General features: G+C 44.1%; 2 protein-coding genes and 1 non-coding gene across 3 annotated transcripts; 1 reads left to right on the forward strand and 2 right to left on the reverse strand.

Moving 5' to 3' along the window:
* Nucleotides 1-258: 258 nt before the first annotated feature.
* On the reverse strand, nt 259-10,319 carry POLE4 (DNA polymerase epsilon 4, accessory subunit). Its single transcript, XM_006067901.4, has 4 exons — nt 10,058-10,319; nt 9,382-9,466; nt 8,273-8,314; nt 259-562 (listed from the first exon to the last, which is right to left on the reverse strand). Exons 1-4 carry the CDS (start codon nt 10,265-10,267, stop codon nt 549-551), a joined length of 351 nt encoding a protein of 116 aa, XP_006067963.1. The 5' UTR covers nt 10,268-10,319; the 3' UTR covers nt 259-548.
* On the forward strand, nt 6,716-6,821 carry LOC112578315. The gene has a single exon (XR_003102606.1). It is a non-coding gene; the product is annotated as a U6 spliceosomal RNA (small nuclear RNA).
* Nucleotides 10,320-33,480: 23,161 nt separating the features above from the next.
* HK2 (hexokinase 2) lies at nt 33,481-103,816 on the reverse strand. Its single transcript, XM_006067902.4, has 18 exons — nt 103,313-103,816; nt 78,723-78,885; nt 61,937-62,085; nt 56,988-57,107; nt 56,292-56,387; nt 55,287-55,386; nt 54,764-54,947; nt 52,067-52,222; nt 48,296-48,529; nt 46,904-47,208; nt 45,531-45,679; nt 45,154-45,273; nt 42,504-42,599; nt 41,342-41,441; nt 41,060-41,243; nt 39,617-39,772; nt 38,241-38,474; nt 33,481-35,684 (listed from the first exon to the last, which is right to left on the reverse strand). The coding sequence occupies exons 1-18, from the start codon at nt 103,373-103,375 to the stop codon at nt 35,540-35,542; spliced, it is 2,754 nt and encodes a 917-aa protein (XP_006067964.1). The 5' UTR covers nt 103,376-103,816; the 3' UTR covers nt 33,481-35,539.
* Between the last annotated feature and the right edge of the window lie 40,363 nt (nt 103,817-144,179).

The following is a 144,179-nucleotide window of genomic DNA, read 5'->3' on the forward strand; positions in this document are numbered from 1 at the left end:
GCAATCTTGATTCCAGCTTGTGCCTCTTCTAGGATCACATTTATTTGACCTCTGAAGACCTGAAGTGACATCCCGTAAATTCTGGAGTCACGTTTTGCTGATGTGCTAAAAAAAAAAAAAAACAAAACAACGAACAAATAAATGAAAGACTGAGGTTTACAATGGCTACCAGGGAAGATCAGAAAGATCTGTGGCTAGGCATGGTGGCTCTCCAGTCATGAGGCAAGAATACAGACAAGATTATAAAACACACAAGGCTAAAGTTGATCAGAAACCTTTATTTGGTCTTTATCATATATTAACCAACCTACACAAACCATTTTCTATATTTCTACCACAAGCAGCTGCATCCAGGCCAGAAATGGAAGACCCAAGTAGTGGAAGACCTTGTAGATTAAAGCTAACAGACTTGTTCAGGCTTAGGTGAATGTAGAACAGAAAAAATGTGTAAGTTCAACATTTCAAAGACTCTTCGTCAAAGCTGAGGCCTGCAGAGGGTCTAGCTGAAGGATGCAGGTACAGGCTCACAAAACTGCCCAGCTCAGCAATCAATCCAAAGTACCTAAAAACACAAAGAGCAATGTTTAAACCAAGGTGCTTAAGAACTGGATGAATGGAGCAAAACGGGCCAAGTGACAGATGCTTTGGTACTAGCAGTTCTTCTAAGACCAAAATATTAATTTTGAGAAATACCCATCCAAAAGATCCTTGGGGAAAAAACATGTCATTATGAGGGTGGGCAGTTGAGTCTAGACAATTCAAATTAGTGGTGGGAAAAGGGCTAAGAAGTTGTGTTACTTAATGAGCATCTGTGGAGACTACACAAGGGGGGAGTGATACAAAATAAGTAAGTTCCCTAAGTAGAGTTTATAATCTTTTGAAAAAGATGATAAACAAAGTCAGCAGGCTCTCTTCTAAAGAACTAAATGAATTATCTGGGGAACTAGCGTAGCTTCTGAAAAAATCTAGCTTCCCACAGTCAAGCTTTCTGCAATTCTGGCCTCTGGAGGCCCCCAACATAACATCTGGCTCCACCTCTACCCACACTAATATAAAATTGCAAGGCAAAAACCACCCTCCATACAGATACATACACAAGTTCTAAAGAGCCTTCTTATTCCCACATTCTAAAATAGGATAAAAATTACAAGGCATCTGAAGAATGCCTACCTAGTAAAAGGAAAGTAAAAAGAATAACTTGGGGAAAGAACATGTAAGGAAACAACAAAACAAAGAAGGAATACCTCAAATTTTTTAATAGCCTCTGCTTTTGATAATGGCAAGTTCCTGCTGAGATCAAACTGATACAGCTGATTTAAAATATTTTTTAAAAGAAAATCCTTCAGGCATTAAACAGGCCTCATGAAAAGGCAAATCCAAAACCTAGAGAAGGCAAGAACACAAAGAAAACCTGGCCTCCCAAACTGCTTTGACCTCAGGGGAATCTGCCAATCCAAAAGAGAGCCGAGAAACTGTGCTGTGATTTGACTGAGGCAGTGAAGAGTCAAATATGAGAATGTGCCCAAGTGGAAAGGTTTGATAATTGCCCCCTCTTTAAAAGCTGGATTCCCAAAAGGCTACACGCTCAGAGTAAGGCTGAACTAGAATTAAATCAGTCCCATCACAGACCTGACATCACAGATTATATCAACATAGTGATCAAGAAATCCTCAAGTCCTGGATTCAAGAAAAAGGTCCTGCACCGATACCTGACTCTAGGTGCCTTGCAGAAGCAAATAAAAATCTTTGGAGAAAGGTTTCATTATAAAGGCCTCAAGTGATTATCCAACAAATAACTTTTTCAAATACCATGACCAAATAGCCATATAGGGAAAAAAGACCATGATACAGTACCAACAGAAACAATAAAACCAGAAAAGCAAGCAAATCAGCCTTAAATGGCTTTGAATATTAGCTTGGACACAGACTATAAACAAGTGTACATACTGTGGGTAAGGAAGTGAAAGACAAGCTTCAAAACATCTGCAGCAAATACAAACAAAAATGACAAAAGAGATTTGAAAAGTAATGAAATGGAATTCGCAAAAACTAAAAACTACAAAAACAAGAACTGAAAATAATAACTCAAGAGAAAAAATTTAGAGAAGACAAGACCACTGAAGAGAGAATTATAAGTCAAGAAAATTACACAGAATACATCATGGAGAGGCAAAATTACGGTTAACTTTTAGCATATGCTTAATGCAAATCCCAGAGAGAAAGCAGAAAGAACAAAAGAAAGGAGAGAGGAAGAGACTTCTCCAGGAGAGATGAAAGACCTCAATCCATAGTTTTAAAAAGCGGTGTTCTTTGGAAGGAATGATGCTAAAGCTGAAACTCCAGTACTTTGGCCACCTCATACGAAGAGTTGACTCACTGGAAAAGACTCTGATGCTGGGAGGGATTGGAGGCAGGAGAAGGGGACGACAGAGGATGAGATGGCTGGATGGCATCACTGACTCGATGGACTTGAGTCTGAGTGAACTCTGGGAGTTGGTGATGGACAGGGAGGCCTGGTGTGCTGCGATTCATGGGGTTGCAAAGAGCTGAACACGACTGAGCTGAATTGAACTGAACTGAAGCAAACTTAGGAAATTACTCCTGGATACATTGGAGTGAAACCAGAAAAATCAAAGACAGAAAAAATCTTCAAAACCAGAAAAAGGGGGCAAATTAGCTTCAAAAAAAGCAACAGGAGCCCAAAAAGAGAAGAATGATCACTTCAACGTGCTGAAACAAATAAAGTTTCACCTAGAATTCTATATTCAGCAAAATATCTTTCAATAAAGAAAGTAAATCAGTGAGCCAGAGCAGGCAGGAAAAAAAAACTTTTAAAAAGGTACTTCTAGACCCCCCAAAATACAAAAACAAAAAAACAAAAGCAGAGTTTGCTACCACCAGACACTTGATGATTTACTTCGGAAAGAAAATGATCACAAATGGAGAAGAAATATAACGAGCAAAGACAGTATAAATATATGGATAAATTCATGTATCACTGCCTGTATAATTAACTCTCAAAATAATAGAGAAAATGCTGAATAAATTATACTTAAAAGGCAAAAAACAGAAAAAACATAAAATAAGGACAAACAGAAAGCACAAAATAAGACAGTACATTTAACCCATATGTATCATTAACTACATTAAATTAAATGCTCCACTTAAAGACAAAGACTATAAGCCTGAGGTTTCTTTAAACAATTCACATCCTACACACCAAAAATACATCCGCATGTAGAGAAATTCTCCCTGAAAACTAACTGGAGATTGGCAGAAAAACTCCTGTACAATCAAAGCTGTAAGAAAGACCCCACAGAGTTAGGAAGGGAAGGGAAGGGGTCAGGTCAGGACCTGTACCCCAGGAATAGATACAGAAGATAAGGCAGATCACACGGTTTGGAGCTTCTCCCTGGGTACTGAGCAGTTTGAATCACAACAAGGGCACCCCAGCTCTGGGGCCTAACACAGGGAGGATAAGTCCTTCTTAGCTGGTTTGAAATCTATGGGGACTGACAATGGGGTTGTAAAAAAACCTAGACTCCACTCACGACAAAGTACACACACACTTGCTTACTCCCAAAACAAGGCAGAAGCAGCAGACTGGAACCGTGACTACCCAGTGCGGGCCCCAGCCCATGTCAAGCGCCTCCTCCAGCCCCACTTGCTCCAGAGTGCAGTTCCACGCTAGGGCAAAGGCTGCCACAGCTGAGCAAAACACTCGGCCGTGAGGAACAAAGCCAGCTTGGATCTGGCAGGGCATCTGAGGAGAACAAGGGAGCCCATCACTGGTCACAGGGTGGCAAATCAGGAGTGATCTGGAGTTCTGACTGGTGCTGGGACCACCCGTGCATGCACCCCAGTCCGTGCCAAGCCCCACTCTGGTCCTCTCGCCCCACAGGACAGCTCTCCACCAGGGCAAAGGCTGCCATTTCTGAGGAACGTGCACAGCTGCGGAGGCCAGGGCAGGCTCAAGCCCCGCACCGCATCGCAACAAGGAAAGGGCACCCATTTCTAGCATTCACAGCAGCAGGAGCTCACAGCAGCCTGTAGCTCTGACTGATGCCAGGACCACCCAACCACAGGCCCCAGCCTCCGCTAGGTGCCCAATTTAGCACTTCTGGTTCTAGCACTGCACTCCTTTGGAGCAATAGTGCTGATGCCTGGAGGAAGAAAGAACACGCACTCAACATGAACAGAACCAAGCTGGACCTTCCTCTAAGGGCTTCTGCTCCAGCAATTTGGGACCTGACATCACTCGTGATAGGGCAGTGTTGGCAACTGATGAGTGAAGAAGACCCAGGTCACACCTCCCCTTGGCTCTGGCCCTCCATGTCCAGCCCCACCTTCTACTAAGGTGGCAGCTGCCAGCACGCTGAGCTAACATGTGACTTGTGTTCACTTAAAATCCAACTCTCCCATCCGAGTCACTGAGCCCACACAGAGTACAGAGATGCTCCCAAATAAGCACTCCCCTTCAAGACCAGGATGGGTAACTGTTTCACCTAATTTCACAGAGACAGAGAAATCTTAAGCAAAATGAAAAGAGAGGAATTTCTTTAAAAATGAAAGAACAAGGAAAAAAACCCTGAAAGAACAACTAATGAAACAAAAATAAATAATTTACCAGATAAAGAGTTCAAAGCATTAGTAATAAGAATGCTAACTGAACTAGAGAAAAGAATAGATGAACCGTGAACATTTTATCAAGGATACATTTCTACCGACAGACAACATTCCAAGATTGAATGAGGAAGAAAAAATAATCTGAATAGCTGGACCACTAGTAGTAAAACTGAACCAGTAATCAAAAAATATGCAGCAAACAAAAGTCCAGGACCAGACAGATTCAGAGAAATTTTACATGTTTATACAGCAAGAGCTTAATACCTATCCTTCTCAAACTATTCCAAAAACCTGAAGAAGGAAATACTCCCGAATTCATTCTACAGTAAGACCACCATTATTACCCTGATACCAAAATAAGACAAACTACTGATGAATATCAACACAAATATTCTCAAAAAATATTAGCAAACCAAATCCAACAATATATTAAAAAGAATCATATGCCATGATCAAGTGGACTTTATTCCAGGATACAAGGACAGTTCAATATTCACATTAACAAAAGAAGGCAATGGCAACCCACTCCAGTCCTCTTGGCTGGAAAATCCCATGGACGGAGGGGCCTGGTGGGCTGCAGTCCATGGGGTCACTAGGAGTCGGACACAACTGAGCGACTTCACTTTATTTTTTCACTTTCATGCACTGGAGAAGGAAATGGCAACCCACTCCAGTGTTCTTGCCTGGAGAATCCCAGGGACGGGGGAGCCTGGTGGGCTGCCGTCTATGGGGTCGCACAGAGTCGGACATGACTGAAGTGACTTAGCAGCAGCAGCAGCAACAAAAGAAAAGATTAAAAATCACATGATCATTTTAATAGATGTAGGAAACGCATTTAACAAAATCCAACACTCTTTCATGATAAAAAGTCCCACCAATGTTGTTCATACCAAACTTGCAAAAATAAAACTCGATAATACCAAGCATTGGTGAGAATGGGGAGCAACAGGAACTGTCATACACTCCTGGTAGAAATGTGAATCGGGTATACAGGATGTTTGACAGAATCCACAAAAGAAAAAGATACATATTCTATGCTATATTCTTTCATAAGGGAAGGTTCTTAGAAAAGAATACATACACACACACACACACACACACATTTCCATAAAATACCCAGAAGATTACAAAAGAGATGAAAAACAGTGGCCTGAAAGGAGGGGACCTATATAAGAGATTAAAAGACAGAGAGGTTAAAGGAAGACTGTTCATAATACTTTTTTCAACTTCTAAACTCAATCTATTAAGCATGGAAGATTTAATTATGATAAGGAGGTATGTTTTCAGCCTTGACACAAAGTTAGAACTAGAAGTGAGCTAATAATGGGAAAGGAAGGAATAAGTTCACCAACAGTCCTACCTTACAAAGTGAGTTGTCAACAAAAAATACATGTTTTAGTATGTTACCTAAATTGTAAAGGTAACAGAGGAACTAAAAACAATGATAAAACTGCCAAAAACAAAAAAGAGGGAAAGGATTGATGGGGTAGTATAAGTTTACCAAAACTTCATTTATCATCACTGGAAGTCAAAAGACAACATCTAGAGTTGATAAACCAACAACAAAGCATACTATTCAAAAATATAAGAAACCATCTGAAAAGCTAAAAACAAACAATGACAAGATGAGGGGCAGCAGCTACACTGCATTGTAAGTCATACGGTAACTATCTGACTTTTAATCATGAATATATACTGACTCATTTAAAAAAAAATTCCACTTAGAACATACACATCTAAGGACATAAGAACATTCACTTTACCAAGAACAAAATAACATAATACTGACTAAATCCTAGGGGGCTAAAATGACCAGCCAAAGGGATTCAATTACTGAGATTACTGAATCCAAAGATGAAAATGAACACATCCACCACTTATTAAATGGCCATTTATTAAAAATCCAAGCCAAGCATCATCCACGGTAAAGGCTAAAGTGGAAAACTTCATAAGGTTTCTACACTCCTACTCCTAGTACCCTCCAATTTATCATCCTGGCACCTCAGGTTGGTAGTCTTATGTCTTTAAGGCAGAAACTTAAATAAATTGCTCATCTCTTTGAAAAGATGATAATTAAAAATAAACAGAAGTGCTCACTTCAGCAGCACATTTACTAAAATTTAACAACACAGGGAAGATTAGCGTGGCCCCTGAGCAAGGACGACACACAAATTCATGAAGCAGTCCATATTTAAAACTAAAAACAAACAGCCAGTTACGCTCCAGACATTTTTGACTGAAGAACTGACAGGATGTCAACCACAAGCAGGTGCCCACCTCAGGGAGACAGCCAGCAAGTTATTTTTGAGATGACTATGCAGAAAAGAGGCTTAAAAAAGATCTACAAATTAAGAGAATACTCAGTAATCTAGGCTTAAAGCCAGCCATAGGAATGTATCTTAAAAGACATTTAAAATAATATATCCATACATTCAAAGCTACAGTTTTTGCAGTAGTCATGTACAGATGAGAGTTGGCCCATAAAGAAGGCTGAGTACCGATGCATTGATGCCTTCAAATTGTGGTGCTGGAGAAGACTCTTGAGAGTCCCTTGGACAGCAAGGAGATCAAACCAGTTAATCTTAAAGAAAATCAACCCTGAATACTCATTGGAAGCACTAATGCTGAAGCTCCAATACTCTGGCCATCTGAAGTGAAGAGCCAACTCACTGGAAAAGATCCTGAGGCTGGAAAGATTGAAGGCAACAGGAGAAGGGGGAGACAGAGGATGAGATGGTTAGATAGCATCACCAATTCAATGGACATGAATTTGAGCAAACTCCAGAAGTGGAGGACAGAGGAGCCTGACATGCTATAGTACATGGGGTTGCAAAGAGGTAGACATGACTTAGTGACTGAGTAATGACAACAACCAAAAGGGCCAGAGACCAGGCTGATTACAGTTGCAGAACGAACGGGTGTTAAAAAAAAAAACCACTGAAATAATTCAAAAAAAGATTTCTGAAAGTGATAAGGCTTCAGGGAGGTAGACAGAACATCCTGGAATGGTAAAGGTGAGAATGAACTGAAGGTACATAGCTTTCACAAAGCTCTTCAATCAGAATACATGCAGGAAATAGTGAGCTGATCAAATTTAGGAATTGAGTAGGAGTGAGAGCTCTAAGAAAAGTTAGCTAAAATGAGGAATTTCAAATATTTTCTATTTCTATGAGATTTAGTCAGAAAACAGGAGTTAACCTGAAATTCCTAAGGAAAAAATAACAGGCCAGAACAGTATCTCATAGCAACAAAATAATTACTTTACACAGATTGCTGAAGAAGAAACAAGAACAAGAAACAACCCTTTAAATGTTGGCAATCATTTCTGATCTCCAGCATTATGACAGGTAAGATTTATATCTAAGGCGGGCAATCAAAGTAAGAATCAAACTTCTGAATCTACCTAACTCCACTGGGTTCTTCACAGTCCCTCCCATTTTCTATGGTTAAGCAGTTTTCAGGAGGAAGTTCTAATTATTCAAGGGAATTTGAATTTGTTTTTCCTATCTTAAATAGGAAACAGGGAGAAAAAGTATTTCTACATGAAGAAAGAAGAACCAGGCCATTCGTTTTATAAGATTTTGAACTCAGACTGTTAGCACAGGAAAGACAGATGGAAATGATTACCTACTGATGGAGAACTCACCTTCCAGAAAAGCAAATTCATCCACAGCTTCTATTGCATTATCTGAAACACAAAGTAAAGGGACATCTGACTGATTTCGGTCATTTGGGCATCAATCTCTTACAAAAGCACAACCCACACAGAGACCGGCATGAGGCTTTATGCAAGGAGGGAATTCATAAAATTTGCCCCTTGCTACCTTGAAATCCGAATCTACTCCACCATCAAATCCTACACATCAGCTATCTCTCTACAAGAGTAAGAACGGGGACTTCCCTGGCCGTCCAGTGGTTAATTAAGACTCTGGGCCCCAGTGCAAGGGGCAAGGGTTTGATCCCCAGTCAGGGAACTAAAATTTTTAAAAAAAGAGAAAATAAGAAAAGCCTGGGTAAATACTGTTCATGGAGGGAAACATCTTTGCTCTGAAAGTTATCAGAGAAGAGTTTGGCTATGTAGCAGGGCAAGTGAGATTATAGTATATGAGTTTACACATGTTTCTAGTGTTACTAGCTACAAGGCAGAGTAAAAAATCGAACATCTACGTGAAAAAAAAAAGTCATGGCTGGTACAACATGGCAGAAGGTATAAAGGGACCTACTCAGCTTTGGCAATACCTAGACTCCTTCGGAGAAGGCACTAGCGGCCCACTCCAGTACTCTTGCCTGGAAAATCCTATGGACGGAGGAGCCCGGTAGGCTGCAGTCCATGGGGTCGCTAGGAGTCACGCACGACTGAGCGACTTGACTTTCACTTTCATGCATTGGAGAAGGAAATGGCAACCCACTCCAGTGTTCTTGCCTGGAAAATCCCAGGGATGGAGGAACCTGGTGGGCTGCAGTCTATGGGGTCGCACAGAGTCGGACACAACTGACGCGACACAGAAGCAGCAGCAGCAGACTCCTTTGGTTCTCTGTCCCAGCACCTCTCCAGCCACCCAAAGCATACGGATTAAAAAAGGAGGGTTTTCTGGCACTGTGGCAGCCCAACAGAAAACATCATAGGAAGAGACTCGGGGCACCTCTCATCCTATAATGACGCCATCTCGACTGGCGTAAGGGAAAGCCCCGACGGGCCCAGCCCAGCCCTCCCTTGTCTGCCTCCAGATCCAAGATACCACAGTGACACTCTACCCAAATCTCTCCTCTGAAGAGTTTTCCTCTTCCCTTGTTGAGCACAACAGTAGGCATCTTTTGCAATGGTTTCCACAAAGAGTTCCTGTAAAGAAAATAAGCAGGCAAAAAACTGAAAAAGTTACAATAAACAAACGAAAATTTGAAAACAAAACAAAAAAACCCAGAGAACTGTATCCATGAGTTCCAGTACGATTCGTGTGCGTGCTTCTTTGGTGGGGGTGGGGGCGGGGGTGAAAGAGAGGTTCTCAGGGAAGCTGAAGGTTTTCCTGGACTTGATGAAGGTCTACTCCCCTTCCCCCTCCCGCAATTGCTGAAGATGCATCCACCCCACTCACTCGAGACTCCTACAAGTTCTGTTAGACTAGAGACGCAAGTTATAAAGTCGCGTCCAGGCCCTCTTGAAGAGGTAGGTGTGTTAGCAAACCAGTACAACTACTGTATCTGTATGTGATCCTTTTTCTGTCTTCCCTTCCTACACTCACCATCTCAGAATCCGCCCTACCACCTTTCTCACCTCCCGGGCCTCAGAACATCCCGCCCTACGCTTCCGGTGCTCCCCAAACCAGGACCAAAGGATTGCTAAGCCCCGCCCTTCGGAAGAGCCCCGAGCCCCGCCCGCCACCACGCACCGCGGCACCCCCCCCATCCCCGCCCCATTGTGCCCAAGCCGCACCGCAGCGCGTGCCAGAATGAAGATGGCTTCCTGTCCCGCGAGAGTCACGTCGGGGTCCGCCTTCACCAAGGCCTTCACTCGCGCCAAAGGCAGCCTCGAGAGACGAGCTCCGGACGCACTCGTCGGGGCTGGGGGCTGCGGAGTGGCTGCGTCCCCACCGGTGCCCTCCTCCTCCCGGGAAGCCCCACTTCCAGGCGCCACCGCCGCCATCCCCGCCCTGAGCGTCCTGCGCGCGGCCGCCAACTGTGTGCGCGCAGGCGGCGCCGGCCCCTTTCCCGCGCGCGCTGGAAGCCACGCCCTCTACGGGCGCGTGTCTCCGCCCCTCACGCGGCCGAGCACTGCCGCGAGTTCTTCTAGGCACCTGTCGAGTCTTAACTGCACAACTCACATCTTTTGGGGTCTGGGGCTCTCTCTTACTGTGCCTGATGACTCTCACGCGCCATCTTGCCTCCTCTGAGAAACTTGATTGTAAAAGTAAATACAGCAGTAATAGAAATATATAGGAGAAACTTGAACAAGTTTATATGCTACTACTGCTGCTGCTGCTAAGTCGCTTCAGTCATGTCTGACTCTGTGCGACCCCATAGACGGAAGCCCACTAGGCTCCTCTGTCCCTGGGATTCTCCAGGCAAGAATACTGGAATGGGTTGCCATTTCCTTCTCCAATGCATGAAAGTGAAAAGTGAAAGTGAAGTCGCTCAGTCGTGCACGACTCTTAGCGACCCCATGGACTGCAGCCTACCAGGCTCCTCCGTCCATGGGATTTTCCAGGCAAGAGTACTGGAGTGGGTTGCCATTGCCTTCTTATATGCTACTGGAGGAGACTAAAATAGAAGCAATAAAAATGTGGGAGGCAAAATGATGGACAATATTTTAACAATTCTTCCCACTTTCAGTGATAAAACCTCATCTGTGTCAGAGTCCAATTAGGAGAAAGAAACCACACAGAATTTTAACAGTAAAGTTTAAAAATTCGTAACTATATAAATACAAGATTGACTATTAAGGTGCAAAGAGAACTGTAAAGAACAGGAATTACATGTATGCTCCCAAGCTGAGGTAGAAAACCCAAGGATGAAATGAACACGAAAGGGCACCCCATCCCACCAGAGCTGCGATCAAGGTCTTGTTGCGGAGGATGCAGCCATGACTCCCTGAGCCACAAAGTCACTTAAGTGCCCCGTGGCTGGACTCATGGGCAATTCACCTTCTGGGGTGCTTCGGAAACATGCCTAAGGAGAGGTGCTGCCCACTGCTGGCCACTGTTGTGCACTACAAAAACCTGTTCTCAAAAAAGCACACTGGGACCAAGAAATATCCCCTTTTGTCCTCCAATGCACGCTACTGATATAGCATAAAATCATAATCATGTGGCTGAAGAGAAACCTTCTGACATCGCCAGCAAGCAATGAAGGTGGATCTGGTACTAAGAAGCAATCGGTTGATAATGGCACACCAGTTCAGTCAGTTCAGTCACGCAGTCATGTCCGACTCTTGGTGACCCCATGTACTGCAGCATGCCAGGCCTCCCTGTCCATCACCAGCTCCCAGAGCTTGCTCAAACTCATGTCCATCTAGTCAGTGATGCCATCCAACCATCTGCTCCTCTGTCTTCCCCTTCTCCTCCTGCCTTCAGTCTTTCCCAGCCGCAGGGTCTGTTCCTATGAGTCACTTCTTTGCATCAGGTGCCTACCAGGCTCCTCTGTCCATGGGATTCTCCAGGCAATAGTACTGGAGTGGATTGCCATTTCCTTCTCCAAGGGATCTTCCCAACCCAGGGATTGAACCTGGGTCTCCTGCATTGTAGACAGACGCTTTCCCATCTGAGCCACCAGGGAAGTCAAACAGTACCTACAGCTGGGTACTCTGCCTTCCCAGCTGCTACTAGACTGAAATGTCAGTGCTTCTCTCCAAGGCCATTCCCTCCACCTTTGTCCGTCAGATTTCCAACCCTTCTTGCTTTCTCAAGGAAGTCCCTGTGGCATCTCTTCTCTCTCTTCCTCTCACTCTCTCTTTCTTTCCCTCTCCTACAGCATCTACTTTTCCTCCTTCTGAACCATTCCTGTTAGTAAGTGTGTGCTAAGTCACTTCAGTCATGTTCAACTCTTTGCGATCCTATGAACTGTAGCCCACCAGACTCCTCTGTCCATGGGGTTCTCCAGGCAAGAATACTGGAGTGGGTTGCCATTTCCTACTCCAGGGGATCTTCCCAACCCAAGGATCAAACCCGTGTCTCATGTCTCCTGCATTGGCAGGCAGGGAGGCAGGTTCTTTACCACTAGCATAACCTAGAAAGGCCTCCTATTACCATACATCTTTACTAAAAAATTTGCTCTTGACCCACACACCCCCTCTGCCTCATTTCTTTGCTCTTATTTGGGGGAATAAAAAAAAAAAACCTTTTGCAAACTTACCTATAGTCATTATTTCCAATTTGTCTTTTTTTGCTCCCTCTTGCACTTACTCCAGTGAAGTATTTAATACCACCATCCACTGAGATTGCATTTTCAAGATCATCAATGACCAGGGCCTTGGAAAGATACAGGAGTATCTTGTACAGTACAGTACTTATATCTTTCCAAGTACAGGAACTTGGAAAGATATTTTTTCAGGGCTTTTGTCTATCTAAACAGTTTGATCTTAAAATGTCTTTCAAAGGTTATGGACCCTTGTGAATTGCTAGTATTCTAAATCAGTGAAGATTTAGGATCATCAATAGAGGATTTGTTTGTTGTATTAAGAATGCACATGAAGACTCTTCATGGAGTCCAGGCACCAATTATTCCTGTTGACGTGCAAGGAGACATCTATTTATGCTGTCTAGGCTAATATTATAACTCTTGCAATGAGAAAAAGGCAGCAACACAATAGGAAAAACAATTGCTCAAAATGTCAGAGCTCGCTGAAACCTGTTTGTATTGAAACAATATGGCTTTGGGTTTGGGGTTTTTGTCCGCTGTTTGTGCCTCTGCAGTCCTCTAGTACCGTTTATTTAATGTTGGTTGCATCATTACTCATGACGCTGCAACATAGATTGTGGCACCCATGCATACTCTCTCAGAGAATGTCTCTGTGCTTCATTGATGATGACCAAAAAATGCAAGCCTCTCCAAGCCTTATATACATGAAATTATGAATGATAATCCAATTTCTGATTATATTAAATTTTCTGTTTGGAATTTTATAGTATTAACGTATAACAACACATCTTCAAATCACCTTTTCTCTTGAATTCTTTAGGCTATAATCACTGCATTTTTTGACTATGATCATTTTAGTGTTATCTGCAGTCCTGCTTCCAAACACACAACCATCAAAAGGGAAGAGAGGTAAGGAGACATGAATGGAGCAAGAAAAATAGTCCCAGTAACACAAGAAATGTCCGCTCCTTAGGCATAGTTGAAGAATGACCTGGGAAAGTATACTATCACCGTATCATCTGGAGGCAAGAGAGGACATTAGTTGGAAGAGCCTGCTGTCATTGCAAAGCAATAGTCTTAAAAGCCCTTGGAGGAGTTATGCACAGTCACCCTGGAGGACTCATGTGTGATGCAAAGCCTGAGGAGGGCATGGGATGAAAGCTCCCAGTGGCAAGGGGGTATGCAGGGTAAAGGATGCCTGCCACTGTCCCATACCTTTGAGTATAAATCAGAGATGACACTATGGTTGGAACACAGATGGGTAAGAGCTGAGGTGTGCACACATATGCAGCTCAGGTCAAAATGTTGGCACTGCATCATCAGTAGCCCAGGGCCCAGTGTCTGATGTGAGAGTCACCCCAAATCAGCGTGTCAGTGCCATTCTAGTGACCCAGTCTCACACAAATCACATCAGCCAGTAGGAGCAATCCAGTTGTCAGGCTGCCCTCCCAGACCAGGGCCCAGCCCTCAGAGGACCCTGTGGGCACAAATCTTGGGGTTCCTCAAGGCAATAGGTCAACCCTACACATGGAGTAAAGGTTGGGAGAGTGCCCCCAGGGGCAGAAAACAAGGATTGGCTCACACGTGTCCCTGTCTAAAGACCGGGGCTGTCATCTGTGCCCAACCTCTGGGTCTACTGTGACTAAATGAGCCCTACTGGAAAGAGATCAGATAACCCCACTTATATTTTTTCCACTTGTACTGTTGCTTAAGCTTCTCTCCAAGGATCCTTATTTTCTTTCTAGACTTGATGTTACCTGTGTTCACTTTAAGAACAAGATACAAAATTCCTCATTGCCAAGAATTAATTTTTATAGTCTTTGGAGATACTCAACGATTCATCAGGAAGTTTGTTTTTCCAAAGATGCAGTTGAGTCACAGAATTTGCAATCTAGAAGGGATTTGAGATGTTCATAAAATCATAGACATCCAGATATGAGCGAGCTTTAAGGTCGTTTAGATCAATTCTTTATTTCTGAATTCCCTCCTTCTAAACCTCCTCTCTTGGTTTCTGTGACGTCCAATACCCTAGTTTCCCACCTCCTCTTTCTAGTCACTCTTTATCAGTCTCCTTTGTAGGTTACTTTTCCCAGGGCTAAACCTTCATACTATTTTTCTCACTCTAGGTCCCTAAATGAGCTCATCCAGGCCCATGGCTTTAAATACCATCTATAGGCTAAAGATTCCCAAATTTATATTTCCAGCCCCACACTCTCCACTGTGTTTCAGGCTTGTGTATCCAGCTATCATTGTTCCTTGCCACTAGTATATCTCTCAAATGTCTCAAACTTGAAATGCTTAAAAATAGACTCTAGATTTTACCTTTCACACATATCAGTGAGTACCCCCCTCCTAGCATTCCAAGCAAATGGTTCTGCTATCCATACAGATGCCAGAGCCTTAAACCCAAGAATCCTTTTTCTTACCTACCTTCTTTTCCTTCAGCCTCACGTCCACTTTATTAATAAATTCCTTCTATTTTGCTCACCTTTTTTCAAATGCCTCTACTTCTTTTCATCTCCAGTGCCAACATTCTTACCCAAGTCATCATCATCTCTCCTCTGGACCATTCCTATAATGTCCTAACTGGTTTTCCCTATTCTAACATTGGCTCAATCTATGCTCTGTTTAGCAACTGAAGGATTATTCCAAGGTGTGAAGTTGAATCTTAAATCATTCAATGGCTCCCCTGTACCCAGAATAAATTTCAAAATCGTATAACTGCTTAATATGGCTTGGTCACCTCTGACCTCATCTCATATATGCCCTCTTGCTCACCATGCTCCAGTATTGCTATTCTTTCATTGCCTTGAACACACCAAGGTTTTCTCACCCTCAGGGCCTTCACATACTAAGACCTCTTCCAGGAATGCTCTCCTACTGATTTCTTCTTTAGGTGATGGTTTTAAACACATCTACAAATTCTTAGACTTTAATCTCTTAAAAAGTGGAATCTCATTTTCCCTCCTCTTGCTTCCAATGAATAAAATGCTGCAGAAGTAACTCTGTATAACTTGCTACAACTAGCTTGAAAAAGGTGATAAAGCTTCTAACTGCATTCTCCCTCTTGGGAGGCTTATCCTTGGAATCCAGCCATCATTCAAGCAGCCTCATGGAGAGGCTACAGGAAGGTATTTTTGCTGACTGCCCCAGTTCCGGTCCCTGGCAACAGCCAGCATCAATCACTAGACATGTAAATAAGGAAGACTTCAGATAAGTCCAGTCCCCATCCTCCAAACTGCTCCAGTTGATGCTAGGTAGAGCAGAGACATGCTTTACCAACCCCCACTAAATGACAGATTTGTAAGCAAAACAACTGCTACCATTGTTTTAAGCCAATAAATTTTGGGGTGGTTTGTTGCATAGCAGTAGATGTCTGGAATACAGCTGAGATGTCCCCTTCTCAGAACTGTCTTCCCTGACTGTCCTATTTAAGTGTCTACTGGTTCCATCCAGCACTAATACATGATTAATCATTATTATTAATGCCCAGCCTAGTGCTTGGTACTCAGGAGGTGCTCAGGGAATATTTCTGGAATGAGCAATTAAATGAGTGAATCCTCTTGTCATATTTGAAGTTACCAGTCATTAATAAAATAAAAGCTTATTTAATTATTTGCAGGGTGGTAACATCAAACATCCATTCAGACAGAGGAAAGGGGCTTTGCAGAGCTGCTCTTCTGGTGCTGCTGCATGAGGAGGATGGGGAGACTTGATGGCCACCACCCAGGGGTGGAAGTCACTGGGGCCTGGGAAAGTAGAGAGGGCATCCCAAAGACACTAGCCCTGTTGTCAATGCAGCAGACTGTCTGCCTCATCTGTTATTGAGGAAGCAAGTGACTCCCTTTGTTATCTCATGCACATCTTTCTCAGAGGTGGGCATATTCCCAATTTGGGAAACAGAAGTCAGGTGGATTGAGGCAGGAGAATTTCAGGGAATCATTCTTGAAAGAGATGCTGCACTTTGGCCTAGTTGATCATGACAAACTTGCCAGATGATCGAGTTTCAGGCTGGTTCCTGGGGCCCCTGTTCGTTGCTTCCCACCCTGACTTGTGGTTTCCTTGGTGACAGGACAGCTGCTGGGCAGATGGCAGCTTTGGAGCCACCTGACTAGCTTCGAGGCTAACTGACTCTGGCAGTTTTGATTGAAATGAAAAGACTTAGGGCTTCTACTTGCTTTCTTTAATTAAACCTTCCCTTCTGGAGTGAGTTTGTTAATATTGCATTAGATTAGGGGGTTTTCTGGTGACAAGAGAGTTTCTTTACCAGACAGGTTGACTAGTTGGGGCTGCTGGCAGAATTTCTGCAGTTGGGCTTCTCAAAGCAGCCCAGCCAAGCAAGGCTACACCCTCATCTGTTCCCCAAGTGATGCTTCTCAGGGGTGTCTACCAATCAGGTCTCAATAGGAAAACAGAAACCACACTGGTCATTCTGACAGAAAGAATTTAACCCAGGCAAGTACTAGAGGCTGAAAAGGCAAACGAGAAATGTCAAGATAAACACAGAGGCAGTAACTGCAGCAGGCAGCTGGGACTGGAGAGCAAAAGAAAGAGACTGGGGTCCTAATTAATCAGAAGCTTGGCAGAGGGGCCCAGCAGAGCTGGAACCCAGACCTCCAAAGAGAGGCAACTGCCTGGTATCTCTGAGGCTGGTGCTGGGAGTGTAGGAAAAAACAGGAAGACACTGCTATTCGAAAGAGCTGTCATTGCTGGAGTTATGCTCAGTGAGGAAGGAGGGAGTCCCTGCTCCTTCCTCCAGCCTTGCTGACAGAGCCTCACCTGGAGTGAGTTGGCCACAGAGAATTGCAGTTTGCAGAGTCGTAGCCCCAGTGCCACAGAGTAGAGTATAAATGGGTGGGTGTAAGCTGAGAGACGTTGGTTTCGTAACCAGCACAGGAGTCTGAACAAAAGGATCAGGGTAGATGACGAGATAGAATACCCAGGCCACAAGCATCCGCATCTTCTCTTTCACTGGTGGACGTCACTGTGATTACTTAGTTCTTTGCACATCACAGAGACCTTCTTACATTGTCTTATTTAAAGGCAGATGATGGTAACATGGAGAAGCTGCCTATGTGTTCTGGCCCTGAGGAAAGTGAGAGGCTGTCCTGGGCCCAGCACTGGTCTGCTTTGCCCCCACTTTGTCCCTGAGTTCCTGCCCTCGGGGCCTAGAACAGCCTGGTGCAGCCTGATCTGTGCTTCTCTCATGAGCGTATTTCTCTAGATCTGGAAGTTTCCAACTTGTTCCTTAGGAGCAGGTGGGAAGGTCACCAAGCAGGACAGTCACTCTGCTCTCCAACCCTGTTTCAGCCAGAATAGCTCCACAGCATTTATTTCTCACATTTGGTTTCCAAGTCAGTTTACTTTTGAAGATGAGGTTGTACAGGGAATAATAGGTGGTAGACCCTTCTCCTAGAGGGAGAGCCTTCCAAATGCCAGCACCAAGATGCCAACAAGGCTGACTTCCAATGATCTTCCCCTCTGAGATGTCCTCTCTCCCTACCAGCCTTAGGCAGGTATCAGTCCCTGTTTATCCCCTTCAGAGGCTAACCCTCCCCCAAACCTCCTAAGGGTGACCCTTCAAAGGCATGTTGGTGGGTGGTCCACTAAATGTTCAACGTCTGGGTGCATGGGTTGCACTCATTTGCAATGTAAGTATAATCTGAGGTCTTGTTTTTTGTTCATATGTTGGTTGATGTGTTTTTCTGCAAGAAGTCTTTTAATCCACCCTAGAGGAAGAGAAAGGGTGGAAAGGGGTGACTCGTAGGAAGGAAGGAATAGTATTTTTCCTTTCCCAAAGGGACCCTGGATCCACACCTGCCACTAACTTTGAAAGTATAAACATGGAGACAGCTGGCCCATACTCCCACCTTCTCTTGCCACTCCCAAGCCCACCCAACAGACACTGAAGCACACCTCAGCCCCCAAGTCTAAATCCTGCCCAAAAGCCCTCTGCCTTTGGCTACGCCTAAGATGTAGGTGAGCTCACCATAGGCAAGACAGATGTGGGATGAGGTTCATGCAGCTCTGAAAGAGGCTGGAGCATTTAAGCAAGAAATTTTGAGTCTCATGTACCCAAATATGGTCTAAATGGAGGGACTGACCTTATTTGGCTATATAGGAGTTTTTGCAAAAAGACCAGGTAGTTGGAACATCAAAAAATTACTGTTACTTAAAATCAGACCTCTCAAGTTAAGGAATGTAGCACTTTTCTATGTATGGAAAGATGCAAAAGTCTGGGCTCACTGAAATCATTTATTTTTAGATTCCACGTATAAGGGATGTCATATGATACTTCTTCTCTGTCTGACTTACTTCACTCAGTATGACACTCTGTCAGCTCAGTTCAGTCGCTCAGTCATGTCCGACTCTTTTCGACCCCATGAATCATAGCACACCAGGCCTCCCTGTCCATCACCAACTCCCGGAGTTCACTCAGACTCACGTCCATCCAGTCAGTGATGCCATCCAGCCATCTCATCCTCTGTCGTCCCCTTCTCCTCCTGCCCCCAATCCCTCCCAGCATCAGAGTCTTTTCCAATGAGTCAAGTCTTCGCATGAGGTGGCCAAAGTACTGGAGTTTCAGCTTCCGCATCATTTCCTCCAAAGAAATCCCAGGGCTGATCTCCTTCAGAATGGACTGGTTGGATCTCCTTGCAGTCCAAGGGACTCTCAAGAGTCTTCTCCAACACCACAGTTCAAAAGCATCAATTCTTCAGCACTCAGCCTTCTTCACAGTCCAACTCTCACATCCATACATGACCACTGGAAAAACCATAGCCTTGACTAGACAGAATTTTGTTGGTAAAGTAATGTCTCTGCTTTTGAATATGCTATCTAGGTTGGTCATAACTTTCCTTCCAAGGAGTAAGCGTCTTTTAATCTCATGGCTGCAATCACCATCTGCAGTGATTTTGGACCCCAAAAAATAAAGTCTGACACTGTTTCCACTGTTTCCCCATCTATTTGCCAGGAAGTGATGGGACCGGATGCCATGATCTTCGTTTTCTGAATGTTGAGCTTTAAGCCAACTTTTTCACTCTCCACTTTCACTTTCATCAAGAGGCTTTTGAGTTCTTCTTCACTTTCTGCTATAAGGGTGGTGTCATCTGTATATCTGAGGTTATTGATATTTCTCCCAGCGATCTTGATTCCAGCTTGTGCTTCTCCCAGTCCAGCGTTTCTCATGATGTACTCTGCATAGAAGTTAAATAAACAGGGTGACAATATACAGCCTTGACGTACCCCTTTTCCTATTTGGAACCAGTCTGTTGTTCCATGTCCAGTTCTAACTGTTGCTTCCTGACCTGTATACACGTTTCTCAAGAGGCAGGTCAGGTGGTCTGGTATTCCCATCTCTCTCAGAATTTTCCACAGTTTATCATGATCCACACAGTCATAGGCTTTGGCATAGTCAATAAAGCAGAAATAGGTGTTTTTCTGGAACTCTCTTGCTTTTTCCATGATCCAGCGGATGTTGGCAATTTGATCCCTTGTTCCTCTGCCTTTTGTTCCAAATGGCGTGATTTCATTCTTTTAATGGCTAGTTTAAAAGGTTAGGTTGTTTATTTGAGATGTTTCTAGTTTCTTGAGGGAAGATTGTATCGCTATAAACTTGCCTCTTAGAACTGCTTCTGCTGCACCTCCAGTTTTAGACCATTGTGTTTCCATTTCCATTTGTCTCTGTTGTTGTTCAGTCACCAATATATTAATCTTTATATTCATGGAGATAAAATATACTTGGACAAAAATTTTTATCATCAACTTCATAAAGTAGTTTTCTCATATAATTTATAAATATGTAATTTTCATGTATTAGATGGTATTTGGGATATTTACATGATGTATAGGGAAAATGGCTACACTTACTGACAAGCTTAAATGGTAAAATGTCCTGATTTTAATAATCCTTTAAAAAATGGTCTCAATGTCAAATTTTATGCTCTTGTTTTTTATACTCTTCTTTCCTTAAATAGTACAAATCAAGAATAATCTCGTTTTCTAATTCTTTATAATTTTCATTATTCAGTAGCACTTTTCTGCCCTAATTTAGTAGAAGGATAAATCCGGAACCTAGTGAGCTACATAAAAGTGGAGCTGCTTGCTCCCCCTCTTCCCTCCAAAGTGTCTTAGATTCCTTTTGCTTTCGTGTCCATGTGCCTGGGTTTTTTACTTTTATCACCCTTCTATTTGCTATTGGGCCGTTATCTATCCTTCATTCTTTCTTGTATCCATTTATATAGTTTTAAAAATCATTCCAAAAAAAATAATGCTGAGAAACTGGTGATGATCCTCAGACACAGCATCCGTCTACACCAAAGCTCAACTTGGGCAAATCACTTCCGCTATAATTTGTGGGGGTGAAGTGGAGGCACTGTTTTTGACAAGAAGAAATGAAATCGCATATGATAGAAAAGTACCAAACTGCTAGTGATATTCAGCTGCTTTTGTATTAATCACCCAAAGGCTCCCCTTATCAGTAACAAACTACCCTCCAGATAATTGAAATTTGCCAAATATTTTTAAAAAGCATTGTATTGTGATTTTATATAACCAAGAATGATATATCTGAAAAGTCTCACAGCCCCTTACTCAAGGCAAGGAGTAATGCCTGTTGTGTGTGTTTATTTACTCCAGAAAAAAAGAGGCAAGGGCTACAAAGATGATTCCATGAGCTGTTAAGTATTATCACAACTACCACAAAACCCTTTGTTGCTGTTCAGTGGGTCAGTCATGTGCAAATCTTTGTGACCCCATGGACTGCAGCACGCCAGGTTTCCCTGTCCTTCACTATCTCTCAGAGTTTGTTCAAACTTATGTCCATGGAGTTGACGATGCCATCCAACCATCTCATCCACTGTTGCCCCATTCTCCTCCTGCCCTCAAACGTTCCCAGCATCAGGGTCTTTCCAATGAATCAGCTATTCACATCAGGTCACTAAAGTATTGGAGCTTCAGCTTTAGCATCAATCCTTCCCATGAATATTTAGGACTGATTTCCTTTAGGATTGACTGGTTTGATCTCCTTACTGTCCAAGGGACTCTCAAGAGTCTTCTCCAATATCACAATTCAAAAGCATCAATTCTTCAGCACTTAGCCTTCTTTATGGTCCAACTCTCACATCCGTATGTGACTACCGAAAAAACCACAGCTTTGACTAGATGGACCTTTGTTGGAAGAGTGATGTCTCCGCTTTTTAATATGCTGCCTGGGTTTGTCAAATCTTTTCTTCTAAGGAGCAAGCATCTTTTAATTTTGTGGCTGTAGTCACTGTCCGCAGTGATTTTGGAGCCCAAGAAAATAAAGTGTCACTGTTTCCCTTGTTTCCCCATCTATTTGCCATGAAGTGATGGGACCACATGCCATGATCTTAGTTTTTTAATGTTGAGTTTTAAGCTAGATTTTTCACTCTCCTTTTTCACCTTCATCAAGAGGCTCTTTAGTTCCTCTTCACTTTCTGCCATTCGAGTGGTATCATCTGCATATCTGAGGTTATTGATATTTCTCCCAGCAATCTTGATTCCAGCTTGTGCTTCATCCAGCCTGGCATTTCACACAATGTGCTCTGCATAAAAGTTAGACAAGCAAGGTGATAATGTACAGCCTTGATGTACTCCTTTCCCGATTTTCTTCCAGTCCATTGTTCTATGTCTGATTCTAACTGTTGCTTCTTGACCTGCATACAGGTTTCTCAGGAGGCAGGTAAGGTGGTCTGGTATTCCCATCTCTTGAAGAATTTTCCACATTTTGTTGTGATCCACACAATCAAAGGCTTTAGCGTACTCAATGAACCAGAAGTAGATGTTTTTCTGGAATTCTCTTCTGTGACCCACTGGATGTTGGCAATTTTATCTCTGATTCCTCTGCCTTTTCTAAATCCAGCTTGTACATCTGAAAGTTCTCAGTTCACATACTGTTGAACCCTAGCTTGAAGGATTTTGAGTATTACCTTGCTAGCATGTGAAATGAGCACAATTGTGCAGTAGTTTGAGCATTCTTTGGCTTTGCCCTCCTTTGGGATTAGAATGAAAACTAACCTTTTCCAGTCCTGTGGCCACTGCTGAGTTTTCTAAACTTACTGGCATATTGAGAGAAGCACTTAAATAGCATCATCTTTTACGATTTGAAATAGCTTACCTAGAATTCCATCACCTCCACTAGTTTTATTCATAATAATGCTTCCTAAGTCCCACTTGACTTCACACTCCAGGATGTCTGGCTCTAGGTGTTATTAAACCACTGGGTTATCTGGGTCATTAAGACCTTTTTTTGTATAGTTCTTCTGTGTACTTTTCCCACCTCTTCTTAATGTCTTCTGCTTCTGTTAGGTCCTTACTGTTTCTGCCATTTATTGTGCCCATCATCATATGAAAAGTTCCCTTGATATCTCTTATTTTCTTGAAGAGATCTCTAGTCTTTCCCATTCTATTGTTTTCCTCTATTTTCTTTGCATTGCTCACATAAGAAGGCTTTCTTATCTCTCCTTGCTCTTCTTTAGAACTCTGTATGCAGATGAGTATATCTTTCCTTTTCTCCTTTGCCTTCTGCTTCCCTTCTTTTCTCAACTATTTGTAAGCCCCCTCAGACAATCATTTTGCCTTCTTGCATTTTGTTTACTTGGGGATGGTTTTGGTCACTGCTATGAGTGGTGACCAGTCTTGAAGGTGAATCAGAGAGTCAAAGGTGAATTTGGGGACAGGAATCACAGAAATCAAACAGTGGGGTGGTTTCTGCAGCAACGGCAGTTCTCATATGCAACCAATCACACAGGATGTCTCTGAAGCAGAGTTCCTGACAGCCCAGGGATGGAGTGCCAGTATGGCCTCCTGGGCTGTCATCTCTTCAGGAGCGTCTGAGCAGTGTCAGGGGAGAAGTGGGATGGGTTCCTGGACAGGGAACACCGGAGTCTCCAGGCAGCAGGGGCTCCCCAGTGAGCCACCTGGACTGGCTCAGAAGTAGGGGAACCACAGCGTTCTTAAAGACTGGAGGCCTTTCCCAGATGCCACTGGACTGTGCCACTCCCAGGGACTCCCACTTCATCCTGGTGAGAGGAAAACTATCCCAATAATACTTGATATTGGACATCTCATTCTCTTGGTGAGGGAGTGTTCAGAGCTAATTTCAGTACTGTGACATTTCTTGCATCCAAATGTCGTGAAGCAAATTCATACTTGCTTCAAGCATCCCTGGTGGCTCAGACAGTAAAGAATCTGCTGCAATGCAGGAGATCCAGGTTCAATCCCCAGGTAGGGAAGATCCCTGGAGAAGGGAATGGCAACCCACTTCAGTACTCTTGCCTGGAGAATTCCATAGACAGAAGAAGGCTACAGTCCATGGGGTTGCAAAGAGTCAGACACAACTGAGTGACCAAAACTTTCATACATAATGTATATAAATTAAATAATACACATGTAGAAATGCCATTTTCCTGATGTTTTTGCTTTGTGAAGCATGGAGAAATGGCCTGATGGCCACATATAAGGCCTAGAAATTTGTAGAAATTTCCCAAGGAAAGCATTGCTTCATCCTGCTTGACCATGAAGGCAGAGCAGGTCCTCTGGGGCAATTCTTGTACCCCAAGATGAGGATATTCCTGGCATAACTGAGTAAACCAAAAATGGAATCTTACAAATACACCCTCTTCAGTCCCAAGGGTCAGCAAGTAGCTGCAGATGATTCTGGCATTTCCCACTGCTTATTTAAAAGGAAAACATTTTTATAATAAAACAAAGAGTATAGGTTTGTCCTTCAGGGGACCTGAAGTCCCAGTACAGTCAAAGGTACCGATTCCTATTTCCATATTCCAGTTGGCACCATTCATGTCTGCATTCCCCGGAAATGGTTTTGCAGCCTGGAGAACAGAGACCATGATTGGAGAAAGAAAGATGTTTATCACTAAATGATAGAAAGCAAAAGGTCACATCATCTATGGATACACAGAGAGGAAGACCTTCCTGCCCCCACTGCCTGTGGGTGGGACCCTGTGGGCCAGATCTGTGAGGTTTCCTGCAGTGACCGCCACAGTGCCAGGGTTTTCAGGTAACCACAGCAGAAGCAGATGGTGCTTACAAATAATGTTCAAGCTGGGTGAGGAGCTTAAATCTCCTCATTTTACAGAGCAGGATGGCAGGCCAGGAAAGGCAGATGAGCCATCCACACAACCTATAGTGGCAAATGTAATCCTTGTCCATACCAGTGCTCTTACCAACCTGGGGCAGTGGGTGCCATGTGAAGTCATTGACACGGATTTCAAGAACATTAAGAAACAGACAAACGGAAACTGTTGTCCAAGAAAAAAACAAAGGCCACCTATAATTCTACCACCAAGAAACTCATAAGTAACATGTCAGTCTAGAACACATCCACAGTCACTCTGCCTGTGTTCTCACACCTCTCTGTCTCATTCTAAGCTCTGCACCAGAGAATACAGAGTTTTTAGTCACTTCTTGAAGGGTTACAGCATTGCCCATCTACTAGGTCACAAAGGAAGACTTGATAAATTCCAAAGACCGAATATCAACCAGATCATGTTCTCAGACCATAATGCCAAAAAATTGGAAATCAATCACAAAAGAGTGGAAGTTGGGAGTTAGAGGTGTGATGCAGGGAGCCCAAAGCCAGTGCCCTGTGACAACCTAGAGGGATGGGAAGGGGAGGGAGGTTGGAGGGGGCTCCAAGAAGGAGGGGACATATGTACACCTAATGCCAATTCATGTTGATGTATGGCAAAAACCATCACAATATTGTAAAGTAATGATTCCCTAATTAAATATATATATACATATATATATTTTATCTTATAAATTTCAATACTGGAAACTAAATGAGAGTACTAAAATTTATAAGGTAAAAAAAAGCATATACCATATTACTAATTACTTAGAATTCCAATGAAATGGCAATGTATTAAAATTTGTGGAGCTTAGTAGATAGAGCAGAATTTGTAACTTCAAATATAAGCTAAACCGTTCACTTAAGAAGCTGAAACAGGAGCAACAAAGCAAGCTGAGGAAACAAGAAGGAAAAAAAAAATAAACAGTGAAAATCAATGAATGGGAAAAAAAAAATAACAAAATTCATAAGCTAATTCTTTGAAAAGATAAATGAAGCAAAATTCTGGCAAAACTGGTTAAGGAAAGAGGTGAGAAAGAGACATTATATATTAAAATAGACATATATACAATGAAAATGGGGAAAATTACAGACATACAAAAATAAAATAATGCAATAACCACTTTGAAGCAGTCTTGGTAAGACACCAAATCTATATTTGATCAAGAATTGAGTTTAAACTACCAGTTTACAGGAATACAGAGGACAGATCAATCTAGAAATGCAGTCATGGGAAACCCTAGGCAATGTGATTTCTTCATAAGAGAGGGAAAACAGAGTTGGAAAGGAACGGAAGGTTATGAGAGATTAGAAAACAGGCAACCAAGCCCAATATGTAGGTTTTGTTTGGATTCTGGTTTTTTTTTTTTTATTATAATGATATTTATGAGACAGTTGGAAGTTTAAACACTGGGTATTTCTTGACATTGAGAAATTGTGAATATCTGGGGAGGAGATGATGGCATTATGGGTAGACAGAAAAAAATACTGGAGCATTTGTAGTTGTCATGATAAAAAAGTCTGAGCTTTGCTTCAAAATAATATGAAAGGGGATGAGAATGGAGGTATAGACAAAATAAAATTGGCCTTGTGCTTCTATTGAAGCACAGAGGATTCAGTATTCTGTATACGTTTGCATGTGTAAGTGAAAAAAGGGAGAAAACGGCCCAGCCTTTTTTGTGAAGTTAATGTAATTTTTACTTAAAAACAAATCCAGACAATACAAAGGGAAAAAAAATGATGGCCTCATTTCACTTATGAATGAGAATGCAAAAAGTAAAATGCTAGGTGATCTCCATCCAATAATACACTAAAAGATTTGGTTTATCCCAGAAATAGAGGAAGATTTTCCAGAGAATGCATGGTGCTATTCATTACAGTTAAGACTAAAGGGAAAAAACCATCATCTCTTTCAATAGATGCAGACAAAACCTTTAATGTACATCTATTGAAGATTTTATAATTAAAAAATCTTAGCAAACTAGGAATAGAAAAAAGAAATTCCTTAAATTGGTACCCCAAAACTGACATCAAAAAATTTTCTTAATGGAGAAAATTTAGGCACATTTCTTTTAAGACTGGGAAGGAGACAAAAATGTACTATTACTGCTACTCTATAGCAGAGCTAGAGATCCTAGTCAATATGGTAAGAAAAGAAAAAAGTTTTAGTGATTTGAAGGGAAAAGTAAAACTGCAATTATTTATTTAAAAATATGATAATCTGCATAGAAAAACAACAAAATAAACAATCTATTACAATTAATAATAAAATTAAGCAAGGTTATTAGAAATAAGGTCAATATACACAAATTTCTAACTTTTTTCTACACCAGTGCCTCCCAACAAAGAGTGGTTTTGCCTTGCAGGTGGGATTGATAAATTTGACAAATCAATTTTAAAACGACACCCAGTTTAATTTGAATTTTAGATAAGCAATACATAATTAAACATGTCCTGTACAAAAACTGGGACAAAATATTAAGTGTTAGTGTTTCATGTGAGAATCCCACTCCAACAGGAATTTTGACAATGTCTGAAGACATTTTCAGATATCAAAGGGGAAGGGCTGCTACGGGCATCCATGGTGTAAGACAGGGATAGCACTAACATCCTACAGCACACAAGACACCTTCTTTTGAAAAGGATTATCCAGCCCCAAACCTTAACAGTGCCGAGGCTAAGAATCCCTGCAGTAATCAACCAGAAAATATAATAAAAATCAGGGATCATGCACAAGTGTAAACTGTCTCAGTTCAGTTCAGTCACTCAATAGTGCCCGACTCTTCGCAACCCCGTGGACCACACCCAAACTCATGTCCATTGAGTCAGTGATGCCATCCAACCATCTCATCCTCTGTCGTTCACTTATTCTCCCACCCTCAATCTTTCCCAGCATCAAGGTCTTTTCAAATGAGTCAGCTCTTCACATCAGGTGGCCAGAGTATTGGAGTGGCAGCTTCAGCATCAGTCCTTCCAATGAACACTCAGGACTGCTCTCCTTTAGGATGGACTGGTTGGATCTCCTTGAAGTCCAAGGGACTCTCAAGAGTCTTCTCCAACACCACAGTTCAAAAGCATCAATTCTCCAGTGCTCAGCTTTCTTCACAGTCCAACTCTCACATCCATACATGACTACTAGAAAAACCATAGCCCTGACTATACAGACCTTTGTTGGCAAAGTAATGTCTCTGCTTTTCAATATGTTGTCTAGGTTGATTACAACTTTCCTTCCAAGGAGCAAGCGTCTTTTAATTTCATGGCTGCAGTCACCATCTGCAGTGACCTTGGAGCCCAAAAAAACAAAGCCAGCCACTGTTTCCCCATCTATTTGACATGAAGTGATGTGACCAGATGCCATGATCTTAGTTTTCTGAATGTTGAGCTTTAAGCCAACTTTTTCACTCTCTTCTTTCACTTTTATCAAGAAGCTCTTTAGTTCCTCTTCACTTTCTGCCATAAAGGTGGTGTCATCTGAATATCTGAGGTTATTGATATTTCTCCCGGCAATCTTGATTCCAGCTTGTGCTTCTTCCAGCCCAGCATTTCTCATGATGTACTCTGCATATAAATTAAATAAGCAGGGTGACAATATACAGCCTTGATGTACTCCTTTTCCTATTTGGAACCAGTCTGTTGTTCCATGTCCAGTTCTAACTGTTGCTTCCTGACCTGCATACAGATTTCTTAAGAGGCAGGTCAGGTGGTCTGGTATTCCCATCTCTTTCAGAATTTTCCACAATTTATTATGATCCACTCAGTCAAAGGCTTAGGTATCAACAAAATTCATAAAGCCTTTATAAGAGAAAAATTTGAAACTCTGAGAAAAGGAGAAAAGATTATAAGGCACAGAGAGACATTCTATGTTCTTATAAACATTCAAAAGGTCAATTTATCCCTCAAATCAGTAATTTCATTGCACCTCTAAACAAAATTTAAGCTGTTTTTTTTTTTTTCAGGGATTTGATAAACTTACTCTAAAGTTTATATGGAGGAATAAAGGACTATGAGTAGCACAAATTTGGAAAGGAAAAGAAGAAAGATTTGCCTTGCTAGATAAAGCACTCTAGCAAGTCCTGGTAATAGAAGATGTCTGTTAGTGGTTCAAGGACAAACAAAAGAGATCAATGGGGCAGAAAGGAGTCCTCAGAAACATACCCTCAGGAACTTAATATATTCAGAAGAAGAGTTATGAATCAGTGAGAAACAGCAGGCTTACTAAGGACACAAAGGAAAAAAAACACTGTACTTTACCTGATATTACATAGAAAGATGTAATATCAGGTTTTACAATAACCCTTAAAAAAAGTAAAACAATTAATAACTTTAATAGAAGACAATATTAATGGGAAAAGGGTGAGAAAGGTCAAAGTTACAAACCATAAAGCAAAAAAGAATTGATGGGTTTGGTTTTTCCAAAGGAAAGGATTCCTAGTCAACAAAGAATACAGTGGACAAAATTAATAGATTGGGAGAAGTTACATTCACTACCTGAAGCCAACAAGGGACTGATAAGCTAGATTAAATAAGAGACTCCAGCAAATCAGCAAAAGAAAAGAAAGAACCCTGGTTGAAAAATCAGCAAAGAAAATGACCAGGCAGTTAACTGAAGGAAACATAAAAGAGATGGTGAAAGTCATAGTGGGGAAATGTAAATTAAAACAATCATATTATCTCACTTTGTACTAAGCACGTTAATAAAATGTAGAGCACAAGATAAGTTGCCACTAGGGTTATTAGTGGCTGGGGGTAGCCTTTTAGGAGAGTAATTTGGCAAGACAGGATCAAATTAAGCAAATGCACAACATATGATCCAGCTCTCCTGCTCCTGGGTGGGTACATGCCCAGAGAAATAATTACAAAGATAATTAATGTGCAAAGCTGCTTGTTGCAGTGATGTTTGTGTGGCTGGGCGGAGTCAATCCACAAGTCTATTACTGGAAGCACAGGTGGGAAATCCTAACAATAGGATTTTTATGCAGTAACTGGAAGTAATGACTTAAATGCGCACAATAGAAGCATCCACGAGTTTTTTCTTTTTTAAGGCAAAAAGTGATTTTTTTAGCCAACAGCATTTTGTAAATTAAAAATCACACACATGAGACACACAAATAAGTTGCACATCAATACAATAACATGATTGCCACTTGTGAGAGAAAAATGGGCAAAGGATAAAAGGTAATAAGAAAATAAAAAAGCAAGAAAGATCCTTGCAAAGACTAGAAAATGTCTTGAATGATGGGGGTTGGGGGATGGGGGCGGTGGGCATTTAAATAATCTAACCTTCTGCCCCTGGTGCCCAAACCGAAGAAAATGCAGCAACAAACAAGCAAGAGAGAGGTAAGACAAGCTGGCAGAGGCTGGAAAAGCTATTTCCAAGCCAGATACAACCTGGGTGCACTGTCCTTTGTTTGAAGGAAACAGATTTCCCCAGTGGTGAGGAACCCTACGGAGGAGGTGGGAATTGTATAGGGAGCAGCCTGAGGGAAATCTGTCAGTATGGGTGGCCCAGAGGCTTACAGGGTCTCTGGTGCAGAAACCTGAGATAACTTTCTTCTGAGCATCTTCAGTTCAGTTCAGTTCAGTCGCTCAGTCATGTCCAGCTCTTTGTAACCCCATGGACCGCAGCACACCAGGCTTCCCTGTCCATCACCAACTCCCGGAGCTTGCTTAAACTCATGTCCATCGAGTCGGTGATGCCATCGAACCATCTCATCTTCTATTGCCCCCTTCTCTTTCTGCCTTCAATCTTTCCCAGCATCAGGGTCTTTTCTAATGAGTCAGTTCTTTGCATCAGGTGGCCAAAGTATTGGAGCTTCATTTTCAGCATCAGTCCTTCAATGAATATTCAGGACCGATTTCCTTTAGGATTGACTGGTTTGATCTCCTTTCGGTCCAAAGGAGTCTCAGGAGTCTTTTCCAACACCACAGTTCAAAAGCATCAATTCTTCAGCGCTCAGCTTTCTTTATGGTCCAACTCTCACATGCATAATGACTACTAGAAAAACCATAGCTTTGACTAGACAGACCTTTTTCGGCAAAGTGATATCTCTGCCTTTTACTATGCTGTTTAGGTTGGCTATAGCTTTTCTTCCAAGGAGCAAGCATCTTTTAATTTGATGGCTGTAGTCACTATCTGCAGTGATTTTGGAGCCCAAGAAAATAAAGTCTCTCACTGTTTCCATTGTTTCCCCATCTATTTGACATGAAGTGATAGAACCACATGCCATGACCTTAGTTTTTGAATGTTGAGCTTTAAGCCAACTTTTTCACTCTCCTCTTTCACCTTCATCAAGAAGCTCTTCAGTTCCTTTTTGCTTTCTGCCATAAGTATGGTGTCATCTGCATATCTAAGGTTATTGATATTTCTCCTGGCAATCTTGATTCCAGCTTATGCTGTATCCAGCCCGGTGTTTCACATGATGTACTCTGCATATTAGTTAAACAAACAGGGTAACAATATACACAGCTTTGAAGTACTTCTTTCCTGATTTTGAACAGGTCCATTGTTCCATGTCTGGTTCTAACTGTTGCTTCTTGACCTGCATACAGGTTTCTCAGGAGGCAGATAAGATGGTCTGGTATTCCCATCTCTTGAAGAATTTTCCAGTTTGTTGTAATCCAGTCAAAGGCTTTAGTATAGTCAATGAAGCAGAAGTAAATGTTTTCCTGGAATTCTCTTGCTTTTTCTATGATCAAATGGATGTTGGCAATTTGATCTCTGATTCCTCTGCCCTTTCTAAATCCAGCTTGTCCATCTGGAAGTTCTCAGTTCATGTACTGTTGAAGCCTAGCTTGGAGAATTTTGAGCATGACCTTGTTAGTATGTGAAATGGGTGCAATTGTGTGGTAGTTTGAACATTCTTTGGCATTGCCCTTCTTTGGGATTGGAATGAAAACTGAACTTTTCCAGTCCTGTGGCCACTGCTGAGTTTGCTAAATTTGCTGGCATATTGAGAGAAGCACTTAAACAGCATCATCTTTTAGGATTTGAAATAGCTCAACTGGCATTCCATCACCTCCACTAGCTTTGTTCATAGTAATGCTTCCTAAGGCCCGCCCGCTTGACTTCACATTCCAGGATATCTGGCTCTAGGTGAGGGCTCACACCATTGTGATTATCTGGGTCATGAAGATCTTTTTTGTACAGTTCTTCTGTGTATTCTTGCCACCTCTTAATATTTTCTGCTTCTGTTAGGTCCATACTGTTTCTGCCATTTATTGTACCCATTTTTGCATGAAATGTTCCCTTGGTATCTCTAATTTTCTTGAAGAGCTCTCTAGTCTTTCCATTCTATTATTTTCCTCTATTTCTTTGCATTGCTCACTTAAGAAGGCTTTCTTATCTCTCCTTGCTATTCTTTGGAACTCTGCATTCAGATGGGTATATCTTTCCTTTTCTCCTTTGCCATTCACTTCTCTTCTTTTCTCCCCTAATTGTGAGGCCTCCTCAGACAACCACTTCGCCTTTTTGTATTTCTTTTTCTTGGGGACGGTTTCGATCACTGCCTCCTGTGCAATGTTATGAACCTGTGTTCATAGATCTTCAGACACTCTATCAGATCTAATCTCCTGAATCTATTTGCCTCACAAGTAGGGTCAATGGGAGACACTGCATAAAATTAGAAAGAAGTCAGGTGCTTCTAACCACCTTCCACCCCAGCTCTATGGTTCTAGCTTCTGACCCAGCCATTAGGATAGAAGTGGAGTCGTTCAATGTTGCTAATCTCTGGGTTGCTCCTCTACACTGTGGAACTTCTCAGCTCTACTATTACCTCTGTAACCAAGTCCCTGTGTTAAAATCTGTTTGAATTAACTGTAGTAGATTGTCTTCCTGACCAGATCCTGGTACAAGTTAGGTGGACCCCTATTTTGTTATTTTAAGTCATGCAATCACAAATACCCTTAAAGATAAATCTTGGTCTCCAACTATGTCTATTTCCTCTCACAAATTTCTAGAAAAGTGTACAGAACATTGTTTTTTTAATGGACATTGCCTATTCCTCTCCTAAATGACTGCACTTTGTACTTCTATCAATAGTATATAAGTATGCTCCTATAAGCTCACCAATTTGAAGTCAGAAAAATAGCATCTATTTTAATTCTTTTCCTTCACCACTGGCAAGTTTGAATTTTGTGTTCTGCCTATCTCTATCATTCTGTCAGCCTTTATCTGCTCCTTCTTCAGCTACTGTCAAGCAGGGCCATGTCAATATCATCAGTGGGTATCACTAAGAACTTGTAAGAAATTTAAGAACTTGTAAGAAGTTTATTCACCAGGTTTGTATTTTGCTTATTAAGGAAAGGGTTTTAAAAGATGGTAAGGAGAGGATAGAGGTAAGTTCTTTTTAGAGTTCATATAAGTAAGGGCTTTATATCTTGAATGTGAATCATATACACCTACAGAGTCTAGCTAGAGTCCCTGAGGGTTCTGCCTCATCTCAGCCAAACTGCTTAAAACAGCAGACTGCTGCACCAGCCATGGTTTCAGCGGTGCTTGAAATCCAAGGGCTCAAACACAGCCTAGGAAAAATCATCTAGCTTCCCATTCCATTGGCGCTGTGTTTCCGGAGTGAGAAATATCTGGGGTCAAGGCCAAGTGTTAGCCACATGCCTGTCAAGCATGTATAGTCAAAATCAAAACACTCAGCAATTACTGTAGCCCACCAGGCTCTGCGGTCCATGGGATTTTCCAGGCAAGAATACTGGAGTGTGCTGCCATTTCCTTCTCCAGGGGATCTTCCCAACCCAGGGATCAAACCCGGGTCTCCTGCATTGCAGACAGACGCTTTACCCTCTGAGCCACTAGGGAAGCCCCTCAGACAGGTTAGGAAATACTAATATGCCTGAAAGATGACTGAACTCTTGAAAAGTCTCATGAACCACACGTGAAATATTTGAAAAATGTTAAAATTTATTAATAATAGTTAACATCACACAGTTAATCCGACTAGTTCTTTATTGTACATGACAACATCTTCACTAGACTGAGTGCTCAAGGGTTTGAGATGATCTGCTACTGAGTACATCGCAGTCATAGATTGAGTCAATATACTTACACAGGCAAAGCAGCGTCAGCAAGGAACTATTACCTAACTGGGAACACAACCATTCAAAACACATTTTCCAGCGTTCCATTTTAGAAGCCACACACACAGCTCTACCTTTTAAAAATGTGCAATTTCATAGATGGTGCCTAATTTTTCAAGTTTAAAAGTTAAAGTTCACTTCTATTTCTTGGGCATCCCTTAGTGATACACAAATCTAGACACTGTTCTCACTACAAGTTTGATAAATGTGCAAAATTTGGGTGCTTTGAGTTGTGTCGTTCCATTTTTGTTTGATCCTTGTATCCTACTCAACATTGTTAAAAGGCCTTCCCCTCTTTATTATGAAGTATATGGGTTTAATAAAAATATTAAAATGATTTAATATTTTAGGGCAGAAGTGGGCTCTCAGATTCAGGATTAACTGCACTATAAAAAGTAGGGTAAGGAAGGTTTTAGGTCCCTTTCCCTCTCTACCCAAGCAGTTTGAAATAAATACTTCTTGTAAAAACAGCTTAGCCTAGAAGTCTGTGGACAATACCTCTTGTAGAACATTTACAAAACAAACCCAAGGTGAAATTTGCTAGAAGGGTACAAATCTGCCAAACATGTTGTCCCTGAAGTTTTGTATGTTTAATTAACAGTTTGGTTTTGGTTTGCTATCAAAAATTAGACCATTTTGCAAATATTTTTGGTGACTTCCTTTATCTTGTTAGAGAGGTTTAAAATACTACCAACTGCCCTAAGACTGAAGATTGCTAAGCAGTTTATTTGAAATGATTCCTGTTTCCTTTGTTAACATCTCATGTAATATTGTGCCAGAAAAGTTTCTAGACTGAGCAATTAGTTGGTGTGGTTTCTTCAGTCCACAGTCCCAACCCTCTTCACGCTATCCCTAGACACCTTCCAAGTTTCTGAGTCTGCAGGGAAAGGAGGAGCTGCTTGACCGTTCACTCACTTTAATGATGTTTTCCTTCTCTTCCTGCATATGAATGAGGTATTTCTAGTAACTATATCTTCATCTTCCATCCTTTAACTACATTGATCTATTGAGACCCTGTCTATTTATAGACATAACAAATGAACATATAAATACATTACATATAAAGGATCATACAGTGTCAAGATGAAGGAGCAGATGTACTTCATGAACTAAATACATTTCAAATATAAATTAAAATGAAAATACAGTGTTTCCACTTCTGCAGGAAAAAATTTTAAAACAGACCAAAAAGTCTTCCCGCCCCCAAAGGTCCACTGCTTATTGATGACCTGTGAACCTACTCCCAGGACTCTAGGCTTTGGTTTTGCTTGATCAGACTCAGGATGCTTTGATTCCAGGGACAGCATCCACTGGAACCCACTAGGCAAATGATTATAGATGAGGTTGACGAGGGTGGCTATCCATGGACTTCCCCTCCATTGCCGCCCCTCCTCCCTGCCTATGGGAGAATCAGGCTCAAGTCAGTGGAGACCTCTCAGCTCTCTGAGAGGAGAAATAGCACCAACCTTCAAGCTGGGGGATGCTTTCCATATAGAAATGTCATGGTCAGGCTTCAAGGTGAAGCAAACATATTTTTTTATTATTGTTCCCATCCTGTAGGATTATACAGGGGCATGGAATTTGGCCAGGGGGATTACTAAAGATTAAATCTTTTTTTCGAGTTTTAAGAAAATCAATGGTAACGGTTGTGAAAAGTGTGAACAAATTGTATTTATCTCAGGAGAGCCAAGGCTTGGGTACCAAACTCTACATTGAGTAGACAGAGACAAAACCTAGTCCAATGAGGTCCTCTCTGCCAAGGAAAAGCCTAGGGGTCTGTTTCTGACACAAGGGGAATGGCATCTTATAATTTAAAGCAGGAAAGGAGGAAAGCCAGAGAAAGTCCTTCCAATTGCAGGGGCTCTACCGTTGTCCAGCCTCTCGGATGCGGCAGGCCACAGCAGTGATGAGAGCTGCCCCCTTCCCACTGCCGTCTTCTGACTCCAGGAAGGACACATCGCATTTTGGAGCCAAGTCCTTCACCGTCTCATGCATGACTTTGGCAAAGCTGAAAAAGTTGGGAGGAAGACAGAATAAAATATCTTAGTTACAACAGATTTGTGTCCTGAAAGATAGTGCCCTAAGAAGTGATGCTGGAAACCTAGGAATAATTGAGATGGAGAAGAGGATGATAGCTACCATCCTAGTTTAATACCATAGTATTAAATACCATAGTATTAAACACTATGTATTGTGTTTCAGAAAAACTGAGGTTTGGAGAGACTAGCAACATGCCCAAGTTCTATGTCACAGTGGGCAAGAGAAGCTAAGATTCAACTGTAGGACAAAAGCCTGAGATTATGGCCAGCTGTGTTCTTAAAAGAGCAGTCATTTATGCATGGCTTGCAGAAGTGCCTGTTCATCAGCTCTAGAGGGGAGGACCAAGTCCCATACATGTGATATTCCATTTTCCAGAGATATTAACTCATATCAGATATGTCTCACCCAAAATTTCATTAAAGGCAAAAGGAGCAGACTTAGGAGGGTGTTGTTGGGAGATGACAAAAATCAAAGATTCTTCCTGATATGGGACTAGAGAAAGAGACCATTTGTCATTATCTACCCACTAGAGCAGGGTCAGGTTGCTCCTCCCCATTGGCAGAGCTGAGGATGGAGGTCTTAATATCAAGCCCCAGGGCTAGTGGCTGGACTTCTGTCCCACTCCCAACCCTCACTTGGGACTGAGGTTCCTATTTTCACAATGACACTGAATATCAATAATAGAAATTTAGAACTTCTCAGGGTCCGCTCTTTGCAGTAACTGTAGACTCTGGGCAAGCTTCTCAACTTCTTGAAACAATCATGGTGACACAGGTGACAATTCAATCAATGAGTCTCTCCATCCTACCTTCTGCTGAGCAAGGGGCACAGCTCTGTTCTTTTAGTTGAAGAGCTTCTACGGGAATGGGACTGAGGTATATCCTGATTTTAAAACAATTTATTCAGAATATATGCAAGTGAGAGAAGAAAGGAGAAGAGAAATAGTGATGAGAGGACAAAAGGGGGAAGAGATGGACAAAGACAGAAAAAAGAGTAAAAAGAAAAAGGAATTCAGTATTTCCATGCTAGAGATGAGTCTTCCCTGGTGGCTCAGACAGAAAAGCATCTGCCTACAATGTGGGAGACCCAGGTTCGATCCCTGGGTCGGGAAGATCCTCTGGAGAAGGAAATGGCAACCCACTCCAGTACTCTTGCCTGGAAAATCCTATGGACAGAGGAGCCTGGTATGCTACAGTCTATGGGGTCGCAAAGAATCGGACACAACTGAGCAACTTCACTCACTCACTCATACTAGAGATGAGGGTGGTAAACCGCTTCTATAGAGGGGCAGGCGATTGACACTTTGAGCTTTGTGGGTCATATGAAAGTGGAGGCGCTCAGTCATGTCCGACTCTGCGACCCTGTGGACTGTAGCCCACCAGGCTCCTCAGTCCATGGGATTCTCCAGGCAAGAATATTGGAGCGGGTTGCCATCTCCTTCTCCAGGGGTTCTTCCTGACCCAGGGATCGAACCCAGGTCTCCCGCATTGCAGGCAGATGCTTTAACCTCTGAGCCACCAGGGAAGCCCATTGTGGTCATATGCTGCTGCTGCTAAGTCGCTTCAGTCGTGTCTGACTCTGTGCGACCCCATAGACGGCAGCCTACCAGGCTCCTCTGTCCATGGGATTTTCCAGGCAAGAGTACTGGAGTGGGTTGCCATTGCCTTCTCCATTGTGGTCATATAGTCTGCTGTTAATAGCTAAAAGCAGCCATAGACAACACATAAACAAGTGGGCATGGCTGAGTTTCAATAAAAGTTTATTTACAAAAACAGTTGTGGCTATAATCTGCCAACTCCTACCCTAGACGATGGAAAAAAATGGTCCAGATTTCCCGCATACATTTACTAGAACATTGGCAGAAGCACTGTTTGAAATAGTCAAAATCTAGAAATAACCCAAATATTCATCATTAGGATAAATTATAGCTTAGTCACTCAAAGGTTACAGCCCTGAAAATTAATGAACTATGATTGCAGACTTCAGTGTTGATGCCTCTAAAAACCATGCATGCAGTGTGAGAAAAACCAGTCACAAAAGAAAAGATGCCATGTGATTCCCCTCATGGTAAATTCAACATTAAGTAAAGCTGGGACTTCCCTGGTGGTCCTGTGGCTAAGACTGCACTTCCGATGCAGGGGGCTCAGGTTCGATTCCTGGTCCAGGAACTAAGATCCCATATGCTGCTCAGTGCAGCCAAAAAAAATTAAGTAAAAATAAACACTATAGATGCATATATAAAATATGGGAGGAAAAAAGTGATAAACTTAATCACCTCAGCACTTACTCATGGTGGGGAAAATGAAGGGTGCAACTGGGAGGAGCTCCCAGGGGGCTTCCAAGCTGGCTGGTAAAACACAGACCTACTTCTAGTTATTAATCTTTAAACTATAAAGCATGCACTATATATACTCTTTGGAATGTTTGATAATTTGCCATAAAATAAAGAGAGAAAGGAAAGCAGGGAAAGAATGAAGAGATGTGGGGAAAAAGGTGGGCAGGAAGAGTGGCGATCGGCACTCACTGAGGATGTAGCTTGTAGAGGGTCCCGTCCACACCCACGGTCACTTTGAGGGTGTCCAGCCCACGGTTTTCTCGTATTTTGTCCACTACGGCGGCCATGCCCGCACCGCAGAGCTGGGCTGCCCGGCGAGCCACCACGGTGCACACCTCCTTGACGATGATGCTGTCATCGCACGTGCTCTCGAGCCCTAAGTGGTGGAGGATGGCCCGGACCTGCAGCAGGGCCAGGCAGTCACTGGGGCAAGAGGAGACAGCCGGTGGTCAGTGACGTCCCAAGAGGGCCTGATGGCTTGCACTCCAGAGCCTGGCTCCTTCATCAGAAGCAGTTCTGGGGGACCTGGACTTCCAAGGGCTGGGGGTAAAAGCTACCGTCCGTGAGAGGTGGTTCCATTTTTAAACTCAATTCAGGAACTAGTGCTTATCACACCGGCCCACATGGACAGGAACACAAAGAAACAGCTCCCCACGCCACTTTATCCAGGCAAGGTGCACGCTGCTGCTACAAAACTGATACTCAAAAGGAAATTCACTGGCCATGATTCCACTTATTTGGAAATAGCAAAGACAGTGATGATGCTAATACATGACAGTTTTCAGTTGCAAAGCCCTTTCCTGTCCGATCTCTCATTGTTCACAGGCAAGCAGGACGGGCCTCAACAACAACATTAGATGCCTCTTCTACTTCTCCTCCCCTACTCTGGGTGGTCTGAATCTACCTGTGCTCTATTTATAGAAGAAGAAAATAGACCTGTAAACTGGAACAGTATTCTGTTTACTGGTGCAGATAACTTAGGGCCCCTCTCACGTAGGCTGTCTAGGTCCTGTTTTTCAATATGCCTGAGAGTAATATTAATGACAGCGTTAATTCCCAGAAGGCTCTGAAACTCAGCATTCTAATTTAGAGCAGACTTCTCGTCTCCACCATTAAACTGGAGGAAGAAGGCCTTGCTTTAATGAGCCACCACAGGATGCCACTTGATCCTGGTTGCCTATTACTGCAGCCAGCGGTTACGAAGGTCCTTCTTGCCAAGTACAGGGGCTTCAGTGAGTTATCTTCTGCCGTGCATTCCCACTTACATTCTGTGAGCAGCTATCTTTATTTCTACCTTTGAAATTGGTCTAGAACCAGCAATACTGCTTTGAACAGGTTCATCCAGCTTAGCATGATTTTTCACAAGAATATCATATATTTTCCCTTAAAATGCCAATTGTTCATAAAGTACTTTAAAACAACACTATATAGAGACAAACACGTTAGCTACTAAACTGACCTTTATGTAAGCCACACCCTGATCGGACCTGAACTGTGAAAATCCCAGCTTGTCTGTCCATGAAAAGGACACATGGCCCATCCTACTCCAGGCCCTAAATTCTCACCTCTCAATCTGAGACAGAAACTTGGTTTCAAAGATTCCCCTTGTCTTGAGCCGCTCTGAGATGCGGCCACGGAAGAGCAGCCCACGCTTGGTGAAATCGATGAGGATGTTACGAACAATCTCGCCCAAGTACATGCCGCTGATCATTTTCTCAAACCTGCAATGCAAGTAATGTTCATGGAGGTTAAAAAAGAAGTGTAGGATGTGCTGATACAGACCAGCCTTCACTACATTAGAAGGTAGAGAGCATACAGATTCCCACTGGTAGAACAGGAAATGCTATTTGACTCTCTTAGGCAGGATTCCTGGCATCCACACGTACTGACTCATAGCATTCAGTAAAATGTGTCCTGAGGCCTAAGGGAGTCCCTGAATTGACTCCATTTAATGGGTTCATTTTCCTTCCAAGGCTTATTCCTGACTTCTCAAGAAGGAACTCACACCAGACCCCACCCCACTTCCAGAAGAGCAGGATACTGAATCTTAATCCCTGATGTTGCTGAGAATTTAGCATGCTTTCCCTTCAACCTAATCATTTATTGCTTAAATAACTAGTGCCAGCTGAGAACTAAACTGGCCAAGAGAACTGAACATGACTGCTCAATAGTTTGAGGGTCTTCTGGCTCTGCCTAGTGCCTTTAAAAATATCAGCATTCTCGATTTCAACCAAGACTCCATCATCGTTTAATCTTATCTTACTCCAGCCTGTTTTCTTTCATTAATGCTTTCTGGCTGGTTCCTGGAGGCACTTTAGTCTGTGGCCTCTACTATAGACAAATGTTTGCAAGGGATATTCTGCAGAAGTACAGTCCCTGGTTAATCCAATTAGGAAACACTACATTCAACCTCTTCCTAATGGGACCCCACCATAACAAGGGCTTGGTGATGCTGGGGCCGCCCCCTTGTCCAGTATGACAATAGAGGATGCTATACACTGGATGGATGGAGAAAGGCTTGCTCCTATTCGCTTCCTGATTCTACCTGCCTCGCCCCAGCAATGCTTCTTCACCCTGATGGCAACAAGTGGTTCAACTGTCTGTTTTCCCTCAAGTCCCACACCTAGGTTTTAACACTTTCTCTCACCTGTCCAGTCCTCACAGTAGGAGCTGCTTCCTACATGTATACTAACTTCTGTGCTACTCAGCAACCCCCTTTGATCTTTTCATCCCTCTAAAACCTGGGTGACCAACTCCAATTCTCCTTGCAACATAACTGTTGTGATTTTGTTTTCCCAAATGGACTTCGAGACCATCACAGTTCAACAGGGCAAAAAGGACTTAACCCAGAACTTCCCAGATGTATCGAGAAGAAGCCCTTTCCAAAGAAATCTCTTCTGTTAACATCTCAAGAGAATGAGCATCCTGGGATTTGCTGTTGTGGGTGACTCATCACTGTTCAGTTCTGAGATAAACATACCAGAGCCCACACGCAGCTGGGCGCCTACCTCTGTCTGCCAGGGTTGAGGGAAAGTTCATCCACAGCTGCATCAAATTCTGTGCGCAAGTCATCGAGGCATCCGTTGTCCCCGAAGGCCCCCCACTCCATGTTGACACACATCCGCCCCTCTTCCCCTTCCACCAGCTCAACATTCCGCATCTCCTCCATGTAGCAGGCATTGCTGCCTGTGCCTGCCAATCAAGAGAGGTCAGTTAGGGCCTCCCTCGGCACCATCCCCCACCCCCCAGGCTCTGTGACCCTGCAGGGGAAAGACAGTCCAAGTCCTCACCAACAATGAGGCCGACTTCACAGTGAGGGTCTTCATAGCCACAGGTCATCATAGTCCCAACTGTATCATTCACCACGGCAACCACGTCCAGGTCAAACTCCTGAGAACAACAGCAGATCCCAATCCCCAAATGAGCCACAATATTCTCCCTCAGACACTTGCAGGGGAGATTTAGATGTGTATAAAACTTATTGGTGGCTCAGAGGTTAAAGCTCCTGCCTGCAATGCAGGAGACCTGGGTTCGATCCCTGGGTTGGGAAGATCCCCTGGAGAAGGAAATGGCAACCCACTCCAGTATTCTTGCCTGGAGAATCCCATGGACGGAGGAGCCTGGTGGGCTACAGTCCATGGAGTCACAAAGAGGTGGACACGACTGAGTGACTTCACTCTCAAAGCTTATATAAAGAAAGCTGAGTGCCGAGGAATTGATGCTTTTGAACTGTGGTGTTGGAGAAGACTCTTCAGAGTCCCTTGGACTGCAAGGAGATCCAACCAGTCAATCCTAAAGGAGATCAGTCCTGAGTGTTCATTGGAAGGACTGATGCTAAAGCCGAAACTCCAATACTTCAGCTACCTCATGCGAAGAGCTGACTCATTGGAAAAGACCCTGATGCTGGGTGGGATTGGGGGCAGGAGGTGACGACAGAGGATGGGATGGCTGGATGGCATTATCAACTCGATGGACATGGGTTTGGGTAAACTCCGGGAGTTGGTGATGGACAGGGAGGCCTGGCGTGCTGCAGTTCATGGGGTCACAAAGAGTCAGACACGACTGAGCGACTGAACTGAACTGAACTGAACCAACAGTTTATATAGCAGGGCTTATTTGCTCTGCTTAAATGTCACCTCCTCAGAGACCTTCCCTGGTTATAGTATTTAAAAGAATGCGCTTCCCCAGCACCACTCACCCTGTCCTCACCCAACTTCATTTCCTTCATAGCACAAAAGCACCTGACGTTAGCTCACGGTTTGTCTATAGAATGAGAGCTTGTGGCCATTCCTGAATCCCCAGTTGCCTAGAGGAAGGCTTAACAGACCATGGACACTCACAAACTGCTGAAGGACTACAATGATTATCCCTGTGACCAGCACAACTGCACTTAACAGTCCCCCCGCTTTGTACACAGAGACCCCTTCAGGCCTCGTGCTGTGCCTCCCCTACCTCTCGCCGGTGGATGGCTTCCTTCAGCAGCATAACTACGTCCTCACCCTCGCAGCCAGACGCCTTGAAGCCTTTAGTCCACTTCAGGAGGATGCTCTAAAAATCACACATGGGCAGGGAGGTGGATATCAGAGAAGGACTCTTGGCTCATTCTCTAGTTGTCAACCTCACAGGTTATCAGAGGCCCTTTGAAAACCGATCATCTCACCCACAAGTTCTTCTAAACCTATCTCACCTACTAGAAGGGCCTACTGTGCTCCAGGCATTGGGCTAAGCACAGCACATGTGCTACACCATTTAATCCTCACAGCAACTCTGTGAAAAGCCTGTCATTATCGTGCCCATTTTACAGGTAACTCTGGCCTTGGAGTAAACCGCCCAAGGCCTGCAGCTTGGAACAGAGGAGGCCCTCACCCCCAGGCTCACCAACTCCGATGCACGGGCTCATAAGCACCACACAACTGCCCCTGCCAAGGAGCTAAGCTCTATACGCTCGTTGCCCTCACCAGGAAAAACAGTTTGCCTGAACATCACACAGAGGGGTCGGTTTGTGTCTGAATTTTCAGACTCCACTATGAAGTGAACGACTACCCTCTGCTGAGTTACAGGGCCTTTCAGGAGCAGATATATGATGGCTTTGAATATGGGGGGCTGTTTCATATACTGCTCCCTGGTTCCCTCTGTGCTGCTTCAGTCCATCAGGGAATAGGCATCCAGGATCCCCACACCACTCTTGAGAGGCCGGAACCCAAACAAGGACCACATGCTTACTATCTACCCACTGCATGGTTTCTCCAGGACTTGCTTGGTTTCTCACGGCCCAGGGGTTTAATATCACGAGTCCCACTGTGTTCGGATCCCAGGAAACTCAGAAAAACAAAGTTCAATCTCAGTAGTGACCTAGTTTACACACCTATATCCAAACCACTCTGATTTTCTTATTTATAAATTAGCTCGACATCTCTGATGAAATTTTGTATTCGGTACTTTCAAGAATTCGGAATGTTGAAATAACATTACTGTAAGTGGTCCTTAAATAATACGGCATGCAGAGGCCCCAACAGCTGGGGAGAGCTGCCCGTGGCCACCAGCTAAGCCAGGCAGCTTGAGGCCTCTAGGCTTCAGAACCTGCTGATTTCCCCATCAACAGACTGATCTCAGCAGAGCAGAACCCAACTTATAGACAGAACAACAGATAGAACCCAGCTTCTGCTTCTCTTGTTCTTAGCTTTCACAGTTCTAGACTGAATATCTGATGCTTACAGAAACTTAGAACATATGGCATAAATGCAATACAATGACCTGGAATTTTACTATTCAGGCACAAAAAGAAACAGTTGGCATGTCTTGGGAGCCACCAGATAATAAACATATATATGTCTATAAGCATATATATACATGCTACACTTGAAAAGTATGTTAAAAATATTTCAGTAGAAGTATACTTGAAAAGTCTGTTAAAAATATTTCAGTAGAAGAAGTCTAGAAGCATATAAACTGGAATTTTTTTTTATCTTCCTATTAATCACATTTTGTACATTTCTGTATTATAGAGTTTATACTTTTCTTAAAAATATTTTTCTGGTCTTACCACCAGATTTTTCCCAAATCATTGAGATTCCTTCCAAAAAACTAGTCGCTAATATGAGGCAGTGAATGACTCATGACTTAACTGTTTCCCAACTGTTGAATAACTTAATTTGTTTCTAATGACTGTTATAATAAGCAATGTTTCATTAAATATCACATAAATGCTTATATACATGTTTGAATAAGTACTTTTGGTAAACTGATGCAAATGAGAAGGCTTTGAAAACCAATGCATTAATACTGAAAAAAATAATATGTTGAGACAAAGAAGCTGGAAAAATGAAAAGCAATCCTAGACTAACACTGGACAAATGTTAACAGATGTTGGGAAACACTGGGTTCGGCAGGGTTTTCACCAGGACTTCCTGACACCTGACCTGTGGTAGCAGTGCACGTGGTAAATCTAACTCGCAGAGGGAGGACTAGGAGGCATTTACAAAACTCAGCTGCGTGACATAAGGGCTGCTGTGAGCGCACCGGATCTTTATCCCCTGCTTCAGTCACCAAGGCAAGTTGGCAGGGAATAAAAAGCAAAGGCGACACTAGGGAAATATCACGACATCCAAACAGGAGATGGAGTGAAATGTCCCGAGCCCAGAACAGGGGCCTCAGCTGAGCATAACTGACAGCATGGACTCATGTGTCCAGAAACTGGAATCAAATCACGGCTTAGCCACTCGCAGGCTACATGACCTGCAAGATACTTGGCCTCTCTGTAGACCTGGTTTTCCTTTCTGCAAAATGGGCACACAAACACCTACCTTATGTGGTTGCTGTGAGGGTTAAATGAGGAAACCTAGCAGAGTACCTTGCACAAAATACTTAAAAAAACGTCAGTTGTTGATATTATCAGCAGCATCATCGTCATCCCAAAGATTGTTACCTACTTCACTCTCACCAGCTCTGACTTGCTCATTCCCATCAACAAGCCCTTCCCCATGACTGATCCCTAATGCCTGTCTTTTCTTCCTCTTGGGTCAGCTTTCTCCCTTGCTCAAAACTCTGGCTGGTTCAGAGTTAGTAAAGCCCATGGGAGAGCCCTCCAGGAAAGCACTGTTACCTCGTCCAGGCTGTTCTGCTGGCAGGGGAAGGAGAAAGTGAAACCTAGAGGCAGGGACACACCCTTCATGCCCATGTACTCCAGGAAGTCTGCAATGCACTGGACGATGTGGTCGAAGAGCTGTAAGGAGAAGTTGGGCTCTGAGCAGGGTGGTGGGTGGGCCAGGGCAGGCTGTACCCAGCAGGGCCTGAACACTGACTCTGGGCCTTTACCCAAGAGAAAAGCCAGCTCGGGCACATACTTAAGTAAAGGCCAGCCAGAGCCCTAGCCCACCTACTCCTCCCCAGGACCACGGGTGAAAGCAGAGAAAGCACTGTCCTCCCGGGTGAGAAGCAGGTATCTCCCGGAGTCCCCTCCCAGAGGATCCCTTGTCTTACCTCGTCCCCTGTGCCATGCATGACCTCCTGTGGGATAGAGTAGATCTTGTTGTGCATCTCCACCCCACGTCGCTTCCCGTTCCGTACACGCACCAGCAGGACCCGGAAATTGGTACCCCCAAGGTCCAAGGCCAGGAAGTCGCCTTTCTCTGGAAAATAAGCCCAGGAAGATAATTCACTGGGGCTAAAGAGACTGACAGTCACCTCCCTCTAATGGGGAGCTCTCCCAGGAGGCCTTGGACAACCTCAGCATAATAGACAGTGGTTTAGTCACTAAGTTGTGTCCGATTCTTGCAACCCCATGAACTGTAGCCCGCCAGGCTCCTCTGTCCATGAGATTTCCCAGGCAAGAATACTGGAGTAGGTTGCCATTTCCTTCTCCATGATAGACAGTAAGCTCTACCTAATGATAAAGAAAATAACAACCCTGGGATTAGAGATTTCCTGGCTCCTTAGTGGTTCTCAAATGAATTCAAGTTGCAGGATCCCAGGAATTATAATGATCTCCAGAATACAGGAAAGAAAACGGTGATATGGTACACTCCAAAATATCCAGACATGCCACCTGTACAAAATCAAAGACCACCTTACCTAAGGTTCCAGAATAGAGAAGAGAGAAGGAACAACAGAGTCCAACTCTTTAAAGAAAACTGAAGGGAAATCTTTCTAAATGAGAAAACCCTCCTTTGTAGGACAGTCACAATGCACTGCATGCCTCAATCACAGTTTCCATGCAACCCTCAGGCAGCTGCAAGAGGGAGGCACTGCGTTCCCCTCTATAGAGGAGCGAGACCTGGCTGAACTAGGGTGCAACAATACACCTGTCCCTGGTAGCACAAAGCAGCCATAAACAATATGTAAGCAAATGGGCATGGTTGTGTACTAATAAAACTTTATTTGTAAAAATGGGCAGTGGGCTAGATTTAGACCATGGATTTTAGTTTGCCAACCCCTGACCTTATATGAGCTAACCCTGGAACCAAAATTCCTAGATTTGAATCCAGCTCTATCATCTTCTAGTTGGGTAGGTTTCTTAATTCCCCTGTGCCTAGGTTTTGTGTAAAACATAATAGCTTATTAACAAACAAAATTAACTACTAGTGTCTGTTAACAGTTGAATATTAAATGAATTAATACGTGTGGAATGCTTAGAGAAGCGTTTGACACATAGTAAGCAAGTATTTACTATGATTACTGTTCAGTTTTAGCAAAGGAGTACCTTGGTTGAGCTCACTGAACACCAGAATTTCCCAGTACTACAGCTGAAGAAACATATTCAACAATCTGACCTGAACACCTAATGCTAAGGCTAAGGGAGTCCCCTTGGAGTGACTGAGCCCTGTGGTGAGCTGGGTGGCAGCCCTTCTGCATACCTGTGCCATCAGGGGTGGCACACACGTAGGTGGGCAGCATCTTGACGGGAGCAATGGCGTGAGTCTCCTTGCGCAGACCTCGCTCCATTTCTATCTTCATCCTCCTCTTGACCTCCAGCAGCTGCTCACGGCTCAGCTTCAGAGACTCCAGGGTCTTCTGGCGGGCTCGGTGCTGATCGGCCAGCCGATAGGCCACTGCCGTCACCATGGCTGCCCCCTTGCCACTGCCATCCTCAGAGCGGAGGAAGCGGACGTCACAGTCAGGCACCAGGCGCCGCACGGTCTTGTGAAGACGCTTGGCAAAGCTGCAGTCACAGAGACGGGGTAAGAGTTGGGTGCCCACAGGCAGGGTCAGTGGTACAAATGTTTGGGGCAGTAGCTCACCACCTCAGCCCAAATGACACCCTAAACACTCTCTCCCTACTCTTTCCCAGGTTAGGGGTCACTGCATAAAAGCTCAAAATATTTAACTGCAACCACCCTGTGAAAAGAAAAGCACCCTTCTGGGAAGCCACCATCTCCTGCACACACTCACAGAAGACCCCCTCCTCACAGGCCCCAGCTCCTCTGCCCAACTTATCAGCCTCAGGGGACTCTGACACCAACTACTATTCATCAACTCAGCAGATGCTGCCTAGGAAAGACCCAAACACAGAAACGTCAAAATGCTCTTCTAGACTTCGGCCTCTCTTTGGCTGCTTTCTGCCAAGAACACCAGAGGTGTCTGAACAGCTAAGGATTTGTGTGGTGGCTGCTTGGAGCCACGGTCTCCAAGGCCTTACTACTCCAAGTGTGGCCCACGGGCCAGCAGCATCCCTGGGTGCTATTAGAGACACAGGATCTCAGGCTGAACCCAGATCTTCCGAACCAGAATCTGCCTCTTAACTAGATCCTCTAGTCATCTGTGTGCACTTTAAAGTTTCTGAAACACTGGACCAGGAGCCTAGGGCATGGAAGGGCTGAGACCCTCCGCATTCCCCTTCAGTTAATGAAGGGCCATTGACCTGGCGTTCTTATTAGGTGAAAATGATGAGCTAAGTGGGTACCATAGAAAAAAATATCTTTCAAGTCCCAACTGAAATTTGAATATTTAAGCACTTATGACCAAGGGATCAAAACATAGATGGCAGGACAGGATTAATTCAATACCTAGGTGAGCCAGAGAAGCTGGAACTAAGAAAGTACAAAAAAAGAGTCCCCAGAAGCCAGGAGAGCTCCGAGGAAAGCCTCCACCCATGCCAAGGTCAGTACACTTCCAGCTCCCACTTGCCCAGTGGGGAGCTTACATTCCACAAAGAACCTGGATGCCATGGCCCATCTCCACCATCCCCACAGTGCAACCCTGAGTTCCTGGGGAGTCAGGCCTCTCAGAGGGCCCGCGTGCTGACTCACTGGGGGTGCTTCTTGTAGACCGAGCCGTCGACCCCGACAGTGGAGCGCAGCCGGTCCACGCCTTTGTTCTCCTTGATGCGCCGCAGCACGGCCGCCAGTGTGGCCGCGCACAGGCTGGCCGAGCGTGTGGACACGATCTGGCAGACCCGATGAGTGGCCACGCAGTCCTCATGTGTCGGGTCCAGGCCCAGGCGCACCAGGATCTCACGGGCCTTCCGGATGCCATCCTTCTCCCTGGGGAACAGAAACAGCATGTGAGCAGGCATCTACTCACCGTGGCCGGTGGGAGGGAAGATGTGTGCCCACAGAGAAAGCCCTCGGCCCCAGCAAATGCCACGTCCCAGGGAAGGCAGACACCCGCCTCGCTGCTCTGCCCACCTATGGAACAAGGAGGCGAAGAAAGCACAAGCTGAGGTCTTCTTTCCCCCTCCACTGCCCCCAACACACACACAGTACTTCAGGTGCCCCTGGTTCCCCAGTGAGAACAACCAAGTTTCCTTATGCACACACTATGGGAGGACAAGGCCCTGTTCCTGGGGCTTTACACACCAAGTTGTGTGTGTATCAGTTTGCTTATCTCAGGATAGTGGGAATGTTGTCCCTGCCACCAACTCTCTGACCACAGGAACCCAGCTGTGGAGCCCACCCTACTTTCTCTCTATCAAGGAGTCAGTCTGTTGCACTTCACAATGCAGTTGGCAGTGCTTTAACTTGCATCTAAAGATGTTGGTCAAGGGTTGATGCTTTGGGATTAGCCCTCTTTTTAGGGGGAACTAAGTGTCCACAAATATCGAGCACTGTCATTTCCTCCAAGTTTAACAAGGAGGTACAGTTCATTCAAGTATCCCACTAATAACAAAGTCATTTGGACTGTCTCACTGCTCCTGTTAGCACCAGAATCATCTCCTCTCCACCATCTGGTGCCTGAAACAAGGCCTCCTCAAGTGACAAGTGGAAGTCCAAGAAGAGGAAACCAGGCCTTCCCTGGTGGCTCAGTGGTAAAGAATCCACCTGCCAATGTAGGAGACACAGGTTCGATCCCTCGTCTGGGTAGATTCCACATGCCACAGAGATTCTAAGCCCATGTGCCACACTATTGAACCTGGGCTCTAGAGCCCGGGAACCACAACTACTTTGCCCACGTGCTACTGAAGCCAATGAGTCCATGCTCCACAACGAGAGAAACAACCACAACGAAAAGCCCATGCACAGCAATGAAAAGCCGCCCCTACTCACTGAAACTAGAGGAAAGTCTGCACAGCAATGCAGATACAGCACAGTCAAAAACAAATAAATAAATAAAGCTGCGGTTTAAAAAAAAAAACAAACAGGAAACCAAGTCCAACTTTTTGGATATCGCTGATTGAAAAACAAAAATCAGGCCATGCTCACTCCCATTCCCGCTGCTCAGTGAAAATACAGGCCTCAACTCTAACTTTTGGAACTAATGGGCCATCCAAGGACCTCTTTTTCTGTTATGAAGCAGGAGTCAGGATAGAGCCCTTTCTGAAAATCACCAGTAGGGAATGATTGTCTGAGGAGGTCTTACAGATAGCTGAGAAGTGAAAGACAAAGGAGAAAGAGAAAGATACACCCAACTAAATGAGTTCCAGAGAATACCAAGGAGAGAGAAGAAAGCCTTCTAAGTGACCAATGCAAAGAAATAGAGAAAAACAATAGACTGGGAAAGACTAGAAATCAACTCAAGAAAACTGGAGATACCAAGGGAACATTTCATGCAAAGATGGGCACAATAAAGGACACAGATGGCAAGGACCTAAAAGAAGCAGCAGAGATTTTTTTAAAATGGCAAGAATTCACTGAAGAGTTGTACAAATGCCTTAATGATCCAGATAACCACAATGATGTGGTCACTCACCTACAGCCAGACATCCTAGAGGTGAAGTCAAGTAGGTCTTAGGAAGCATCACTACAAAGTTAGTGGTGGTGATGGAATTCCAGCTGAGCTATTTCAAATCCTAAAAGATGATGCTGTTAAAGTGCTGGGCTCAATATGCCAGCAAACCTGGAAAACTCAGCAATGGCCACAGGACTGGAAAAGGTCAGTTTTCATTCCAATCCCAAAGAAGGGCAATGCCAAAGAATGTTGAAACTATCATACAATTTTGTTCATTTCACATGCTAGCAAGATAATGCTTAAAATCCTTCAAACTAGGTTCAACAGTATGTGAGCCAAGAACTTTCAGATGTACAATCTGGATTTAGGAAAGGCAGGGGAATCAGAGATCAAGTTGCCAACATCTGTTGAATCATAGAAAACGCAAGGAAATTCCAGAAAAATATGTACTTTTGCTTCACTGACTATGCTAAAGCCTTTGTGTGGATCACAACAAACTGTGGAAATTCTTACAGAGATGGGAATATCAGACCACCTACCTGCCTCCTGAGAAATCTGTATGCAGGTCAAGAAGCAACAGTTAGAACTGGACATAAAACAATGAACTGGTTCAAAACTGGGAAAAGAGTATGTCAAGACTATATATTGTCACCCTGTTTATTTTACTTCTATGCAGAGTACATTATGTGAAATGCCGGGCTGGATGAATCACAAGCTGGAGTCAAGATTGCCAGGAGAAATGTCAATAACCTCAGATATGCAGATGGTCCCATCGTAATGGCAGAGAGCAAAGAGGAACTAAAGAGCCTCTTGATGAAGGTGAAAGAGGAGAGTGGAAAAGCTGGCGTAAAACTCAACGTTCAAAAAACAAAGATCATAACATCCAGTCCCATCATTTCATGGCAAATAGATGGGCAAAGAAATGAAAACAGTGGCAGATTTTATTTTCTCAGGCTCCAAAATCACTGCAGATGGTGACTGCAGCCATGAAATTAAAAGACACTTGCTCTTTGGTAGAAAAGCTATGACAAACCCAGACAGCATATTAAAAGCAGAAATATCACTTTGCAGACAAAGGTCCATATAATCAAACCTATGGTTTTTCCAGTAGTCATGTACAGATGTGAGAGTTAAGAAGGCTGAGGGCTAAAGAACTGATGCTTTCAAATTGTGGTGCTGGAGAAGACTCTTGAGAGTTCCTTGGATTGCAAGGAGATCAAACCAGTCAATCCTAGAGGAAATCAGTCCTGAATATTCATTGGAAGGACTGATGCTGAAGCTGAAGCTCCAATACCTTGGCCACCTGATGTGAAGAGTCAATTCATTGGAAAAGCCCCTGATTCTGAGAAAGACTGAGGGCAGGAGAGGAAGGGGGCATCAGCGATGAGATGGTTGGATGGCATCACTGAACCAATGGACATGAGTTTGAGCAAACTCCAGGAGATAGTAAAGGACAGGGAAGTCTGCGTGCTGCAGTCCATGGAATCGCAAAGGGTCAGACACCACTTAGCAACAAAACAACAAAAGAGAATGAAATGCCAGGGCTTCAGGAAAGAGAAGTAGATGAAAATGAATCATTGAAGGGTCCACAGGGAACCTCTAGCATAAAGCTGAGATCCCTGTGCCAGGCAGGAACTCGAGTACAAAAGTGAAAATCCTTGCATGGGGGCCAGCTTTCCCCAGCACCATGAGTCACTCTGGTAGTCGGCACATTCAAAACAGACACAAGTGGAAAATATGTGGCAAGTGACATCAAGCCATAGGCCCGCCACGTGAGGCCAAGGCCTCACGCTGGGTGAGACCTTCCTGCTGTCCACATGTGAAGAGTCAACAGCCTGAGCTTCTTCCTCATTCCCCAGCCATCTGTCCACCCTTCTGAGGTCCCAGCAAACAGAGAAGGACCCGAAGCTTACCCTTCAATATCTGAAACATCTTTGGTCTCAAAATGGCCTGTGGCAAGAAGTTCAGGGCTGAGCTTCCCCCCAAAAAGCAGCTCCTCCTTGGCCATCTTCACCAGGATAAGCCTCACCAGTTCCCCCATGTACATTCCACTGATCATCTTTTCAAATCTGCAGAGAGAGATACAGCAAAAAAACCTAAGTCTCTGCTGCCAGTAAACTTGACCCGTCCTTGTGGAAGCAGCCCGCACGCATGCCGCCTATGCAGAACAAAGGGCAAACGTGTGCAGCACTGACTAGAGTGAGATGTGTAGAGAAGTGACAGCTGGGCACAAACGGGGTTGGAGGCACTGGGAGCTTAGGCTGCCTCTGCAGGCAGGTGGGCCTCGAACTATGGAGAAGGAGGGTCCTTTAGCAGCCAAACCAAACACCAAGGGAGTGTGGGACACTCCACCAAAGCTTGAATTTGAGGTGAAGTGGGTTATGTGGTAGGGTAGCAATTTTTAATAAACTTTTTCTCTAGCAAGGAAATGCTCTTTTAAAATGAATTCTTATGCAAAACCTCAGTATTTATCTCAAGCAGAAAAAAAAAAAAAAAAAACCACACACACAGGTCAGTCTAATTAAACTTGGGAGCACAGGGCTAGCAACTCGTCACCTCAAACTTCCTTCCCCTTGCAGGCTATTTGTGGCTTCCTGAGAAAACAGAACAATGTGGGCTAGGAGGGGGATTGGGCAAGAATAGGGACCGGTGAGAAGGAGCTCTAAGTGTCACACGGTTTGGGGAATCTGGAAGTGAGACATGTTGGCAGTTTCTGAGCAGGAAGGCGACAAGATAGCTGAGAGGGAAGTTGGGTAATTTATTTTTTCAACACTAGGTGACACTGTTTTCTTTATAAGACAGTCTTCCTGGCTTAGATATACGACAGGCGAAACCAAGCCCTTGCAATTCTTTCTAGCCAAAAAAAAAAAGGCCCTTTCCTGGTATCTTAGAAAGGATCTAGGTCCCACACAGGGCCTTCAGAGAAGGCCCAGAGCAGGGTGTGGAAGAAATTCCGAAGTCACCTGGTGCACACTACAAGAGAAGAAGCCGGGCCCTCAGGAAGTGACTTGCCCAAGACCCAGACACAGGTATGGCAGAACTAGAGCTAAGTGGAGAGCTGGCAAAGCTGCTTGAGCAGGAGGTATGTTTAAAATGTTTAAGCACCACACAGGCACGCTGCCTAAGAGGCAGCCCAGCTTCGGCAGTAAGGAACTCACATGTCTACTTCCGTACCTTCTCCAAAACAGCTGGTGCTGTGAGAGATAACGGAGGGCGCCAGTGGGGCTCTGAAGTGTGAGTGGTAAAAGTTTTTATCTCAGGTTTTAAAAACACTTTGTTTCAGTCGGTGTTTGGGACGCATTTATTTAGAAATATAACGAGTGAGAAAAAAGTTCGTATTCAAGCCCAGCAATAACTTCAGGGATAGTTGATCCATTGGCAATATGTCCTCCCAGCCTTTTTTGTTTTTGTTTGTTGAGCAGTTTTTTCAGTCCATGAATTTCTCACCAGCCGTGGTAGACACAGCCAGTATTCTATGAATGGACTCACTTTTCAACATGTGAGAGAAGCTTGTGACTTAAATAAGCTGTGCTTTGAGGAAGCAAGGACACCCCCTCCCATAGAGCAAAAGACTCTCTTATAAAGCTGGTTTATAAGGTTGGATTTTATCTCTTTCTAGCAGGGATAAGTACTAGATTTCCTACAACAGTCACAGCACTAATAAGACCATAGAGGGCCTAGGAATTCCCTGGCGGTACAGTTGTTGGGACTCCGAGCTTTCTGGGCTGAGGGCCCTGGTTCAGTCCCTGGACAGGGAACTAAGATCCCTCAAGGCTCAAAAAAAAAAGGCCAGAGAGGACTTGATTGCTCAAAATGTTCTGTAATTGCCTTTAGAGCTTGCGGCAATCCCTGTTTCAAGATCTTTAATAAGGACATTAGGCAAATGTTTGTGAGATTGAAATAATGTTTTATAAGAGTCAGAAGTAACCAAAAACTAAGTCTGACCAGATTGGAGAATATAACATCCAGGGACCAAAAAAAAAGTTAGAGCCCCTCCTCCAGTCCACTCAAGGACCCTGATTGGACCACAGGTCCAGAGAAGGCGGCCAAAGGGGCTCCTTAACCAACTTTTCTATAGGCCTTGAGCCTGCCTACAGCTATAGCAAGAGGCCCTGGGACTCTTGCAACTCAGCCTAGCTCATAATAGGCAGCAATTAGGAGCCAACTCTCAGCCTCTTGCCCTGGCCAGTGACAGAGGTGGAAGCTATGAAATGAGCTTTCAGATCTCTTATCTTTGCTATCTCATCATGGCTTTTCTTATGTGGTGCACAAATTGTTTCTATGGACAATATACAGCCTGAAGGCAGAGAGAAAGAGCAGGGCAGCACACTTAGAATACGATCTTCTAAAATGACCACTCTTGAGGGTCAAATTATTAGCCATACTCTGGTTTGTCCACTTGCTCTATCTTTTGTAGACAGCTCTCAGCAACTGATAGTCACAATATATGTAATAAGCACATTTCCATAAGCAGTGGGTGCCTTGGTAACTTTAGGGGCTATATATAAAGCTGTAAAGTAAAAATAGGAACCACCCCCTAGCCCTGGCCAGCCCCCACCTCAGCTCCTGAGCCCAGCCCTTGAGCCCACTGCACACAGGGGGCCACTCACAGTTGCTTCCCAGGGTTCAGAGAGCCCATGTCGATCTCCTGATCAAACTCCGTACGGATGTCATCAAGCGCGCCATCATCCCCAAAGGCCCCCCACTCCATATTGATACACATCCGGCCCTCGTCGCCCTCCACCGTGTCGATATGGCGCATCTCTTCCATGTAGCAAGCGTTGCTGCCCGTGCCTGGACAAAACAAGAGAATGCTCAGCACCCACTCACAGTGTCCTCCCCCAGCCCCCGGCCCCCATCTCCCTCTTAAAACTCTGTCCTCAGACCGCTCAGTGTGACTGGGATTCCTCCCTAGAGGCTCCTGGGGCATCTCAACATGGTCCAACCCACTACTACCCACAACTCCTCAAGTCCTGGCTCGGCCCTCAAAGGTGACCACACCATTATCTTCTAACAGGAAGTACAAAGGAAGATCCAGGCCATGGACTCCTCCTCTCTTTGCAGCCCATGCCCGCACTCCATTGGCCAGCACTGTTCACACACCCACAATGCTCACACGCAGTGTTCACGTACCCACGATGAGACCAATCTCACAGTTCTGGTCATCATAGCCACAGGTCATCATGGTCCCAACGGTATCATTCACTACAGCCACAATATCAATATCAAAGTCCTGCAGGGATAAAAGGGGCACCCTAACTTTCACTGGTGAAGGAAATGGCAACCCATTCCAGTGTTCTTGCCTGGAGAATCCCAGGGACAGGGGAGCCTGGCGGGCTGCCGTCTGTGGGGTCGCACAGAATCGGACACGACTGAAGTGACTTAGCAGCAACTTTCACTGTCACAGAAAGACTACAGATGTGAAGACGAAGAGTAATAAGACACACAGCTCAAGAGCAGGGCTAGAGCTGGACGTTGGGTCCAGATCCAGTCTAACGACAGCATCTCACTGCCCACCCCACTGGTCTTCATCACAGAGGGCTTCCCTCACAGCAGGCCTGCAGTCTAGTTCACAGCTGTTACTACGCTAAGAAGAGCCTATCTTGTTATCATTGTCTTCTCATTCTCTTTCTTCTTTTCTTTCTCTATCTCTCCCTCCCTCCCAGTAGGTCTTGCCCTTCTGTGACTAGACCTTTATCATGTCCTTTCTTTGCCCCATTCCACCCTGATACCAACATAAATCCCAAACTTCTCATTTGAAAATGAGGGTTTTTCTTTCACCAAGGCTATGAAGAGTTCTCCATCATGCTAATCTAAAGACCCCAAAGGCATCTGATCATATATAAGATCACTGCTGTGCTAATTGTCTCTCAATATATAGGTGTGTCATTATGCAGCACACCTTAAACTTATACTTTATTGGGAGCTAACTCTCAATAAAATTGGGGGGGAAAAAAAACGAAGATTTTTGGGTGACATAACAGAGAAGAAGAAAAGAAAACCTCTCCTTAAGACCCACAAAAAATTCTCATGCCAATTTGAGGACCCGACAAGGCAAGACTTCAAAGTGGACTCAAAAGAATGCAAAGGGCCTCCAGACCCCAAGCCCCTGCATCTCTCTCTGCTGCCCCTACTCACCCCTCTCCTCTGGATGGCCTTCCGGATCAGAGTAACCACATCTTTCCCTTCCACACCACTGGACTTGAACCCCTTGGTCCACGAGACCAGGAAACTCTGGAAAAGGACCAAGAAATATTGATCTCCCACAAAACTCAGTCTGTACTCCTCATCATTAGGAGACCTCTGCCATGGGGCTAAACTAAAACTAAAGTCATGACTGAATTTATACAGGACTTCCTTATTAGCCTGTGAAGGAGAAACTATGTTAGAGACCAGGTAAGGAGGTTAAATGAATGATTTACTGTCCCCAAGAAGCAGGCTGTAGAACTGCCAAAATAAGATTCTTGTATCCTAACATTGTAAACTTTCAAGGATGTTTATCATGACACTTTGGAACAAAGGAGTCCCTGACTAATTTCTCACTCCTGTTTCCCTAAGAGGGATAAGGATAATGTGCAATGTATGTCGGCCTGCTTTTAGTCACCTGAGGGGACAGTGATTGAGACTCCCTGCTTCTCCAACACCTCTTTACCATCCCTCTCACATACACCTACACACACTCTCCTAGAAGGACAGATCTCCCAATACGCAAACATTGTCCATGCAACCCATCAGAGCAAGCCCATCACCATAGTAGCAAGAGGCTCAGAGTTCTTTCCAGTCCCCCCAGTCCAAAGAATGAAGCAACAAAAAGGTCTGAAGGATTCGTCTTACCTCGTCTAGTTTTGTTTGGAGGCAGGGAAACGAGAAGGTAAAACCCAAAGGGAGCTTCTTATCTTTGATTTGTAGCTTATCCATGAAGTTGGCCAGGCATTCAGCAATGTGATCAAACAGCTAAGGGCACACAACACAGGAAGATGAGCAGGGAGGCAGAAAGGCACAGAGATTAAGAGCAAGGACTTTGGGCTCAGTAAGGAACTAGCTTGGCTGAGTACATGCAAGATATGTATCCCTTCTGAAGTTTTAGTTTGTTCAGCTATAAAATAGGGGTGATAACTGGACCTGCTCACAAGTTACCAAAAGGATTAAATAAGTCAACACATATAAGGACTTAACACTAGTTAGTGATTATTAAATTCTGTCTTCCACTTAGACCATTTATCCAAACCACAATGGGGTTATCAAAATAACCACATTAGGCAGGGAAAAAATCACAGCCAAAGCTAATCAGAAAGTCATCACAGGCCCTAGGAACAGAGTACCCTTTAGTGGCTCTGTCAGAACCTCCCCTGACAAGGAGGCACAGCTGATTATCTTACCAGAAAGGGCAACCCATCTGACTGCCAACAAGTATTTTAGCAATCCGGTCTCTTGTGACTGGGGGAAGGGATGGGACATTCTCTGTTGGCATTCTATAAATGAACTTAACAAAAGTAACTTTTAGATCTTTCCTCCATTCTAAAAACCAGCCTTCTGGGGGCAATTCCAAGAAGTTATCTTTGTTTTCTAACTTCAATATGAGAACCTAAGTGAGTTCACAAAGAGCACTGAAAAAGAAACAGGGTTTGTGGATGGGCAGCCTCACTCACAATATAACTATTGTAAGCAGGATCCGAAGCTCCCAAGAAAACTTGTAAGCCTAAGAAATCATACACTTTCAATTTGTCTCAAAGCCCATAGCCCCTTGGCTTCCTTTTTCCCCATTCAAAATCCTCAAAGAGAAATTGGTGACCCCTTCAACACAGAGGCTGAGGCTAGGAATATTCTGGTGTAAAAAGTAAGCAAGGGTCCAAAAGACTGAGCAGATTCAAAGAGCCAGGTTGACTAGATGGCAAAATCTAAAAGGCAAAAGAGGTGAAAGGAGATAATGTTTCTTTTCTTTTCTGGGCACAAGCAAGGAAGATTCCACTAGTCCAGGGACTCCCAAAGTGGAGCCCACAGCATCATCATCATGTCCAAACTTAAACCTCCTGAATCAGAAGGTGGTGGTAGAGCCTTCAAAGTAATCCTGAAGCAGTGGTTTGAGAACCACTGCACTAAACCACCAAAAGTATTTGCATTTACAAAGGGACTGAGAGGCTTGGGGTGACAGGGTAGGTTAAGAGGTGCACTGGCCCCCCAGATGTCTGGGGTATGCTCAGTCAGTGGGAAGAATCTAGGAAGACAAGGCCAGCCCCTTCTAGAAGGGGACTGGCTCTAACTGAACTTCCCAGTGGATCCTGTCTCTGTCTGGTCATGTGTAAAACTAACCTCAGGTAATGCTGAAACACTCAATTCCCAAGCCAAAACTTTCTCAAGAGTACATGCTGGGTAATGACAGGGCTCTCTCACTAAGAGTATCCCCAGTGCCTAAGTGCCAACTCCTTTGAGCAGAGATCAAGGATTTTAATGTGGAAAGAGGGTTTCTGCATAGATATTCAGCAAGTTCTGTTCTGTTGGCAAGTTGATCAGTGACACAATTTACAATAGGGTTAAACAAATTCCCAGAACCTTCTTCCTGGTACTCTAATCAAAATTATCTTTAGTACAATAGTTTGATCCAAAAAAAGGAAGTTACAGAAGCTGTGCAAAGAGATAAGGCCAATCATCAGAGATAGGGGGAGGGTTTGAAGAACGAGAAATGGTTTCCCCTCTCCCAGCCCTGATCATTGCTCTTTCCAATTGCACTACCAACAGGAGTTAGGCAGGAGAAAAAAAGAGAGGCAGTGAAGAGGCATTAGATAATGTGTTACCCAATACAGTAGCCACTAGCCATCTGTAGCTATTTCAATTAATTGGAATTTTTAAAAAGTCACTTCCTCAATCACACTAGTCATATGCAAGTGCTCAATACTGCAAGTAGCTAGTGGCTGCCTCGCAGTACAGGGCAGATACTGAACAGTTCTACCACTCTGAAAGTTCTATGGGACAGTGTTGGGTTAGAAGAACCTGCAGCTCTTTAAAAGAGGGGAGGAGGAGACCATCTGCTTCCTTTAAAGGAAGACTATCTCCTTTTCTGTTAGCTGATGATCTAAGGATAAGATACTGGGAGAACGAGCTAACACTTTCCTGCCATAAAAAGGCTCAAAGGGCATTATTTTATGAAGGGAAAAAGACTTCCTTTCCATTATTGATCTGAGAATCTGCTCACTCCCCTTCTCACAGGAAACACTAAAAAATCTAAACTGGCTGCTATTACAATTTGTAATTCACTGTTCCCAAGTGGAAGTTCATGGGCCATGAGACAGTCTTTGTCCAGGACTCATACTACCCGGGTTCACAGATCTTCAAAAACCTTTGCAAGTTTTGAGTATGGTGATTTGGTCATGGTTTTAACTAAATTTTATTTGTTTTCCTATAATTAAAGGTTGATAGATAATATTTTAAAAAGAAAGAAAGAAAAAGGAAAAGATAGGGGAAAAAGCATCAATAATTCTATCACTAAAATAGCCACTATGACTTTCCTTCCAATCTTTTTACCAAGTGTTTTCTGCAGTTTTTTTTAATATAAATTTATTTATTTTAATTGGAGGCTAATTACTTTACAATATTGTAGTGGTTTTGCCATAGATCAACATGAATCTGCCACAGGTGTACACGTGTTCCCCATCCTGAACTCCCCTCCCACCTCCCTCCCCATCCCATCCCTCTGGGTCATCCCAGTTTTCTGCAGTTTTTACGATGATAGCATTCTTTCCCTTCCTTGGGATGAAATGAGCACCTGTATTTTCTAGTTTTCTTTGTTTCATTTTTATATAGCATTTTTTTAATCTACTGGAAGCCTTTGTATTGCAATCGAGTCATAATTTCTTTCAGATGGGTTTCATAGATTTGTTGGACTAACACATTTTGTTTCTGTATTTTGGAGCCAGGTGACAACCTCAGTGGAGCTCAAATCCTACAGTCCCAGAGACTGTAGCCCAACCCCAGCATTAAAACTAGGAAAGCAGGTTTTCCCTCAGGGCCGTCCCCAAGGACGCACAAAATATCTAAAACTCTCTCCCCTACGTGTCCTGCTCATGGTCCGAAATTCCCTTTCCAGGAGGTGGTCTGCTGTGGCGGGAAGAACAGTGCATTAGAAGGGAGAAGTTCCTACCTCTTCCAAGCTCTAAGGCTCAAGAGATGACCATGCAAGATGAGCCCCTTACTTAGATATCACCTCCTCCATTCACACTTTTATTGAGTACATATTAGGTATAATAAACACAGCAGGAATAGCCAGCACTCAAGAGTGATCCCTATAGCTGTGTGAGTATCCAGGAATGTCTTAGGTGATTCCTCTCCATGAACTGAGAGCAGCTAGAGTAGGAGCAGAAAGAGCATCCCGAGGAAGCTTGTGCAGAGCAGGTGAAAGGGTCACCACTGTCCTTGGATACCGAAGAACAGAGAACAATGGCTGAGCCTGTGGCCATCACCCACCCACCGACCAGATACTTCTGCTGTGGTGGCAATGAGCGCCCTCTGTAGGAAGGCTCTCCTGGGGGAACTGTTGAGAGGGAGAGCCCCCAAGAGTCAGCACTAGCCCCTCTGGGGACTGCTTTCTACTTTGGAAGCAGGGGCAGGTAGTAGGGACCCTAGACCACCATACTGCCTAATTCCAGGAAGCACCATTCCCACAGACCACATCACGGGGCCTGAAAAGCGGATGGAGCCTCCTAGGGCCGGACAAACACAGGCTCTGGTCATTTGGATCTGGCTTTGTGCCTTGCCTCTGGCCCCTCCCTCCCCTGTAATCTAAGGCCAAGTCACTCAATCCTTTAAAGCCCAGTTCCACATCTAAAAGTGGACAGAATAGAAGCACCCAGCCTTAGGGCTAGTGTGAGGACGAAAGGAGGAAATCCACACAAATGTGTGTGACTTCCGCTGGGCCGATGTGTGTGTCTCGGTGGCCCTGCTGGATCTGAAGAACTGAAAGGGTAGACCAGGACTCTGATTCCCAGCGAGGATCCATGAGCCAGTACACAGTAGGTGCTTAACACACGTTCAGACACTATCCTGATGGCAAGTCCATCCTTGCTTGTTCTCTTCTAGCTATCACTGAGATGGCTCTTACTTGGATTTCACATTTCTTCTCCATCCACTCTTTCTATCGTATGTGCCGAGTACAGAACATGACTTGGGGTCACAGAGATGTGGGGATGACTTAGCATGACTTGGGGCCAGTGTGGAAGTACACAGAGCCCACTGCAGCGCCAGGTAGAAGAGACACCCCAAAGCTGGATTTTTTTCAACAGGCTCCTATCCCTGTGTGTAAAACCTCTCCTGTTTTAGAATGTCAAAAAGAGGGAGAGCAAATAACCAAAAAGGTTAAGAAGCAGGTTCCATTCCATGTTTTGCTATGCTAACAATGGTGAGTCAGAACAATCACCGTGACAGGTGGCAGTGTAAAGCCACAATTATGTCTTCTCCTGACTTGCTATTCAATGACACCACTAACCATAGGTATCCAGGTGTACTGGTCCAGCCTCCTGACATCAGATTCCTCAATCACCAGTGCATGCAAGCAGAGCTCAGATGAGACAGAAAGTCAAAATCCCTCCCACTAAAGCACATCCAGACCCTGGGGTCTCGTGCATATGCTCTCTGGCCACATGTACCTCTCCTGATGGAGGCCCCCACCTAACCTCCAGGCATTGAGGGGCATCACCTGGCAAACAAGGGAGTCAAGGTCTCCTCCCTCCAAGACCACAGAGAAGGAGCATCATCTGCTCCTGTAGGGCCCAGAGCCCCAGTGGCCGTCATACCTGGGTGCCACTGCCTCGCATGATGTCCTCGGGGATGGCATAGATCTGGTTCTCCATCTCAACCTTCTGGAGTCCATTGTCTGTTACTCTTACCCAAAGCACACGGAAGTTGGTCCCTCCAAGGTCCAGAGCCAGGAACTCTCCATGTTCTGCAGAGAGAAGGGCCACTATTAGTTCAGGAGACAAAGCGTAACTGTTTCACAGAGACCAAAACATAAAACCCAATAATCCTGCCATAAACACTGGACTGGTCATCTCTGGGTGATGAGATGTGGGTGAAAAAAGTGGGTCTTAGTTTTTTTCTACACACTTTTATGTATTGCCTCATTCTTTTTCTTAATGCTAAGCACTTGTATATTACTTTTAGGATACACATGAAGAATCAGTTTCCTATCCAATGATGGGGTGCCCACCCCCCTCACAAAAGCTGACTATTTCCCAAGGGTTTTCACCCAAGTCCCCATTGAACTCACAGGGCCCATCAAGCCCTGCATCAAGAGACCAGGCCTCGGTTTTGTTCTTCATGCCCCCAGGACACCCAATACACTGCTACAAGCTTGTGGCCCCCCTGGGCCTTTTGCCAAATTGTGATCTCTGAACATGTAGTCTTTAAGTTTGCACACAGTGAGGGCAAAATGCCTCAGCAGGAATGAGAGTCACACGAGGGAATGGAATGGGATCCAGCCAATTATAAGTTAAGAGGCCTCGTAAATAAGTCTAGCAGGTGCCCCCTGCCAAAAAAAATCCCAGGCTTACTCAAGTGTGAGAGAATGCTGACCTAAGAGTATATGAGACAAGAGTCCGGCCACTCAGACAAGCCACGGGGCGGGGGCGAGAGGGGAGAGAGGGAGACTCCTCAGACACAAGTGTGTCAAGAGCTCCAGGTGCCACGGGAAGGCACAGTCCCTCCAGGAAATAAGCAGAGCAGAACAGGAAACATCCAGAGATTCCCGACGATAATAGGGGCTGCGGGGACACACACCATTGTGTGGTGCAGAATGGAAGTGCTGAAGAGGCATGGAGGCCAGAGCCGGGGCTGGGGCTCAGGGGGCAGGCCAGGACTGGGACAAGGTGGACTTGTCCCCTGAGCAGTCTCCTCAACCAGGCCTGCTCCACCAGTCTTCTAGTGCCCTGCCACATGCCTTCTGAAAGGATACATGATTGTTTCGGGGGTTGGAGGTGGGGGATTCACTTATTGGCATGTTTGTCAATACTCAGCCCTTCTCCTGATGGAAGACTTGCCACTGAAGTAAGGGAGAATGGATCAAGGGGATCTGGGATGCACTCTGACTAAGAGAAACAAGGGGTTATTCTGACGCACATGCTCTCAGCAGCAAGGAGTGTTTGGTCCTGAGAAAAGCCAACCTCTGTCCAGCTCCTTGAGGGCACTCACCAACACAGCCCCTACCATCCAGAGGGGCAGCCTGAAGTGGACATCATGCCCCCGAGATTACATGGGCCTTACCTCCACACAACCCTGGTCTGCTGGTAACAATACATAAGAGAGACTGGCTCTGGCTCCCACATTACCCATACCAGAACTCCAGCCACTCTGGGGACATGGCAGATTCCTGAGCCTCTGAGCTTCAGCTGCCTCATCTCCAGAGCAGGAGCTTCCTACCTGATGTGGCTAAGGTGAGGGGAAAACCAAGTAACAGCCTCAAGTACCCAGCACAATACCAAGAACTCAGAACACACTCAATAAGGACTAGAAACCTTCCATCCAGGCTCTTGGCAAACACAGCCTGATACTCACACTTGAGTCTCCCAGGCCCAGCGTCAGGGCTGCTTCTCAGACTGAAAAAAAGTAAAGGAAACATCCTGAGGCAAGACTGAAGAAATCTGTCTAAGAAAAGCCACCAGAATCTTTGCCAGAGACTTCAGCACTCCTCTTCAGGAAGTACTAATTTTCTGTCCCTTCCATGGCGTCTAGCAGTCCCCCAGCCCTTTAGCCACTGTTGCTAGATAGCTAGGGCAACCTCAACCCCATCTAGAGAGACTGCTCCCCTTGTGGCCATGGGTGACTTTTCCAGGCATACCAGTTCTGAGCCTCCCCTGGCAGTGGGACGTCAGCCAGTTTGTACAGAAAACTATGTGAGGCTCTCATGGGGGATGAAAAGGAAAATCAAAGATGAATCGCCTGCCTCAGCATTCTGCAGCCCAGGATACGTGAATCTGCTGAATCGGCGACCGCAGGGGATTGAGGCAGCCGAGGCTACCCCTGGTTGGTCACGATTCAAGGCTAGCCCAGCTGGATTCACTGGAGGGGACAGCTCCATCAAGAATGGTGGTTTTGCAGTATTTGCTGATGGACTGTAGGGAAATCACAAATAATAAAGTACTGCTGATAAATCCATTCCCAAGAAGGAATGTCATTCTTTTCAGACTCCGCCAGTTCAGACATTCCTCTTCATCTCTGCTGCCTGATGCCCCTCCACAAACACTCATAATCACAACTAACACAGCCAAAGACTTTAGTCCTTCCAGAGTCCAATATCTCTGAGACAGGCCCAGCATCATGACGCCTGGAGCTAAACTGTAAGGTGACCCCTTGAGACAGTGAATGGACCCCTTCCCTAGTGCCCACCATGCATGAGCTGCTCACACAGAGCAGCAGCAGGCTTTGTTTTGAATTCCAGCTCAGCTGCTTCAGTACCTGTATGGACTCTCTGAGCATGTCACCTCACCTACAAAACAGGGCTCATAATGCTGACTTTCCCAGGGCTCATGAGCTGACACAAAATACAGAACACATTGTAACTGAGTATACATGTCCACAGTAAGACGTCAGTCGGCAGTTACTGCTGTCACTGCATGGCTTCTTTGATTATGTAGCTCCTCTCTCCTAGTTCTCAGCCCCTCTAATTCTTGCCTACTCCTATCCTATTCCTGGCCCAAGTCCTACCACCACTGTTTACCTTCCAGGACATCCTAGAAGTCCAGAGCAGAGGCTGTGTGATTTGGTATGATAGGGGATGGTATCTGTGGGTCTGGGACAGTCAGACTGGCTGGGCAGGAGCAAGGCTCTGGGGCAGGAGAATCTACAGGAGAAACCTATAGCTGGTTTCTTAAGTACACAGCCACAGGGCATAGGACCCAGAGAGGCCCAGCAAGATTATTCTGCTGAATGATTATATTTGGTGTATGAGGCAATGGATTAAGAAAACATCTCATATTTCATTTGCTCATTGACGGTTCATTTGTTAAACAAAATATTTAAGAAGATCCTAAGATCAGAGGTAAGATTTATTTTATTGTTAAGCAAGTTGTTACGTCTAGAAAACAATTTTAACATCTGATTTTTAAAATGTTCAAACAGTACAAAAGTGGGAAAAAATGAAAAGCAGATATCTCTTTTCTTCTCCACATCCCCAAAGCAACCATTATTAATGTTCTTGAGTGTTCTTGTGTGTGCTCATTTCAGTCATGTCTGACTCTTTGAGACCCTATGGACTGGAGCCCACCGGGCTCCTCTGTCCGTGGGATTTTCCAGGCAAGAACACTGGAGTGGGTTGCCAAGCCCTCCTCCAGGGGATCTTCCTAAGGACTGAACCCGCATCTCTTATGACTCCTGCATTGCAGGTGGATTCTTTACCCACTGAGTCACCTGGGAAGTCCTGAGTGTCCTTAGACACTACAAAAACAGGGAAGACTAGGGACTTCCCTGGTGGTCCAGTGGCTAAGACTTCATGCTCCCAGGGCAGGGGGCCCAGGGTCCATCCTTGGTCAGGGAACTAGATCCCACATGTTGCAGCTAAAGATCCCACATGCCACAACTGAAAGATCCCATGTGCCACAGGTAAGAGTTGGCACAGCCAAATAAATACATAAATACTAAAAATAACAAACAACAACAAAAAAAACCCAAACAGGGTTTCCCTGGTGGCTCAGTGGTAAAGAATCTGACCACCAATGCAGCAGACACAGGTTTGATCCCTGGTCCAGGAAGATCCCACATGCCACGGAGCAACTAAGTGCCTGCACCACAACTACGGAGCCTGTGCTCTCAAGCCTGGGAACCACAACCACCGAGCCCACGTGTTGCAATTGCTGAAGCCTGCGTGCCCTAGAGCCCGGGCTTCGCAACAAGAGAAGCCCCCACACCCCAGCTAGAGAGTAGCCCCCGCTCGCCACAACGAGTGAAAAGCTCTCACAGCAATAAGACCCAGCACAGGCAAAAATAAAGAAATAAAGAAAATTATTCAAAAAAACACAGGGAAGACCGTTAGCTGACACATTCTGTGAAAAGGATTTGAATTGCTGGTTCTACGGATTTATGTCTTTAACTACCAAGTGTGTTAGTCACTCAGACGTGTCCCACTCTTTGTGACCCCATGGACAGTAGCCCATCAGGCTTTCTGTCCGTGGGATTTCCCAGGCAAGAATAATAGCGTGGGTAGCCATTTCCTTCTCCAGAGGATCTTCCCAACCCAGGGATCGAACCTGGGTCTCCTGAATTGCAGGCAGATTCTTTACTATCTGAGCCACCAGGAAAACCAAAGATATCACCATATTATCTTCCTAAAAATCCTTTCCAGATAAACCAACAAATGGGTTTCACTGTCACCAGCGTGTCTATGTCACGTACAATTAATCACTCCTTTCCTTTGTGTAGGTTAGACATTTTGAATTACTGACTGGCAGTGTAAATTCTTTTTTCTGTGAATTTTCTACTCACATGTCTTGCCTTTTAAACACATATATTTTTTATTTTATTAATAACTTAAAAGAGCTCTTTGTATATTAAAAAGAATAGTTTCATTGGTTGTATATCTGCAATTTTTTTTCCAGTTGGATATTTGCATTCACTCTCCTTTATAAGTCTCTCTCTCCAGTTACTTCTAAATGGTGTTACCACCACTACAAAAAAATCAAAGAAGCAAGGTTTTACTATAGGTTTATTTGAAAGATCAAATTTATCTTATACTTTCTTATGTGACTTTTTTGAAAAACTGAAGCCCAGAACCTTGCCTTCACCTCTGGTCTCCGGGACACAGCTCGGACTTCCCTACGTGCATCTGAATTATTGTGGTAATAAAACAATGAAAAGACAGAGGCAGGTATGGAGGAGATTCAGTTAATTTAAGGCCCAATATGTAGATATTTTTAATAGAAGAGAAATTTGTTAAATGATGTTTATAAACATAATCTCATTAATCATCTGCTGCTGCTGCTAAGTTGCTTCAGTCGTGTCCGACTCTGTGCGACCCGATGGACGGCAGCCCACCAGGCTTCCCCAGCCCTGGGATTCTCCAGGCAAGAACACTGGAGTGGGTTGCCATTTCCTTCTCCAATGCATGAAAGTGAAAAGTGAAAGTGAAGTTGTTCAGTCGTGTCCAACTCTTAGCGACCCCATGGACTGCAGCCCACCAGGTTCCTCCATCCATGGGATTTTCCAGGCAAGAGTACTGGAGTGTGCCATTGCCTTCTCCGAATTAATCATCAATGACCCCCATTTCCAGATAAGAAAGCCAAGGCTCAAGTCAAGAAAAACTAAAACCAATATTTAAATTCAGGTCTAGGTTTCCAGCAAAGTTTTCTATTGTAGTGAGCAAGGAGGCTGCTCATGAGAAAATTATAAATTCTCAAATAAGGAATTATTCATTTCTGGGGCTCCCCTGGCGGTCCAGTAGTTAGGGCTCTGAGTTTTTGCTGCTGAGGGCCTGGGTTCAGTCCCTGGTTGGAGAACTAAGATCCCACCAGCTTTGTTCTTAATTAGGCCAAATTAGGCACGGCCAAAAAAGTGGGGGGTGGGAAGGTGTGGGAGGGTGGGATTCTTCATTATCAATGCCAAAAGCATAAAACCCAGAGGTTGCCACAGGTTCTAAGCTGGCCTGGGTTTCAAAGGAAGTGAGAGTGTGGCTCAGAAGTTGAGTCACTTGGTTAAGATCATTCAGGGGTAAAGGCCTGCTGGATGTGACCCCAAGTTCATCTGACTTCAACACCTACGTTCCCTATGCACCTCACCCATATTTCTCATGGCACTGCTTCCTTGAAGCTGAGGATTACCTGACGCAGAGTCTAGGATGGAAGCAATAAGCCATAAAGTGTTGAAAAAGAAAGCAAAAACACCCTTATCTCTATCAGTAACTTGCCCCACCCCTCTGGGCCTAATGATTTCAAAACTGAGTGGGAGGTGGTGGACAGACACCCACTGGTGACACAGCCTTGTCCTCACAGGAACCCAGGACCTACTAAAGCTTTCTGAGGCAGGTGTTTCCGCTAGCTGCAAATTGGTGCTGTCTCATACCATTACAGAAACGCCTGTTCCCAACTTCCTGGACACTCCCCAAGCCTTCTTCGATGAAGGACCTCCTAATTAAGAACATGCCCCTCCAAAAACAGACGAAAGAAGGGGTAACAACCCTCTATCAGAAGCAAATAACTCACAGTGAAGAGGAACAGGCCAGGCTTCCCTGCTCCTGAGCCCTGGTCCAGTGGTTAAGAGTCTGTCCTGCAACACAGGGGATGCAGGTTCAATCCCTAGTTAGGGAACTAAGATCCCACATGCCATGAGGCAACTAAGCCCGCACGCTCCAGAGCCCGAGCACTGCAGCTGGGGAGCCTGCATGCCACAATTACTGAAGCCCAAGGGCCACAACTAGTGAAAGGTCCTGCATGACACAATTGAGACCTGATATGGACAAATCAATAAATTTAAAAAAAAAAAGGAACTAGCAATAGAGTATTAGGTCCTGCCACCCTCCATCAAACTGCCCAGTGGTTTAAGATTCAAGTTGTTCCCTCCGGCAGAGTTTGTTTGCTGACTCATTCCCCATCCTGGACTACCACTGTGCCCACTTTCAGTGAGGGGTAGTCACTCAGTCGTGTCCGACTCTTCGTGACCCCACAGACTGTGGCCCACTAGGCTCTTCTGTCCATTGGATTTCCTAGACAAGAATACTGGAGTGGGTTACCATTTCCTTCTGGAGGGGCTCTTCCTGACTCAGGGGTCAAACCCAGGTCTCCTGCATTGCAGATGGAGTCTTTACCGTCTGAGCCACCAGGGAAGCCGCACTTTCACTGAGGTTCTTATCAAACACCTAAGGTCAGCAAGATAAAGGGATTTCAATTTCTCCTGGGAACTCACCCATCCCAGGGAAAGGCTGAGGAGGACTAAAACGGCATCTGAGTAACTAACGGCCTGAATGTGATACTCACCATCATCTTGGCTGATGGGACATCAGTAATGTGTTTGAGCAGGCCATATCTCCTGCATTGTTCAAGTCACCCACTCCCAATGTCCACGTAATTTGTGAGGGGTGAGAGCCAGCTGAATTTCCCAACAGTTTATTTTCAATCACTAGGTACTTGCCACTGATTAAAATAGATCACCACCTGCCCCTCCCATAGGGAGCTCAGAGCAGTTTGCCAACCAGTGCATAAAGAGTGACTTGCAAATAGAACAGGTCTGGTTTTGTTCTGAATTTTTAAGTAGCAGTAGTACCCTTTTCTCAAAGGCAACTGTGTTCAAAAGTGGCAATGCCCTGCCTTGTTAAGGCTGAAAACTGGGCCCACCTCGCGACCCTGGGGCTTCCTCAGATGACTAAATGGACTTCTTCAGAACCACAAGCTCCAGAAGCCTTCTTTAAATAAGTAGCTCCGATGCAGCATTCCCAGAGCTCTGAGGATCCTGGAAGGTGGCATGGTGCCGTGACGGTCTACTCTAAGAATATACGGCATGGACTCCAATTGAGATGACAACTAAAAATCTCCAGGTCTTGGGTATGTAAGCCAGCAAAACTAACTTTGCCAGACAAATGTTTCAAGGCACGTATTTCCTACATACCTGGGAACACCACAGTCATTACCATATCCGGCAGTCTCTTGTTAAGTTGCAAGATTTCAGATACTCCATTAGAGCACACCAACAGGATCTAATAAAGAAATATAAACCTGCTCCAATTAAAGGGGCCTGGAGCACATAACACTTCTTAAGTGCCCCCCAGAACTCCCAAAACACCATCAGGAAGCACCACTCTGGTACTTTTATCCTCAGGAAATGTTTCTTAAGGAACTCAGAGCTGTTATACTAGTTCCATAGATATGAAACCACTCTTCAGAGGATTAAAATATGATTGCTGCAATACTGTGTAGGCATTGAGTGTGTAAAGGTTTTCAGGCAGGCCAACCTGGGTTCAAATCCCATTTTAACATTCAGCCATAATATTAGCCATATAATTGGGCAAATTATTAGAAATCTGACATTGGGATTTCATCATCTGTTAAAAAGGGATAGTCATAATATCCTATCTAGCCAGGACCTCCCCATCTCTCCCTAGGACACAGGGACTAAGGCACATAGGCACATATAGTTTTTGGTCAAGATCAATGCAATGAAGGCATAAGGTGTTTGGCATAATGCCTGGCACATGTAAATATTTAATAAACTCCAGTTATATGATTATATGATGATATGGAGGCTAATCAACACAATCTTCATTTTATATTGTAGGTACCATATAAATGCACTTATTAAGCTGCATGTATGAAAGCTATTGATCTATGTCTTCACTACGCAGCTGTTGCTACAATGCTGAGTAACCAAGATAAGAGCTCCTTACAGGGTTCCATGCCAGCTTCCATGCACCCTATCACGTCCAGTCTCTCTTTATCACATTGTGTGCTTGCATTATGTGACCCCATATCATTGAGTAATCATTTCATCTGTTCAAGCCTTATGTCCCCAGGATAATTTTCACTCTTCAAAGATGGGACACAAGGCAGTTCAGCACACTGCTGCCCCATAGAGGACCAGACTCAGTGGGGACTCTATTAAATGAACTGAATAGCTAGGCCTAAGTTACTAACAAAGAATGAATGCATTGTGCTAGCAGCGTTGGGGGCAGATAAGTACAAATGCAGCACTAGCGATATGCCTAATGGCCCAGGCATTGAAACACAGCTGGCTGGGCTCAAACCCCAGTGCTTCAATCTGCTCACTATGCAACTTAGACTAGTTGCCTAATCTAAGTCTAGTTTCTTCATCATCATCATCATTCCCTGCTCTGGAGGGAATATGGCACCCCACTCCAGTACTCTTGCCTGGAAAATCCCGTGGACGGAGGAGCCTGGTAGGCTGCAGTCCATGGGGTCGCTAGGAGTCGGACACGACTGAGCGACTTCACTTTCCCTTTTCACTTTCATGCATTGGAGAAGGCAATGGCAACCCACTCCAGTGTTCTTGCCTGGAGAATCCCAGGGACGGGGGAGACTGGTGGGTTGCCACCTGTGGGGTCGCACAGAGTCGGACACGACTGAAGCGACTTAGCAGCAGAGGATGGCTTAGACAGTAAAGAATTGGCCTGCCATGAGTTCGATCCCTGGGTCAGGAAGACCCCGTGGAAAAGGGAATGGCTACGCACTCCAGTATTCTTGAAGCTTCCCTGGTGGCTCAGATGGTAAAGAATCTGCCTGCATTGCGGGAGACCCAGGTTTGATCCCTGGGTTGGGAAGATCCCCTAGAGAAGGACTGTATGTACAGAGGAATCTGGCAGGTTACAATCCATGGGTGTGCAAAGATTCAGATACAACTGAGCGACTAACACTTTCACTTTTTCAGAGGGTAGCTGCTAAGCTGCTGCTAAGTCACCTCCGTTGTGTCCGACTCTGCGACCCCATAGACGGCAGCCCACCAGCCTCCTCCGTCCATGGGGTTTTCCAAGCAAGAGCACTGGAGTGGGTTGCCACTGAGATATACTCAAATAAACAATTCACAATTCAGGTAAGTGGGGAAGTATCAAACAATCAAAACAGCAAAACCTTCATCTTACCCTGCCTTGCTGTTGTTCAGTTGCTAAGTCATGTTCGACTCTGCAACTCCATGGACGGCAGCACCTCAGGCCTCCCTGCCCCCTCTATCTCCCAGAGTTTGCCCAAGTTCATGTCCATTGAGTCAGTGATGCTATCCAACCATCTCATCAACTCTGCCTTAAGACATGCTTGTATCTAAACAAACTTGCCAAGACAACAAGGGCAATAAAGACACACTACAAAGACTGCTTGTTTCTAAGTTGGAATGCTGGGGTAAAAAGAACTTGCTAAAAATGTAAATTATTTAACAAATAATTAATTGGAATGCTGGAATATTTGTAGATTTTTAGTTGGGTTCTACTTCAGCTTCTGATTATAATGGTACAAAGCAAATCCATGTTTATGGTCAATTTTAAAAGCTAATAATTTGATTTGCTTTAGAAACTTCTGTTCAGCAACATGAGCCAATGTAAACATGAATCTTATGGCCTTGGAGTCAAGACTACCTATGCTTAAAGTCCAATTCTGTCACTAACTGGACTCAGGTGACTTTGGCAATCTCTTTTAGCCTTAGCTGTCTTATTTTTAAATTGGGAATATCTCTCTTGTAGACTTTGCATGGAGCATAGAATAGATTGTTTACATAAACAGACATCATGGGTGATCATTAAATGATATCAATTATTCTTGCATTTCCTCTCAAGATGAAACTGCTCCTGAAAGCCATATCCCTGTGAGGCACGTAGTAGGTCCCAATCGGGCTGTATTTGGGGCTATTACCTCAATCACATGCACAGCCAAGCTTAGGTTAGGGCTGCCTACTGCGAGCTCAAGATGGTGAGATTCCTGGCAGATACGAATCAACACTTTCTCTATTCAACTCTGCACTGCCAAAAGCAAAACAGGCAGGGGGAGTTACAGACAGTAATTATTGGGGCAAGTGGAACTCTCATACAGCATTGGTGGGAGTATAAAATAGCTTAACCACTTTGGAAACCAAAATTCAAACCATTTTGGTCCAGGAGTTTCTTATGAATTAAACACATCCCAAACCCTATGACCCAGAAATTCCACTCTTAGTTGTTTACTCCAGAAAAGGAAGAAAACGGAAACATTTCCATATAGAGGCTTGTGCAACAATGTTTATAGTAGCTTTCATCACCTTAGGGGAAAATTGGAAACAGCCCAGGTGTCCATAGAATTCATGTCATATAGGATTCCAATCACACTAGAGAATCAGCAAGCAAAAAGGAACTACTGATATACACAACATGGATAAAGCCTGCATTATGATGGGTAAATGAAGCCTTGTGTAAAGAGTAACTACTGTATGATTATATATAACGGAAGTTCTAAAACAAGAAAAACTAGTAATACATGTGGATTTAAAACAGGGACTGTTTCTGGGGGTTGGGGACAGGAGCTGTCTGGGAAAGTGCACCAGCGAAGTTCTGGACTGATGGTAATGTTTTCTATCCTGATAGATGTTGTATTAAATAGGTGTATGTATTTGTCAGTTCATCATATGATATTTAAGGTTTGCATCTCGTACGAAATTTTACATCAAAAGATAAAAGAATAACATTGACTTCTAGTTAATAATGAGCACGCTGAAGTTTTAGGGTTGAAATGAACTGATTTCTACAATGTACTTTGCAATGCCTCAAGTAAAACAAGCTAGACTGAGAGACAAAAGGATAGAGGAATGTGATAAAATAGATTTGGTTAAAATATAAATGTAGCCTCTAGGTAGTCTGTATATGGGTGTTCATTATATTGTTCTTTCAACTTCCTAAAACTGTCTTAGAGAAAAAAAAACAAATCAGGGGCATTTTTCATATACATACCCTGCTGACACCAAATTCAGTCACCAAGCAAGATATTTTTGTTATTGTTTATTTGCTAAGTTGTGTCCGACTCTTTTGTGACCTCATGGACTGCAGCGCGACAGGCTCCTCTGTCCATGGGATTTCCCAGGCAAGAATACTGGAGTGTGTTGCCATTTCTTCCATCAGGAGATCTTCCCAACCCAGGAATCAAACCCTCATCTCCTGCATTGGCAGACAGATTCTTTACTACTGAGTCACCAGGGGCAGACTACAATCCACAGGGTTCCAAAAGAGTCAGACACAACTTAGCAATTAAAACAACAACAAAGATATCCTTGGATCATTTATAAATATTTCATTTTTATCTGTCCCAACTATGTTTCTTTGTACTGCATGGTCTACACAAGCTATGAAGCACAGATATTTTTAAGTCAGCTGCCATGGGGTTCTGGCTGTTGACATTACCTTCCTTCTCACAGAGAACTCAAACCATAATTTAGAGGTTCTTTTTTCTTGTGTGTAATGGAGGCCTCCATCATAAATGAATGGCCTGAAACTTCCTGAAGTCTCTGCCACATTCTCTTACCAGGTCTCTGATTACCATTAGATAGCTGAGACCTGACTTATGAAAGCTGGAACTCGGGCCATGCTTCAAAATGCAGGACCACCAATGATAGGGATGAACCCTCACACTTGCTCCCTGAGCAAAAAAAATCAGTGCTGGGTGTGCACCTTGCTGTCGTGGCTACATATGACTGAGCTTACAACACACTGAGAAAGTTACGTGACTGACTCCCCCTTAATTCTGAGAGCCAACCCTCTGATGCTTCTTCTTTTTACAATGAGAAAATGGAGGATTGGGGCATAAATGAACTACTCGAAAGCATACAACTTTCACAGTCTTTTAAACCTAGAATTCTAATCTTTGCCCCTTACCACACACTGCCCTGAAAGCACCTCTCACCCCTGGCAAGAAATAGCCAATTTTACAAAGGCCTGACCAGGACAAAACTGGGTGAGGAGCATTTAAGATAGTGGCTTTCACACTGCAAGCTGAAAAAAAAAATTAGTTAAGTCCTGACTACAGACAGTTCTAAAGTAGAGAAGATAATAGATCTGTGTCACATTTAAGAATAAACATTAATTCCCGAAACTCGTTTCAGTTGTCTATCAACATTCCTATGGATGAGTTTCTTGCTATGAATATGTAGTCCAGAAGAGCTGGACAGCCACTGACTATGTCCCTCTAGATCACAGCTTTAGATCTGAGGTTTAATTTCCCAGATTAGAAAAGTAACACTGGAAAGGGCTGATCAGGGTGCTGAAGAAGGCTGGCCTGGATCAGGCACCATTTGCGCAAGGCCTCTAGCCCTCTGCAGCAGAGAAGGGCAGTCACCACCAGCAGCTTCAGTGTCTGGATCGCAGCCTTGACCAGCAAGCAGGTGCGCCAGCCAAGCCTCACCGGCTGCGTGACACGTCCGGAGAAAGGCAGCGGCCCTGCACACAGCTCTCCCTCAGGTGCACCAGCCAAGCCTCACCAGCTGCATGACATGTCCGGAGAAAGGCAGCGGCCCTGCACACAGCTCTCCCTCGTTTCTTCTCTCAGCACTTTACAAAGAAGAATCTTCATTTTGGCAAGTTTTATTGACTAAAGAGTTAGCGGTCCTCTCTGCCACCTTCCAGAACTCACAGCCCCCAATTAACAAAACATAAAACTCAAAGCCCTGATGTTGACCATGTTCAGTTATATTCCCTCATGCTCCCCTCCCCAGTTCAATTTTCTTTCCCTCCAGAAGCAACCCTAACATTTATCTGGTGCACATTTTCCAGTTTATACCCTAACAATTTTAGGATGTGTGCATGAGCAACATATAGCATTGCTTGGAGGGATTTTTTTTTAATTACATTCAACTACTGTGAGGTACATGTCTTGCTGTTTTCATTCATTTTTTTTCAGATGTATCCATATTTATACACTTTTTTTCTGGTAATATGCTGCATAGCATCCCATCACGCACAGTCTATAAACGGTTCCCAATACACTGTTATCATAAGCAGCACTGCCATGAACATTCTTAGACATGTCTCCTTGAGTTCATATGGAAATTTGTTTAAGGTATAGCTGGAAGTAGAATTGCTGAGTTGTCATATACATGTATATGTAGTCACTGCCAACCTCACAGTCCAGGCAAACCCTACCAATAACTTAATACATGTCCTTGAGACTTTACACACCTGTGTGTGTGTGTGTATATATATATATATATATATGATCTTAACATGAATTTAGATAAAACTGTCTCATGGTTTATGCTGGGTTACAGAGGACTGTTTTCTGCATTAATTGACCAGTGCCCAACTGATGGACATTATGGGTCTTTCCTTCATTACAGTAATTCAAGGAACTTTGCACAGTGACACACTAGTTCCAGGACGTGTAGAACAGACTGGAACTGTTGGATCTACCTCTTATTTTTACGAAGGAAAAAAGGCTGAGTCTCAGATAGCTGGGGTGAGGAGCTGACCCATGGACACCTCAGGAAATGAGAAATGATGGGGCTGGAGACCCCATTTCCTACAGTCTGGTCTCCAGTACTCTAGGGGTCACCTACTCTGCTTAAGTGAATAAAACATTCCAATACACAGTTGGGGCTTCCCTTGTGGCTCAGACTGTAAAGAATCTGCCTACAATGCAGGAGATGCAGGTTCAAACCCTGGGTTGGGAAGATTCCCTGGAGTAGGGAATGGCAACCCACTCCAGTATTCTTGCCTGGAGAATTCCATGGACAAAGGAGCCTGCCGAGTTACAGTCCACTGGGTCACAAAGAGCTGGACATGACTGAGCGACTAACATAATACACAGTGTTCCTTTTACATGTTAGGTGCTGTCTCCATTAGCACGGCAGAATCTGTGACCACACAGTACAGCGATGGGTTCAAACTCTAAGAGGCAAGGGGAGATCTCCATGCTCCAATCTCAGGAAAGCAACAAGAACAGAAAAAGCTGGCTGCATACCTAGTTCTCCCCAATAAGCTTATTCACCTGCCTATAATCCAGGCCAGACATCCACCCCCAACTCCATTTCAAAAAATTTTAACTGAGCATGTGCGGTGTGCTCTGTTGCTGAGTGGACAGGCTCATGTGTGCACGTACGACATAATGGATCAAGGGCAGCAGCCCTGATGCCTAGCCTTTGGCATTTACGAGTTTGAATCCTGACTCAGCTTCTCATTAGCTGTGTGACCGTAGACAAATTATCTGACCATTCAGGCTCCCAATTCCTCATCTTAAAAAAAAAAAAAAAAAAAAAACTAGGTAAAATTTGTACATATCTTATAGGGTTTTGTGGAAAGTAAATAAATTACTACATTAAGTGCTCAGAAAAATCCTTTAGCCCATAATATATATTTAGAAAATATTTAGGATACTTGCTTAGTGCTAGTGCCTGAAACAAAGACAAGGTCCCTGGACTAAAAGAGCTAGTAAATTTATCAGAATGTCCAATAAAAACAATAAAAGCGGGTGTGGCTGCCAGTCAGAGGAAGTGGCAGGTAGAGTAAATGTGCCATTCCAGAGGGCACACAAGAGACACAGGAGAACTGGAGGAGGTTCCTCAACTCAAGGAGCTCTCTGAAAGGCTGAGACACGCTCGCTCAGAACACTCCTGAACAAGGCCACACTCTCAGCGCCGGGACCCAAGGCTTTAGCAGACACGTACTTCTTTTAGGGACTGTAGAAAGGTAAGCCTCAGGGACCCAGGCATGAGGGAAACACTGAAAGCACGTGTGCATGGACAAGCCCTGCCCTGTGCCCTTCCCCACCCCCGGAGCTTCTCTGCAAGTACGGGTCTTCACCAACCATCGCCTTCCGACCTCATCTCCTCTCGGGTGGCTCAGCCTCTGTACTTCCTAGTTCCTCCACTACCCTGGCAGCTGCCTCCAGGCTCTTTCTCTCACCCTCTACATGCAGGCAGTCATCACACATCCTTCACTCCTCATGGCCCCAGAGATACTTTATCTCTAAAATGGAGGGTTGTCATGAAGATTAAATGAAACAAACTGTGTGGCAAGTTTGTCTGCAGAAAGCGCCGGCACAACTTAGCTCCATTCCCTTCTCTGAGATGTCCCACCCTGGGGCAGCTGTGCTCCACACCCTGGTATGATCTTTGAATTCTCTCTGGTCTTTGCCCACTACATTCCACCAGGGCCATGCCCCGTGCTCTACTAACCACCCATCACCCCACACGCACACACACTCTACATAAACTGCTGACAATGTGTGTTACCAAGACAGCTCTGCTCACACCTCTCAAAAACTTTCAGCTACTCCCCAATGCGCATTACTGAAGAAAGACTCAGTGTTTCAGGTATGCATACAAGGTTTCTGAATCTAGCCCGAACCCACCTTCCAACTTCAGTCTCCCCATGACACTTTTCTCCAGTTTAGTTAAATCACTTTTGGGGAGGTGCATCGTGAAATACAGACTGTATCCAAATAAGGGGATAAAACAAAGCTCGACAAGTTCTAATTGCACAATTTTAGAGACTTTCATACCTTAATATGTACCATGTCTCTTTTACATTATCCCAAGTTTATTTGGATTTCTAGTAGTCTTTATTCATGGAGTTCAAGAAACAATCTAGAACAATCTGTACCACAGTGATTCTCCAGCAAGCCTGTGGAATGTACCAGGTAGGTGGGCTCAAGAGTGACTGCCATGGTGTATGGCCATAAGCATCTTAGGCATATTTGTTGTTTATGACCCTCACTGTATGCAGTCTCTGTGAAGGTATAAAGTGAAAGTGAAGTCACTCAGTCGCGTCCGAATCTTTGCAATCCCATGGACCATAACCTACCAGGCTCTTCTGTCCATGGGATTTTCCAGGCAAGAGTACTGGTGTGGGTTGCCATTACTGAGCCATGGATGGAATTAAATGGCCTATAGTAGTTACCCCAGCAGGAATGACAAAGATTTACTTCTCCCTTGACTGCCAGGACTACCTCCTTTCCAGTCTTCCCCTCTATCCCATGCCACAGACTTCCATTCAAATCCCTACATGCTTAAATTAGCCAGCGTTGGCTTCTGAGGCTTAAAACCAAAGTACCATCACTGGTGTACATAGTTCTTTGGGTCCCTGAGCAAAGTCATCCAAGTCTCCCCCAGGCAAAGAAGCTTCCAGACCCCTCCCGGTGGGTACAGTACCTGTTCCGTCTGGAGTAGACCTCACAAAAGTAGGCAGCATTTTTACTGAAGCCGTAGGGTGAGTGGTGGCTCCAAGCCCTTTCTCCATCTCCTTGCGAAAACGCTTAGCAATCTCCAGAAGAGTTTCATCAGAAAGACGCATGTGGTAGAGATACTGGTCAACCTGAAAGAGGGGAAAGTGCATAGTGACATATATACTAAATGAATTATGGTATTCATTTATGTCATGGAACATCATTCAGCTTCTCAAAAGGGTAAAATCTATTAGGTACAGAAGGTTATTAAGACCATTAAATCAGAATCTGTGACAGGACTTTGTCTTAAAAAAAAAAAAATTAACTATAAATTCAAATTAGAAAAATGGTCTAATTTTATTTCTGGAGAATGATGAAGACCAGGGGAAAGGCCAGCTAGGGGGGAGGCTCATCTCTTTACCTCTGCACTCAAGGCCAGTTGTGCCAACCCTATTGCCCCTCAGCCATTGCCTCCTTCCTAGACTAATAAGAGTCTCTGATTCTACTTTTACTTCTGCCATCCATTTTCCATCCCCAGACAGAGTCTATACTATTCCCATGCTTAAAACCTTTCTGCGGCCTCCCATTGGCACCAAATCTGAAACCCTTCCAAGGCCCTACCATACAGCCTAGCCTCGCCCACTGCTCATCTTACCAGGTGCCTCTGCACTCCTTGTGCAGACCAGCCTTGGCTCAGCCCCCCAACACACCAACCATGCCCTTCCCTGCCTGCAAGACTGTTCACACGGGCCACACAGCACCTCACTCTGCTCTTCATCTACAGATCCCTTACCAATCCTTCAGGTCTCTCTGCACAGAGGCCTTCTCTGATCTTCCTAATAAAACAATTAGGCCTCCCTGTTTTTTCCGTGAACTCTGACTTTTCCCTTCACATCACCAACCTCAATTTGGAAACATATATTAGTGCCCAAATCATAAGCACCAAGGGCAAGAACCATGACTATTTGTTCACGCTTGCATCCCTGAAGCCCAGCACAGCGTGTGATATATTGACAGAGGCTTGATACACATGGTAAAGCCAAAGTCCTCCCCCATCCGCAGAGGCAGAGGCGGCTCTCCCTAGTCATTTCATTTATCTTGTTTTCAACATAAATTTCTGTGACCTTTTCCCAGATTTAACACTGAGAGAAGGAGAAACAACAGGAGTCCCCTCTGAGGCTTAGAAACAACAGGAGTCCCCTCTGTCAAGAAGACAGCCTGCTTCTTGAAGGCTCTCGTCTGCTCTGGCTGTGGATATTCCCAGTTTTCTTCTATCAGAAAAAGATCTGATAGAAATCCATCCAAGGAGGCACTCAAGTTTCCACAATATCCCTGTTCGCAGCAGCAACGTCCAGGCCAGGTGGGGTTGCTGGCCATGGAGATGGGGGTAGAATCAGGACCCTTGGGCCAGGCTACAGCTGTGCCCTCAAGGTATGAGGGTGGTGGGCCTGGTACTCCCAGCCTCATCAGCAAACTGGGGGGTGAAGAGACCCTGTTCTTTCCAGCTCCCAAACTTCAGAATTCCCAAGGGAATCCTGATGGGCTTGGCTGGGCTGATGGCCACCATCACTCTTACTCCTGTGGGAATCACAAGTAAACGCCCACCTGTCCTTTGGGCACCCCACTCCAGTACTCTTGCCTGGAAAACCCCATGGACGGAGGAGACTGGAAGGCTGCAGTCCATGGGGTCGCTGAGGGTCGAACACAACTGAGTGACTTCACTTTCACTTTTCCCTTTCATGCATTGGAGAAGGACATGGCAACCCACTCCAGTGTTCTTGCCTGGAGAATCCCAGGGACGGGGGAGCCTGGTGGGCTGCTGTCTATGGGGTCGCACAGAGTCGGACACGACTGAAGTGACTTAGCAGCAGTAGCAGCAGCAGTCCTTTGCCCAACTCTGACCAAGAAGCATAAACATTTATAATGAGCTTTCCCTGACAAATGTGCTCATTAGTATTAACAGACTGTTCTATTTTCCAGCACTTTTCTTGTCAGATCTTCTTAGAACCAAACTTTTTTGGTTCTAAATTAAAACCAAAGGTTTTAAACAAATTTTGAAGCTTGAGATTCCCAGAGGAACAGCAAAAGTTGTTTAATACTTTAAGGAAAGAACAGACCCATTGCCCTCTTTTGGGCTGGGGGGTGGGGAGAATTAGAGAGCAAGAGAGACAGTCCTCTTACTCACAGGTTCTCTCTTGCAGCCACATCCTAACTCCCTGTGGGGTTTGGGGTCCATCCCTCTCTCCTGAGGAATTATGAGATTGGCCCTTCTCAGATCATTTCAAGCATCCTGATCACTACTCATCTTTCATCATTCTTCTAAAATACCACAAGTTGAAAGATCAGAGACTGGATAAAATGCTGAAAGAAGCTGTAAGCAAGACAAAGAAGAGACTGTGGTTAATCAGCCCACCCGTCTTCATAACTGCATGTGGTTAAAATAGAACAAAATTGACAGACACAATCCTCACGTGGGATGGAAAAGGATGAAGCAGGGCTAGAATGGTGAAAGCCCCTCAGCCACTTTTCCACTCCCTCCCCAGCCAGCAGAGGGACTAGGCTTGTCATAGTTTGAAATTTGCAGAAATGAGGATTTCCCCAAGTTCCCTTGCTGCCAGCATTTATTAGAGAGCTACCGTAGACATCCAACTCCTTCGGTCGAAATCAGAAAGACTTCAATCATCCACTCTATTTCCTAATTTCAGGTTCATGGCACCTCAGGTTCATGGCAAACCCCCTGTTTGCCTTAGCCTCCCAGGTCTGTGGGGCACTAGCTCCCTTCCCTGAGCAGGGTCACTGATCTGGGCTTCCTACAATACTGGGGAGCCAGGGTGCTCCTGAGGAGGTTGGCCTCCCCTACAACACATGAGGCTCCCAGGAGGAAAAAGCATTTGGTCTCAGACAAGTCCTCTCTCTCCCTATTGGCTCAGTGGGAGACAAAACGCAGGAGACTCTGGGCCCAGAGCAACTATAATCACCACAGAGGCCTCCTGCTTCAGACTCAGTGATGCCTGGCTTGGCCGAGGAACACATTAGGGCTTAATGCATCTCAGTGCTAACATACAAGTCCCAGCCACCAGACCAAACAAAGGCTAAAGCCAAGCCACATCCAAGTACAGCCTCATAGGCAATAGTAATAACAGCAAACCCTTCGGCAAAACCTGTTCTCAAGGTCTTATACCCATTAACTCATTGAATCCTCATAACAACTCTTTGAGGTGTTATTTTCTCCATTCAACTGAAAGGGGAAGGCAACATGTCCCAAATCACACAGATGCAAAAGATTAAGCCAGGACTGGACGGGGCAGCCCACTGTGCTTTTGTCCACTCTACTAGGTGGATGCCCCTCTCTGCTGAACAGCAAAGTCTGTACAGCTCAAATGGCAGGACAGTGCATGCAGGCTGGCCACATCCACTAAAAGACCATCTTCTGAACCAGTCATCCCACCACATAGACATGCACAGGGCTGCCCTGGCAGGTCAGAGGGCAGCAGACATATATCTCTGGACATTATCATGAGTTTGACACGTGACTAAGTTGAAGCTCCTGCATTACTACTTTCCCAAAAAGAAGAGAGGCCCAGAAGCCTCACTGCCACCCACTCCTGCCTCCATAGATGGCTCCATATGTTGCAAAGGCTCCAGATGTTCCTTTGTGGGCAAGCTGAGCCTGTGGTGCTGCCCTGTTAAAGAGCTGCCCTATCACTTCTTGGAGTGTGAGGTCATGTACACAAAAGACCAAGTTAGGATGGCCGTAATTCTACTGTGGTCATGTTTAATTTAACTTTGATGTTTAAGCTGCTACAAGGCTTGTTGGAAATCTAGTCAACACTCCTCATCCTTAACTCTCAAAAGGACCTAACAAGTTAAAGGGTCAGCCTTTACTCAAATCATGTTGCCCTTTACCCAAGAGATTATAACCATTCTTCAGTGTTCAGTAACAGATGAAAATGGTCATGATGATCACCATTAAAGTAGCTAAACATTTACCAAGCATTTCTTACCTCCCAAAACCCATCCTACAAGTTTACTGACAATGACGTCCATTGTTCTTTTGTAGAACTTCTATATCCCTGTTTTATAGGTCACTTGGTGAGGAGCACAGGCGTCTGGCTCTAAAGCTAGGCCCTTAGGCCTATCACCCTCACTTTTCCTGTGGACCCTCCTCATCTGGGTGGGACTCTCTGCTCTGCAGCTTCTTGGATGACCTCAGTACTTTGGTTTATCATCAAAGTACTTTGATTTACATCTCCATCAGATGAGACCAAGGAAAAGGATACAGGACAGCTATGAAAAATACAACTAGAGCACCTTGGCCCAAACCTCCTGTCTTTGGGCCACAGTGATGGACATGATGATGTACCCACCCTGAGTTTCTCAGGGCCACCCAGGAAGGAATGATTAACTACCTGATGCTATCACTTCCTAAACACACCACTGAGGCCCACCCAGCCTTGGCCAGCACTGCTGCGTTGAGTCCAGGGTCACAAAGGCAAGCAGGAGTCGGAAACAAGAAGCAGCCTCCATACGAAGACCTTTCTCCTGGATCAGGAAGGAAGTAAATGCAGAATCCTGCCAAGTTTCACTCAGGGCAACCAGAGGGAGGGAACACAAGCAGGCCCAAAGTCATAGGAGAATGTCATTTAGGAGTTACCAAATGTACACAGCACAGTAACACTATGGCTAAAATATACTAACTCTTAGAAAGAACCTTGGGGTAATGACAATTCAAAATCCCATTGAAAGCGGGCAGCATTTGAGTTTATCTCCTTTGTCCCTCTTACCCCAATAGGCATCAGGCCTAGATCTGAATGCTTCCAAGCATGACAGGCTCCTCACTTCTCAAAATTTGTTAGCTTCTACTGTTGGTCAGTTCTAGTTGTTAGAAAGTTTTTTCTCTGAGATAAATCTACTTTCTGATAACTTCTGTCTATGTTCTGCCACTTGGGATAAGAGTTTCAGAACTTGGCTAAGAATCCCAAAGACCCATTCCAGACTAATCAAATTGACACCTTTATTACTGTCTGGGTGCTCAAACATCTTCCCCTCTCCTTGGGCTGGTATCTACCTTAACAATAATGTGATAATAATGGACAGTGTTCTAGTCAACACTGCTCAAGGTCATTGGTTACCACTTTCTGCCTGGGATCTTTGAAAGTCGGTACTTAAGACATTAGGCTAAACTGTGAAATAATTCTTCATCAATCCTGGGTCAAGTTGAGAGTTGCAAAGACAAATCTGAAGTTGTTGGGGAAAAGTTTCAGATATTGGAAGTTATCAAATTAGAATCATTCAGGTTATCCCTTATTTAGTAGCTGGTGGTGGGGAACTGTAGGCTGTGGCATCAGAAAAATCAGTGTTCAAAACAGGCATCTGAGTCCCAGTTTCCTCCTTATAAAATGGGAGGACTAACACTCAAACAGAGTCACTAGCATAAATGAGGTGGCAAATGTAAAGCTATCTATTAATATCTAACCTTTTTGTCTATCCCCTTTCCTCTTTTTCTCCCAGACTCCCCTGTGCCAAGTGGCACCTTCAGAGGATCAAAGACATTTCTTAACCCTACTTAGTCACCCTGGGGTTAGCAAAACAGGAGCTGTTTCCCCAGATTCTTCCTTCTCTTTCTTTGGAGTGTGTGTGGCCTAACACCCTGGATTACTTCTCTTTAAATCTCTATTAGGAAAAAAGATGGAAAGGAGGGGGCATTCCAGGCTGGGGATAAAGAGGCAGGCCAGAGCAAAGCTTGGTTGCAGTATGAGAAGGTCACTTGCCTAACCAGAGGCAAGGGTGTGTATTAAAGAGAGATAGTAGTTTTAGACACATCTGTTTAGCAATCTCAAGATTAGAATAAATTGACTGTGTATGTTGGTGAGGTGGCTTTCAAAAAAAAAAAAATAAGTGAATTAAATCAGACAGAGGAAGACAAATGTCATATGATATCATGTGTATGTGGAATCTAAAAAAAAAATTATATAAAGGAATTCATTTACAAAACAGAAACAGACTCACAGACTTAGAGAATGAACTTATGGTGACCAGGCATGGAAGATGAGGGTAGGGATACACTGGGAGTTTGGGATTGGCATGTACACACTTGATTTTTAAAATAAATAGCAATGACCTAGTACTCAAAAAAAAAAAAAAAGAAAGAAATTCCTCATTGGGCAATTTTGGTCAATTTCTTTCTTCGCATAACACACTAGTCTATGCCTGCCTCCTCTCTAGAACTGTGGGTTCAGGCAAGAGAAGTTCTAAAGAGAACTTCTCTTCTCTAAAGAGAAGCTGAAAACAAGCAGGACCCTGTGGGGCCTTGCCGGGTACAAAAGCCTTTCCCCGTTCATGTTTGCAGAAAAAAGGCATCGACCTCCTAGACTTCCCCAGAGTTCTAAAGAACAGATTCAAACAGTTACTAACTAGGGAAGGGAGGGAATTTGGAAACGAAGGAGGAGCAGCCAAGAAATAACAGTGCAGCAATAAAGCAGGGTCCTGGTTCCTCCTCAAGGGATACACATAACAATTATCTCTTGAGTTCTCCTGAGTTTTTCTGCAAGAGCTAAGGCTCCCATCTAGGTGGAGAATAGTAACTTCAGGCTTAGCTAAAGATAAGTAAAAGAGAGAGTGAAAAAGTTGGCTTAAAACTCAACATTCAAAAAACTAAAATATTGGCATCTGGTCCCATCACTTCATGGCAAATAGATGGGGAAACAGTGGAAACTGTGACAGACTATTTTCTTGGGCTCCAAAATCACTGCAGATGGTGACCACAGCCATGAAATTAAAAGACGCTTGCTCCTTGGAAGAAAAGCTATGACAAACCTAGACAGCATATTAAAAAGCAGAGAAATTACTTTGCCAACAAAGGTCCATCTAGTCAAAGCTATGGTTTTTCCAGTGGTCATGTATGGATGTGATAGTTGGACCATAAAGAAGGCTGAATCCCAAAGAACTGGTGCTTTTGAACTGTGGTGTTGGAGAAGACTCTTGAGAGTCTCTTGGACTGAAAGGAGATCAAACTAGGCAATCCTAAAGAAAATGAGTCCTGAATATTCACTGGAAGGACTGATGCTGAAACTGAAGCTCCAATACTTTGGCCACCTGATGCAAAGGACTGACTCATTAGAAAAGACCCTGATGCTGAGAAAGAATGAAGGCAGGAGGAGAAGGGGACCACAGAGGATGAGATGGTTGGATGGCATCACCAACTCAATGGACATGAGTCTGAGTAAGTTCCAGGAGATGGTGAACGACAGGGAAACCTGGTATGCTGCAGTCCATGGGGTCACAGAGTCGGAGATGACTGAGCAACTGAACAACACAGCCAAATGGAAAGCTCATCTCCTTAAGCGCCCACAGTTTCCTCTAGACTGGCACTAAAAGGAGAAACTGTGCCATAGCAACAATGCAAGGAATGGAGGGAGCAGATCACTGTTGGAGAGGCTCCACTTCAAAGTGTGAAGTGGCTCAGGTGTGGCAGACACAGCCCCAGTTAGGTATGAGGAAGCCCAGAAAGGCAAGGTTTGGAGGTGAGAGCCAGAAAGGAAACTCACAGGAACTGAGGTCAAGGGAACAGCCTTGACCAAGGTCACAGAGTTGAAACTAGAATCTGGATCACCCAGATCTCTTACTACAGTGTCAGAAATAGTAAATGACAATCCTACCCCCAAGCGTCCTCAGGAACCCACTGTCATCTTGCAGGCCAATTTCAATTGAATGACTAGTGACCTTCCCCGAGGCCAACCTAACAGGTCCCAGGGAAGAAATGGTCCTCATCAAACTACTTACATCCAGAAAAGAACACTATTCCAACTTTGACAGTTTGTTACATAAAGTGCCATAAACCCTACCTTGAATACCTTAAGAGGTCTCAAAAGAAAGTATAAAAGAAACCTTAAATTTCAACATCTAAATCTGTAAGATTCTTTTCTATCATTCAATTGCTGAATCCCTGACCCAAGCTTCTCCCATTTTAAGCCTTTGTTGAAAATCAATTACACTATGGAGAACAGTGTGGAGATTCCTTAAAAAACTGGAAATAGAACTGCCTTATGATCCAGCAATCCCACTGCTGGGCATACACACTGAGGAAAGCAGAAGGGAAAGAGACACGTGTACCCCAATGTTCATCGCAGCACTGTTTATAATAGCCAGGACATGGAAGCAACCTAGATGTCCATCAGCAGACGAATGGATAAGAAAGCTGTGGTACATATACACAATGGAGTATTACTCAGCCATTAAAAAGAATACATTTGAATCAGTTCTAATGAGGTGGATGAAACTGGAGCCTATTATACAGAGTGAAGTAAGCCAGAAAGAAAAACACCAATACAGTATACTAACGCATATATATGGAATTTAGAAAGATGGTAACAATAACCCTGTGTACAAGACAGCAAAAGAGACACTGATGTATAGAACAGTCTTATGGACTCTGTGGGAGAGGGAGAGGGTAGGAAGATTTGGGAGAATGGCATTGGGGCATGAAGAGTGTCATGTGTGAGGCGGGTTGCCAGTCCAGGTTCGATGCGCGATGCTGGATACTTGGGGCTGGTGCACTGGGACGACCCAGGGGGATGGTGTGGGGAGGGAGGAGGGAGGAGGGTTCAGGATGGGGAGCACATGTGTGCCTGTGGCGGATTCATTTTGATGTTTGGCAAAACTAATACAATTATGTAGAGTTTAAAAATAAAATGGGATAAAAAAAAAAAGAAAATCAATTACATGCAAAGCATGATAGCATACAAGAATATAATTTTAAAAGAAATCAATTGCAGAGATAGTGGTGATACTTGTACAACAATGTGATGTACTTAATGCCACTGAATTGTACACTCTAAATATATATACAGTGAGTCTTTAAACTACACGCAGGCTGGGGTGCTGATCCTGCACAGTTGGCACTCCTTATATATAGTTCTCATCCACAGATTCAACCAACTGTGAATAATGCAGTGATATAGTACTGTAGCACATTATTATTGAAAAAATCCACACATAAGTGGACCCGTACAGTTCAAACCCATATTGTTCAAGGGTCAACTGATGCACGCACACACACAAATATTTTTTAAATTTTTTTTAAGAAATCAAGATTCCTGTTCTCTAGGACTTTATAAGATATAGCACAGAACTCAACTCATTGTAGACCCGGTGTTTCTGAAATGAATGGAAGATGGTGTTAATGTAAAATGGCCCATGGGAACTGTCACAGGTATGAGTGAGTGGCCTGTGAGACTAGCATTCAGAGGAGATTGCTTCTGGGCTAAGAACATATATATCCAACATACATGTCAATGGATGTGTGTTGACATGGAGACAGAAGAGAGATCATGTGAAAATGCCCAGAAGGTGTGGGCAAGCCCAGGATACTGGAAGGAGGTTATGAACTTTAGGAGCAGAAAGCCATTCTCTACCCTGCGTTAGCTCACTACCTCACTACCGTGCACAGGCTGCCTATTGCAATGCCTCCGTATCAGTATGACTTAATCCTGGTTACCTTTAATCAAGGAGTCACAGGAAGGGAGAATCATAAAGATCACCCCATTGCATGAAATTGCTGTGTTGTTCCCTGGCCAGTCAATTCCCTACAGAGAATTTACAGGGAATTTAGTGCCAGGAGGAAGTCTTGCTGCCCAGAGTCACTGTACTTCCTGATACAGGCCAATGAAATTAAAACAACTGACTCAAGAAGAGTCAGTTTTGGTTGTTGTTGTCATGGGGTTTTTTTTGTTTTGTTTTGTTTTGTTTTTGCTTTGGCTATTAGGAAGCTCAGGGCTCTGTACTCAACTTTAATGAACTAAGTTTTAATCATTCCTGCCTGTTCCATGACTCTTATTCTAGAAGTCTTTTCAATAAAGTTAAACCATATCATCTAATCCTTTTAGTAAGCAGGCAGAAAATAAATAATACAAGAACAAGCAAATGCTCATCAGTCATTCCTACAGGATACACCCTCCTGGTAGAAGGGCAAATTCAAGTGACCAAATTGGATAAGAAAACAGCTCCATAAGCATAGTTGGCCAGAGGACACAGGGACACCCTGAGATACTGCTGTAATGCCAAACTGCTTTCTCCAGTCTTTGGGTATTTCTGATTTAGTACCTAGAAACTTCTCTCCAAGAGCTGCTGAATGAACACTAGCTAATTCCTATGTTTTAGATTCTTCTAGCCCCCAAGCAAACCAACTGACTGAATTTCAACTTTCCTGGCACTTTTATATTTGTCCCAAAGATACAATCAGGTGTATATACATTAAATAATATGTAAGGGCAGACTCCAGGGCTCTATAACCTAGTCTCCTAGGAAGAAAGTTAGGAAGGACCACACCCCCTTGAAGTGAAGGACTTTGGCTAGTTTCATCCGCTTTAACTCAACTACAGTTAAAACAGGGTTGGAGGGGCAGGGGCAGGGTACTCTACAGCAATGAGAATGTACCACTTGTCACTACACGCCTGTGTAGATGAATCTCACAACATAAAGTTGAGTAAAAGAAGCCAGATGCAGAAGGGAACAGATCATATGAGTCTGTAAGTACAGAAACAGATCTACGCCAGTAGAAGTCAAGATAGTAATTACATTTAATGGGGGATATATTTGCTGTTGGGACTTCCCAGCTGCCGCTAGTGGTAAAGAGCCTGTCTGCCAATGCAGAAGACACACGAGATGCGGGTTCAATCCCTGGGTCGGGAATATCCCTGGAGAAGGAAATGGCAACCCATTCCAGTATTCTTGCCTGGAGAATCCCGTGGGCAGAGGAGCCTGGTACAGTCCATAGGGTCGCAAAGAGCCCAACATGACTGAAGTGACTTAGCGCACACACACACACACACACACATACACACGTGCTTGCTATTGCTGGTAATAATTTGTTACTGGATCTAGGTGGTGGTTACTTAGTGTTCTCAGTTCTCTATGCAAATTATACTTCACTTTAAAAATAAAGGAAGGAAAAATGACAAGGTACTGGCTAGGTCCTAGTCTTTGGCACATGGTAGGGCCAAAGAGGTCAAATCGGAGGGGAAAGCCATAACCTAAATGCAGCCACACAAAGCCTTCTGGTGACTCTATGTGCTAATATATGCTTGCAACTTAGTTTCAAAAGAATTTCATGTTTTCACATTATTCCTTTGCCAGTGTTTTACTGCAAATCTTTGACAAGGAAACCAAAGTCTGAAGAAGCTTCCGCAAACCACAGGCCAAGTTCCTAACAGGTCCCATAACATCCATGCCAGATGAATGCCCTGACCTGGGGCACAGGTGTGCGCTCATCCAGGGAAAGCTAGGTAACTGCTATCTGTGACCTCATTAATACTAATGTCTTCACAGACTCCTCCTGGGATAGACCAAGTTTGTACAAACAGCAGCAGGTTTATCCTGTAAAGTTGCCAAGCCAAGGCCAGATGTTCCCGATAAGATAAGGAAAAAAAAGGATGAGTTGGGGAGGAAAAGACACAGTAGATTTTGGATTCTTTAAGGCTCCTGTCCTCTGAAATGCAGTTAACCAAAAGCTACAGATCTACCTTGACACTTTTTTCAGATGGGACAAAGCAGACCCCCACTAGGGTCATCATGCCACCTCAGGGAGATGGCAGCTCACACTCACAGCCTGGAGGGCAGGGTGAGTGTGGAGCCAGGCTCACAGGCCACTCCTCCAGGATCCTGCTGCGCGGGAGCCACAGCGTTTCCTGTTCTTCCAGTTCTTGCTCTCAGCTGCACCAAGTTACAGCCAGACAGACTGTAGGCAACAGCACCTGTCAGGGGGTCAGGAGACAGGCCTTTGGGACCCCTGTCCTGGGACCCTCCTATCCTCAGACTATAGGACATCAGTTCAAAGGAATAATATGTCCCAGGTGTGCATGACCCTGCAACAGTTCTTTTTCCCACACATACTGGCTGCTACATTGAGTGTGCCAGGCACTTAGGATACTGGGATAAAGGGGATCCTTCTGCCTGCAAATGCTCAGACTATCAGTAGGAGGCAAATATATTACTAATTACCAACTGAAGCAGTAAGGACAGATAGTAAGCAGTTTCTTTCACTACAATAAGATATAGATTCACAATCACTTAAATCGCACACATCAATACAATTCTGAGTTTTGTTTTTTGTTTTTTTTTTTTCTTGAAAAGGTTAGAGATGTGTGTTGAACCCATACCTAGAATGTTCTCCTACTCTGGCCTAACAAATTCCCAGTTGTTCTTCAGGGGCCCAATACAAATGGCCTCTCCACAAATATCTTCCCCAAGTTCCCAGCTGGTTACATTAACACACTTTTGACTAAAAAGCGTCTCTTGCTCTCACTGGTCCCAGAGGACTGAAGGCACTGTTCCCAAACTCATGTCTGTGATACCAGCGTTATTGCAGTGTTGAGATACAGCAGGCACTCCAGACACATCTGTTATGGGGACATAAAGAGGCAAAGGGAACACCGAGGAAAGAGTGAGAGAGTAACAAGCGCTGGCCACCGCAGACTGCCCAGGTGCTCAGAGCCTGGTCTTGCTCTTCAGGCCTGGGCCTGCACTGCATGTGATCCTGGCAGCAGAGCTTCCTCTCCGTCTACCTGGCTGCCCTGGCCTGTCCCCCAGATCCCTTACTCTGCCTCCTCTGGACAGCCCTATACCAGGGACCAGACTCTGCGCCTGAGCCCAGATTCCCACAGGGGCATCTAAACTTCCCACTCCTGTGTGCTGCCCACTGTCACCTGCTGGATCAAACCCCTCTGGGTCTGTCCCTTTGTACCATGTCCAGCCCCAGACCTTCCCACCCACCCTTGTCACACCCACCATAAGCAGGGCAACCATATAATATATTCCAGTTTGCCCAGGATAATCTGCCCAGTGTGACAGTAGCATAACTGTTAACAATGTCCCCTTTTACTCTCAAGTGATCCAGTTTGGACAAAAAAATTACAGGGTGATGAAAGGAATAGGCCGCAGAGCAAATTCTGCTTGTGGTCCTTGGGGAGCCCACATCTGAATGACGGGAAGAGCTCACGCTACACCAACGGCGCTGAAAGGAAACAGGATGGAGCAGGGCGTGGAACTGGCTTCCTGGCTGGTCCCTTAGGACAAGACACCTGCTTTCCTCAACTGTAAAATGAAGGGTTTGGACAAATGAGCTCAAAGGTCTCTTTCAATGGACACCAGCCTCATAACCCCACGAAACTGAAAGACAATTGGCTGTCCCCAGTTGTCCCAGGCAGCCCCATGCTGGGGCCAGAGGCCAGGGCTCTGGAATCAGACCGCTTGGGTTTGAATGCTGGCTTGTCCTTGAGCAAGGTACTGCCCTTTCTGTGTCTTGGTGTCTTCCTCTGACTAATAGGCAGCAATAATGGCTATCCTGGAGGGCTGCCTGAGGTGGCCTGAGTTGTGGTCAAGTTCCTAGACAGAGGCCAGCACTTAGTAAGTGGTGCACGTTTGCTATTTTAAGGCCTTTGGGAATTGAGGGGGAAAGCAAACTGATGAGAAATGGCTGGAAGACTTCATTAGAAGGGGTTGAAACAGGAAAATTTGGGAGGAAAAAGTCCTTCAAATGGGAAAAAAGAAAAGTGACAGCTTCAAATTCCCTTATTTAGCCTAAATTAAAGCTGTTCAATAGCTCATCTGGCTTCATTCCTTTATCAGACAATATGGAGATGCCAGAAAGAAAAAGTTGGGAATAAAGCCTTCCAAGAACACAGACCATATCCAAGCCTCCAGGACAGTGCTGCTAAGCTGAGGAGAGGGAAGTAGGCTGGGTGGGTAGGTACCAAGGTTTCCCAGAGCCAGGTCCTCAGACCCAACTCACTCTCTTCATTAACTCCAAGATTACTCTGCCAACAAAGGTCCATATAGTCAAGGCTTTAGTCTTCCCAGTGGTCAGGTACAGTTGTGAGAGCTGGACCATAAAGAAGGCAGAGTGCCAAAGAATTGATGCCTTCGAACTGGGGTGCTGGAGAAGACACTTGAGAGTCCCTAGGACAGCAAGAAGATCAAACCAGTCAAACAAAATCTTTGATTTTAAAAGGAAATCAACCCTGAATACTCATTGGAAGGACTGATGCTAAAGCTAAAGCTCCAGTATTTTGGTCACCTGATGCAAATAGCCAACACAATGGAAAAGTCCCTGATGCTGGGAAAGATTGACAACAGAAGAAGACACATCAGAGAATGAGATGGCTGGATGGCGTCACTGATGCAATGGACATGAACTTGGGCAAACTTAGGGAGATGGTGAGGAAAGGGAGGCCTGGCGTGCTACAGTCCATGGGGTCCCAAAGAGTCACACATGACTGGGCGACTGAACGACAACAACAATGCACTGCAGGGAAGGACTATTAAGGCAGTGCTTAGAGATCCACAGACAAAAATGCAAAAAGCATGACACTTCCGGGGAAAAGGAGATTTTCTAGCCATGACAATCTAGACAAGACAAAGGCTGTACAGGAACGAGAGAAGTAGAGCATGGGTCCCACACAGAGGGTCCTCTCTGGCTTTGTCAAGAACCCCAGGCACCCTGATGTCAGAAGAGGCCAAACTGGACAGCCCAGAGTCTGTATATGAAGGGCAAAGAGCTCTCTGCTGAGAACCAAGATGGCCAGGGACTCTACACTCAATGTGCCCAAAAAAAAAAAAAAAAAAAATGGGAGAATGACCATTCACTTCATCGAAACTCCAGGGTCAGTGGGGCTGAAACCTACTATGACATAGCCCTATGACTCAATAGCACAAGGCACCTCAAGTGGTTCCCCCAGTGGGAAGCCAGAGACTGCGGCAGATGTGAGGAAGTGTGAGCAAGTGTCTCACAAGCCAACTTCAGCATAAGTGGCCTCAGCAACTGCCCTTGGAGCCTCTGCAATTCTGCCCTCCAGGGGAGGTACCAATGGAGAGAGGACCAGGCTTCTACAACGAAAAGAGGTTTGAACTAATGCTATGACTATTCAGTGCAACTGTGTCTCTCATGACTTCCCAAGGAGGACACTTCAACTAAGGCACACCAAAACAGCCCAGACATCCCAAAGACCCACCCACCCAATGGGGTTGCTACCTCCTCCCCAGAGGGTCAGGAGGAAAGCAAGTTAGAAGAAGAGTTCAAAAGTGGGTCTCCTCTGCCTGGGAAAGAGAAGGTTTTAGGAGTTGGAGGGAGCAGTGAAGACGCTTCCTTATTCCTCAGCTAAGGAACTTTCCATCCTTCTATCCTCCCTGTCCTCTGCGCTAATCTGACATCAGACAGAGAACATAAATGGGCCAGAACCCACCTGCCCTGAAAGCTCTTAGAAACAGGGCCTCTTTTGCTCCCACCCAGATGGGCAGCACAGTTGGATATCTGAGAATGTCTTCATGTACGCATATTTGACAACTGTCTAGGAAATCCCACAGACAGAGGAACCTGGCGGGGGCTACAGTCCATGGGGTAGCAATAAGTAGGACACAACTTAGTCACTAAACCACCACCATCAATATCTGACACATTGAGTGTTGACTCTGGCAGGTACAGCTCTAAGAACTCCACATATATTCACTCTCTTAAATCCTTACAAAGAACCTATTAAGGTGTTATCCACTCTCCATTTCACAAGTAGAAGAAACTGAGGTCTAGTGAAGTTAAATAACTGGCCCAAGTTCACACTGCTGGTTTGTGAGGAGCCAGGATTCAACCCCAGGAAGCCTGGCTCTACTTGTCACCATGGAGACCCTCCCAGAGGCTGCTGGACTGTCCCTCAGTGGGCACCAACAGCCCCTTTCCTCTGTCCCTAGCAATAGAAGTTCCAGCGCCTCACATGCCTGCCTTGCTCAGAAGCCTGGCAATGCCTGGCCCTCAGGGAAACCCCAACAAAAGTCAGGGTGAGATTCTCCTGGGGTCAGCTGAGCAAACTTCTCTCCCATGGCTTTCTGGAGTGCTTACCTTGCCCACATTTTTCTGAAGACAGAAAAACAGTAACTCAGGTAACCCACACTTCAGCCAGGGGCCATGGACATCTGTTAATTATTGTGGTCTGCAGACCTCACTGTAAATTCACCTTTTGTAAAAGGCCACTTCCCCCCATGACTATCCCACGACATGGGACACTGAGAGCGAAGAACTATGGTCCTCATCACAGCTACTACTAAGTAGCTTTATGACCAGTTAGTGATGCACTATAATACTAGAATGGGGGACAGACTATTCCATTTGATGCAGCTTCTATTGATGTAGCTTCTCAATCCATAGATATTTGAGGTCAGAAAAGTCTTTTTTTTTGGGGGGGGGGGGGCGGGGAACCTGTCCTGAGCATTGTAGGATGTTTAGCATCATCCTTTGCCTCTGCTTACCAGATGCAATAGCACATCTTCATCCACCTGCTTATGACAACCAAAAATGTCTCCAGACACCACCAAAGTACAGCTGGGGGACAAAATCACTAATCGTTGAAAACCATTGCTCTAAAGGAGTACTTTAAAAACAAATAAACAAAAAACACAGTCTTTGCCCCTGTAAATTGGACTAGGAGAAAAATTCTTGCTCTTTATGATAGACTAGGTAGCCCCTCACAAGATTATCCAGCCCAAAATGTCAACAGCACTGAGGCTGAAAGAATTGCTTTAAAAGTAAGCAGAAATAGCCACCTGTGATCTATGGTGTGCGATATTAACTCACAGCCAATGAACTCTGATTTGCTTTGCCAGGTCTCCAACCCAACTGCTTTGGAAAGTCAAAGACAGATAACATGCAGCGTTGGAAAACAAACGAAACTTGCTGATTTCAAAACTTAACAATGATAAAGAGGAACCAGTTATCAACAGTCATCTTTTAAACCGGAAGTATCTGAACAGAGGAAGCCAGTTTTCTGGGGTTCCTGAGTTCTTTTAATATACCAGATCTCCTTCCTAAGACTGCTAGTTTTTGAGAAAACTGTTAGGGCTTGTGCTGTTTTGAGGCCCCCTGGAAAATGGCCCCTGTCTGACTTCAAACTCTTTGGGGTGATAGAAAAGTTCAACTTTGAAAAGTGATACATAAAAATATATATTGGCTTTGTCTAAGGAGGCTCAGAGAGAATATTAATTCATTCAGGGGTAAAGAAAAAAGTGCTTCTTGGCCGCTCTCTGAAATATAAATTTGACAATACAAAACAAATGGATGATGAGTAAAAGCTACAAAATAACATTGTAAAAATTTTTTCCAAAAATATTTAAATAAATTTAAAAAGCATATTAAAAAAGCTACAAAACATTCCTGTTAGCATCAATTGTCTTCTGAGCAGGAAAGGGGCTTAGTATTAAGATACTAAGAACTAAGTTAAAATTGAATGGGCCGAATTGTCCCTACCTGTCAATGTCAATTAACTCAGCCAAAAATAATCTTGTGTGCGCCTGTGCTAAGTTGTCTCAGTCGTGTCCGACTCCAAGATTCCATGGACTATATAGCTCGCCAGGCTCCTCTGTCCACAGGATTCTCCAGGCAAGAATACTGGAGTGGGTTGCCATTCCCTTCTCCAGGGGATCTTCCCGACCCAGGGGTCAAACTCACATCTCCTGTGTCTCCTGCTTTGCAAGCAGATTCTTTACTGCTGAGCCATTAAAGTTTAATCAATCCTTTTACTCCCACACTTTCATCCCCTATCTGAAGATTAATGACACAGAGTAGGTGCTCAAAAACTACCAGTCAACTCCCCATCCCATGGGAATAACTGCCACAACCCTTCAGCAGATGTAAAGTATCTATTCCTGGAGTCTTATCTCACCAGAGAGCTGAAAGGTGTCTTAATCTCAATTTTCGACATACTATCTAGAGGGCCTTATACACACAGCAGGTTCTCAAAAAACATTAAACTCTTATCTCTTGGGGGTTCTGTTAAACCTTTCTGCTTCCAAGATATTTCCCCCTCTCAGAAAGTTCAGAATTTAAAGCTACCCTCATTAATCTAGTGAAGAGCCTACATTAACTATCTGTATTCCAAGACTGTGCGTCACCAGTCTATGCGTATTAAAACAACTGGTTAATGACTAAATGAAGGTATGCATTCTTCATTTCACTTCCATGGTAAATCCTGATTCTCATCCTTAGGAGACAAAAAACCCCTGTACCTTGTATATTAATTATAGTTCAATTAATTAAAAGAATCCTCTAAGTCTCCAGACATGAAAAAAACCTTTGACTGGTAGAAGACAGGAAACACCCTCTTTCTCCTTCCATCTCTCTGGGCCACGCTTTCTCAGGATCAGCCTCACACCATGCCTCAGGCCTTGATGAGGGAATAGCTCACAATCCAATGGTCCGCCCATCCACTCACCCCTTCAGTCCAGTGCCAGCACTTCCCCCAGCTGCCTCTCACCCTCCTCCGCTTCCTGCAGCAGTTACTCAGGTTCTTTTCCCAGAAAGGTCTACTCCTTCATTCTTGCATTCACTGAGTACCTCACCTGTGGCTACAAACAGGCTATAAAGGTGGACAGCTAGGATTCTCCATTCTCTGAAACTACCAACTCCAGTGTACAATGGGATGACACAAACGCCACACAAAAGCACCTAGTTTGAACAGGTGTGACACTTAGGAGGAATGGTGATGCAAGTCTCTGGGGAATAGAAGATAGAGAAGATGAGGCTGATGTGGGAGCTGGGGTCAGAGGGCAATCAGCGTGCAGTCTTTTTTTAAGTATAACTGATTTACAATGTTGTGTTAGTTTCTGGTATACAGCAAAGTAATTCAGATAAATATATATGCTTTTTCATCTTCCTTTATGGTTTATTATAGGATATTGTTTAAAGCATTTTAAAAAATTTATTCATTTATTTATTTTTGGTCATGCTGGCTGTTTGATACTGCACAGGTTTTTCTCCAGGTTCAGGGAGCAGGGGTTACTCTCTAGATGCAGCATGCGGACTTCTCATCGCTGTGGCCTCTCCTGTGGCGGAGCACAGGCTCTAGGGCATGCAGGCCTCAGTAGCTGCAGTACAGGGGCTCCGCAGTAGCGGCTCCCAGGCTCTAGAGCACAGGCTCTATAGTTGTAGTGAATGAGCCTAGTTGCTCCGCCACATGTGGGGTCTTCGGGGATCAAGGATCAAACCCATGTCCTCTACATTGGCAGGTGGATTCTTTACCACTGAGCCACCAGAGAAGCCCTATTATAGAATATTGAATATAGTTCCTGTGCTATGCAATGGGACCTTATCTATTTTATATATAGTTTGTATTTGCTAACCACAAACTCCTAATTTACTCTTCCTCACCCCTTTTCCCCTTTGGTAACCATAAGTTTGTTTTCTGTTTGTGAGTCTGTTTCATAAGTCCATTTGTGTCATATTTTAGATTCCACATATAAAGTGATAGTACAAGAGCTTAAAAGGCTTCTGAAATGATCTAGTCCAACTCTAGAAAGAGACTTGAAACAAACCCCACGAGGCCTCTGAAGTAACCCAGAGACCAGCTGACAAAGGTATAGCAATAAGAAAGGAAATTCAATTAAATGAGTCCAGGGATCCCAACCAGAAAAGTCAGAGAGTACTGCTGCCATTAATCTGACCAAGAGGAGAGTTAGCTACATTCCTGGACATGCTGGATGCAGATGCCGCCAGCATCCAAAAGTGAACACAGACATAGACCAGGATGGAGTCTTCTAATGGTCCCAGAGGCAGGGAGTGTGGTCATGAGCAAGGGCCTCTGGAACCCAACTGGCTTGGCTTCAATTCCCTGCTCTCACAAAAAAGTTAGTGACAAGTCATCTGTGCCTCAATTGCTTACCAGTAAAACAGTGATGCTGATAATAGTATCTACTTCATGGTGTTGCTGTGAATGTTAATGAGCAGCTGTAAACAGTAAATGCTAATAACAGGTGTAAAGAGCTTAAAACTGCGTGGTACACAGTAGATGCTATATGTGTTTGCTCTTGAGTTTCAAACTGTCAAATTAGCAAAAGTGAGCAAATAACCCTTACTCTCCTAACAGCACAAAACACTGGACTTGTCTATCAGGAGACAAGTGATTCCAATGGAACTAGTTTTGGGCATATGAACCTAAACTTCCCCTGCCTCAGACTACAACCCAGAATATATAAAATGATAGAGATTTCAGAAGAGTTCAAATCAAGGGCTTTTCAAAAAACTCTAAAATTCAAGCTTCAACCTTCTCTCCTAATTCTTCCTTCAAGGATCAATTTTTAAGAGTTTAAGAGTCACTGTTCTATGTTCCCAGGTGGCACTAGTGATAAAGAACCGTCCTGCCAATACTGGAGATGTAAGAGACATGGTTTATAAGATGTTTCCAAAATATTCTTTCTGATTCTCTTCCTATTTCCCAAATGCAGCTCGAATCAAACAGCTTTGCTCACCTAAGTTCAGTTCAGTTAGGTTGCTCAGTCGTGTTCAACTCTTTGCGATGCCATGAACTATAGCATGCTAGGCTTCCCTGTCCATCACCAACTTCCAGAGCTCTCTCAAACTCATGTCCATCGAGTTGGTGATGCCATCCAACTATCTCATCCTCTGTCATCCCCTTCTCCTCCTGCCTTCAATCTTTCCCAGCATCAGGGTCTTTTCCAATGAGTCAGTTCTTTGAATCAGGTGGCCAAAGTATTGCAGTTTCAGCTTCAGCATCAGTTCTTCCAATGAATATTCAGGACTGATTTCCTTTAGGATTGACTGGTTGGATCTCCTTGCAGTCCAAGGGACTCGCAAGAGTCTTCTCCAACACCACAATTCAAAAGCATCAATTCTTCAGCGCTCAGCTTTCTTTATAGCCCAACTCTCACATCCATACACGACTACTGGAAAAATCATAGCTTTGACTAGACAGACCTTTGTTGGCAAAGTAATGTCTCTGCTTTTTAATATGCTGTCTAGGTTGGTCATAGCTTTTTTTCCAAGGAGCAAGCATCTTTTAATTTGATGGCTGCAGTCACCATCTGCAGTGATTTTGGAACCCAAGAAAATAAAGTTTCTCACTGTTTCCATCGTTTCCCCATCTATTTGCCATGAAGTGATGGGACTGGATGCCATGATCTTAGTTTTCTGAATGTTGAGTTTTAAGCCAACTTTTTCACTCTCATCTTTTTTCTCCAACTTTTTTACTGCTCACCTAAACTGGGAGACTGAACAACAGACTGGTTCCAAACAGGAAAACAAGTACGTCAAGGCTGTATATTGTCACCCTGCTTATTTAACTTATATGCAGAGTACATCATGAGAAACGCTGGACTGGAAGAAACACAAGCTGGAATCAAGATTGCCAGGAGAAATATCAATAACCTCAGATATACAGATGACACCACCCTTATGGCAGAAAGTGAAGAAGAACTAAAAAGCCTCTTGATGAAAGTGAAAGAGGAGAGAGAAAAAGTTGGCTTAAAGCTCAACATTCAGAAAACGAAGACCATGGCATCTGGTCCCATCACTTCATGGGAGATAGATGGGGAAACAGTGGAAACAGTGTCAGACTTTATTTTTCTGGGCTCCAAAATCACTGCAGATGGTGACTGCAGCCATGAAATTAAAAGACACTTACTCCTTGGAAGGAAAGTTATGACCAACCTAGATAGCATATTCAAAAGCAGAGACATTACTTTGCCAACAAAGGTCCGTCTAGTCAAGGCTATGGTTTTTCCTGTGGTCATGTATGGATGTGAGAGTTGGACTGTGAAGAAAGCTGAGCACCGAAGAACTGATGCTTTTGAACTGTGGTGTTGGAGAAGACTCTTGAGAGTCCCTTGGACTGCAAGGAGATCCAACCAGTCCATTCTAAAGGAGATCAGCCCTGGGTGTTCTTTGGAAGGACTGATGCTAAAGCTGAAACTCCAGTACTTTGGCCATCTCATGCGAAGAGTTGACTCATTGGAAAAGACCCTGATGCTGGGAGGGATTGGGGACAGGAGGAGAAGGGGACGACAGAGGATGAGATGACTGGATGGCATCACCGACTCGATGGACATGAGTTTGGGTAAACTCCGGGAGTTGGTGATGGTCAGGGAGGCCTGGCGTGCTGCGATTCACGGGATCGCCAAGAGTTGCACACAACTGAGCGACTGAACTGAACTGAACTGAAATTCCAGCTTCCGCAACTGCTGAGTTAAGGCCTGACTCAATTCTGCCCCCACTGGTAATTAGAGGAAATACACCCAAGTGTCCCTGAGGCACTTCACTCGCTGAAAGGTAGCTGCAAAGTGCAGAGAATCTCACAATAAAGAACGTTTTACATTGTTGTGCTTAATCATCACAACTTCCTAAAGTGGAGAAATTTGAGGTTTATCATTCTTGTTTTACAAGTAAAAAAAAAGGTTGGCGGTCCAAAGAAACACAGTGACTTGCTCAGGGTCCTGTGGTTAATAAACCACAAAACAGAGATTAGAACTCATTTCTACATATCCTAGGTAATTCTCTTTACAATCTGGGACTAAAGGGACACTCCCCATTCCAGGCCACTAAGTTTCCAGTCCTAGCTTTCATCCTGTGGCTTGGGGGAGGGTAAATTTGTGGACCTAGGTTCCATCCTCTGAACAAGAAGTGAGTAAATTTAGAAGTCCTGGGGCAATACTTCACCCAACTGAGAAGACCACCCCTGAATTAATAACCCTCCAGCTTAAAGGAAATCAACCCTGAATATTCATCAAAAGGCGGGCTGCTGAACCTGAAGTTCCAACACCTTTGGCCACCTGATGCAGAGTCAACTCATCAGAAAGACCCTGATGCTGGGAAAGTCTAAAGGCAAAAGAAGCGGTGGCAGAGAATGAGACGGTAAGATAGCATCACCAATTCATACATACTTAGTTGTTCAGTCGTGTCCAACTCTGCTACCCCATGGACTATAGCCCATGAGGTTACAACAAGGCTCCTCTGTCCATGGAATTTTCCAGGCAAGAATACTGGAGCAGGTTACCATTTCCTCCTCCAGGGGGTCTTCCTGACTCAGGTAATTTAGAGGAATTACCTAAATTTAGAGAAATCACACATCTTCTGCATCTCCCACATTGGCAGGCAGATTCTTTACCACTGAGCCACCTGGGAAGCCCCAGCATCACCAACTTAATGGACATGAATTTCAGCAAACTCCGGGAGACAGTGAAGGACAGAGGAGCCTGGCATCCTGCAGTTGCAGAGTTGGACATGACTTGGGTAACTGAACAACAGCAAGCTTTGAATTCTAGGACTTGCCAAGAAATGACAGTCTTCCACAAGGGTTAACTCACTTCTTGTGCAAATAAGCCCAAAGCTAAGCTCCTGCCTCTGACAGACAGGTACTCAACTAAACCAGTTGCCGTCTGCTCCCTATTCCAGTGAGGCTAGGAAACTTCATGTTATATTGAAATTCATCTGCCACGGCTCTGAAAACACTGTGATGGCAACCCACCATCCTCTCCTTCGCTCTCAGGATCAACCAGAAAGAGAGTATGAGCAGGTCGTCCCGCAGAAAGATAATGTCAAAACATTTTCCCCAAAATGTGTTCCCACTAAGACAGAAATTTCAAGTATGTAATTGAGCAACGTTCCGTCTTTGACTCACAGATCTGGACACCCTCCACCCCCGCCCACCCCTTCGTCTCAAATCCTAGCTGAGGCCCAGGGCAGGAGCCAATCCCGCAATCTCGAGCATTTCAGAAACTCAGTTCTCCCCCAGAGAGCGCCTGGGGCCCTGGCTAGCCCCACCCCAACTCCATACCCAGAGGCACAGAGAGCGAGGCTCCCCGACGAGGCAGGAGGCTTGTCTTACGTAAAAGACCTGGCCCGAAAAAGAGCTCGGATTTGGGGGCACTGCTGGGAGAGAAAGTGGGCAGACTGGTCGAGGCCTACAACTGAAACAGGCTCGTTTCCAGAACGACAAAAATCCCCAGGAAGACAGCAAAGGAACGAGGGGGTTGTGGAGTTGGTCCTCTTGGAGAAACTTTTGGGAACACCAAAAGTAATATCCAAAGTCCACCCCCCATTTCGAGGCGGGACCGGGGGTGGGGTACTCTAGGAGGGGCAGTCCGGAGCCCGATGCTGGGTATGAGGGGAGGAGGGGGCGTACGTCCCTAGCGGAGCCTCGGTTCCGGGCGCCTCAGTTCCGGAAAAGGGGCGCAGCGGGCGAAGTTCCTCTGCCCGTTTCCCAGCTTTTTCCCGTGTGGTCTTTTCCCACGAGGCCGTGAGGAACGCTAGAGGGAATCGTAGGTCCCCGAAATGCCATCTTTAGCGCTGGAGGAGCCCAGGCAGCCGAGTCTTCTCCCCCAACCCCGCCACGATTCTCCCCACGTGCTCCGGCCGGAACACAGACTGCGAAAGGGGGGTTCCTCCCACGTGGAACCAGCAGTCACAGACTACGTGCAGGGTGGCCCGCCCCTCCAGGGGCGGGGGTTGGGGGGAAGCGGGAGCGCGAGTGCGCTCGGGATAGCAGAGAGGGAGAGGCGCGCGGTGCACGAGCCCCGGAGCCTCGCAGGCGCGCACACGCCTGCCGGTGCCTAGCGGACGTGGCTCCTCCAGCCCAGGGTTTTTCCCCGCGGTCCTGATATTTTCCGCGTCCGCGGCCCAGAATGGGGAGAAAGCGGGTCCCCGTACGGTCTAAGAGAAGGATTCCTAGTCGGCCGGGACCCCGGAGAGAGAGCCGCGGACAAAGTAAGGTTCTCAGAGGCGAGCCAGCCGCCCCTCCCGCGCTTACTTACCTTCTGCACTTGGTCGTGGTTGAGCTCCGTAAAGAAGTAGGCGAGCAGATGTGAGGCAATCATCCTGCCAACTCCCGACGGAACAGAGTTGGGAAACCGAGGCCGGAGCGCGTGCGGGGTTAGGAGAGCCGCGCGGTCGGACCGCTTTGTACCTGGGCTTGGCGGCCCGGCCGGGATTGGTGAGTCCGGGAGGCACACAAAGAAAGCACACGATGGCGCGCCCGGCTGGAGGGTTTCGGTCTCTAAAAACAGGTTTTGGTAGTCGCAACTGCTGAACGGAGACCAAGAGTCACTCCCGGCGACGTGTTGGGATGTCCCACTGTCAAAGTACTAACTTCAGCCACAAGATCACTAAGGCTCAACTTGAGAAAGAATCGAAGTCCGACTTCACTAGGGCGACCCGACCTCTCCGGCTCATACGTGGGCTGCGCTCGCCCGCGGATCTTCTCGGCTAGGTGTCACGGCGGTGCTAGCGGCGGCCTGGGACTCCTGTGCTGGAGTTCGTGCAACAATGTGGCTTATTGAGGGATTGCCGGCTCGCGGGCCGCCGGGTCAGTGACGCGCGCACGCCCATTGGCTGCGCGAGGAGGGTGTGTGCGCCTACCGGCCGCCCGCCGCCGCGGCGCAGCCAGTCGGAGCTTACGGCCCGCGGGCGCGGCCGCTCAGACACGGAGTGGGCAAGCTGAAGGGGCGCGCCTGGGGCGGGGGGCGGGGCCAGGAGCCGAGGATGAGACGTGTGGTCCGTGGCAAGAGGCTGCGGCGGAAAGGCGCATGAGCCAACGCCGCGTCAGGCTCAGCTATGGGGGGGGGGGGGGGGGGTGGGGGGAGTGGGGTGTGGGGGTGTGTGCATGATCACAGACCCGGAGTGTGGGGTGACTGGAAAGACGGGTCAGCGGACCTGCACACGCCCTGGGCGGGGAGAGAGACATTGTCTGGCATCTCGGGGTCATGTGAGGGGCCCCTGCTACAGGGTCACATTTCTGAAGCATCTTAGTTCTCACCTATTGTGGCTCCAGGCGTCCGCGCAGTGCTGACGCAAAGTTAGCCGCCACAACTGCTTTACTTTATGCCAAGCTTCAGAAAACTGAATGAATATGAGTTTTACTAACTTGGTTTTACAGATGAGGATACAGAGCCCTTAAGAAACTTGCCCAAGATCACACAGTTAGTGAGTGGCAGATAAGGGAAGGAACCCACTTCCCTCTCTGACTTTGAGGCCCTATTCTTTTCCCTATTAGTTATCCCATCCTGCCATTCTAACAGCCGGGAAGTGGAAAGCAGAAAAGAACTTTTGTCTGCAACTGTGGGACTGACGCGTGAGTGAAACTGGGCGGGTGGTAAGTGTGTAACCAAATGACCCTGGCCATGCGTGGAGTGGGGTGGCTTAGGGATTCTGAGACAAATAGGAGCCACAGCTAATGTCCAGCATCAACCTTTTTTTTTCCTTTTTCTGGAAATTTTATTTTTTTTTTTTTAATTTTATTTTATTTTTAAACTTTACATAACTGTATTAGATTTGCCAAATATCAAAATGAATCCGCCACAGGTTTACATGTGTTCCCCATCCTGAACCCTCCTCCCTCCTCCCTCCCCACGCCAGGGAGAGGGTGGGAAGATTTGGGAGAATGGCATTGAAACATGTAAAATATCATGTATGAAATGAGTTGCCAGTCCAGGTTCGATGCACGATACTGGAAATTTTATTGAAATATATTTGATTTACCATGTTGTGTAGATTTCTGCTGTATGGCAGTGATGCTGTTATACATGTATATTCTTTTTCCTGTTCTTTTCCATTATGCTTTATCACAAGATAGTGAATACAGTTCCCTGTGTTATACAGTTGGACTTCATTGTTTATCCATACTATATATAACAGTCTGCATCTGCTAATCCTGAATTCCCAATACTTCCCTCCCCTTGCCCTCCTGCTTAGCAATCACAAGTCTATTCTTTGTATCTGTGAGTCTGTCTCTGTTTTATTTGTGTCATATTTTAGCTTCCACATATAAGTGATATTATATGGTATTTGTGATATTATATGGTACTGATCTTTCCCTCTCTCTCTCTCTTTCTCTTTCTGACTTATTTCACTTAGTATGATAATCTCTAGGTCTATTCATGTTACTGCAAATGGCATTATTTCATTCTTTTTATGGCTGAGTAATCCATTATATATACATACCATGTCCTCTTTACCCATTCATTTGTAGATGTGTGTTTAAATTGTTTCCATGTTTGGGCTATTGTAAATAGGGGTGCTTGTATCTTTTCGAACCACAGTTTTGTCTGGGTATGTGCCCAGGAGTGGGACTGCTGGCTCATATGCTGGCACCAGACTTTGATTCACGATGGAAGCCGGCAAGAGTGACTGCAGCCTATGGGAGATCCGTGATTGTGGAGAACAGCAAGCCTGAGGTTGGAAAGATCACAGAGGAGGGAAGATGAGGGTTTGCAGTGTTCTGCTAAGGCGTTTGTCCTTCTCTTATAAACAGGGGAGTACTATCTGCAATCTATAATAATAATAAAACAGAAGTATTAAATGCTCATTCTTGGGAAATAAACAAACTTATATACAAATATACAAATTTCTGTATGCAAATATACAGGAAAAAAAAAAAAAAAACCATCGATGATCTAGCCCCTCAGCAAAACTTCTCAGAAGCTATGTACTCTTGCCAACTACACATTCTCACCTTCCCTCCCTATACTCCAGTCAGGCTTAGGTCCAAAACTGTTTTGGTCATAGTCACCACAATGATGTACATATTGTCAAATCCTCTGTTCCTATCTCTTTTTTTATCATTTAAAATGTTTTATTGACATGTATGTGATTTATGGGCTTCCCTGGTGGCTCTATGGTAAAGAATCTGCCTGCCAATGCAGGAGACATGGGTTCAATCCCTGGGTCAGGAAGATCCTCTGGAGAAGGAAATGGCAACCCTCTCCAGTATTCTTGCCTGGGAAGTCCCATGGACAGTTGAGCCTGGTGGGTCCATGGGGTCACAAAGAGCTGGCTATGACTTAGCAACTAAACAACAACAGCACAATAGATTTACAGTGTCATGTTCGTTTCCAATGTACAGCACAGTGGCTCTATATGTATATGTATATGCTGCTGCTGCTGCTGCTGCTAAGTCGCTTCAGTCATGTCCGACTCTGTGCGACCCTGCAGACAGCAGCCCACTAGGCTCCCCCGTTCCTGGGATTCTCCAGGCAAGAACACTGGAGTGGGTTGCCATTTCCTTCTCCAATGCATGAAAGTGAAAAGTGAAAGTGAAGTCGCTCAGTTGTGTCCGACTCTTAGCAACCCCATGGACTGCAGCCTACCAGACTCCTCCGTCCATGAGATTTTCCAGGCAAGAGTACTGGAGTGGGTTGCCATTGCCTTCTCCCTATATGTATATAGATATACATATATATCTATAAAACTGTGTATATATTCAATTCTATATATATATATGTATATTTTTCAGATTCTTTGATAGGTTATCCCAAAATATGGAGTATTTGGAATACTGTGCCATACAGTAGGTCCTTGTTGGTTATCCATTCCTATCTCTTTTATACCCTTGTCTTACTCCATCTCTCAGGGATGTTGGGCACAACTGACCAAATCCCTCATCTGGACACACCTTCTTCTGCTGAGCCAGGGAAGCTCTACCTTTCTGGTTTCCCTCAAACCTCACTCCAGGTTCCTTAGCCCCTGTTTTCTCTACTGGTAAATGCTGGCATATTCAAGGGCTGTCCTTCACCCTCTTCTCTGATCTAGTTACACTCTCTCCCTGGTGTTCCCTGCCAGCCCCATGACTATTATATCATTTACGTGCTGATGACTCACAAATGTAGATCCGCAGCAAGGACCTCTCCCGGAGTTCCAGACTAATTTCTCCAACTGCCATTTGTCATCTCTCACTGAAGTGACTAGCATCTCTCATCTAACATGTCCAAAGCCAAACTCAACTTGTCTTTTCAAATCTCTTCCTTTCCCAGTTGTCTCAGCATATTGCATCATCATCCACCCTTGATTCCTTCCTACTACTCACCTTCATCTCCAGCCAGTCTGTCAGCGAGCAGTCAATCTGACCCAGAGCCAAGCCACCAACAACTCAGCCAGAGCCAATATCACGCTTTCCTGCCTTGCTCCCTGCTCCCATTCATGCCTATCTCCACCCAACCCCTATAGTCAGTTCATACAAACCATTCTATGTACTGTGAACCACAAGAAGGCAAGATCTGTACCTGTGTTGTTTCCTCATGTCCACAGGGCCTAGAATGGTGCCTGTCACATGGTAGGCATGTAATAAATATTTGTTTGATAGATGAATACACAAAATTTAGAGATAACCATTGTCCACATTTTGTATAACAATTCACACACCAAACATCTCTCACCAGACTGCAATAGTCTCATAACTGGGTTTCCCTCTTTAGATATAGAAACGCCACAGATAAATAGGTTTAGCTATCCAACAGAGATTCTTAGAGACGTGATGTGATCTTATTTGCTTTTTTAGAGCAATAATTGCCCTCCATGTGGATACAGGGGAAGGAGGTCAGAGACCAGAGGCAGAAAGAGGCTGAAGCTATAAGATAGCATCAGGACCTGAACCAAGGTAAAGTTAGGTTAGGGAGTCAGGCAATACGGTTAGGTGTTTTAAAGTCTGAGGTGGTATTGATGGCTTTGGCTAGGAGTGGGAGATGAAGAGTAGGATGCCTGCTGCCTAGAAATACTGTCTAGAAATACTGTCCAGTAGTACAGTGTTACAAAACCTTTTGGCCCCAGGCAGGTGGGACCACACCCAGTCAGTCAGTCAGTCAGTTCAGTTGCTCAGTCCTGTCCGACTCTTTGCAACCCCATGGACTGCAGCACGCCAGGCTTCCCTGTCCATCAACAACTCCCGGAGCTTGCTCAAACTCATGTCCATCGAGTCGGTGATGCCATCCAACCATCTCATCTTCTGTCGTCCCCTTCTCCTCCTGCCTTCAATCTTTCCCAGCATCAGGGTCTTTTCCAGTGAGTCAGTTCTTCCCATCGGGTGGCCAAAGTATTGGAGTTTCAGCTTCAGTATAAGTCCTTCCAAAGAATATTAGGGCTGATTTCCTTTATGATGGACTGGTTGGATCTCCTTGCTGTCCAAGGGACTCTCAAGAGTCTTCTCCAACACCACAGTTCAAAAGCATCAATTCTTCGGCACTCAGCTTTCTTTATAGTCCAACTCTCACATCCATACATAACCACTGGAAAAACCATCACTTTGACTAGACAGACCTTTGTTGACAAAGTAATGTCTCTGCTTTTTAATATGCTGTCTAGGTTGGTCATAGCTTTTCTTCCAAGGAGCAAGCGTCTTTAATTTCATGGCTGCAGTCACCGTCTGCCCAGTAGGTCATGTCATCTATGATTCTTTCTCCACATGGTAATTGTAGAGCCTCTTCCCCACTCCCCTCTTTGGTCCCATTTTATGTGGACCAGATAACAGTCACAAGGTACTTCAAGTGCCTGTTATCTCACAAAGCTCCCAATCCTGGGAGGTGGTTGAAGTGGGTATTGGTACAAGCCCCCACACGTACATGACAAAATAAAGAGTATTGCTCACTCAAGGCCAGGACTTACATCTTCAACTTTTCTGGCTCCAAACTCTACACCTGGGATTTATTATTTATTGATCCTCAGATCCCACACACACACACACAAACACACACAAACGTTGAGGAGTCATGACACATCCATGTAATTTACATTCCATAACCCAAAGAGAAATCAATCAGCAAATACATTGTAAACAAAGCCTTGCTTTGTTCCCATGGAAAATCCCATGGACAGAGAAGCCTGGTAGACAACAGTCCATGGGATGGCAAAGAGTCGGACATGACTGAGCGACTTCACTTTCACTTTCTTGCTTTGTTCAGGACAGTCTGTTCAGTGCTGTGAGAAATACAAAAGAAACACAAAATGTGTTTCTTACCTCTGAGGGATTAACTGTTCAATCAAAGATATAAAAGCATTATTACAGAATGGAAAAGTCTATCACTAAGAGCAAAATGGGCTTCCCTCATAGCTCAGTTGGTAAAGAATACACCTGCAATGCAGGAGACCCCGGTTTGATTCCTGGATTGGGAAGATCCCCTGGAGAAGGGATAGGCTACCTACTCCAGTATTCTTGGGCTTCCCTTGTGGCTCAGCTGGTAAAGAATCTGCCTGCAATGCAGGAGACCTGGATTCAATCCCTGTTTCGGGAAGATTACCCTGGAGAAGGGAAAGGCTACCCACTCCAGTATTCTGGCTTGGAGAATTTAATGGACTGTATGGTACATGGGGTCGCAAAGAGTCGGACATGACTGAGTGACTTTCACTTTCACTTTCAAGAGCAAAACATGTGTGTGTTTATATGTGATGGAGTTTTGGAGGAGGAAGAGACAAAGCCACAGGCCAAAGTCAGCCAAGGCATATCTGATAGATTCAATGCCAGCTTTTACACAAGGCTGCCTCTTGCCTCACACAGGGCTGACCTGAGCCTGACCATTAGGCTTCAGGGAGCTGCCCTGGGAAGAGGCCACTTTGGCAAGAGGCTACTCTATTTGCCAAATATTCCTTTTACTAGTTGGGATTTATCAAGTTTGCAACAAAGTGATGGGATTACTTAGAGAATTTTAAGACTGAGAGCGGGCCTGCCCTGAATGTAAATGTTTAGGACCACTTGCATTGTGTTGTCTTTAATGTTGGGCCCTAGTGATATGCATAAATGTCTTATGTTTCATAGTTCAATTGTAACATATGAATTTGAGAGATCGAGGAAAAGAGTCATTTAAAAGCAGTTACAATTTAAAAATTGAAGTCACAGGGTACACAATAATCTAATTTTATCTGTCACAGTTGCAAACTGAACACGATCAAGCTAACTTAAGCAGAAAAAGAGTTTATTGAAGAATCTGTGGTCCCTTTCAGGATCTTCAGGAGGACCAGAGAATCAAATTCAGAGACTAGCCAGCTAAGCATAATGTGCAAATTACACCATCAAACTCTGCTGGTGAATATGCTATTACTGTGGCTACCGGGCTCAGGCCTCTTTGCCCAACACCTGATGTTAAGCATAGGGTTTTATAGCTGGTATATGCCACAGCCACCTTTGATGATTAGCTATCTATCTGTCAGCATCCTTGCTAGAAGGAATTCTGCATGGCACCGCTTTCTTTATGGTATTTGCCTCTGAACTGACATCTTACAACTGATTGCCAGAACCTGAGCCACATACTAATGCCCTAGATTCAAGGGAAGCTGGGGAAACAGGCCCACAGGGTCAGGAGTCACAACTTGGAGAAGTCCTAAATTAAGAAGGGTGTTCAAAGGGGCTGGGCAGGCCCAAAGCTTGGCAACACATTCACCACACCCAATAGCCACTAAATGTGCAGCATTCCAAAGTTTAAAGCAATCTACAGATTCAGTGCAATCCCTATCAAACACCAATGGCATTTTTCACAGAAATAGAATGAAAAATTCTAAAATTTTCTAAAATTCTAAAACTATGGAAACGCAAAAGACCTTAAGTAACCAAAGTGATCCTGAGAAAGAACAAAACTGGAGATATCACACTCCCTGATTTCAAACTGTACCACAAGCTACATCAGTCCTCAAAATAGTATGGTACTGGAACAGAAATACAACACAGATCAATGGAATAGAATAGAGAGCCCAGACATAAATTCATGAGGTGGCCAAAATATTGGAGTTTCAGCTTTAGCATCAGTCCTTCCAGTGAACACCCAGGACTGATCTCCTTTAGGATGGACTGGTTGGATCTCCTTGCAATCCAAGGGACTCTTAAGAGTCTTCTCTAGCACCACAGTTCAAAAGCATCAATTCTTTGGCACTAAGCCTTCTTTATAATCCAACTCTCACATCCATACATGACCACAGGAAAAACCATAGCCTTGACTAGATGGACATTTGTTGGCAAAGTAATGTCTCTGCTTTTTAATATGCTGTCTAGGTTGGTCATAACTTTCCTTCCAAGGAGTAAGCGTCTTTTAATTTCATGGCTGCAGTCACCATCTGCAGTGATTTTGAAGCCCAGAAAAATAAAGTCTGACACTGTTTCCACTGTTTCCCCATCTATTTCCCATGAAGTGATGGGACCAGATGCCATGATCTTCGTTTTCTGAATGTTGAGCTTTAAGCCAACTTTTTCACTCTCCTCTTTCACTTTCATCAAGAGGCTTTTAGGTTGCTCTTCACTTTCTGCCACAAGAGTGGTGTCATCTGCATATCTGAGGTTCTTGATATTTCTCCCAGCAATCTTGATTCCAGCTTGTGCTTCTTCCAGCCCAGCGTTTCGCATGATGTACTTTGCATATAAGTTAAATAAGCAGGGTGACAATATACAGCCTTGACGTATTCCTTTTCCTATTTGGAACCAGTCTGCTGTTCCATGTCCAATTCTAACTGTTGCTTCCTGACCTGCATATAGGTTTCTCAAGAGGCAGGTCAGGTGGTCTGGTATTCCCATCTCTTTCAGAATTCTCCACAGTTTATTGTGATCCACATAGTCAAAGGCTTTGGCATAGTCAAGAAAGCAGAAATAGATGTTTTTCTGGAACTCTCTTGCTTTTTTGATGATCCAGTTGATGTTGGCAATTTGATCTCTGGTTCCTCTGCCTTTTCTAAAACCAGCTTGAACATCAGGAAGTTCACGGTTCACGTATTGCTGGAGTCTGGCTTGGAGAATTTTGAGCATTACTAGCCTGTGAGATGAGTGCAATTGTGTGGTAGTTTGAGCATTCTTTGGCATTGTCTTTCTTTGGGATTGGAATGAAAACTGACCTTTTCCAGTCCTGTGGCCTCTGCTGAGTTTTCCAAATTTGCTGGCGCGCCAGCTGCAACAAACCGAGCAGAAGCGTGGCCGAGAGGAGCTACCCCTCACCCAAGGTCAGGGGCAGCAACCGAGAGTGCCAGGCTGCGACGGCACAGGAGCGGCCTAGAGGAGCTACCGCACGCCCGAGGTCAGGGGCGGCGGCCGAGAGGATCTACTCCACGTTCAAGGTCAGAAGGGGCGGCCATGAGGAGATACCCTTCATCCAAGGTCCACAGATATAGTCCATGTCAACAGTAAATGGGGAAAAGGCCACTATAAAATATTGCCAGAAAGCCCTCCTGCAGTGCCATTCTAAATGTGAGGGCTATTGTGTCTTAATCCTTTTATCCTGAAGGCCACAGGGCTTTTATCCCCCAAACAGTTTGCCTGAGAAGAGCATGGCAGCATGCTGAAACTGACATGGGAACACTGTGTGGTCTCAAGCCTTTCTGAGCTCTGCTTTTCTTATCTGCAAAGTAGAGATCATGAGACACAATATGCAAAGACTTTAGTTCAGAGCCTCATTCGTGGTGGATCTTGAATACCAGTTACCTAAGCACATCACTCATAATATCAAGTTTTCTATCTAATAAGAACTCAGTGATTAAAGAAAATTTGACATGTCAGAAACAGCAAATGGCAAGTCTTGGAGTCATGGAAAGGACTGGTTTGTTCAGAATGGCATGCAGTACTCTGGTCTAGAGGGCAGATTTCAGTGGGGATTGGCAGGAGGGAAGCTGGGCAGGTAGGCAAGGAAGGCTCAGACAAAAGGGAAGGAATAGAATCCCGTCAGCACTCAAAAGCATAGCGCCAAGGCTAGAAGCAATGTGGAGGACAGATTGGTGGGAAGTAAGACCAGAGTCCTGGGGAAAGATGCTGACTGCCACTACTAGGCTTAGGACAGAAGACGAAGATGTGAAATTAGTGAGAAAAGCATGAAGTAGCCCAAACAGGACATGATCAGTGATTGAATGTGAGGGATGGAGACAGGAAAAACTCTTAAGACAGTGATTCTCACCCTTGGACTGCTCTTGGAAACAGTGGTGACTATGTAAAGAGCTTCTTCAAATTAATAAGAAAATGAAATCAAGAACTCTTAGGTAAAGGATACAAACAGAAGTTCATAGGAAAGGAACAAATGACTATTTGGCATATGAAAAGATGATTAACATCACTCAGAGTAGTGAAATGCAAATTTTAAATATATCGTTATACCATTTTTTCACCCATCAGTTCAGTAGAAATCAAATAATGATAACACCCCTTACCACAGGGACAGAGGTACTCTTTCTTTTTTGGGGGGAGTGAGTGGCATGGACCGAAGCATGTGGAGCAGCAGGGAAGTCTAGGAGGTGCTCTTTCTTCCAGCACATTTGCTGACAGTGGAACACAGCCTCCATGAGGTCAGTTTAACACAGTCCCTCAATTACAAGCACTCCTACCCATTGATCTTGAGATCCCATTTTTCTTACAGACATACCTACATATGCATATAAGTTTATACACTCGGGCATAATTTATCATAGTAAGGCCGGGACCAACCGAGCCCTATCAGTTGTGGACTGGTTAGGTAAATTAATGGAGAAGGAAATGGCACCCCACTCCAGGACTCTTGCCTGGAAAATTCCATGGACTGAGGAGCCTGGTAGGCTATAGTCCATGGGGTCACAAAGAGTCGGACACGACTGAGCAACTTCACTTTCACTTTCACTAGGTAAATTAAAGCACATCCATACAATGGAACTACTTAGTCATCACATAATAAAAAACAAAGAGGTTAGGTATTAATATCGAATCTATGAGATACAGTTAAGTCAAAAACTCAAGATATAGAGCAGTATACATGCAAAATTATCATTAGTGTATAAAAAAGAACCAAAAATAAACATATACCTGTGTAGAACAGTCATAAACTTTCCTCTAGGTAGAGGACCTAGGTAACTGGGAGACAGGCATGGGAGAGAAACTATATTGTGTAGTCTTTTTGTGTGTGTTTGTGTATTCTTTTGCACCAGGTGCAAAAATTATCTATTCACACAAACACACAAAGATAGAAATAAGAAACGTACCTACGAGTGCAAAGGCAACACAATAGAATGGAAAGCACTCGGGGTTAGACACCTGAATCCACCAACTGTGAAGTTTCAGGTTTTAAAAAAATGATGCTCAGCCCACACAGCTGTCCAATTATATAAGAAGCTTGCAGGGACGGTGGAGGGAACCCAGGCATCAACATTTTTTAAAGTTCCATGTGTGATTCCAATGTGCAGCCAATGGTAAAAAAAAAAAAAAAAAAAGCACGGTATAAGCAAACCTGGGTGTTTTGGCTTCAGTGCTGCAGGATCCGCTGAGCCTGCGTCAGTCTTGGCATTGAAATCTGACTCCTCCACCCACTAAGCACAGCTTGACCCGTTTGCGCTTCTCTGATCTTTGTATCTGTTCCTGGTCCAGCGTCATCTAGTCCTTATCTTTGTAGCTGCCTTATCCCTGTCCTCTAGACAGCAGAAGCTCAGTTTATTTATAAACTTGCCAAAAATCCAAGTAAACTTCCTAACATCCTATCGCTTCAATGATGGGAAATGTGGTGGTGGTTTAGTCACTAAGTCGTGTCTGATTCTTTGCCACCCCATGGACTGTAGCTTGCCAGGCTCCTCTGTCCACGGGATTTCCCAGGCAAGAATACTGAAGTGGGTTGCCATTATGGGAAATCTATTACTTTTAATTAAGAAGGCAACTGTCCCAGCAGGAATGAGAGAGGGCCCTACCTCTCTCTGTGCCACTCTCCCCTGATGACTTCAGTTCAGATGATTTCAGGTGCAAGGAACAAAACGCTCTGGCTCAAACAATAAAAATACTTGTTTCTAATAAAAATCTGCCTGGTGGTGGGCTGGGCTCCAGGCTGGGTGTATCGGGCTCTTGCCCCACTTCTCGGAGAATTTCTTGGTTTATCTTTCTCTCTGAGTTTGTTTCATCTTCATGATGCAATGTATCCAGATTTCATCCACAAACTATAAAATCCAGAGGAAGAGAAACGACTTGTCTCCTCCTGGGTCTCTTTCTTATAAGGGAATAAAACATATCCTGAAACTCCCCAGTAGCCTTCTTTTCCCTTAATTTTATTAGTCAAATTGCCATATGCCCATTCTAAACTCAGTTATCTTGAAAGAAGAGTAAGATTATCATGGCTGATTTACATAGTGGTTCTCTACTAGGGGGGTGATTTTGCCTCCTACCAGACATTTGACAACATCTGAAGACATTTCGGAAAAGGCAATGGCAGCCCACTCCAGTACTCTTGCCTGGAGAATCCCATGGATGGACGAGCCTGGTAGGCTGTATGTAGTCCATGGGGTCATGAAGAGTCAGACACGACTGAAGCGACTTAGCAGCAGCAGCAGCGGCAGAAGACATTTTGGGTTGTTTCAACTAGGATTGGAAATACTACTAGCAAAGATGCTGCCCACATCCTGTAATCACACAAAAGTCCCCACAACAAAGAATTATCCAATCCAATACGTCAAGAGTACCAAGACTGAGACACCTGGCTTAGATCAATCAGGGCCCGTCCCTGGAGCTGATGACAGGGTTACCTCGCCCTAGTCATTTGGTGGATCCCAACAATATCAGGTTTTTTAGGGATAGGCAGCCAACAATGTCCCCTATGTGACTGCTTCAAAGGTCTTGGGGTCCAGCATCTGCTTCCTTCAAAGTAATCCAAACAGGAAATTTATAAACTGATGGCCTAATCACAACAGATTATATAGATCTGTGGTCCCAGAACCCAGAAAGGATAACATTTGTGATTTAATATTTATATTTTTGCAGAACTAGTAGGCTGGCACTCAAAATAGCCACAGGACCCTTGCTCATTGGTCAATCCAAGAACATTAAAACTTTGCTTCTCGAAATCATATGAAAGAAGTCAGTGTGACATCACTCGATAGGATTTTAGCCATTAGAGAACATGTGTGGCTGGCTGCTCCCACTTGCAACACTGGTTGGTGTCTCAAGAAGACACGGGAGTTCAGGGAGTCGAGATTAAAGTATCAGCTAAAACATCCAGAACAATACATCACTGTTCTTTGTTTTTTCTCTGAGACAGTTATTTATCCAGTATCTCTTTGGCCTGAAAACAAAACCATTAATTACAAAGACCAACTTTTTAGGACACAGAGCAGGGTTGATATACCATCCTGGAAACTGTGTGTGTCTTTGTAGATTTCTAATTACTAAACCTCTGGAAATATATTGAGAACTAGCTCATGCCTCCAGAATGGGCACAAGCTTCCGGTGTCATCAGGACTCAGCCACCACCAGTGGATGGCGGCTGTTTTCCATGGCAACACGACTCTCTCCCAGAGCTCTGTTCTATAACTTACTTTTATTAAACCTAAAACTTCATCCACCCCATGGCTCACACCCCCACAAATTATAGTCACTCTCTGTGGCAGTCATTAGTTCTAGTCACAAAATAGTTCTAGTTCTCCAAGTTCATGGTAGGATTGCATAACCTCATCCCTTTAAATTTAGATGTGATCATGTGACTTGCTTTGGTCAATGAAAAATTCAGCAAGTGTACACCAAAAATTGAACTTTGGCTTTATCATGGAAACACAGAGACAGCTTCTGTCAACCCGGATCCCTAAGTGAAGATGACATGAAACAAAGGTAATGTCAGGCTGTAACGTTGGGGTTAAGGAGTGTAGCCCACTTTATCCTGACTGACACTGTTCCCCAAATATTGGGTTCCCTCCAGCCGTTTCCTCCTACATCTTTTCCATGGATTACTCCCAGTTTGCTGTCCTCCATCTAATTTTCCACCTCTCTTTTCATATCTCAGTATCTACAGTGTGCCTTGTGGAGCCCCATTTTGTACCAGGAGATTCTCCTGCATCCTCAACTTCCCCACAGAATGTGTCCTTTACTGCTGGACCTTACCTGAATCCTAGCTCTCCTCTAGAGGCTTCTCTTCCCACACACTTCAGACCTGAGGGTGGGTAAGTGACATTGGAATTCCCATGGCCGGTGATGGCTCTATCCTTGAGTAGAAGTCCCACACCATTAAGAGTCATGGCCTCCTGCTGGGTCACCCCCAGTCTCATTTTATTGACATCCTTCCCTTTTAGGCTCCTAGAATATAGTCTTATCTTCTCCAAGTCCTGCAAATTCCTGAGAGACTTCAACGGCCCTAAGGACAACTACCAAACACCCTGGCCTCATAGCTTCCAGGCCTCATAGTTTCCAGTCCTTACCAAATCCAGTGATCTCTATCTTCTTTGTATTCTGATCACTTTCTCTGAGGCCACATCCTGAACCCTCTCAAACTTATTTCCCTTCTGCAGTAAAAGCTGTGAGGACCACCACAGATGGACAAGGCAATGGCTCAGTAGGTTGAGTTGTACTGGATCCTAAGCAACATTCCTCTTCCCAAACTATATCCTAGAGCAGAGGTTCTCAAATTTTAGTGATTTCTTCCCATTACCTGTGTATCTTGTTAAAAGGCAGACTCTGATTAAGCAGGTCTGGCATGAGACCTGAGATTCTGCATTTCTAACAAGCTCCCAGGTGGTAGCCATGCCTCTGGTTCATGGACCTTACTTTGAGTCACAAGGAGCTAAGTGTCCATGAGACCTGGTTGCCCTGTTCTTTCTATTCTTCCTATGAGAAGAGCTTACCACTGCTTCTTTGAGTTCTAATCAATCCCTGTATAACCTGCCCCCCGGAATGCAGCCCTGTCTTAAGCGCTCCAGTGAACTGCCTGGAGTTTCACATTTTGACTTTTAATTTGTTGTTGTTGTTTTAATATTTATTTATTTTTAATTGCTGATTGGTTTACAATGTTGGTTTGATTTCTGTCATACCTCAGCATGGATTAATCATAGGTGTACATATGTCCCTTCCCTCTTGAATCTCCCTCCTATCTTCCACCCTTTCCCCTACCCCTAGGTTATTATAGAGCCTGGGTTTGAGTTCCCTGAGTCATACAGCAAATTCCCACTGGCTATCTATTTACATATGTTAGTGTATATGCATCCATGCTACTCTCTCCATTTATCTCACCCTATCCTTCTTCTCCCCAACTCTTACCCCAATGTTCATTGCAGCAAGACATGGAACCAAACTAGATGTCCATCAACCGATGAATGGATAAAGAAGCTGTGGTACATATATACAATGGAATACTCAGTTCAGTTCAGTCACTCAGTCGTGTCCGACTCTTTGTGACCCCATGAATCGCAGCACGCCAGGCCTCCCTGTCCATCACCAACTCCAGGAGTTCACTCAGACTCACGTCCATAGAGTCAGTGGTGCCATCCAGCCATCTCATCCTCTGTCATCCCCTTCTCCTCCTGCCCCCAATCCCTCCCAGTATCAGAGTCTTTTCCAATGAGTCAACTCTTCACATGAGGTGGCCAAAGTACTGGAGTTTCAGCTTTAGCATCATTCTTTCCAAAGAAATCCCAGGGCTGATCTCCTTCAGAATGGACTGGTTGGATCTCCTTGCAGTCCAAGGGACTCTCAAGAGTCTTCTCCAACACCACAGTTCAAAAGCATCAATTCTTCGGTGCTCAGCCTTCTTCACAGTCCAACTCTCACATCCATACATGACCACTGGAAAAACCATAGCCTTGACTAGACGGACCTTTGTTGGCAAAGTAATGTCTCTGCTTTTGAATATGCTATCTAGGTTGGTCATAACTTTCCTTCCAAGGAGTAAGCGTCTTTTAATTTCATGGCTGAAGTCACCATCTGCAGTGATTTTGAAGCCCAAAAAAATAAAGTCTGACACTGTTTCCACTGTTTCCCCATCTATTTCCCATGAAGTGATGGGACTGGATGCCATGATCTTCGTTTTCTGAATGTTGAGCTTTAAGCCAACTTTTTCACTCTCCTCTTTCACTTTCATCAAGAGGCTTTTGAGTTCCTCTTCACTTTCTGCCATAAGGGTGGTGTCATCTGCATATCTGAGGTTTTTGATATTTCTCCCAGCAATCTTGATTCCAGCCTGTGCTTCTTCCAGTCCAGCCTTTCTCATGATGTACTCTGCACATAAGTTAAATAAGCAGGGTGACAATATACAGCCTTGACGTACTCCTTTTCCTATTTGGAACCAGTCTGTTTTTCCATGTCCAGTTCTAACTGTTGCTTCCTGACCTCCATACAAATTTCTCAAGAGGCAGATCAGGTGGTCTGGTATTCCCATCTCTTTCAGAATTTTCCACAGTTTATTGTGATCCACACAGTCAAAGGCTTTGGCATAGTCAAGAAAGCAGAAATAGATGTTTTTCTGGAACTCTCTTGCTTTTTTGATGATCCAGTTGATGTTGGCAATTTGATCTCTGGTTCCTCTGCCTTTTCTAAAACCAGCTTGAACATCAGGAAGTTCACAGTTCACGTATTGCTGAAGCCTGGCTTGGAGAATTTTGAGTATTACTTTACTAGCATGTGAGATGAGTGCAATTGTGCAGTAGTTTGAGCATTCTTTGGCATTGCCTTTCTTTGGGATTGGAATGAAAACTGACCTTTTCCAGTCCTGTGGCCACTGCTGAGTTTTCCAAATGTGCTGGCATATTGAGTGCAGCACTTTCACAGCATCATCTTTCAGGATTTGAAATAGCTCAACAGGACTTCCATCACCTCCACTAGCTTTGTTCGTAGTGATGCTTTCTAAGGCCCACTTGACTTCACATTCCAGGATGTCTGGCTCTAGGTCAGTGATCACACCATCGTGATTATCTGGGTCATGTGGATCTTTTTTGTACAGTTCTTCTGTGTATTCTTGCCACCTCTTCTTAGTATCTTCTGCTTCTGTTAGGTCCATACAATTTGTGTCCTTTATCGAGCCCATCTTTGCATGAAATGTTCCCTTGGTATCTCTAATTTTCTTGAAGAGATCTCTAGTCTTTCCCATTCTGTTGTTTTCCTCTATTTCTTTGCATTGATCACTGAAGAAGGCTTTATCTCTTCTTGCTATTCTTTGGAACTCTGCATTCTGATGCTTATATCCTTCCTTTTCTCCTTTGCTTTTTGCTTCTCTTCTTTTCACAGCTATTTGTAAGGCCTCCCCAGACAGCCATCTTGCTTTTTTGCATTTCTTTTCCATGGGGATGGTCTTGATCCCTGTCTCCTGTACAATGCCACGAATCTCATTCCATAGTTCATCAGGCGCTCTATCTATCAGATCTAGGCCCTTAAATCTATTTCTCACTTCCACTGTATAATCATAAGGGAAAAGGAATGCATTTGAGTCAGTTCTAGTGGGGTGGATGAACCTGGAGCCTATTATGCAGAGTGAAGTAAGTCAGAAAGAGAAAAAGAGATATCATATATTAACTCATATATGTGAATCTAGAAGGATGATACTGATGAATTTATGTGCAGAGCAGCAATGGAGATGCAGATATAGAGAACAGACTTATGACTTGTAATTTTTTTTTAAATCTCAATTGATTCACAATTCTTCAATGCGTAGCATACTCACATCAGCTCATAAAAGTCCCATTACTTGCAGTTTATTTCTTTTCATTTTCATTTTTTTAACCCTTCCATCTTGATACTTGCACCTTTTTCCTCCCCAGCTTTTGTCATAGGCCAGCACTCTAGTATGTTTGCTGTAGGTCATTACGTATGCATGCATTCAACCTTGGAAGGTGTGTTGTGCATGCTTATGTTTTTAAACTACATAAACGATGTGCACTTTACAAAGAAAAAAGTTCGAGATCTTCCTGGGAAATCTTGTTGTGGGCTTTTCCTGATGAGGTGGCTGAGAGTCATGTCCCCCTTATTTATATAGGAAAAGAATGACCCCCTTATTATTTGAATCAGCTCCAGAGAATCTCTATTTCTTGTGACCAAAATAACTCAAGGAGCACCCTACCTCACAGGGTGGTTGTGAGCTTAACGGAAAGCAGGATGTGGGGTCTAGACATCCCTAACCCATTGCTCCTTAAGTGTCAGACCCTCTCTTGTTGTAGTTGGCAAAGAGCTAAATGATGAATGATTTAGGCCAGGATTAAGAACTGTCTCCATATGGCCTAGTTAGCTTTGCTATATATTAGCAGCACCCCTAACACTAGCCTAAAATACTGTTTAACCCCTTTGACACAATAATAGAAGTTATAGAGTTTAAATCATGATTAGACAGACCAGAGATAGATCCAGAAACAGATCCACAGACTAATATGTTAAAGGTGGTTTTTCAAGTCGGTGAGGAAAAAGTGGATTAACTAATATATAAATGGTGTTGGAACATCAGGGTGATGATCAGTGTAGAAAAATTAATCTGGATTCTTAGCTTAGTGCTTACAACAAAATTAATTCCAGATAAAACACAGATTTATATTTAAAAAAATTATTAGAAAAAATTGTGGGAAAAATTTTGCAGTAACCTCCAATTAAAACTTTTCTAAGCATCACACAAAACCCAGATACCTTAAAAGAAAGATGAACTTAGCTACATTAAAATTTTTTTAATTCCTCAAGTCAAACCTTCTATAAACAAACTTCTTTAAAAATCAGTAAGAAGAGCATTATCCTATTTGAAAAATGGGAAAGAATACAAAGAGTTCATAGAAAAGAAAACATAAACGCTCTAAATATATGGAAACATAGTTGAGATCACTTATAATAAAAAATGCAAATTAGAGTTACAATGATGATACATTTTTCAGCTCACATCAATTGACAACTTTGAAAGATTTAAGAGACTATACTAACAAAGACGTATGGGGACAGGCACTCTTGTAAATTACTGCAGATAGCAATTTGACATTATATCAAATTAAAAATGAACATACCCTTTGACTTCTAGGAAAGTATTCACTAATATGTTTGAATATGTATGAAATTATACATCATTTTATTAGTGCAAATTATGATTTGCCTAAATAAGGGAATACTATAAAGTTGTAAAGATTTTGGATTATTTACAGAACATGTTCAGAGTAAAGAAAAAGCTGCAGAACAATGCAAGAGTGGAGGGAGGGGAAGGAGAGTGAAAATACATGTATATTTGTAAGCACATAGAGGATCTGCAATGGCACCCCACTCCAGTACTCTTGCCTGGAAAATCCCATGGATGGAGGAGCCTGGAGGGCTGCAGTCCATGGGGTCGCTAAGAGTCGGGTATGACTGAGCAACTTCACTTTCACTTTTCACTTTCATGCATTGGAGAAGGAAATGGCAACCCACTCCAGTGTTCTTGTCTTGAGAATCCCAGGGACAGGGGAGCCTGGTGGGCTGCCGTCTATGGGGTCTCACAGAGTCGGACACGACTGAAGTGACTTAGCAGCAGCAGAGATCTGCAGAAGGTTATGCCAGAACCTCACAGAGAGGAAGTGGGGGCAGTGTGAGCAGGAGAGGGAGACTTAACATTTTGTGTTTACCTTTTCACACCCACTGAATTTTATATCATGCACATCATTATAAAATGTAATTAAAATTTTAAATGATGATAAATTATCAAATGCTATCAGTTTTTTCAGCAGAAACTTTGATGTCCACTGACTGTAGATACAAAGAAACAGAAAAGGAAGTTTAAAAAGGAAGTAGGAAAAAAGAAATAGAAATTTTAAAAAAAAATTTTTTTTTAAGAAAGTAGAAAGAGACTATAGAGAGGGTTCTGTTTTTATTCTGGGATTTGGTTTCTCTAGGCATTTAGTGATAAAGTAATACCTGCTTTTTTTAATCCACAAGAGCATAAGGAATAGCTCTCTCCCTGATCAGAGACAGCTACAATGTAGCCTTAGAGAGTGGGTGTCAGGTCACAAAGCTGACATACTGTTGGTGAGAGTAGTGTTGGCCAGTGAGGGCAGGCAAGAGGTGGGGGCTCTCCAGCCAAGACTGTCAGCAAGCCCTGAGGGAAGGTCTCAGCACAGAGCTGACTCAGCAGTCATCCTCAAGGAAAGGGCCAAAATGTTCCTGCAATGCAGGGCCCTAAAAGAGAGGGCAGCCTTCTGGGTATGGAGCATACCAAAAAGATAAATAAATAGTAAAGGCAGAACACAGCAGCTTGAAGGGACAAAGATATCAGGGTACAGAATGGAGGTGTAAGAGGAAGAGAAAAGGCAGATTCTGCATGGCTGAATGATCGGCTATTGTCATCTTGAAATTCTTAATAATTTTATCTTTGTGTTTAATTCCTACATTACAGGTTGACATTACCTCTGTTTCATGTCATCTTCACTTAGGCATCCAGGTTGACAGAAGCTGTCTCTGTGTTTCCATGATATAGCCAATGTTCAATTTTTGGTGTACACTTGCTGAATTTTTTCATTGACCAAAGCAAGTCACATGATCACATCTAAATTTAAAGAGATGAGGTTATGCAATCCTACCATGAACTTGGAGAACTAGAACTATTTTGTGACTAGAACTAATGACTGCCACAGAGAGTGACTATAATTTGTGGGGATGTGAGCCATGAGGTGGATGAAGTTTTAGGTTTAATAAAAGTAAGTTATAGAACAGAGCTCTGGGAGAGAGTCGTGTTGCCATGCAAAACAGCCTCCATCCACTGGTGGTGGCTGAGTCCTGATGACACCGGAAGCTTGTGCCCATTCTGGAGGCATGAGCTAGTTCTCAATATATTTCCAGAGGTTTAGTAATTAGAAATCTACACAGACACACACAGTTTCCAGGATGGTATATCAACCCTGCTCTGTGTCCTAAAAGGTTAGTCTTTGTAATTAATGGTTTTGTTTTCAGGCCAAAGAGATACTGGATAAATAACTGTCTCAGCTAAAAAACAGAGAACAGGGATATACCCATCTCTCTTCATTTGTATCTGGTGATCATCTCAAGAGACAAGGCCTAGTATTGTGCAGGTTGAGTTCACATTCAGCGTAATAATGGTGTGTTAATGCTTATCCCCATTTAGAGAATGATCAGTACGCATTCTAAGAGCTTTGACAGATGGGACTCTCAGAGAAGGACCCAGTATGTCACATCCTCATGCTTCAGGTTCTCTCAGTATTGGTTCCATGCTGCCACTGAATTCTTCATTACCCAGACTGTAAGACCCTGTTCCCCTTACCCTGCCGGCTTTCATCCATCCCTTCGACAGGAATTTATTGAGTACCTGCTATACCAAGCACTGTATTAAGCCCACAGAGACAGTGGTTAACATGTCAAATATGATTTCTACCTTCATGGAACTTACCCCCTTCTCCAGACAGAGAAAAAGTAAAAACTGAAATATGTATATAATTCAAATGATGATACATGCTATGAGGGAAGAGTGTGGTGCTCTGGGACTGAGAAGCCGACAGCCCATTCTGAATTGTGTGATAATGAAAGAGGGCTGCCTGGGTGCACAGCCTCAGCAGACATTGCATAACGTGCATGGCATCTCAGATGCCACCAGGCAGAGTGGAGCCAAAGAGCCTTCCAGGAGAGGGAACAGTGTGCTCAAAGGCAACAGAATAGGAAACAGTTTGGCAATGACAAGTCCCTGTGGGAAGTACAGAGTAGGGGCAGCATGAAGGACGGAGTATGAGATGAGGCTCTGGAGGGCTACAGAGGAAATTTTGTCCGAGTTCTACAGGGTACTAAGCAAGTGAGTAACATGATTCAACATATGGGGTTGGCCAAAAGGTTTCTTCAGTTTTTAAGTAATAATGAAAGACAAATTTTTCATTTTCACTAGGAACTTTATTAAACAACAAGTTCACTATTTTGTTCCACTACCTTCTGCCATCTTCAAGCAACTTCATAATTCCATCTTCCCATAACTTTTTCTTTTTGAGCAAAGAACTATTCCAGGTATCTTTTAGTCTTCCAGGGAATTGAAATTTTTTCCATCAAGAGAAATTTGTAAAGACAGAAACAAAGGGAAACCTGAAGGTGCAATGGCAGAGGAATCAGAACTCCCCAGCCAAGCTGTAACAGCTTTTGCGTGGTCATCAAACAAATATGTAGTCCTGCATTATCCTGATGGAAGATTGTGCATTTGCTGTTGACCAATTCTGGATGCAGCCTCCGCTTTAGCCCTCTAGCCTCAAAAGAGGCTGAAGATATACCTTCCTTTGGAGCACTGGTCTGGGCTGTTGCTGTAACTCACCCTCATCTGAAGGTGACAGAGTGAGAACCTCCATTCCAGTGAGATTGTAAAGTGTCCAGACCAGTGACTTAGAAAGACATTCTGGGTGTGAAGCTTACTCTCTCCAACTACCTCATAAAATCTTTCATCAGGGTGTATTGCTCTGTTTTACAACTCTTCTTCTGCCAAGTTCTATATGCATTTTATTTCTCTCCAACTTGAAAAAAACCTTTATAAGTGTTTTTGAACAGTCTGTATACATCTCTTAATTATAAGCTCAGGATTTGAGTCTAAGCAAATAAAACTGATCAAGTTTTACCATATTTCAGGCTAGCAAAGGACCTGAGAGCTTTGAAGTAAGACGAAGCAAAGGGGCTTGAGAAACTGAACAGTGAAGGATCATTTGAACGTCCCTTTAGGAGACAACTTCAGATACATTTTTTTTTTTATTTAAAAAATAAAAAAGATATTGTCTCCCTTCAGGACAAAGTTCAGGTAGGCTTGCTATTCATTACAAAAGATCATTGTGTCTGACTATTTGTAACCTCATGGACTATATCCTGCCAAGCTCCTCTTTCCATGCAATTCTCTTGGCAAGAACACTGAAGTGGGTTGCCATTTTCTCTTCCAGGGGATCTCCTCACCCATGGATTGAACCCACATCTCTTGCATTGTAGGCAGGTGCTTTACTGCTGAACCACCGGGAAAGCCCAATAAGAGATCCAAGTTCCCCAAACTCGGGGTTCCTATGTTAAAATGTACCCGCTACATGTGCAGGCATTGCTTTGCAGACATTGCTTGGCTTTTTCATGTCATCCTGTGGAAATTGAGTTTTGATTAACCAACCCAAAAAGGATATAATTGTAGCTACTACTGTTGCTGTGAGTAATAAGCTGTCCTTTGTCTCTGACCCAGGAATCTTGTGTCTTCTGCCAGCATCCATGAGGAAGTCTTATAGCTTTCAAGTCAGGTAAAATCTCAAACCCTTAAGTATTCTTGCCTATTGGGCACCTGTAAGGGCAATTTTAGCACAGGACTTAACAGCAGTGTTAGCGATATCATGAACTACGTTGGGTCTTTCAAATAAAACTTTCCTGACAGCCCAGATGTAGTTCTTTTACTTCTTCAGATTGTCAAACTCCATGAACAAATACATAGTCCTGCACTTTTCATGAGACTAAATTCAAAAACTTCTTTCAAAAGTTCTTCTAAAACGTCCCACCACTGAACAAAGTTTGGGGGACAAGAAATAACGACCACGTGGAACAGTGGCCATACAGCTGGACCAGATGTTTTTAAGTTCTCCTCCCTGATGGCAGCCAAGAACCTCAGCCCACCACCACACTAAGGCTCTATTTCCCCCCTCCTGAATGAAACTGGACTCTCTCCTCAACCACTCATTGCTTATTCCTCTGACATGCTTCAAATCTGCCTGCTCCTTTCATCTCTATTGCCTCCTCCATAGTCCACACTCTCCCCTCTTTCTAACCTTCCTCTCAGGTTTCACCCTCTTCCCTTCCAACATGGTTCTATATGGACATCAGAGTTTACAACTCCTCAGATCTTCATCACCTTCATCAGGGGCTTTCAAACCAGGCAAACCTGATATATTTGATATATTGTATCCATTTGATATATTGGACCTCTGCTAAGATTATTTTCAGGGGAAAAAATGAAAGAGTTTCACTGCTTCAAAATTCTTGAAAAGCGCTAGCCTGAAAGATAAACTTCAAACCTTTAGCTTTTCATTCAAAGCCCTTGTCTCCTAATCCACCCTCAGAAGACATATACTTTCGTTCAGTTCAGTTCAGTCGCTCAGTCTTCAAACCTTTGCGACTCCATGAACTGCACCACGCCAGGCCTCCCTGTCCATCACCAAACAGTCAGACACAACTGAGTGACTGAACAACAACAACAGCAAGGGCAGTTGGAGCAAAAGGGCAACGGTAAGGGAATTGAAATTTGGGGCATGAGAGTGACTGAAATAATGGGCTGTGGAAGCTCAAGCTAGGTGGGAAGGACAAAGGAGTCAATCAGAATGGGGTAGATGGATGGTGAGAAAATGCAAGGATGACAGGACTAGAGATGTCAATGCGACTGAAGAAGCAGGTGTGCAGACGCAGGTCTATGAGTAAGAGAAGAGCGGCACCCGAGGTGCTGAATGGGTAGGGGGCAAGCATGCTGCTGCTGATCATGGCATGGTCTAGATTTAGTCACAGACATGCACAAGCAAATAAAAGCATAGAAACTTCTGTTAGTAAGGGTTCTCCAGGGAAGCAGAACCAAAAGGATGTCTGTGGATAAAAAGAAGGATTTATTTTAAGGAATCAGCTCATGTGGTTGTTAGGACTGGCAAATTTGAGATCTGTAGGACAGAGACCCAGGGAAGAGTTGATGTTCCATTCCATATATATTATATTCCATATACATTGTTTCAAATGTTTACTATAGTAAGAAGTATTGGAATAAACATTCTTATCTAAAATAGGTCAATTTTTCTAACTCTTTCATGAATAAACAACTTTATATCTTAAGACAACACACTGTCTTTTTCTAAAACATATATCTCTGGACTGTGACTCAACCAAATGAATGTTGAAATTGCAGAGCTTGATGCTAGGTGAAGAGGAATCATATGGGCCATGATCCTAAATTGATAAAGCTATCTTTCCCCCTACGTTCTCTCTTGACTTGCCATGATGTTTTTCATTTGCTATTTAATGTCACTCTAAATAAAAAATAAAAAATTTAACTTATTAGTATGAATTTTACTGTTCATCTTTACGTGCAATGCCAATTTAAATGTGAACAAAAGAGCATTTAATTCATGTAAGTCATATGCAGAATCACTAAAATGACAGAATCTGTATTTTGTAGTTGGTACATGCTACAGAATGTATATCTCATCTTATCAGAACAAAACTAACTCACCTGTTTTAACTTCACTTCTTAATGTATAAAATTCCACTTACCTTAGGCTTTCTGATGAGTAAAAGAGGACTGGAAGAGGGAACTATGGGTTGACCAATCTTTGCTTTCTATGTCATCATTTTCAGAGTAAGTGGCGGGCAGTAAGAAAGGATATGAAAGGTTTCCTCAGGTGTTTCTGTTTCTTAAAATGCCTTCTTTTCTGCATTTGAAGCAAGTTCTAGTTGAAATGGAAAATATGGCCTCTGGGGCTATAAAATAAAATTATGTGCCCATCGTGCATCATGAATGCCATATGAATGGGCAGCAAGGAATGGTGGACACACGTTGTGAGTATCTTCTCTGTTCATGTTCCTGCTCCATCGTCTCATTGGCCATCACTTACTAAACACAAGTTCAAAGATAAAATTATTAGGAATCTCAAGATGGCAACAGCAGATCATTAAGCCAAGTATGGGGCCTCTCTGAGCAAGGCGCCCTGTTGGGGCCATCCGGGTCCGGAGTCCAAACCATCGGTGTCAGCGAAGGGACAAAAAGACATGGTTCTCAAAAGAGCTGGTTTCTGAACAACAAAGAAGATGGCAGAGGAGTAAGATACTAGGAAAAACTTTGGAGAACAATGGTAAGTTTTGCTTCCTGTTTAATTTTTTTTAAAAAACAGCAATTCTGGAAAACAGAGTGTATTCTCTGTTTATAGGGTACAAAATTTAACACATTAATATATCTATTGACTCTATCATTAGATCAGGAAACTTTGAATCCAGATATAGTTCTGTCGACTTTACAGTTAGGGCAGTGCAAGATGGCACAGAACTTGAGCTCGGCAGGAACACAATGATCTGGGTCTCTAGAACCTCAAGGGCTAGGAATAGGAACCACGGAGCACACTGCTAAGACAGGCAGGTACTGTTCCTAAGGAGAAAGGGTTTTAGAAGAAGATGAAAAACTGGGGGGCTGGGGAGCAACATAATGCCAGAAGACTTTTGACAAGGTGCCCCTGCTCCTCAGATGGCAGCTGGTGAATGAACAGCCCAGTGCTCTCCAGAGAGAATCAGATTTCCAAAAGGCGGGGGAAGGTTTTGTTGTTTGTTCTTTGTTAATTTTTAAAGAAAACCAGGCTATAAGGAGGTTTGTTTACCACAACCAGTGGTTTCAAAGACATGTTGGAATGGGTCTTGAATTCTGAGCGTGAAAGACATCTGAAGCTTGTACCGACTAGCTAGGCTTGGGTCCAAAAGGAAGTCTTATATTTCTAAAGTTATTATCTTTCTAAAATTCAACTGCCAATACTTTTGCCTGGCTCACAATGCTCCTCTCAATTGTTCTTGTTCAGTGGCTAAGTTGTGTCTGACTCTTTGTGACCTCATGGACTGCAGCACACCAGGCTCCTCTGTCCTTCATTGTCTCCTGGAGTTTTCTAAAAATTCATGTCCACTGAGTCGGTGATGCCACCCAACCATCTCATCCTCTGTCATCCCCTACTCCTCCTGTAGGATGATTTCTCAGCTCTGGCTAGGGCTTACATTTTCACTTTGCACTCAGTTCAGTTCAGTCCCTCAGTCATGTCCGACTCTTTGCGACCCCATGAATCACAACACGCCAGGCCTCTCTGTCCATCACCAACTCCCGGAGTTCACTCAGACTCACGTCCATCAAGTCAGTGATGCCATCCAGCCATCTCATCCTCTGTCGTTCCCTTCTCCTCCTGCCCCCAATCCCTCCCAGCATCAGAGTCTTTTCCAGTGAGTCAACTCTTCGCATGAGGTGGCCAAAGTACTGGAGTTTCAGATTCAGCATCATTCCTTCCAAAGAAATCCCAGGGCTGATCGCCTTCAGAATGGACTGGTTGGATCTCCTTGCAGTCCAAGGGACTCTCAAGAGTCTTCTCCAACACCACAGTTCAAAAGCATCAATTCTTTGGCGCTCAGCCTTCTTCACAGTCCAACTCTCACGTCCATACACGACCACAGGAAAAACCATAGCCTTGACTAGACGGACCTTTGTTGACAAAGTCATAACTTTCCTTCCAAGAAGTAAGTGTCTTTTAATTTCATGGCTGCAGTCACCATTTGCAGTGATTTTGGAGCCCACAAAAATAAAGTCTGACACTGTTTCCACTGTTTCCCCATCTATTTCCCATGAAGTGATTGGACCGGATGCCATGATCTTTGTTTTCTGAATGTTGAGCTTTAAGCCAACTTTTTCACTCTTCTCTTTCACTTTCATCAAGAGGCTTTTTAGTCGCTCTTCACTTTCTGCCACAAGGGTGGTGTCATCTGCATATCTGAGGTTATTGATATTTCCCCTGGCAATCTTGATTCCAGCTTGTGCTTCTTCCAGTCCAGCGTTTCTCATGATGTACTCTGCATATGAGTTAAATAAGCAGGGTGACAATATACTGCCTTGACGTACTCCTTTTCCTATTTGGAACCAGTCTGTTATTCCATGTCCAGTTCTAACTGTTGCTTCCTGACCTGCATACAGATTTCTCAAGAGGCAGATCAGGTGGTCTGGTATTCCAATCTCCTTCAGAATTTTCCACAGTTTATTGTGATCCACACAGTCAAAGGCTTTGGCATAGTCAATAAAGCAGAAATACATGCTTTTTTTGGAACTCTCTTGCTTTTTCCATGATCTAGTGGATGTTGGCAATTTGATCTCTGGTTCCTCTGCCTTTTCTAAAACCAGCTTGAACATCAGGAAGTTCACGGTTCACGTATTGCTGAACCCTGGCTTGGAGAATTTTGAGCATTACTTTACTAGCATGTGAGATGAGTGCAATTGTGCGGTAGTTTGAGCATTCTTTGGCATTGCCTTTCTTTGGGATTGGAATGAAAACTGACCTTTTCCAGTCCTGTGGCCACTGCTGAGTTTTCCAAATGTGCTGGCATATTGAGTGCAGCACTTTCACAGCATCATCTTTTAGGATTTGAAATAGCTCAACTGGAATTCCATCACCCCCACTATCTTTGTTCGTAGTGATGCTTTCTAAGGCCCACTTGACTTCACATTCCAGGATGTCTGGCTCTAGGTCAGTGATCACATCATTGTGATTATCTGGGTCATGAAGATCTTTTTTGTACAGGTCTTCTGTGTATTCTTGCCACCTCTTCTTAATATCTTCTGCTTCTGTTAGGTCCATACCATTTCTGTCCTTTATCGAGCCCATCTTTGCATGAAATGTTCCCTTGGTATCTCTAATTTTCTTGAAGAGATCTCTAGTCTTTCCCATTCTATTGTTTTTCTCTATTTCTTTGCATTGATTGCTGAGGAAGTCTTTCTTATCTCTTCTTGCTATTCTTTGGAACTCTGCGTTCAGATGCTTATATCTTTCCTTTTCTCCCTTGCTTTTTGCTTCTCTTCTTTTCACAGCTATTTGTAAGGCCTCCCCAGACAGTCATTTTTCTTTTTTGCATTTCTTTTCCACAGGGATGGTCTTGATCCCTGTCTCCTGTACAATGTCACGAACCTCATTCCATAGTTCATCAGGCATTCTATCTATCAGATCTAGGCCCTGAAATCTATTTCTCACTTACACTGTATAATCATAAGGGATTTGATTTAGGTCATACCTGAATGGTCTAGTGGTTTTCCCTACTTTCTTCAATTTAAGTCTGAATTTGGTAATAAGGAGTTCATGATCTGAGCCACAGTCAGCTCCCGGTCTTGTTTTTGGTGACTGTATAGAGCTTCTCCATCTTTGGCTGCAAAGATTATAATCAATCTTATTTCGGTGTTGACCATCTGGTGATGTCCATGTGTAGAGTCTTCTCTTGTGTTGTTGGAAGAGGGTGTTTGTTATGACCAGTGCATTTTCTTGGCAAAACTCTATTAGCCTTTGCCCTGCTTCATTCCGTAGTCCAAGGCCAAATTTGCCTGTTACTCCAGGTGTTTCTTGACTTCCTACTTTGCACTAGGCCTACAAATTATGCAGCCGACCCTGCTATTTCCTCTGACTGGGATGCCTTCCACCTCTTCTCTCCCTGTTTAACACAAAATAATAATAACAATAATTGTAACTATTATTTACTGAACTCTTTACTATATACTAGGCACTTTAGACTGTAAGGAAGATAAGATCCACAGGGATAATTGTATTTCTAGGTAAGAGTTTCAGAGTGAAGTAAGTGCAGGTAAAGCATAGATTGTTTCCAGCGGAGGGATCTGAGAGTCAAAGGTGTTGGAGCTGTTGGCCCTGAGGGATTTATAGCAAATTCAATGCACCCTGGCCTCTTTGTTCTCAACCAGGAGGCCCAGGTGGGAGGCTCTGTCCTTGGATAATTAGAACAAGTAGGGAACAACAGCTGAAAAACCAGCAAGGAACATATTGTAACACCCTAGAACTAATTGACCCAGTGCCTCTGAGGACCTCCTTTGGGTTCCTTCCAGACCTTCCTTAACCCAGAGTGAGAAGCAACTAAATTTGAGCAAGCACTGTGAAGTCTGTCCCTCCCAGACACTTCTCTGACTGTAAATAAAATCCCGGCTGATTATTCAACAACAAGATTTCACCTACACTGCCATTATGTCAGAGAAGAGGATCTATCTAGGGCTTGGAAAAACAATCCAAGGGACCCCACACAATAGGGTGGGCTAATAGATGATTGAGGCAACTGACTTTTTCTTACCAGTTCACCAAGAGCAAGGAGCACTGGCCTAGTTTTGTTGCTCTTGTTCAGTCGCTCAGTCATGTCCGAACCTTTGTGATGCCATGGACTGCTGCACGCCTGGCTTCCCTTCTTTCACTAACTCCCAGAGTTTGCTCAAACTTATGTCCATTGAGTCGGTGGTGCCATCCAACCATCTCATCCTCTCTCACCCCCTTTTCATCCTGCCCTCAATCTTTCCAAGCATCAGGGTCTTTTCCAATGTATTGTCTCTTCCCATCAGGTGGCCAAAGTATTGGAGCTTCAGCTTTAAGCATCAGTCCCTCCAATGAATATTCAGGGTTGATTTCCTTTAGGATTAACTGGTTTGATCTCTTTACTGTCCAAGAGACTCAAGAGTCTTCTCCAGCACCACAATTTGAAAGCATCAGTTCAGAGCATCAGTTGGACCTTCTTTATGGTCCAACTCTCACATCTATACATGACTACTGGAAAAACTATAGCTTTGACTGTATAGACCTTTGTCAGCAAAGTGATGTCTCTGCTTTTCAATATGCTGTCTAGGTTTGTCATAGCTTTCCTTCCAAGGAGCAAGTGTCTTTTAATTGCATGGCTGCAGTCACCATCTGCAGTGATTTTGGAGCTCAAGAAAATAAAGTCTGTCACTGTTTCCATTGTTTCCCCATCTATTTGCTATGAGGTGATGGGACCAGAGGCCATAATATTTGGTTTTTTGAATGGTGTGTTTAAGTCAGCTTTTTTCACTTTAAACCAGTGGTTTTCAGGCTTCAACTTGCAGGGTTATTAAAACAGAGCTGGGCTCTAGCCCCAGTGTTTCAGCTGCAATACACCTAGGCTGGGGCCTAAGAATTTGTGTTTCTAACAAGTTCCCAGGCAAGGCAAATGCTGCTGGTCTAGAGATCACATTTTGAGGGCCACAGCTTTAAACCCAGAGCAGTAGGCTAAGGGCTTTTGACACGAGGCCGTCATAAGCACAGTCCCTAGCGGGGCTGTCATCAAGCTCCCGCCCTGTCTCCTTCTGCAAATACCCCAACTTCCAGACACACCTGACCTCTTGTAGTTCCCCCAAACCTCCCCACTGTTTCACATGTCTGTGTCTTTGTTTTCTTAAACGCAAAACTATAAAAAGTAAAATAAGAATTCTGCTGTAATTCTGCTACCCAAGAGATGACTGACACTGACATCTGGGTGTGGCCTGGTTAGAATCATTGAGTTGGCAGCAAGTTACTTTGGATCAAAGATCACAAATAAATCTTTCAAGTGCCTGTTTTTAAATGCTCAGGTGTAGAGCAGCAGCGCGTTGCCTCAGGAAAGGTGGTACAAGACTTTCTTTCATTCATTTCTTTCATTTCACAAGGACTGCTCTTCTGATGAAGGTTTGCCAATTTTAGGAATCATATCTCATTCCTGTGTAGCATTTTATAAAACACATTGGAATATGTTGCTTTATTTGTGTTGCTTGCTGAAAGGGGGTCTGTAACTTGTTCAAGGTTTAATAAGTGTAAGTCCAGACAGAAATCCTGGTCTCCCAGCTCCGGGCTCTCCTCTTCCCACATGCAGAGGTTTTCTACCAAGGTCTCATATCTGTGACCACCGTGTGTTGTCCATTTCCTGAGGTGGTCTCCTGACAATTACAGTCACCCCGTCTGCCACTTCTAGCAGCTTTTTCTCTTACATGGGTATAACTTCCCCAGCTCTGCCCCTCACAGTCCCCAGCCAAATACCCCAAGGCAGAAACTGCAGGGAGCTCACAACCCTCCCCTCCAAGTCACTCTCTCCTGGTCACCTCTGTGCCCCGTTGCCCAGTCCTCCTCACCCCGCCACCCTTTTCCCTCCTTATTCTGAATGGTGGTCACAAAGGAAATAGACTCTTGGATGGTGAAGGGTAGTGGGAAATTATGGAAGCCATCTGGCCCAGGAGATGCTGGAGCTGGAGGCCTCAAAGCTACCCACTTACTCGGTAAACTGGGACAAGACTCCTATTTCTTCGTAGGTTCTTGTATCCATTCAAGGTGGATGATAATAGGGTACAACACTGAGAAATTGAGCAGCAGATTTCAGCAACTCTCATTAACAGCCGATGAAAACAGCAAGGTCTCTAAAGCCCAAGGTGAAAGGATAAGCCTCTAATGGGGGAGAGGCTTTGGAGTCACAGGGGAAAAAACGATAGAGAAGGTAGTTGAAGCCGAAGGTAACAGTTGTCCACAAATTCTAAATTCTCCCAAAGTTGTTTGGGCCCAGATTATCTAAGGATATTAAAATCTCATCGATTTCCTCCCTACTTGCATTTGTCCCCACTCCTTCGCCCTCAGCCTCCTTCCTGCAAACAGAAGAGACAGACAGATACACACACATACACACAGAGATAGCGCCTCCTGAGTGCACACATACATTACTGCTAAAGACCCCTCTTTTAAACCAATGATTCTCAAACTCTTTTATACATGAAAATCACTCCTCTGCTCTTCAGCCACCTCGTGGAAAAAGATACTGTCGCAGCTGCCTGTGTGTGACCCCAGTGTCTCCTCCACTGACCAGGACAGCTGTGGGCTCAGTGCTCCACCACTGTGGTAGAGTGACCTGCACAAAAGTAGCCATGAGAACTCAAGACACAAGGACCGTGTCTATCCCAAGTCATAGCTTAGTTATCCTCTCCCCATGTCCAGCTTTAGTGATTTAAGGTTTAAATCAAAACAGCTTTACTGATTTAAGGTTTAAACAGTCTCTTACCATATGATCCAGCAGTCCTGTGTGTGTGTGCATGCTAAGTCACTTCAGTCATGTCTGACTCTTTGCAACCCTATGGCCCAGAGCCCGCCAGTCTCCTCTGTCTGTGGGATTCTCCTATTAAGTTAAATTTACCAATTTTAAGTGTACAATTTAAAGAATTTTGACAAAAGTATACAGTCATGTAAGGACTACTACAATCATATGGAATTATATATCACCCCTCCAAAATTCACCCAGGTATCTGGGTTGCCCTTGGCAACCACCAATCTATTTACATCCTTATAGTTTTGCTTTTTCAAAAAGTCATGGGGTATACAGTGTGTAGTTTTTGTTTTCTGGTTTCTTTCACTAGCATAATGCTTTTGAGAGTCATCCATTTTGTTTTATATAATGATAATCCCTTCTCTTTTCTGAGTAGTAGTCCACTGAGTGGATATGCCATAGCTTGTTCATCTGCTCACCAACTGAGAGACACTGGGTTGTTTCCAGCTTGAGACAGTATGAATAGAGCCTCTATAAACATCCCTACCCAGGTCCTTCAGTAAAGCATTTTTACTTTTCTTGGTTTAATAGTTAAGAATAAGATTGCTGGATCATATGATAAGAGTATGCTTAAACCTTATAAATATCTATCAAACTGTTGTCCCAGGTGGCCATTCCAACCAGCAATGTATGAGATTTCTATTGCTCTGAATTCCTGCACACACTTGGTATTGTCAGTTTTTTAAAAGCCAGTCTAGTAGGTAAGTATACAGTGATAGCTCATTATGGTTTTAATTTGCGTTCTTAGTTACTAATGGTGTTGAACATTCTTTTGTGTGCTTGTTTGTCATCTGTACCTTGTCTAATGTGAAGTATCTCTTCAAATAGTTTGCCTCTGTCTTCCTTAGATGGTTTATGTATTCTGGATACAAGCCTCTATCAGATAAGTGTTTTACAAACTGTTTCTCCAAGTCTTTGGCTTTTCTTTTCCTTTTTTGAACAGCATATTTTAAATAACAAAGATTGTTTTAAATGTTCACCCCTGGTATATAGGTAGGGTTACTTCAGAAAGGACCTGCCAACTACTTTTCTGACATGATTTCCTTTTCTGACAAGAATCATAAACTGAGGGGTTAGGAGGAGGTCTGTATCTTGGTTTCAGGAAGACAACTTGGATTTGTATCAGTTCGCTAGGGCTGCCACAACCAAATACCATAGACTGGGTGGCTTAACAATGTATTTCTTTAAGTTCTGGAAGCTGGAATTCAGGATCCTGGTTTTGGCACGGCTGGCTTCTCCTGAGGCCTCTATCCTCGGGTTACGGGTGGCCGCCTTCTCACCGTGTCCTCACAGGGTCTTTTCTCTGTGCATATCCATCCCTGATGTCTCTCCATTCAACCAAGCTTCCACTTCTCATAAAGAAACCAGTCACAAGGGTTAGGGTCCAGTCTAACAGGCTCATTTTAACTTAATCACGTTTTTGAAGGCCCTATATGCAAATATGGCCACATTCTGAGGTATCGGGGATTAGGCTTCAACATAGAAATTTAAGGGGCCAAAATTCAGCCCATAATAGAATTATATGCTCATTTTCATGGAAACAGACAACAAGGTCCTTAGAAGTTAAACATTGACTCTGACACAATAACTAATTTTCCTGTTCCCATTCTTGCCACCACAAAACTGTTTTCAAAACAGCAGCCAGGATTTCCCTGGTGATCCCGTGGTTAAGAATCCATCCGCCAATGCATTAGACATGGGTTTGATCCCTGTTCAGAAAGGTTCCACATGCTGCAGAGCACCAAAGCCCGGGCACCACAACTGCGGAAGCCTGTGTGCCCGCAGCCTGTGCTTCACAAGAGAAGCCACGGTAATGGGAAGCCTGCACGCCTCCAGTAGAGAGCAGCTCCTCTCCTCTGTAACTAGGGAAAGCCTAAACACAGCAATGACGACCCAGAACAGCCAAAAATTACAAACATTTTTTTAAAGCAGCAGCCATAATTACCCTTAAAATGTTTGTCAAGAGCTTCCCTGGTGGCTCAGCGATAAAGAATCTGTCTGCCAATGCAAGAAACATGGGTTCAATCCCTGATCTGGGAAGATCCCACATACCAAGGAGCAGCTAAGCCCGTGAGCCACAATTATTGAGCTTGTGATCTAGAGCCCGCATGCCACAACTACTGAAGTCCATGTGCCCTGGAACCCATGTTTCACAGCAAGAGAAGCCAGCACTTGCCCCAACTAGAGAAAAGCCTGAGCAGCAACGAAGGCCCAGCATAGCCAAAAATAAACAAATAAAATTATTTTTTTAATGGGTGTCAAATTGTGACACCAATGGGTGTCAAAAGCTCTAATGGCTTCCTATAGTTGGCTGAATGCTGCTGCTGCTAAGTCACTTCAGTCGTGTCCGACTCTGTGCGACCCCATAGACGGCAGCCCACCAGGCTCCCCCATCCCTGGGATTCTCCAGGCAAGAACACTGGAGTGGGTTGCCATTTCCTTCTCCAATGCATGAAAGTGAAAGTGAAGTTGGCTGAATAGTGGGCCCCCAAAAATGTCACATCCTAATTCCCAGAACCTGCAAATAAATTACCCTACATGGTAAAAGGAATGTTGTAGATGTGCGCAGTTCAGACTCTTGAGATGGATAAATTATCTTGGATTATCTGGGTGGACCCAGGGTAATCACAAGTGTTCTTAGAGGCAGGAGGCAGGAGTGTCAGATTCAGAGAATGATATGATGACAATAGAAGCAAAGTTTAGAGTGATGTAGCCATAAGTCAAGGAATGCCACCCCCAGAATTTCTTTTTTTTTCTTCTGGCCATGCTATGCAGCTTGCAGTATCTTAGCTACCCAATTAGGGATTCTACCAGGCCCCCCTGCAGCAGAAACGTGAAATCACTGGACTGCCAGGGAATTCCCACCCCAAAGTGTCTGATTCAGTATGTCTGAGCAGGACTGAGGTTCTGCACTGCTAACAACCTCCGAGTGATACAGATGCTCTCAATCCCCAAATCATACTGTAAATAGCAAGTGTTTAGAACAGGAAGCTAGATGTTACAAAGTGCTGGGGTCCTAAATCCCACAGCACAGTTCCTACCTGATATCAGCCTGTTGCCAACTCAGTTCACCTTTCATCAGTCTCCCTCCAGAATCGGTTCACCCTGCCTTGCCTTAAATTTCAGCTTGAATGTTCCCTGATAGGCCCTGGGCAGACCAGGAGGCCATCAAGTGGTAATGATGAGGTCCTGCTTTAGTTCTAGCTTAGCTGGGCCCCAGGCCCCCAGAGCACTGGATTCCTGCCAGCAGTCTCTTCTACACCCTCTGCTAGACTCCAAATTCATCCTTTCCTCCGGTCCTTCTTTTCTTCCTTCCCCTGCCACTGCTTTTTAGTCACTAAAAAGCCCTCACCACCTTCATGGAAAAAGCAAGAGAGTTCCAGAAAAACATCTATTTCTGCTTTATTGACTATGCCAAAGCCTTTGACTGTGTGGATCACAATAAACTGTGGAAAATTCTGAAAGAGATGGGAATACCAGACCACCTGACCTGCCTCTTGAGAAATCTGTATGCAGGTCAGGAAGCAACAGTTAGAACTGGACATGGAGCAACAGACTGGTTCTAAATAGGAAAAGGAGTACGTCAAGGCTGTATATTGTCACCCTGCTTATTTAACTTCTATGCAGAGTACATCATGAGAAAGGCTGGACTGGAAGAAGCACAAGCTGAAATCAAGATTGCCAGAAGAAATGTCAATAACATCATCTGGTCCCATCACTTCCTGGCAAATAGATGGGGAAACAGTGGAAACAGTGTCAGACTTTATTTTTGTGGACTCCAAAATCACTGCAGATGGTGACTGCAGCCATGAAATTAAAAGACGCTTACTCCTTGGAAGGAAAGTTATGACCAACCTAGATAGCATATTCAAAAGCAGAGACATTACTTTGCCAACAAAGGTTTATCTAGTCAAGGCTATGGTTTTTCCTGTGATCATGTATGGATGTGAGAGTTGGACTGTGAAGAAGGCTGAGCGCCAAAGAATTGATGCTTTTGAACTGTGGTGTTGGAGAAGACTTTTGAGAGTCCCTTGGACTGCAAGGAGATCCAACCAGTCCATTCTGAAGGAGATCAGCCCTGGGATGTCTTTGGAAGGAATGATGCTAAAGCTGAAACTCCAGTACTTTGGCCACCTCATGTGAAGAGTTGACTCATTGGAAAAGACTCTGATGCTGGGAGGGATTGGGGGCAGGAGGAGAAGGGGACGACAGAGGATGAGATGGCTGGATGGCATCACTGACTGGATGGACGTGAGTCTGGGTGAACTCCGGGAGTTGGTGATGGACAGGGAGGCCTGGCGTGCTGCAATTCATGGGGTCACAATGAGTCAAACACGACTGAGTGACTGAACTGAACTGAACTGACCTTCATGGATTTGCCCATCATGTTCTCTCTCTGGGTCCATGGTCTAGGTCAAGTCCAAAACACAAGTAAAGTTCACCGGTTTCAAACAGCAGTGGTGGGCTCCATCACAGCCTCACTAAAGAACCAGGAAGCTGGAGAAAAGCTGATGCTCAATGTGAGCAGAGTCTTAAAGGTCTGGGGTAGAAGAAGCAAGGAGAGAACCAAATAGAGTTTGTTGTGGGGACCAGTGGCATGAGAGGTTTATAGGAGAAATGAACAGAATGTATTTAGCAAAGGATTTGAAAGCAAAAGACCAGCAATCTAGATCTGTAAACCTTACAGTTAACAAATGGTCTTGTGAGGAACACCAAATGTTGAGTGCCAAGGCAACAGATTCCAGACCCATTCCTGGTATCTTCTTATCTTGACCTCTCCAACTGCTTGGCTCAGAGAGCCAGCCCACTCTCCTGAATTCTTGCACTACTGACATGCAAAAGATTCAAGTCTTATTACAGAATTTGTGCTGGCTGCCCTTTGACATTTATGGCTCGATGATTGTGGCCTTTAATTTTTCACAATTTTATTTTATATCCATGGTTCATTTTTTCAGGTAGAAGGTAAAGTTTTTCAAGGTCGGACCACCTATCACATGGAATAAGTCGAATACTAATTTAGAAACTGAGCTGACTTTGAACCTAATCTTATTTTGTTTAATCCTTACAGCAGCAAGTGAATCCTTTAATGAGATTTAAGCTATGAAACTTAATGGTAAAATAGAATAGGAAAATTGAAGTGTTTATGGATGAACTATTAATATGCCTGTGAAATGCTTTAAAATACTCCAAAAGAAAGAAAGAGAGAAAGAGAGGAACGCTAGAGGGCTATATAATTAAGAACAGGAAAAGTTGATGGTTGTTTAAGCTGGGACCCAGATTCAAAGGGGGTTCATTGTTCAATCCTCTCCACTTTTTAAATGTGTTTTAAAATTTTTGTAATAAAAAGTTCAATAAGAAAAAGATCACAATGTAATAAATCCTGCAGACAAGCCAAGAACTCTTTGAAATTGACCACCCATCCTCCTTCTGGAGGTTAAAGGGAATTATTTAAATGTCCCACATCCACATATAGATTTGCCTTTTATTACATACTCTAGTCCAGTTGAGTGGTTCTTTTTGGGAGGAGCAGGAGGTGGTAAAATACATATAACACAAAATGTATCATTTTTAAGTGTGCTATTCAGTGGCATTCATTACTTTTCTAAGATTGTACCACCATCATTAGTGGCTCTTAAGTGTTAAACATTAGTGTACAAATGAATTCCTAAGCAGAGTGAGATATGCCTATCCTGGGTGTTGGACTTCACAGGCAGATCCAAGCCATTGAAAGGAATTTTTTTCTCAGTATATATATTTTATTGAAGTACAGTTGACTTACAATATTTCAGGTACACAGCAAGGTGATTCAGTTATACACATACCATATATTATTTTTGAGATTATTTTCCATTATGTTATTACAAGATATTGACTGTAGTTCCCTGTGCTATACAGTAAACCTTTGTTGCTTGTTGCATATCTATTGTTTTAATTAGAAGTGTAGCATTCTATTCATACTAAGTCAAACAAGTGGAATCAAATGTCATATTATACATACTATTTATATATATGTATACAAAAGCTTTTCCACTACACTTGATAAAGTCTTGAGAAAGAACAACAACAAAAAAAGAGATGGAGAAATTGGAAAACATAAACTAAATGAAATGGGAGCACTGAATATGAAATAGAAAAAGTGAAAAAAAACTAGATAAAAGTAAAAGATCACCATATAGCCCAGTAGTTTTTAAACATGGCTGATCATTAGAAACATATCTGGAGCTTTGGAGAAACAAAGCAATACCTGAGCATTTGTATTTTTCAAAAAAAATCCAAGAAAATTCTGGATTTTAAAAAGTGATTACAGGTTTTTCTATTAAATGGTAGTTTTGGTGATATAGAATTCTATTATTTTTCTGCTGACCAATCATGATACAATGGTATTAAATGAGTAATAATTACATAATCAAAAAGTAAAAGATGTTTACCAGTTTTCACAGTCAATGGCCAGACAAAAAATAAATGGATAATTACAGTTGCAAGCCACGATGGGAACACGATTAACCTAACAGCACAAAACGGTGCTGGTTTAGTCGCTAAGTCGTGTCCAACTCTATGTGACCACATGGACAGTAGCCCACCAGGCTACTCTGTCCATGGAATTTTCCAGGCAAGAATACTGGAGTGGGTTGCCATTTTCCTTCTCCAGGGGATCGTCTCCTCCAAGGGATTGAACCTGGGTCTCCTGCATTGCAGATGGATTCTTTGCCAACTGAGCCACTAGGGAAAACCCCTTCCCAATTCCTACAATATGAATAAGTACACATAATACGGGGGGGGGGGGGGGGGTTGTCAAGCGGAGTGATGCGGTAAGTGGAAATGTGTTCATGCACATGTTTTCATCTGCCGAGCCAGTCTATGTGTTTTTGTTGGTGCATTAAATCTACTTACATTTAAGGTAATTATCAATATGTATGATCCTATTACCATTTTCTTAATTGTTTTGGGTTTACTTTCTGTAAGTCTTTTACTTCCTTGTAAAAGACAAGTTCCAGACAAGTTCCTTCAGCATTTGTTGTAAAGCTTGTTTGGTGGTGCTGAATTCTCTTAACTTTTACTTGTCTGGAAAGTTTTTTATTTCTCCATCAAATCTAAATGAGAGTCTTGCTGGTGATAGCTTACAGTGAATGATGTCGGATTCATGATCTCCAAAGAAGATTTAGCTTTGGGACAAGGGACCAGTGTGGATCACTCAAGAACTGTTGTGTAGCACAGTTTTATTAAAGTGAAAAAGGGACAGAGAAAGATTCTGACATAGACATAAAAAGGAGGATGGAGAGTGCCCCCCTCACTAGTCTTATCAAGGCTGTATATACTTTTGATGCTGTGTAAGGCAATGGCAACCCACTCCAGTACTCTTGCCTGGAAAATCCCATGGACCGAGGGGCCTGGTGGGCTGCAGTCCATGGGGTTGCTAGGAGTCGGACACGACTGAGCGACTTCACTTTCACTTTTCACTTTCATGCATTGGAGAAGGAAATGGCAACCCACTCCAGTGTTCTTGCCTGGAGAATCCCAGGGACGGGGGAGCCTGGTGGGCTGCCGTCTATGGGGTCGCACAGAGTCAGACACGACTGAAGCGACTTAGCAGCAGCAGCAGCTGGGCCACCCAAGACAAACAGGTGGTCCGCTGGAGAAAGGAATGGCAAACCACTTAAGTATTCTTGCCTTGAGAACCACATGAACAGTATGAAAAGGCAAAAAGACAGGACACTGAAAGATGAACTCCCCAAGTCTGTAGGTGCCCAATATGCTACTGGAGATCAGTGGAGAAATAACTCCAGAAAGAATGAAGGGATGGAGTCAAAGCGAAAACAACACCCAGTTGTGGATGGGACTGGTGATAGAAGCAAGGTCCGATGCTGTAAAGAGCAATATTGCATAGGAACCTGGAATGTCAGGTCCATGAATCAAGGCAAATTGGAAGTGGTCAAACAGGAGATGACAAGAGTGAACATCAATGTTCTAGGAATCAGTGAACTAAGATGGACTGGAATGGGTGAATTTAACTCAGATATCTACTACTGTGGACAGGAATCCCTTAGAAGAAATGGAGTAGCCATCATAGTCAACAAAAGAGTCTGAAATGCAGTACTTGGATGCAATCTCAAAAATGACAAAATGATCTCTGTTCATTTCCAAGGCAAACCATCCAATATCACGGTAATCCAAGTCTATGCCCTGACCAGTAACACTGAAGAAACTGAAGCTGAATGGTTCTATGAAGACCTACAAGACCTATTAGAACTAACACCCAAAAAAGATGTCCTTTTTGTTATAGGGGACTGGAATGCAAAAGTAGGAAGTCAAAAAAAATAACAAAAGAAACAAAAAAAATAAAAACAGCAAATAAAAAAGTAGGAAGTCAAGAAACACCTGGAGTAATAGGCAAATTTGACCTTGGAGTGCAGAATGAAGCAGGGCAAAGGCTAACAGAGTTTTGCCAAGAGAATGCACTGGTCATAGCAAACATCCTCTTCCAACAACACAAGAGAAGACTCTACACATGAACATCACCAGATGGTCAACAGCAAAATCAGACTGATTATAATCTTTGCAGCCAAAGATAAAGAAGGTCTATACAGTCAGCAAAAATAAGACTGGGATCTGACTGTGGCTCAGATCATGAGCTCCTTATTGCCAAATTC

Source organism: Bubalus bubalis, chromosome 12 (genome assembly GCF_019923935.1).
Source record: "Bubalus bubalis isolate 160015118507 breed Murrah chromosome 12, NDDB_SH_1, whole genome shotgun sequence".
NCBI classification, from domain to species: Eukaryota; Metazoa; Chordata; class Mammalia; order Artiodactyla; family Bovidae; genus Bubalus; species Bubalus bubalis.

Coding starts and splice junctions, on each gene's coding strand:
- HK2 (XM_006067902.4), bottom strand. CDS start 103,375: ATGATTGCCTCACATCTGCTCGCCTACTTCTTTACGGAGCTCAACCAC. Junction 54,948..55,286: donor TGAGATTGGTCTCATCGTGG/GTACGTGAACAC, acceptor TGTTTTGTCCAG/GCACGGGCAGCAACGCTTGC. Junction 41,244..41,341: donor TGAAGTCGGCCTCATTGTTG/GTGAGGACTTGG, acceptor CTTGATTGGCAG/GCACAGGCAGCAATGCCTGC.
- POLE4 (XM_006067901.4), bottom strand. CDS start 10,267: ATGGCGGCGGTGGCGCCTGGAAGTGGGGCTTCCCGGGAGGAGGAGGGC. Junction 9,467..10,057: donor TCATTCTGGCACGCGCTGCG/GTGCGGCTTGGG, acceptor TTTTCTTTACAG/GAACTCTTTGTGGAAACCAT. Junction 8,315..9,381: donor TCTTCAGAGGAGAGATTTGG/GTAGAGTGTCAC, acceptor TTTGTGTTTCAG/ATAATGCAATAGAAGCTGTG.